This window comes from Nymphaea colorata, chromosome 11 (genome assembly GCF_008831285.2).
Source record: "Nymphaea colorata isolate Beijing-Zhang1983 chromosome 11, ASM883128v2, whole genome shotgun sequence".
NCBI lineage: Eukaryota > Viridiplantae > Streptophyta > Magnoliopsida > Nymphaeales > Nymphaeaceae > Nymphaea > Nymphaea colorata.
Window position 1 is genome coordinate 16625816 of NC_045148.1, and position 142142 is coordinate 16767957.

The 142142-nt window shown below is 38.0% G+C and overlaps 12 protein-coding genes and 3 non-coding genes across 19 annotated transcripts; 9 read left to right on the top strand and 6 right to left on the bottom strand.

The window, feature by feature from the left end:
* Positions 1–18677: 18677 nt before the first annotated feature.
* Positions 18678–20561, bottom strand: LOC116264572 (G-type lectin S-receptor-like serine/threonine-protein kinase SD2-5). Its single transcript, XM_031644874.2, has one exon. The coding sequence runs from the start codon at positions 20461–20463 to the stop codon at positions 18763–18765; it is 1701 nt and encodes a 566-aa protein (XP_031500734.2). The 5' UTR covers positions 20464–20561; the 3' UTR covers positions 18678–18762.
* A 3447-nt stretch (positions 20562–24008) lies between these two features.
* LOC116264072 (uncharacterized) lies at positions 24009–54774 on the bottom strand. 4 transcript variants are annotated; one of them, XM_031644016.2, is made up of 23 exons: positions 54366–54774; positions 53453–53668; positions 52974–53004; positions 52673–52851; positions 52012–52171; positions 49157–49220; positions 46078–46247; positions 44302–44465; positions 42631–42822; positions 42450–42539; positions 39781–39861; positions 37972–38115; positions 34187–34269; positions 27926–28058; positions 27767–27850; positions 27172–27336; positions 26958–27045; positions 26051–26128; positions 25409–25499; positions 25222–25321; positions 24507–24623; positions 24361–24417; positions 24009–24242 (listed from the first exon to the last, which is right to left on the bottom strand). In XM_031644016.2, the coding sequence occupies exons 1-23, from the start codon at positions 54558–54560 to the stop codon at positions 24120–24122; spliced, it is 2805 nt and encodes a 934-aa protein (XP_031499876.1). In that variant the 5' UTR covers positions 54561–54774; the 3' UTR covers positions 24009–24119. The 4 variants fall into 4 exon arrangements, with proteins under 4 accessions (XP_031499876.1, XP_031499873.1, XP_031499875.1 ...); XM_031644013.2 differs by having other exon boundaries at positions 49157–49253; positions 54366–54773; XM_031644015.2 differs by having other exon boundaries at positions 25409–25475; positions 49157–49253; positions 54366–54772.
* Positions 54775–58755: 3981 nt separating this feature from the next.
* LOC116263599 (stigma-specific STIG1-like protein 1) lies at positions 58756–59190 on the bottom strand. Its single transcript, XM_031643335.1, has one exon. It carries the CDS (start codon positions 59188–59190, stop codon positions 58756–58758), a length of 435 nt encoding a protein of 144 aa, XP_031499195.1.
* A 3237-nt stretch (positions 59191–62427) lies between these two features.
* Positions 62428–65582, top strand: LOC116263791 (PLASTID TRANSCRIPTIONALLY ACTIVE protein 6, chloroplastic). Its single transcript, XM_031643569.2, has 6 exons — positions 62428–63122; positions 63526–63594; positions 64027–64131; positions 64251–64370; positions 64994–65083; positions 65166–65582. The coding sequence occupies exons 1-6, from the start codon at positions 62541–62543 to the stop codon at positions 65280–65282; spliced, it is 1083 nt and encodes a 360-aa protein (XP_031499429.1). The 5' UTR covers positions 62428–62540; the 3' UTR covers positions 65283–65582.
* Positions 65583–66959: 1377 nt separating this feature from the next.
* On the top strand, positions 66960–71231 carry LOC116264975 (26S proteasome regulatory subunit 6A homolog). Its single transcript, XM_031645461.2, has 10 exons — positions 66960–67182; positions 67313–67429; positions 67970–68077; positions 68290–68481; positions 68665–68856; positions 69354–69472; positions 69840–69927; positions 70614–70733; positions 70804–70944; positions 71040–71231. Exons 1-10 carry the CDS (start codon positions 67081–67083, stop codon positions 71115–71117), a joined length of 1257 nt encoding a protein of 418 aa, XP_031501321.1. The 5' UTR covers positions 66960–67080; the 3' UTR covers positions 71118–71231.
* Positions 71232–71927: 696 nt separating this feature from the next.
* LOC116263823 (vacuolar protein sorting-associated protein 20 homolog 2) lies at positions 71928–77295 on the bottom strand. Its single transcript, XM_031643612.2, has 6 exons — positions 76981–77295; positions 75891–76043; positions 75583–75735; positions 74764–74847; positions 72309–72441; positions 71928–72203 (listed from the first exon to the last, which is right to left on the bottom strand). The coding sequence occupies exons 1-6, from the start codon at positions 77080–77082 to the stop codon at positions 72178–72180; spliced, it is 651 nt and encodes a 216-aa protein (XP_031499472.1). The 5' UTR covers positions 77083–77295; the 3' UTR covers positions 71928–72177.
* A 1540-nt stretch (positions 77296–78835) lies between these two features.
* On the top strand, positions 78836–83293 carry LOC116264971 (guanine nucleotide-binding protein subunit beta-like protein). Its single transcript, XM_031645457.2, has 2 exons — positions 78836–79759; positions 82992–83293. Exons 1-2 carry the CDS (start codon positions 78914–78916, stop codon positions 83091–83093), a joined length of 948 nt encoding a protein of 315 aa, XP_031501317.1. The 5' UTR covers positions 78836–78913; the 3' UTR covers positions 83094–83293.
* On the top strand, positions 82019–82099 carry LOC116265092 (small nucleolar RNA SNORD24). The gene has a single exon (XR_004174978.1). It is a non-coding gene; the product is annotated as a small nucleolar RNA SNORD24 (small nucleolar RNA).
* LOC116265094 (small nucleolar RNA SNORD24) lies at positions 82275–82356 on the top strand. Its single transcript, XR_004174979.1, has one exon. It is a non-coding gene; the product is annotated as a small nucleolar RNA SNORD24 (small nucleolar RNA).
* Positions 82469–82550, top strand: LOC116265095 (small nucleolar RNA SNORD24). The gene has a single exon (XR_004174980.1). It is a non-coding gene; the product is annotated as a small nucleolar RNA SNORD24 (small nucleolar RNA).
* A 1802-nt stretch (positions 83294–85095) lies between the features above and the next one.
* On the top strand, positions 85096–89110 carry LOC116265062 (uncharacterized). Its single transcript, XM_031645599.2, has 5 exons — positions 85096–85391; positions 87464–87620; positions 87960–88010; positions 88116–88208; positions 88896–89110. The coding sequence occupies exons 1-5, from the start codon at positions 85225–85227 to the stop codon at positions 88965–88967; spliced, it is 540 nt and encodes a 179-aa protein (XP_031501459.1). The 5' UTR covers positions 85096–85224; the 3' UTR covers positions 88968–89110.
* A 1436-nt stretch (positions 89111–90546) lies between these two features.
* LOC116264740 (glycosyltransferase BC10-like) lies at positions 90547–98080 on the bottom strand. 2 transcript variants are annotated; one of them, XM_031645113.2, is made up of 10 exons: positions 97329–98080; positions 97130–97246; positions 96929–97029; positions 96520–96591; positions 96214–96295; positions 95988–96068; positions 93891–93929; positions 92681–92743; positions 92330–92476; positions 90547–90983 (listed from the first exon to the last, which is right to left on the bottom strand). In XM_031645113.2, the coding sequence occupies exons 1-10, from the start codon at positions 97548–97550 to the stop codon at positions 90810–90812; spliced, it is 1098 nt and encodes a 365-aa protein (XP_031500973.1). In that variant the 5' UTR covers positions 97551–98080; the 3' UTR covers positions 90547–90809. The 2 variants fall into 2 exon arrangements, with proteins under 2 accessions (XP_031500973.1, XP_031500972.1); XM_031645112.2 differs by having other exon boundaries at positions 92681–92746; positions 97329–98079.
* Positions 98081–99151: 1071 nt separating this feature from the next.
* Positions 99152–103826, top strand: LOC116263522 (pentatricopeptide repeat-containing protein At4g01400, mitochondrial). Its single transcript, XM_031643260.2, has 2 exons — positions 99152–101192; positions 103435–103826. Exons 1-2 carry the CDS (start codon positions 99812–99814, stop codon positions 103680–103682), a joined length of 1629 nt encoding a protein of 542 aa, XP_031499120.1. The 5' UTR covers positions 99152–99811; the 3' UTR covers positions 103683–103826.
* A 3425-nt stretch (positions 103827–107251) lies between these two features.
* Positions 107252–111008, top strand: LOC116264757 (ribonuclease 3-like protein 3). Its single transcript, XM_031645134.1, has 3 exons — positions 107252–107678; positions 109055–109201; positions 110373–111008. The coding sequence occupies exons 1-3, from the start codon at positions 107319–107321 to the stop codon at positions 110661–110663; spliced, it is 798 nt and encodes a 265-aa protein (XP_031500994.1). The 5' UTR covers positions 107252–107318; the 3' UTR covers positions 110664–111008.
* Positions 111009–112017: 1009 nt separating this feature from the next.
* On the bottom strand, positions 112018–116472 carry LOC116263950 (uncharacterized). Its single transcript, XM_031643786.2, has 7 exons — positions 116170–116472; positions 115754–115938; positions 114706–114770; positions 114523–114593; positions 113927–114430; positions 113750–113840; positions 112018–112268 (listed from the first exon to the last, which is right to left on the bottom strand). The coding sequence occupies exons 2-7, from the start codon at positions 115893–115895 to the stop codon at positions 112182–112184; spliced, it is 960 nt and encodes a 319-aa protein (XP_031499646.1). The 5' UTR covers positions 115896–115938; positions 116170–116472; the 3' UTR covers positions 112018–112181.
* Positions 116473–142142: the final 25670 nt, after the last annotated feature.

The window sequence follows — 142142 nt, forward strand, 5'->3', positions numbered from 1 at the left end:
GGGAAAAACAGGAGAAGAAAAATGACCGAGATGACAATGTCGCTGCTGCTGCACAACATGAAATGTTTGTTGTTTGTGATACTAACATGGTTAATGTTGCCAGTGACGATACTTGTTGGCTTGTTGATAGTGGTTCAGCTCTTCATGTTACTTCCCATAAGGATTTTTTCTCTTCATATATTTCTGGTGATTTTGGTACTTTGAGAATGGGTAATGGTTCTTTGTCTTACGTTGTAGGCAAAGGCGACGTCATTTTGAAGAATGCGAATGGAGCTCTATTGAAGCTGACAGATGTGAGGCATGCACCTGACATGCATCTGAACCTTATCTCTGCAGGAAGGCTCGATGAAGAAGGGTATCACAACACTTTTGGTGATGGCCAGTGGAAGCTTACTAGAGGTTCCTTGATTATTGCTCGAGGCAAGAGATGCAACAATAATCTTTATACTATGCATGCATCGATTTCCAGAGACATGGTACATGTGACACAGGATGAGAAATCTATTGAGTTGTGGCACAGGAGGCTGGGACATATGAGTGACAAGGGACTGCAATTTTTGATCAAGAAGAATCTTCTACAAGATGTAAAGAAAGATAAACTTGACAAATGCAGTCATTGTTTTGCAGGGAAGCAGACACGGGTCTCTTTCAAGAGTCATCCACCTTCCAGAAAGTCAGAAGCACTTGAGTTGGTTCATACAGATGTATGCAGTCCTATGAAAGTAAGTTCACATGGTGGTGCACTTTATTTTGTCACGTTTATTGATGATTTTTCCAGGAAAGTTTGGGTCTATTCTTTGAAGAGGAAAGACCAAGTCCTTGGTGTTTTCAAGGACTTTCATGCACTGGTTGAAAGACAGTCTGGAAAGAAGCTGAAGTGTGTCCGCAGCGATAATGGGGGAAAGTATATTGGTCCATTTGATGAGTATTGCATATCTCATGGCATCAGGCACCAGAAGACTCCACCTAAGACTCCTCCATTGAATGGCGTGGCAGAAAGGATGAACAGGACACTTATGGAGAGAGTTAGATGTCTCCTATCTGAAGCTAAGTTATCTGACTCATTTTGGTGTGAAGCTTTACATACTGCTGCTTATGTGATTAACTTGTCTCCACATGTTCCTTTGGATGGTGATGTTCCTAACAGAGTTTGGTATGGGAATGATGTATCCTATGAGCACTTACGTGTATTTGGATGCAGGGCATTTGTGCATATATCAAAGGATGAGAGGTCGAAGTTGGAATCAAAAAGCAGGCAGTGCGTGTTTTTGGGTTATGGCCATGATGAATTTGGTTACAGATTGTATGATCCAGTTGAGAAGAAGCTTGTCAGAAGCAGGGATGTTGTATTTGCTGAAGATCAGAATATTGAGGATATTCAGAAAGCAGTAAAGAATTCTTCTCATAGCAGCTATTTGCCAATCGATGTGGATCATGTTCCCTTGCAGAATACTTCAAGAGCAGTGCCAGATGATGATGTTGGGCAGATACATGATAGAGAAGGACAAATAGACGTGCCATATATTCCTAATTCAGATGACGAAGGTGACGATCATAATTTGGAGGGTTCTTCCTCAGATGTAGATCGGCAGCGAAGATCCACAAGGGAGCGGCGTCCCTCAACTAGATATCCCGCACATGACTATATTTTGTTAACTGATAGTGGTGAGCCTGAATGCTATGAAGAAGCTATGCATGATGTGCACAAGGAAAAGTGGATGGAAGCCATGAAAGATGAGATGCAGTCACTTTACGACAACCACACCTTTGAGCTTGTGGAGTTGCCCCAAGGCAAGAGGGCATTGAGAAACAAATGGGTTTTTAGAGTGAAGCATGATGAAAACTCTCTAAACCCAAGATACAAAGCTAGGTTGGTTGTGAAGGGGTTCAATCAGAGGAAAGGAGTTGACTTTGACGATATATTCTCACCGGTGGTCAAGATGTCATCTATCAGAGTTGTTCTTAGTTTGACAGCCAGTCTTGATTTGGAGATCGAGCAGATGGATGTGAAGACAGCTTTTCTTCATGGTGATCTTGATGAGGAAATTTACATGATGCAGCCAGAAGGTTTTCTTGTAAAAGGTAAAGAAAACCATGTTTGCAGATTAAAGAAAAGCTTGTATGGTCTGAAGCAGGCACCTAGGCAGTGGTACAAGAAGTTCGAGTCATTTATGGGGGAGTATAGCTACACCAAGACTACTTCAGATCACTGCGTCTTTTTGAAGAAATTCTCAGGTAATGATTTTACATTTTGTTGATTTATGTTGATGACATGCTTATTGTTGGCAACAATATATCGAGAATTTCAAACTTGAAAAAGGAGTTGAGCAAGTCTTTTGCTATGAAAGACTTGGGACCTGCTAGTCAGATTTTGGATATGAAGATCACACGAGATAGGAAGTCGAAGAAGCTATGGCTATCTCAAGAGAAGTACATTGAGAAGGTACTTCAAAGATTTCACATGAACAAGGCAAAGCCTGTTAGCACCCCTCTTGCAGCGCATTTCAAGTTGAGCACCAAGCAGAGTCCAAGGACAGATTCAGAAAAAGAAGATATGGAGAAGATTCCCTATGCCTCAGTCACAGGTAGTCTGATGTATGCTATGGTATGTACTAGACCTGATATTGCTCATTCAGTTGGTGTTGTTAGTCGGTTTGTCTCAAATCCAGGAAAGAAACACTGGGAAGCAGTTAAATGGATTTTGAGATACCTTCGTGGGACTAGCAGTTTCTAACTTTGTTTTGGGGTAGAAAAACCTATTCTCGTTGGTTATACAGATTCAGACATGGCAGGAGACATTGACGGGAGAAGATCTATATCTGGTTTTTTATTGACATATGCAGGTGGTGCAGTTTCTTGGCAATCCAGACTTCAGAAATGTGTAGCATTACCTACTACTGAAGCAGAGTTTATTGCAGCTACAGAGGCGAGCAAGGAGCTCCTATGGATGAAGAGGTTCATGCAGGAACTTCAGTTCAGTCAAGACGAGTACGTGCTTTACTGTGACAGTCAGAGTGCTATTCACCTTGGAAAGAATTCTACTTTTCATGCAAGGTCAAAGCATATAGACGTGAGGTATCATTGGATACGTGATGTTCTAGAGTCGAAGCAGCTTGTTCTTGATAAGATCCATACAGATGATAATCCTGTAGATATGATGACGAAGTCTCTACCTAAAGAGAAACATGATATGTGTAGAGACTTAGTTGGGATGACTGCCTTTAAGGCAGTATATTAATTTTGTTCTTTTTGCAGGAATGTTCCCTCACTTGAGGTTGGAGGGGGAGCTTGTTGGGTCGGGTCCAGCCTCAAGTGGACCCGATCCGGCCCGTCACTTAAGTGACGGGCGGAAGAAAAAGAGGGGCACGCGATGTGCCCCCTCTCTCTCTCAATCCCTCTTACGTCTCTCTCTAGGGTTCCGTTTTTTTGGGAAAAGAGAGGTGTGCTCTCTTTTGTGCGTGGTGGCTGCAAGAGGAGAGAAGGAGAAGAAGAGAGGAGAGAAGGAGAAGAGGAAAGGAGAGAAGGAAAAGAGGAAGAGGAAGAGAAGGTTGCGAGCTTGGCTTGAGCAAGATTCAATTCCAACGAGGAGGCGAAACGCATCTCCTCCCAATCCACGTTTTGGGCATTCAATCGGTGATATTTTTCCCTTGTTTTTCTCATATAGCTTTGGTGAGATATTATTGTTGGAGGGTTGGCTTTGTGTAGCCCCTCGTGGGAAAACTTATATCATTGATTATAGTGGATTGAGTTTTGGGTCGTAGTACCCCGTGGTTTTTACCCTCATTGTTTAGAGGGGTTTTCCACGTAAAAATCTTCTCGTGCATTTGTGATTGCTTGGTCGTTGATCCGTTGCTTATTGCTTGATCGGTTTGTGCTATACTTCGTTGTTGAATCTTTTTTTTGTAGATTCGTGTTTATCCGCATTTTATCCCAACACATGGAAGTTGATCCATACTGGACACTCATCTCCAAGTTTCTTTATATAAGGGCATCTATGTCATTTTGTACAAATGCGGGTTTGCCTTAATCCTTATGTTTTGAGGATGGCCGCCGCTGGTGAGTGTCTGTTCTGTGTGTTCATAGAAGAGAGAGAAATACAAGTGATTTGTGCGACCGTGGACGTAAAAGATTATTGTTCCGAACCACGTAAATCATTGTCTTCTTCCTTGTTGCTTCTAACCCCCTCTTGAGAGTACGAGAGGAGAGTTTATCGTGTGTTGTTCCTAACAGAGTTATCATCCAGAGGCTTGTCTGTGTTTGCAGTCCAGACCACCCGAGCGGTTGATGGTTCATCAGCATAAATGGAGATGGAGAAGTTGTAAGAGGTTCCATTCCACCTGAAGCGACATGCAAAAACAGGGTTGGTTGATTCACTTTTGAGGATTTTTCTGTCGCCTCTAACATCCCGTTTGAAGCTTCCGTTGAAGGCCAAGAAGGCAGGCGGCCATTGGGCAGCAGCAAGCAGAAACTGGCAGTAGCAGTTGCAGTAGCATGCCAAGAGGAAGATGCCCAATTTTGACATGAGCATCCTTCTCTCTCTCTCTCATGAGTTTCTTTTACTGGGAGGTGGAGATGTGATATAATACTCGGTCTCAGATTTCTATTTCAGAGGGAAACAATGCTGGCGTAAAGTTTGGGGCATATAGAACCTTGGTGAGAGTTGAAATGGCGTCAACTCCAGTTTGCCACACAGGTTTCTCTCAAATAAATGCACCACACACTCAACCATGCCGAGTTGCTACCATGCTTGTGAATCAATCAAATGAAGTTTCTTTGATAGCAACAGAAGGCTGAAATATAAAGTGGCCTCCTAATATTTACTTTTCAAAGTCATAATTTTCTCTTTAAAAGAGGCCCAATAAACTAATTTTCTCTTTAAAAGAGGCCCAATGAACTACCGGAATAGAACAAAGCGAGTCCTTGTCTTGTAAGGCTCACCATTCACCAAGTCCTCTTCATCCAGTTGTTTTTTATATGGATTTTCTCTATCTCTCTCTCTCTCTCCAAATCCTCTTCATCCAGTTGTTTTGATATTGACTCTCTCTCTCTCTCTTACCAGACACGCGCACACACACAGATAAAGGTTCTCTACGCTTTGATAGTTGGTTCCTATGACTAGTAGTTTTGGAGAAGAGCGTCCGGGTCAACAAGTCCTCTTCATCCAGTTGCGCAACTGTGATCTCTCCCTCTCCGATCCAGTCACTCCGAATTTTCCATATATATATATATATATATATATATATATATATATATATCTCTCTCTCTCTCTCTCTCTATATATATATATATATATATATATATAGTTCATGTGTAACAACACTTTCTTTTTCATTTTCTTTTTCTTTTTCTCTTTACAATTTAGGGTCGCCGGTCAACCCTAGATCTATTTCCTTTCAGCAAACTGTGAATTTCAAAGCGATAGATTCAAGATCTTCAACATGTCTCAAGTTCATGGGTCTAGTCAAATGGACAGGGGTTTTGACTTGAGATCCGTAGATCTTATGAAGCAAGAACTATAATTTTATTAAGTAATTTATGTTATCTTTCCGACAAAAGATTTGAAATAGTTGTTGAAATCAAGAGTTTAGTGGAACGTAAGAACCCAAGATCTTAAATTACTTCTCATTCTGAGTAATCAAACACCCTAATATGTTAGCCTTTTCATGTGTGCTTTGCTTCTTCAGTGTGCCAACAAACATGGAAAACACATCAATAAAAATGGGTTAAAAGGAGTTGGTTAGGAGGAAGGCAGACATTGGCAAAAAAGAAGAAAATAAATATAAAAAATAACGAAAAGGGAAGGGAGAAAGGCCAGCTAAACTGCAGATGTAGTCTGCGTAATACTAAGTGCAAATTGGATATCACTAAGCCTGGGCATCAGGCTGGGTCGGCCCAGCCCAATAAGGAGTCGAGCTCAGGTTAACCGACACCCGAAACTTGCCGAGCTGGGGTTCGGATTTTAAGTGTCGGGCCCGGCCCAACACTTAGAATTCTCCAAAACATACTTTCTTGTATATTTTTTTGGAATATATATATATATATATATATATATATTCTAGCTCCTCCGCACCCAACGTAAAAATCTTCTTACGAAACTCCATGGCCAACAATCCATGAACCAAAAATTCTAGCCGTGCATGATTTGCACGGTGTGTGTCTGTCGTAAGTTCCCCTTCTTTTCATAAATCACAGACAAGATTTTAGGGATAAAAAGCTTAACCGTTGATTTGCTCGGATGCTTGTCCGTGGGAAAACGTCGGACCTCAATAATTCCACAATTTACCCGCAGACAGAAAAATAAGCCGTTAATGGAAACGTAAAAATCTGCACACACACAGAAGAGAGTCACTTGGGAATGAGTGGAAAACACCTATCTTCATCTGTGCACGTAAATATACTTATGTTTTGTTTGTGTTATTATTCTCACTTATTTTATTCTTCCCTCAGTTTTAGTTTTTTGAAATGTTTAATAATTTACCGTATTTTTCTTGTTTTCTCTTTTTTTTCAAGTTCTCCGTATCATATTTGAGAAAAACCTTGTCGCTTAAAACTTCGATAGGTTATTTGTGATTATGGACTTTAGAAAAGATTCACCACATGCATTAATATTTAATATATTATCTACTTCTGCACTAAGGTCTACATAAACGAAATATGAATACTTTTCAAAATCGACTAGACTTCCGGTAGTGACTTCCTCACCAAAAATTTGGGAGTTGAACATCAAAGTGCTTCAAGTACTGAAATTTGGCACCAGGAGGGACTGGGAAACTGCACTGTCCTTTTTTGCAAACACCAAAGGTTTCTCGTACTCGCACTGGCCCTTTTAAATTAACTGCATCATCACATACAGGGGTGGAGAGAAGGGGGGCCGCCTAGGCCATGGCTCCACCCCAACTAATGATTTTTTTTTTATATTAAAAAAATAATATTTTTTAATTGTGTAATGTATTTTTTATATTAGAATTCAGTTTAGTCCTATCCAAATTCAAAGGTTGGACTGTCGGCCTGCTCCTGAAAAAAATTCTGACTCCGTCCCTGATCACATAACGTTTCTCAACGTGCAAGTGAGTTTTGTGATATAAAAAAAAAATCATTGGATTTTTTAGTCGGTTAAAATCAAATTTAGTCATTCAAGTTTTGAGCGAAGTATACTATTTGAAATTCTAAATGGACTTAAACGACTAGTTTTTAAACTATAATAACATAAAATCGTAGGGTTTCCTGTACCTTCCAATTTCATGGCAATTACGGGCTTGCCAGACGCCTGGCTGACCAAGCAAACACTACCATCTCCATCAATCAATTGCAAGTTACCGTCTAGAGGGAACAAGATGCCTGCAGCTAACAACCAGTTTGAACCGTTGTCACATAAAATGCATTAGAAAAAAAAAAACAGAACCTTTTATACATCAACAAATACATCAGCCAAAAAAAAACTATAAACACTGGTCTTTTTCAACAAGATGCCAAAACGAAAAAAAAAAAAAATTGACGTGCTTTCTTCACGTTTTTTTATGTTTTTTCTGCATTTTTTAGTATTGCATTTATATTTTCACATTTTTTGCATTTTGTTTTAGGATTTTTTTATTCTTCTTAATTTGTTGAGATTTTCTTAAGAGAACAACAAAAAGTTATATTATACCTCACCTTATAAAACCCATAAGAAAGATTTGTGGCCCAAGAGGTCCAAGCATATCATAAATGTTGGGCCTCCAACATAAAACCTATATGTGTGAATAGGTTTTCATCTGAAAGTGCAATCAAAACGATACCTCAAAGCATCGAAAATAGCTTGATGGCTTCGATGGAAGCTTCCACTCTCTCCATCTTTCACACTCATCTCAATAGAATATGAAAAAAACCTTCCCAATTTCAAACCGGTCCCCCGTTCTTTCCCACTCATCTGAATAGACTATTAAAAAATCCCGCCAAAAACTGTCCGAGGAGAACATTCAAACTGGTCCCCCGTTCCCACTGGCGAGACCGACTTCATCAACCAAAACCGGTCCCCCGTTCTCACTAGCTTCTTTTCCACACCTAGGAATCGTTAATGGCAGCTTGGTTGTTTTCGATGTTTCATAAATCAGTTAGGGCCAGATGGCATAGAAGAATTTTGTTAAAGATAAGGTTGTCGATCCAACGTTCTTATCAATCTTGCAAGGTAAATCAAATCTTGAATTTCAAGCCAAATATAAAAGAAATGCAATTGAGGTTGAAAAGAGGAAAACAACAAATGCTCCAACACATGAAGATGCCAAAATCTATTCCAAAGGGAAAGAAATTCAAATTTGTAATCAATATCCAATATTTTCGGATTGACAGACCAGCCTGAAATTTCTATTTAGTATTCTTTCCTCTCTCAAGATTTAGTAGTTGTAAGAGAGTATTCCATTTTTCAGAATTATAAAGAATGAAAGGCTTCGTGGACGTAGACCGAACCACGTAATTTCTTGTGTACTCTCTCTCTCTCTCGCTCTCCCTCTTTGTCTCTCTCGTTATAACTTTTACATGGTGCCGGAGGATGGGCGAGACGCCGGCATTTTGGAACTGCCGCAAAACGCCAGCGGCTTGTTGGAATAGTCTATATCTGAGGATCATTCCTACCAATTTTCAAATTCTTGGAGCATCCGTTGCTGAGATATTATTTCAATAATCTACCATGACAACCATCAATCTTCAATGGAATGTTATTGCAAGCCTCGTATTTGTTAAGTTGGACGAAAACAACTACCTTCTCTGGACATCGCAACTCCGCAGTGCCATGTATAGCCAGGACTTATTGAGTTATGTTGACGGCTCTTCTACATCAAATGGAAACGCTCTGACCAGCTTGCGTTAAGCTGGATATTGTCTACTGTTAGTGAGTCTATACTCACTCAAATTATTTCTTATGACCTAAGTCACCAGGGTGCGCCCTGTTTGGCCTCGCACTCGTGTCGACGCGGTGCGGGTGCGGGTGCGGGTGCTGGTGCACCTCCGGTGCGCACCCAAAACAGTCAAACAAGAGTCGAGTGCGGCTGATCGCACCAAACTAAAATTGTCCTTTTCTGACTCGCACCCGACTCACGTTTGACCTGAGTCGGGTGCGGTCAAATGCGAGTTGGTCTATTTTGGTCCAATTTTTTGGGTTTTTTTTAATTTTTAACAAAATCAACCATCCGCGTCGACCTCTCCCCTTGTCTCTCGCATGCGTCTTCCTTGCTCCTCATAGATGTGCTTTGCAATATATGTTAGAAAATTTTGTCGACTGTTACTGAATTTTAAACTACTTTTAGTTGTCATTTGTTATACGGTATAAAATAAATGGCGAACTTGTATGTTCTTTTAGTTTTCCCTATTAATGAAACCGATTTTAGCTACTTAACATCAGCTTGATTTTATTAGAATGTTTTTTTTCTTGGACTTCAAACTTTCAAAACTACTGGGTAGAGACTAACTGAATTAATTTTGATTTTTGTATTGATTTTTGTATATGAATAAGGTTGTGTAAATTAATGTGTAGTTGTCTAATTGTGTTATTCAAGTACATGTGCATTTGTCCATTTATGACTGAAAGTGCTATGCAAACTATCTAATTTTAAATTTGTTATATTTGAAATTTTTTATTTTGAATTTCGAATTTAAAATTTTTTATTTTGAAATTTGAAGGTAAAACCATAAAAAAGATAATAATAATAATAATAATAAATTAATAATAATAATAATAAAATACTATTTCCGCACCACCGCACCTAAATTTTCTAAGATGTGCCGCCCCGGCACCCGCACCCCACACTCAGGTGACATAGCCTGGGTGGCCCTGACTAACGCCCATGCATCTCATTCAAGTATTCGTATTCTTCATTTAAAGAGGAATTTGCAAAATGCCAAAAAGAATGACAAAAGTATGTTAGAATATCTCAACTACATGAGGTTTTTGGTTGATTCTCTTCGAGCTGTGAATGAAATTGTTTCTGATTCATATCTGATTTTGCATACTCTCAACGGTCTGTCGAGTGAGTATGAAAGTTTTATTACTAGAGTCACAATGTCGAAAATACTACCCACCTTTTCTGAGTTACATGATCTCTTACTCAAACAAGAGCGTCGACTTCAATTGCTTGCTCCTCAAATCCCTGCTCAAGTTGAGTCTTTAGCAACAGCCTTTTTCACTCAACGAGGAGGCTATGGTGGTCGAGCAAACTATGGCAGTCGTGGGGTTAATAACGGCTGAAATGGTCGTGGTGGTCGTAGCCGCGGAAGGAACTCTTACCCTGTTGGACGAAGCACTCCAGGGCAAAAGACTTCTGAAAATCAGCATGTTATATGTCAATTTTGTGGGCGTCGAAATCATACTGCACGAACATGTTATGACATACCAAAGGCTTTTATGGCCATGGCCTTGAATGGTGGCCGCGACAATGCTTGGTACCCTGATAGCGGTGCAACCCATCATGTGACTCATAGTGATGATTCCATGGAAGACAAAGTCGATTTTCAAGGTGGAGAAGGTGTTCTTGTAGGCAATGGTGCTAAGGCTCCGATTTCTCATATTGGTAACATATTTCTCAATTCAATCTCTCGTTCTTTTCGATTAAAGAATGTTATGCATGTGTCAACAATCAGTCAAAATCTTATATCTATCTCTCGTTTTACAAAAGACAACAATTGCCCGGTAGAGTTTGATGCTAATGGGTTTGTTGTTAGAGACTTGCAGACAGGGGGCAGCTCTTCACAAAGGAAAAACTAAGGACGGTCTATACGTATGGACTGATGAAGACAACAAGGAATCCAAACGTACTCTTATTGCGCAACATTCTAAAAGTCTTCCAGCCAATCTTTGGCACCAATGGCTCAGTCAATCTCACTTGAAGACATTGAATTTGCTTAAGAAAAATAATTATGTGCCTTTATATTATAGTAAATTTGATTTCTGCTCTAGTTGTGTTTTGGCTAAGATGCATTGACTGTCATTTTATTTCAGTTTAAGTAATAGCACTCATCCTCTTCAGTTACTTCATGCGGATCTTTAGGGGCCTGCCCCAACATGTTCTAGAGAAGGCTACAAATATTATCTCTTGATTGTTGATGATTTCTCTCGTATTAGTTGGATTTTTCCTCTTGTTAGAAAATCTGACACGTTATCATGCTTCCAAAATTGCAAGATGCTTGTGGAAAAACAATGGGGATCTGAGATAAAAAAATTTCATAGCGATTCTGGTGGGGAGTTTCTAAGTAATGATTTCTCAAATTTTCTCACCACAAATAGGATAAAAAGATGGTTTTCTTGCCTCCACATGCCTCAACAAAATGGCATTGTGGAAAGATAACATCGCCATGTTGTTGAAACAGGGTTAAGTATGATGATCCACGCCTCTCTCCCCCAACGTTTTTGGGTTGATTCATTTAGGGCAGTCGTTCACGTCATCAACCAATTGCCTAGTCCAAAACTCGAAAATAAAACTCATCACTCTACGAGCAGTCCTGGCTATCGTTGTGTCTAAGGGTTGGAGTATTCACCAATTGGATGTCAACAATGCCTTTCTTCATGGGATTCTAAAGGAAGAAGTTTTCATGACTCAACCACCAGCTTTTAAGAATACAGCAAAACCTCACCAAGTTTGTCATCTCAAGAAAGCACTTTATGGCTTAAAGCAAGCGCCCCGGGCCTGGTTTGAAAGACTCAAATGATATCTTCTCCAAAACGGGTTCAATGAGTCATTAGTTAACACTTCACTCTTTGTTAGGAAAACCCAAGATACAATCATCTTTCTACTTATATATGTAGATGATATAATTATTACAGGCAATAATCTTCAGGAGATTCAAATGATTATACACAACTTTGGACAAGCGTTCTCCATAAAAGATCTTGGAAAATTACATTTCTTTATGGGCATTGAAGTGTCACTTCAAAAAGACAAAATTATTCTCTCGTAGGGAAAATATATCAGAGATGTTTTGAGGCGAGCAAACATGGAGAATGCAAAATCTTGTGTCACGCCTGCTGCTCCAAATGTCCCTCTATTCAAATTCGACAGGGAAAAATTGGAAAAAGAAACTCAATATCGTCAGATTGTAGAAGCACTTCAGTATGTCACTTTAACATGCCCAGATATTACTTATGCAGTGACTAAAGATTGTCAGTTCATACCAGTCGACTTCAACTCACTGGACTCATGTTAAAAGAATTTTACAATATCTCAAAGGCACCATACAACATGGCTTTGAGATATCAAAATCTAATTCTTTTACTTTATCTGCCTACTCTGATGCCAATTGGGCTGGGTGCACGGATGATCGAAGATCCACTAGTGGCTATGTTACAAAAATTGGTCACAACATCATATCTTGAAAATCCACCAAACAACAGACAGTTGCAAACTCTAGCACAGAAGCAGAGTACAAGGTCATTGCAGGAGCTCTCTCAGAAGTCATATAGTTAAATAACTTGATGAAAGATCTGGTAATTCAGACTGAACAAAAACCAATTTTGTGGTGCGACAACATTGGAGCAATATATTTGGCGACAAATCCAGTTTTTCATGCACGAACAAAACATATAGAAATTGACTATCATTTCGTCAGAGAGAAGGTGGCAGACAATACGATTGAGATTAAATATGTTCAATCAGAAAAGCAATTAGCTGATATTTTCGCTAAGCCGTTACTCGGGCCAAGATTTCATTATCTCAAGGAAATGTTAAACGTCCTTGAAATAGAGGTTGGATCGAAGGGGCATGTTAGAGATAAGGTTGCCAATCCAACGTCCTTACCAATCTTGCAAGGTAAATCAAACCTTGAATTTCAAGCCAAATATAAAAGAAATGCAGTTGACGCTGAAAAGAGGAAAACAACAAATGCTCCAACACATGAAGATGCCAAAATCTATTCCAAAAGAAAAAAAATTCAAATTTGTAATCAAGATCCAAGATTTTTGGATCTTGACATACCAATCTGAAATTTCTATTTAGTATTCTTTCCTCTCTCAAGATTTAGTGGTTGTAAGAAAGTAATTCATTTTTCAGAATTGTAGAGAAGAAAAGGCTTCGTGGACGTAGGTCGAGTTTGACCGAACCACATAATTTCTTGTCTGCTCTCTCTCTCTCGCTCTCCCTCTTTGTCTCTCTCATTCTAACTTTTACAAATTTAACATGGTAAATTTATCTTGGTAAATTTTTCTGGAAAAACTTAAATGAAATTTTTCTCTCTTCCGATTTGTGGTCTTATTTGATGACAATGTAGAATTTAACGTGGTAAAATTAACTTTGTTTGATGCACATATAAAAATGAATGAGAGACTTTTTAGGTGACCATTCAAAGATTTTTTTTTTTTTCTTCTTCCATAGGAGTCCAAAAACAATAAGCAGCAAAATTCAAAATGAAGCAATTGAAGAAACTGTACTAAAAAAAATATTAAGCAAAAGATTTGTGGAGATAAAAGACCTTTATCATACAAATATCTGATTTTACATCAACCAGAGAAGGAAGAGGAAAAAATTTCCTAGCTTTTTAAGCAATCAAGGTGCTTCATAAAGATCGACCGAGGGATGGAGCAACCGGATGCATGAAAAAGTTGTTAATGAAAGTAGATGACTAAAATATTTTAACTTCTTTTTTTTTTCAAATAGTTGTTAATGATCATCTAAACCTCTCTCATTCTCTCTCTCACCGCCCAGAGCGAGCTCGAATGGACGAGGGCCATGGTGCACGGCGTGATGATGGTGACTTGGTGAGACTCTCTCTCTAGAATGGTCTCTCTGAAACCCTCAACGAAGGTTTCACTTTCAGCATGGGTTTCTGAAAGAAACTCTCATAAAACCTCAAAAGGGGCTTCCCTCTGAAAAACGAGGGTTTCAGAGGGGCATCACAGAGACCCTCGTTGATGAGGGTCTCTCTGAAACCCTTCGAGGGTATCCTACAAGGGTTTCTTTGAAACCCAGAGATGAGATTCAGAGAGACCAAAAGAAGGTGGGATCCTGTCCATTTGTATTAAAAATTCATAATCCTCTTTTTAATCTTCATGCAGTTTACTGACTGGCGTGGAAGCATGACGAAGCCCAGGAACTGCTGAAGAAGAAAGAGAGGAGGAGGAAGAGGAAAGAAGCGCGAGGTTTCCCGCAAGAATTTCCTGCCCGGATCTGATCGGAGAGGGGGTGAAGGATCGGATATGAGATGCGAGGATTTAGTCCTCAATCGGAGGCCACTAAACACGCCTTTACCTGGGAGGATGAGTTCTCGAAGCCCTAATTTGAAGAACTACGGTGATGGCTGGAGGCATAGCGGCGACGGTGCACGGCGAGCGATTGAGCGGTAGAATAGAAAGGAGAGAGCGACAGAGGAGAGGAACAAGAGAGGAGAGACGAGCAGCAGCGAGAGAGGAGAGAGGGTAAATTCTCCCCATAAAAAGTCCGACGTCATGAGGCGGATTTTTTTGAGGGTTAAATTCTACCCGTTCCTACGAATTTTACCCGAGGAATATTTCGGGCGTACGATGCACTCATTGTACGGCGCGTTAAATTTCTTTTCGCACAAGATTTTTTTATCAAACGTTTGTCAACCGATGCACAAAATTTTTTCGTGCATCAAACGGGCCCTTGAGGCACGCCCCTAAACAACCATCAACCTTGTTCAAAAAGAAATTGAGAAACGTTAGGCCTTGAAGTGCCCGACTCTCTTCCCTTATTTTTTGTATTGTGGTGACCTCTCGTCGCCAATTTTACCAATGAATTTTCCATTTTATCAGCTCTCTTTGTGTAAAAGAATAAACTTGACCCCCCAAAAGTTGTATTTGCCTTTTTAAGCATGGAGGACTAGATGGTAACTAATTGAAATTTGAAATGTAATCTTCCTTCTCTTTTCTCTTGAATTCTCTTTTTTCAGCAACTTTATTTGATCCTTGGTTTCCTAATTAGCCTCCGCTGCTTGCACTTGATCATCACTGCATCACTTCATCGCCCTCTTAAATGTGTGACCGAACTTGTGTAATTTACTAAAAAGAAAATACAGTTGCTCTTTTAAATCTTCCGCATCAAATCATGCTTCCACCTGTAGTACAGACTATCTTTTCTGCTCCTTTAGTGAGCAGAAGAATATCATCTCCTTGGATTAAACACCTCCTTACAAATTCTCTTAATGCACAGCAGGCTGAGAGGCTGTACAACAAATGAGTTAAAGTGATATCTATGATTTATTGAGGAGCCCAAAGAGCGTTGACAGTTGGAGGATCAAACTATGGTCTACTAAAGCTCCTCCGGGTTCCAAATGGTTTTTTTTTTTTCCTTGCTTGTGAATATCGCCTGTTGACACACATCTTTATCAATTGCAAATTTATAAGAGCAATATGGAGACATGTCGTTCATACATTTAAGAAGAAAATTCCGGTAGTTTATAATTTGCAAAGAAGAACGAGAATTTAAACAACCATATTTCACGAATCCAACTATATAATCAGATATAGTTCTTTAACTATCAAAAACTATTTAGTGCATCTACTGATTTTCTTTCCTTTTATCACGTCCTTTCTTGCCAATGTTTCACAAATCCTAATCAGATTGCTTCTCATTTTATGCTGATGGGCTACCAGGACTGAAAAAGACCCTCGCTGTTGAAGTTGAAATGTTCATGTCAGTAAAGAACTGAATCCTATCTTATGGGAAAGAACGGATTAATCCCATCGCAAGTGCAATCACAGTATTTAAATATATGACAAGAAATACAGATGAACAAACAAAAAAACTTCTGTACCTTTGATCAATCAAAACTTGTCGACAAAAAATAGCCATGCCACAGCCCATCCGGTGAAGAAAACCAGATATCAAACGAGAAGAGCGACCTATATCGGATCGGTAAAAATAACAAGAAAAAGACGAAACTCGTCCAAGAAACAGAGACACATTTTAAGAGAGAGAGAGAGTACATACGGGTTGAGCAAAGACAGAGGTGAAGCAGGCGGCCCCCTTTTTCTTCTTCTTCCTATCTCACCGCCAGGAACGGGAGGGAGGAGAAGAATGGATCACGTCTAGTCCAGCGGAAGGGAAAACACGATGACCACGGCGGGACGACGCAGGAAGACTAAGGGAAGGCGTCGGAGGCGGACGCTGCGAGGGAGGCGTTCCCTTCCCTGCATCGGTGGCCTCGGAGGAGAGTGACCGGGGATGGATGAAGATCAGCAGGCGTCGGACATTCTTTGTGAAGAGGGGCGGCGTTGGAGGAGGCCGGAAAGTGAGAGCGAATGAGGGAAATGCGAGGGAAAGGGGAAACCGTTTGGCGGTTTTCTTTTTCTCTTTTTTTTTTTATTTAAATTAAGAACGATCTTTTTCATAAAATTGAATTGTTAAATCAACTTCCCTTATTATGGAAAACAAATAACATTATCTAATCTAATAAACATTTAACTTTTTTTTATGTATTTTAAGTTTAATAGAAGTTCGCTTGAAGCTCTTATTTAACAATTATCATGAAAAGAGAGCCTGTTGTTGTAAAAAATCATAAACATATTTTTTTTCAATTATAGGCAAAAGAAAAAAATCCCCCAAAAAAAAGGAACCCCGCGAGATCCTCAATCCTTCGAAATCACATTTAGACATCAAAATAAACTATGTAAGAATTATTATTGAACCATGTATCATTTTAAATTCTTAAACAACTTAAAAGGAAAAGAACAATTGGAAATCATATTGTCGCATTTCATCTAATAACTCCTACTATAGCTTTCTAATGCTAGCTGCAATGAGAGATTGCATTTTTTGTGATGCATTTGGACGGCATTTTACAAGAAAACAATATTCTCTGTGAACAAATGTTCATAAGTAAACGAGAGAGTCTTGATTGGGTACTTTTTTGGAGTTGAGTGAAAATGCATACTAACCAAGTATGTGACCCGTATATAATGGAAAAGTAATAATGTGAACAAGATAGTATTCAGTACTTAAGTAACTTGAATATATATATATATATATACACACACCATTATCTTATTTATTATTAATTTTTTTTGTAATTCCTTGCTTGGAGAAATTAAGTTAGGTTGTGGATTATGATTGTCGATCCATTTCTAAACTTGTTCTGTCTGGATCTTTTATGTTTATTTGGCTTTGATTTTAAATCTAGTCCAAGATGTAATTAATCGGGTTTTTGGGACATGTAACTTAACCTTGGAAATATGTTATTAAAGAAGGTTCGATGAATGAATTACATTCCACTTTCGACCAAAATAAGATCCATATCCATCTAGCTTGCATTTTAATGTTATCGAGATCTATTAACATTTTGAATTTAAAAACGTACGATTTACTCTTCCGATCTATAACATAATATGGAGGGGTTATTTATTAAAATTATAGAATTTGTTTGTCTTGCGAGATCCAGTTTGCAATTAAAGTTTTATATTACGAAACGAACAAGGAAATTGTAACTGGATTTTTTTATTCCAACTCCAGTTCAAAGTGGAATTTTTATTTCAATGCCAATTTGAGGTAGAACTTTTATTTTAAAATTTTATTCTAGAATCAAAATTACGGGGCGTCAAACGCCCCTTAAAAAAACCGTCAAATTGAGATTCTCGACGGGGGCAGAGCTAAGACCCCCACCTCAAAATAAATGGAATGAAATTGGCATTGAAAAGCATGCCCAAGTCTTAGTGGGTGAAGTCAAGCCATTAGTGACAAGAGGGTCTTCATTAAAATCAAGCTCTGCCTTCCTTGGGGTTTTCCATTACTGAAGAGTCGAAGACCATCAATAAAGAGTGGGTAAAGTCGCCAGGCCATCAGTAATGCAAAAGATTAAGTGTTACTAAACGGTCGATCGTTTGGCAAATAAAACGCTTTCCCGGTGTTTTATAAATTTATCCCAAAGATTTGGGAGATTCATGGACGTATAGTTCTAATGTTCCATGAATCTGTCTTAATATTTACAATAAATTCGTGAAATACTCACAAAGTGTTTAATTACCAAATGGCCACTAAAGGTACTGACCATATTATTGGAAAAAATATTGAAAAGTGAAAGATGTTTGCCTTAATAGACTTTTCAATCGAGACATATTTTTCCTATTTCTGTATAGTTAATAATTCTTAATATGGCTCCAATATCCAGTGCTTTCAAAACTGCAAGTTGTTTCAAATGCATCCCGAAGATCCATACGGAAGGTCCATATATTCGAACACAATTGAAGATTTAGCGGTCCACATAAGCTAGGTCAAGTGAATTTCAAGTACCTGGGTTCTTATTTAGATACTTTAAAATGACATAGCTTGATATTGCATATGCATTAGATCTAGAATAGACCCATGTCCTAATCATGGGTCTGAGAGCCTAGAGAGGTTCAAATTGATTCTGAGTTCCTTCGGTGTTGTGCTCTTATCTAACCAAAGCCAAGTAGCCAACCAAGTTTATACAAAAGATTTGAGCTTGGGAATATGCAGCCACTGCTCTTAAGCCTCTATAAACTTGAACATGCTTAGAAGATAATCTCCATGCATAGCAGCCATCACATGTTTACATCGCACGGGAAGAAAACAAAACTATTAGCTATGGTGGTAAGAAAACCGCAGCAGGCCTGGAAGGCCAGTTTCTTAATATACATTCAAAAAAAAGGAGAGGGATTTTAGTTATGATCAATTAACTTAGCTGCCAATTGAAGTAATCCACATATAAGCAGCAATTAACAAGAACAAGCAAAGATGTGCTGGTTTATGGAAGAAAAAGGATTGCGTCAAACGTACTTCAAAACAATAGCCAAGTGTTGGTGTTCAGGACCATGGAAGTGAGGACAAGCGTTCACCTAGGGGCTGAAACTAAAAGAGATTGGGATTCACTTTCTGTTTGTGATACTAATTGAGGCACCGTTGCATGGAAAAGACCAAGCTCAATGTCGCCATCCAATTCCATGGTTCCCTCCAAAGCCTTCACAACTGAAGACATTCGAGGCCTCCTGGTGTCATCATTCTGCAAGCACCACATTGCAATCCTCATTACTCTCACTGCTTCTTCTCCATAGCATGCTCTTTCTTCATCCGTCATATCAACAAGATCCAACAGCTGGTTCTCTGGTGCCAAGGATTGCAGCTGTTTTAGTAAGTATCTGCTTCCTTCAGGCTGAGAAAAATCCAGGTTCCTTCTTCCACAGACAACTTCCATGACCACTACTCCGAAGCTGTAAACATCGGCTTTCTCTGAGATGCTTGCACTCAACCACTCCGGTGCAAGGTAACCAGGTGTTCCCCTCATGGTGGTTACCACTTGGCTCTCATCTCTGCTGATCAGCTTAGACAAGCCAAAATCTGAAATCTTAGCGTTGTAATTTTCATCCAGGAGTATGTTCTGCGGTTTGATGTCAAAGTGCGCAATTCTCTGGCTGCACTCTTCATGAAGATAGCACAATCCCTTAGACGTGCCGATTATGACGTTCTGCCTAGTTTTCCAGTCAAGTTTTGGGTTATCATTTTCATGGAAGATCCACCTATCCAAAGAGCCATTAGACATGTACTCGTAAACTAGAAGCCTGTGTAATTTCCTGGCACAGAAACCTACCAGTCTTACCAGATTCCAGTGATGAATGCTACCAATTGTTTGAACCTCTGCTACAAACTCCTTCATCCCCTGCCCTACGTTGTCCAACCTCTTCACTGCAATACGCGTCCCATCATTCAGGATTCCCATGAAAACAGAACCGAACCCTCCCTGGCCAAGAATCGTCTGAAAATCCTCGGTGGCCATCTTCAATTCTTCATAAGAAAATCTCCTAGGTGCCATTCCAGGCACTTGCTCCAATTCATCTTCCTCTTCATCCTCTTCTTCTTCCCTTCTTCTTCTAAGTAGAAACATAATAGTTCCGGCAAGGAAAACGGCGACTGCCAACAATGCAACTGCAATTCCGATGATGGACCTGGCAATCTTGTATTTCTTACCCTGTTCTCCTCCACCTTGCGACTCAGGTGGAGCTTGAGGCTGAAATGTCTTTGGCACTTTAAAAAATGCCTTGGAAATATAGGTCCTTTCAGGTAAGGTGTCCACCCTAATTGAGAAAACTTGCTCTAATAAGTAGCAGTTACCGCTGCTATTTTCATTCTGAGAATTGTAGAAGACGGCTTTACAGGAGCAGTTGTTCGAACAAGCTTCAAGGCATGCGTTAACATTTATTATGTTACCTACTGCTGCACTGGAGTCGACATAAGCGAAATAAGAATAGTTTCGAAAATATACTAAACTGCTGGGAGTAGGTTCATTGCAGGAGACTGGAGTTACTTCCTCGCACCCCAAATTTGGCAGTTGAGCATCAGAGGGCTTGAAGTACTCGGTTTTGTCACCAGGAGGGAGTGGGCAACTGCACTGTCCGTTCTTGCAAACACCCAAGGTGCCACAAACTAGGGGATATAGACATTGATCCGAGTGTTCATTCGCAAGCTCCTCAGGCACCCATTCACTCCCACCAGCATTCCAATCATAGATGTTCAGTCGTCCATCAAACTCCAGCTTCATGAAGTGGTTTGGCGATTTATAGTAATACCTGATTGACTGGGCTGTGATCAAGAACGTGTGATTATGCCGACGAAGCGCTGTGTAACTAATTGTACCGTTGCCTATACTATCGTTCATGAAATATAGGTCTGTTTTATTGAAATCCTTCAGCTGAAGATACATCTGAGGTGGCTTAGCGTCGATGAACGCTCTCAAATCACTGTCTTCCATGGAAACAAAATACGAGGGTTCTGTAGAAGTTGAAGAAACATGGACACTAGAAGTAAGTCTCTGCCCATTCTGCAGCGTTTGTGTTGCAACCAGAGTGTCCGTAGGGTGATCAAAAGATTGCCATAGAGTCTTGTTCTCTGAGTCAAGAAGCACCAAGTTTCCTGTTTCGTTTAGCTGCAGGGCAGTGACAGGCTTACCAGATGTGCCTGTGGACCAAACAACACTACCATCCCCGTGGACCAACTGCAAGTTACCATCCTGAGCGAGCCTGAGCATCGAGCTATTGTCCAGAGGCTCGTTTCTGTTTGCAGTCCAGACCTCTTTACGCTCTGTTGAAGGTCCAGCAGATATAAAGATGGAGAAGCTGTAAGAGGTTCCACTACCATTGAAGCCACAGGCAAAATTTGGATTATTTGTTTCAGTCTGGAGGATGAATTTGTCGTTTGTAACGCGCCATATGAAGCTTTTCCCTAACGACAAGAAGGCTGGGCCGCCGGTAGCAGCAACCTGCAGGAAATGACAGCTCCAGCAGAAAACCAAGAAGAAGATGCCGAAGTTTGACATGAGTAATCCTCCTCTGTCTCTGATCAGTTTCACTCAATTGGAGGTTTAAAGGGGATAATACTCGGGTTTACCATTCTCTTTCAGGGTGAATAGAATACTGTGGTGTGGTGGCCGGGAATACTGATCTGGGAATCGAATTGACATAATCTCTGATATCACCTACCCACATATTTCTTCTTTTTGTTTTCTTTTTGCCCACTTCTGCAATCCATCTTGCCATTTGATCGACTGACCAATCCATCTTGCCATTTGATCGACTGACCAATGACATATTTATGGCTCATAATGTCATTGTCTTTATGAGGTATGCTGATTAAAGAACGACCTTATCTCTATTATTCAGAATACGACGCCAACTAGACGTTTAGACAGTCAATTATCTGACCTGAATCAACCATACTCGTTTCGATCTCCTTGTATTGGATCTTGACTTACAGTATAAATCTGGAGATTCACAGTTATCTAATCTTAAATTTGGGTTTATGTTAATTACTTGTAAGATGCTCGTGATGGTAATCTTAATAAAATTTCATCATTATTAAAATTGACAAAGTTTCTTACCCTATTTTTGCTGCAAATATTCATTTTTGCTTAATAAAGGTTGGCAGCCACCTCCTGCGCAGCTTTTAATTGGAAAGTTTCTCATCTCATTCAAGTGTTTTACATGTTGTCTTCCATCAGTAAGTACTGGAAATTAAAACCATCATTTCTAAGGAGCTGAGAATATTGAAAATGAGTGTTCTCTTGATTTTCTCTCAAAACATTCCCTTAATTCTGCCAATTTCTGTTAATTTTGTCGTCCAGTTTCAGTAATGCCTGCTTGATTCTATAGAGTGTTTCACAAATGAGTTTGACAGGCGCGTGGTTGACTTACAACGCCAAGCCTGAACTCTAACATGAGATCAACCTCGTTTTAATGGGTACAAAGAGAAGACAACAACAATATCGTGGCCAACTTTCAGTTTTATTATAAAAGAGATTGAAAGAAATTTGGCGGACTCTCTCTCTCTCTTGCACAATAATGGAAAAGACCGATTCAACTCGGTGTGCATATTGAATCGGTGACATTAATATTGTTTTTAAGACTACTCCGCGTTAATACTTTTTTGGAAGGACAGGACCAATTGCAATTGTATGCCACAGATTGACCACTATTTTGGGTGAGCATAAGGGTTATCCTGCTGCTCGAATGAGAGCCGAAGCTCTTCCTTTCCTCCCGTCCTAGGGTCCAGAGTTGCATCTAGGGATGTCAACGGATCGGATTCTGATCGGACACATCTTTAACCATATTCACTTTTTCGGATATTCATATATTTGGATTCGGATTCGAATTCGAATAAAGCAAAGTCATATCCGAATCCGAAATCCAATTTTCCAATCCGAATCCGATTTTTATATTTATATCTGAATCTGATTTTTATATTTATATCTGAATCCGAATTTTGAACCGGATTTTGCCATTTTTCAAGTATTAGATAGAGGATATTTGTTTAAAAATGAATCTGATCCGAATCCAATCTGATATTCATGTATATCCGAATCCAAATCCAAATCCGATCGGATGTCATTTATTAAATCCGAATCCGATCCGATTTCTTAATCGGATATTAAATTTTTATCCATATCCGATTTTTTCGGATCGGATCGGTCGGATATCCGATTCCAATCGGATATATTGACATCCCTAGTTGCATCGACACCAAGTGGTAAGATAACCACTCGAATGAGAGCCGAAGCTCTTCCTTTCCTCCCGTCCTAGGGTCCAGAGTTACATCAACACCAAGTGGTAAGATAACCACATGTTTCATCTTGGATCTTGGACATAGAGATCCACCTCCCTTTTTGGTACAGGAGCACATGCAAATAGAACTGGAGACACGCTGCATAATATGCCAGCATGTCTCAATCCACCCGTTTGAGCTATGTACCTCAAGGCGATCGACCACTATTTAATTGAGCCTTCTTTTTTTAACTTAGGCTCTTGCCTGGGTATTCTTCCACATACGAATTTTTGCTTGGCTGACGCAGGAGAATGAATCATCTGAGACCAGCCCCAAAGTTGACTTTGTTTTTTCATAACACGGATAAATAGATGGAAGATGTCATCAGTTATAAGTTTGATTGGAAATTGAGACCAGCCCCAAAGTTGACTTTGTTTTGTATAACACGGTAACACGGATAAATAGATGGAAGATCTCAAGTTGATAGAAAATTGGAGTAGCAATTCGTTTTTGCTCTGGAATTTTTGTTTTTCAGCGGCTTCCTTCGATTTCTTGATTTCCCAATTGAAGGTAGGTTATTATCGTAGCCTACCCTAGTTTGATCGTGGGGTTTCAGGCGTGCCCCTCCTAAATGCACTGCACCACCAGATCACCTTCTTAAATGTGCAAGCGAGCTTATGTAATTTACAAAAAAGAAAAAACCATTGAGCTTATGTAATTTAATGTGCAGAACTTATAAGACCAGTTCAACTTTTGGCTTGGAACTCGGCTCAACTGATAGACGAGACTCTTCATGCACCCCGACCTAAGGTTCGACGTTGCTTACAGTTTTAAAAATGACAAGACTCAACATTTCAATTAAAACTGTACTTGGCCTCGTGAAGTCCGATTAAGAGGCTATAAATCAGACCGCCCTTATCCGACATGTGAACCATGACCCTTTGCGAATGGAGTATTCTGGTTTCAATCCAAGAAACAACGAAGTTCAGTAGTTTCTGCATCGCGAAGCACGGATTATGCATATATACTAACGCTACGGAAACCAAAAACTAAGAAAACAAAAATTTTATAATGAAACAAAAAATTAGTCCACACACCGTTGGACAGCAAACTCCAAAAATGAAAACAAACATCTACACTTAAATGGCTGCAAGAAGTTGGCTAGAAGTAAGTTTCATGTCTGTCTAATACGCTTACAGCTGACTGCAGATAACTATTGTTCTCTGGCAAGCTAGACTTTGCGATATCAATTAGTTGGCAGCAAATGTGAGACACGTCAGTTACCTGAAATGCCCGAGCTAGCTTTAGTTGACAATAACAGAAAGGAAAACCTATCAAGAAAGCTAGAGAAGATATGCAGATTAAAGATAAGCATGGCTCCTGAATCTTATAACAGGCATACCTGAAAGGCAGAGAGAAGGCAGAAACAAGCCTCAAGTGCAATGTATCCTCTGGCAGCCTGAACCCACAAACGTACACATGAGAGAAAGAGAGAGAGAGAGAGAGAGATGAACTATGAAGACAGAGAGATGAACTATTAAGACTTACGGTGTTGCTTTCTCTTTCAATGGTGTCCAAAATGCTGCGCACAGCAGAATCACAAACTTCATGAAGCTTATTAAGGAAAGATATCCCCCCAAGATACAGGAGGTCATCACCCACTATCTAGAATACGCAAGCACCAAATAAAAATTGCATAAATTGTTCAGTTACCAAAAAGAAAGCATCCAGACAACAGTGAACAGATGAAGAACGAGAATGCTAGCCAATGAAAAGAATATTTTCCACCAAACAGAGATTCTACCAAATTGAGGCAAAAGAAGGTCCAAACAAACTATAGTAAAAAGGGTATACAATCAGAAAAAAGTGAACTGACTATGTTTCCAAACAAAAGTAGAATACCAGGGAAAAAAAAGGAAAGTTCAGCCCCTTCTGAAGTTGGATTGGTGGACTAAATACCCTTCAAGAGAAATTAAGCGTTGAAAACCATCACTACAAGTACAAGATAAGCAAACGATGGAGAAGATCTTTATTGTAAACTTTATTTTTGTATGGAGGAATAACATAGAAAAAGGATGAGAAAACACAAAGTGGAGAAGATAATCTACAAGACAACTGCCAAAACGAGAAGGAAAGAGTTTTCCAGTATCTCCTATTTAATATTATCAAATTATGAGATTATATAACAATCACTAGATACTTGAAGAAACAGATCTTCCAGCCAGACTATGACTTCATGTAGGAACATGAAAACCCTTCATACCCCATCACTAATTACATGGTATGGAAGCCTTCTCTGAGAAACTGTTGCAGCAACTGAAACAATTGCAAAAAGCAACCTGCTTCTCAATGTGGGAGTCACCCTGCAACAAAATTTCGAGTATAGTGAAACTGAAAGATGTTCTTATCAATCAAATTCTGTAATTTGATCCAAAAGGTTATGGGATTACCACAACATAGAATTAGTAATATCCATCAACCTCCTCAAAAAGCTACATATTCCATCTCCAGTAACAACTGCGAGAAAAAAAGAGTGGATAACTGCACATAGAAATAGAAAGGATATGAACAACCAAGACATTTTGAATAGACCTGAGTAAATCCCGCAGTAACAATAAAAGAGAAAGGGAACATTCACCATGCGAACAATTATCTGGTACTCATGATACTGTTGCTCACATACTGAGTTTGTGCAACTTGCGGGAATAGCAGCAACACATTTCTTGACGTTCCAAACCACCTAATGTATTTTAGGTGTCCTAGGAACTCATAGAATGTGTACTCTCTCTATATATATCTCTCTCTCATGCACACACATATGCCCATGCATTGAGCTGTCTAACAGTTATTCACATGGATGTGTTTTATGACTTCTTAGGGAGTGTTTCCTCCAAATATAACTACTCTGCATGTCCAAAATATAGATGTTGATGGTAGTTCAGAATTCAGAATTTCAGATTTTTATAAGCTGAAAAAGCTCAAGCAATTATTCTCCGTGCCATTGTAAATCCAATCTACATACCGCAAAATTATATATCATATGTTTATTCTATGCGAAATAGAAAATATTCTAAGGGAAAAAATTTTAGAACCTGGAACCATGATTAAGAAGCTGCATAAGCATTGAAATGATGAGGTAAGTCTTTCCGCATCAAAGATAGAACAACAACCTGAAAAAGCAATATTCAAGATTCCATTGATCCAGGAAATACAAGTAGGCACATAAAGGCACAAAAACAAGATATGCCAAGTAAAAGCAGTGACCGTATAACAGCCAAAATGCAAGACAATAGCACAGGCAAGAATACACAAGTATAGCCACTGAATTAATTAAACAATGACATGCAAGCCAAAATTGCAGACATGTACATCAAGAAAAAAAGGCCAAAAACTAATTTTTAAGATTTTTAAAATGGAACACTTTTTAGCAATTTCACCTGATTCTTTCTGTATGTTTTGTATTGCATATCATACTTAATGCTGTATCGACTCTCCAGTAAAACAGCTTCTCCAAAAAGAAAGTATCACAACTAAAAAAAGACTAATGCAATACATTCCTGGACCTAGACAAAATATGGGTTCCGGCGTCCAACTTACCCCAATAGCATTTCAAAAGTTTTTTTGAACTTGTGGGTGGGTTTATGTGGATTTTGTGATTGGGAAACCATCTTCAACATCTAAATTAAAAATTTTAAGAAACTTTATGAAAGTTTCTTTTCCTTATCTGTGAAGTCTTTTTAAAGCAATGAAGAAGTGGTTATGGTATTCCATATGACAAACCTTCAAAAGAATTGAAGATCTGTGCAAAGCAAAGCCCTAAGAGAACAACAATAAGAACTTCCATCTCGATCACCCAAAAACTGAGGGCCCTTTTGGACAATGGAGACATTAGACATTGGTATCCCCCACATGTGTCCATGTATATGTAGGCTCTGCTGACTACCTAGGCAAATCAGTCAACATAACAAAAACAGAAGTGAAGTATGACTAGAAAACTACCACTTTTAGGATCTAGTCTGTCAAAGCTGCCTATGGCAACATCAATGAGACCTTCAGTTTGAGATAGGAGGTCATGCTGCAATGCAATCTGCCACGTTAAGAAGAAGGATCACATAACAAAAGCACAATAAGTATTTACCACCAAACGAGACAAAGAATAGGCACTTTTATGACTTAAATGCGCAATACCAATAATGGAAAAGTAGGGAAGCACCTCTGCTGTTTCAATAGAAAGATTAATCCTCCTAAGGTCATCCATGATTGCAGGGATAGTAACCTCAGTGAAAGCAAGACATGCTTTCACAAAACCAACGGAATGGTTTCCTGCCACTTTCATAGCTCTGACTGCCAAACAATTGCAGGAGTGGATGATAGTATCCTATCAAACAGATTTAAAAGCAAAGTAAGACCACAGGTAAATGAAAAAACAAAATTGACAACATTACTTTGAATACGAATTTCCGAGTTCTGCACAGCTTTCTGCCTTTTTCTCAAGTAATATGGAAGGCAAAGACATTCTTGTTTAGGCATTTCATGTCAAACTGGGTTTGCTAATATTAGAGAAGAACCCAGATCCACATCAGTAGGTGATCATAAGCTCTTGAAACAGACGTGAACTTTGGGTCCAGTATTCAGATGGAATTTTGTATCGGAAGAAAGAAGTTTCACAACCACAAAGGAAGATCCTGAACTTCAAAGACCTACAAATGTGATCCCAGATACTGGTGGACAAATCTCAAGATGTATGACACAATTAACATGGTTGATATGATATCATTAGCAAGAGACTGCAAAGGGGAAAAGCAAACCAATAGCTGATCTGTTCGGCCAAAAGCAGCCCGGCAATCAATCAAGAAGTTCAAATGTTCCTCTACATCAGATCCAAAATCAACCTGCATTCAGAAAATTCAAATAAATCACTGTCTTGTCTGTACATGTGTCCACTGAAAGGATATTTAATGTTCTACCAGCTGTATAAAACGTGCTATGAGACTGTCATATTGATCATTGTCAAAGCTTGATCTTTCCATTTTATCATATAGAGTCCTTGAAATCTGAAACAGAAATTGGATCTCTGCAGGTTCCTGAATGCAGCTAATCCTGCACAAAGTAATCTAGATGAAGAAAATCCAACTTAATAGCAATATGATAAAAAAGAGTATGTAAACAGGAGAACCACCAACAGAATTTGCACACAGCATCACATGTGATGCTGCAAACGGCTATCACACTCAAGTCAGCTGATCACCAATGTGGTAGCTGTTAATAATTGACTGAAGTCACATACATATGCCCACAAGATCCACGTACCTGTCTTGACACACTAGTATGCCAATATGGGTATGGGCACATATCCCGGTACATTTTGGATTGGGTCTGGGTCAGATGCATATATTTCACTAATTTATTTTTCATGAGTTCTGAATCTTATTTTTCAACAGCTATTGCCGCCACCTTTGAGTGCAAGCTTGGGGATCCAGATTAAATCGATGCATACACCTTAGCATATTTGACACAGGCAAATAAAAGGTAATCATCATTTCTGACTGTAAGCAAAAGTAAAGAATAATTGATGATGCTTTACTGCATACACAGCTCCACTAGAAGGTCGTTGACATTTTTAGTCTGTATTTAATCAACAAACTGTTAAGTCTGTAGGCATCAATGTAAAGGGATCGGGTCTGGATCGGGTCTGTTCAGACCCGATCCACTTCGTTTTTATGTCTTCACGTCTAAGTGGTGGCACCTCTTGTAATTACTTCATGTTTTATTCCTCTTTTTGTTGTAACCTAATTAGGTTTATGTTTTAATAATAGAGATCAAGCATAGTGTGGCTGCATTGGCCGCCGGTTCTCTTACCTTCATTGCCTTCTTCTATTCTCTATTCTCCATCCTCCTTATTTTCAGACGGAGAGACGTGATTCGGTGATGTTTTAGTGAAGATTCTCACATGGTATCAGAGCCAGGTTACATCGTCCTCCGGTGAGTGATTTCTTCTTGGAGTATTCTGCCCTAAATCTTATTTTCTACCGTGGTTATCCTCAAACTCTGTTTCTGCCCTTAATCCCACGATTTGCCCTAATTTCTGTTGCCCTAAATTCTGTTTTTTGCCCTAAGTCACACGGTTTGCCCTAATTTGCCCTAATTTCTATCGTGACCTCTAAAATTCTGCCCAAATCGTTTGTTTTAATCCTCTTTTTCAATCATGGACCAGCCGGCTCCCTCTCTTCTATCCTCTAGTTTTCTCTCACAACTCATCTCTCAAAAACTGAACCATAGTAATTATTTGACTTGGAAACGCCAAATTGTCCCATTTATTAAGAGCCATAGACTGTATGGGCACATCGATGGGACTACTCCAGCACCTCCAAAGTATGTTAACCGTGAAATAAAGAAGACAGTCGTGGGAGATAAAGGTGTTGGGGCCTCGGCTGGAAGTGAAATCAGTTTTGAATATGAAACTCTTCCTGAGAGCAATCCCGAATATGAAGTTTGGCTGGCTCACGACCAGTCTCTTGTTGCTTATATCACTTCTACCTTGTCAGAAGAGGTATTGGGAGGTATTGATGATGATTTAACTGCCCTAGAGTTGTGGTCTACCCTTGCTACAACATATTCTCAAGTCTCGGAAGCACGTTTTCTACAATTAAGAAGGCAATTTCAGGATATCAAGCGTGGGACGCGTACAGTTTTGGAGTATTTGAATGAAATCAAGAGTGTTAGTGATCAGCTTGCTGCAATTGGACATCCCGTCAACGACAAAGACAAAGTCCAACAAGCCTTGAGTGGACTGGGAACGGAATTTGATATTTTTTGCACAGCCTTGGAAGTCTTACCTGTTCTCCCATCTTTTGAAGATCTAAAGGCCAAGCTTTTTCAACATGAAGCTAGTCGAGTTCAACGACATAATCTGGTTCCTTCCAACAGCCACAATGTATTGATCACAGGAACTCACGCACTGCAAGGAAATCGCACTCGTTCTTGGACTCCTCAGACAGGCATGGGAAGAGGGATTCTCCCAACACCGCCAGGCATGAATACTACCTCTGCCACATCTAGGAGAATCCCGACATGCTTCTATTGCAACAAGAAGGGGCATGTAAAATCAGAATGTTGGCACAATCCTCAGAACAAGAATAGTCAGGTCAGGCGCGAGAATAGGACAGTAGCGGGGTCAGCTCCATCCTCGTCTGGATCAAATCCAACTTCAAAGGTTTCAGCAGACGTGCAGCAACTTCTAATGACAGCCTTATCCAAACTTAACTTGAAGCAAAATGAGCAAGGAGAGTGGTATGTGGACTCTGGAGCAGCAGCCCACGTTACTGGTGACACAGGTAATCTCTCTAGTGTTTCCCCTTATTTAGATCAAGGCTCAGTAGTCACGGGAGATGGTTCCCATCACACAATATCGCACATTGGAAATGCACAAATATCCATGGGTTCTTCTTCCATTCCATTAAAGAATGTCATTGTTGTTCCAAGTGTCAAGAAAAATATTATCTCAGTGTCCAAACTTATTGATGATACTCACTCCTCTGTTGAATTCACACCATCTTCTGTTTATGTCAAGGATGCTCAAACCAAGAAGACATTCGCTGAGGGCACTCGCAAAGGAGATATGTATGTCCTTGAAGAAGCTCCAAAGCTGTCCAAACCTCACCCTCCAGATTCATGTTCTTCAAGTCATAATGAAGTCAATGTCGCAGAATATAATAAGCCATCCATTTGGCATGGTCGGTTAGCTCATTGTAGTCAGTCTTTTGTTCGAAGTCTTGTTGCAGACGGACTCTTAGATAAGTCCAGTCTGAGTTCAGTCAGTGAGTCCAGCATGTGCTCGAGTTGTCATCTTTGTAAGAGCCATGCTCTTCCTTTTCAGTCAATTAATAAAAGAGCTTCAAGGATTTTTGACACCATATATTCTGATGTTTGGGGGCCTGCTCCAATTCCCTCTTCTTCTGGGAGTAGGTACTATGTCATTTTTATAGATTCATATTCTCGACATACTTGGATACACTTCATGAAACACAAATCTGAAGTTTTCCGTTTGTTTACTCAATTCCATGCCTTGGTTCGAAATAAATACTCCAATAATATTGTGCATTTTCAATGTGATGGTGGTGGTGAATTTATTTCTAATGAATTTACTGAGTATCTACTAGATAATGGGATCACTAGACAGATTTCATGCTCACATACTCCTCAGCAAAATGGAATTGCTGAACGGAAACATAGACATATTGTTGAAAGCGCGCTCAGCATGATGCATGACACAGACTTACCCATGACATTGTGGACTGAGGCTTTTCATACGGCTGTGCACGTTATAAATCGACTGCCATTGGCTTTGCTTGATGGCAAATCCCCATATTTTTTATTACATCAAGAGCAGCCACGCTATGAGGAATTGCGTGTTTTTGGATGTGTTTGCTATGTGCATGTTGATGTTTCCTTACGTAACAAGTTTCAAGATCGTGCTATTTTGTGCAGATTCGTAGGGTATGCAGAAAACTACAAGGGTTATAGATGTTACAACCATAAAACTGGGCGTGTTCATATTTCACGGCATGTTGTTTTCGATGAAAACAGGTTACAAGATCCCAAGGCTACTTGCATGACACTCAAGGATAAAAATGAGATTTATGATACTTGGCTGCATGCTGAAATCCTAAGACAAGGGACTGACCGTTTGATTGAGCACGAGGAGCAAGATGTTAATGAGGCTGAGACACTTGTGAGAGATTCCTTGGACAACATGCCCTCATCCTCACAACCCCATGATTCACCTATACATAGTCGGTTCTCAGGCCTTGTGTACTCTAGGCGATCAGCTCCTAATGCAGCCCCACGTCAGTCCCAACGTGTGCGACATCCCATTGATCGGTGGGTAAGTTATAACAACTTTTCTTTAGATTTTCAGTTGTTTATGACAGAAGTCAGCAAGAAGGTCGAACCAAAATCCTATCACCATGCAAGTAAGGAAAAATGTTGGGTTGAAGCTATGAATGAGGAAATGGCAGCATTGCATGAGTGTCAGACTTGGCAGATTGTCCCTCGTCCAACTGATAAGAATGTTGTGGGCTCCAAATGGGTCTACAAACTGAAATATAAGCCAGACGGTAGCATTGATCGACATAAAGCACGTCTTGTGGCCCGTGGTTTCACACAACAATATGGGGAAGATTATGATGAAACATTCAGTCCGGTTATCAAGATGGGCACAATACGTGTGATTATTTCTCTTGCAGTCTCATATGGGTGGCCTCTTTATCAGTTAGATGTCAAAAATGCTTTTCTACATGGGATTCTTAAGGAAGAGGTATACATGGAGCAACCTCCCGGCTACAATACTCATGATCCTCAAAAATGGGTTTGTAAGTTACACAAGTCTTTATATGGGCTGAAGCAAGCTTCTAGATCATGGTTCGATCGGTTTTCTCATCATATACAACAAGTTGGTTTTCTACGAAGCTCTCTAGATCATTCCTTGTTTATGTATCATACCGAAGAAGCTACCACTTGGTTACTTATCTATGTAGATGATATTGTTATAACTGGGAATTCTTCTTCTCATATATCTTATGTTAAGGATCTGTTGCAGCAAGAATTCAAGATGAAAGATCTCGGCGAACTTCGGTACTTCTTGGGTGTTGAACTTGATAGAGCAAATGATCGATTGACTCTTACGCAGCATAAGTATACTCTTGATATTTTGGACAGGGCAGGTATGATTAATTGCAAACCCATAACTACTCCTAGTATTCTAAACACTAAATTGGCTGCCTCTGATGGAACTGCTGCCTATTCAAATCCTACCTTCTATCGCAGCATTGTTGGTATGTTACAATACCTTACCTTTACGCGCCCAGACATAGTCTATGCTGTAAATCAGATCTCTCAATTTATGCATGCACCCACAGAAGGACATATGGATGCTACTAAGCGGATCTTACGGTATCTCAAAGCTACTCTTGGGGATGGATTGATCTATACAAAGTGTCCCAATGTTTCTCTTGGACATAGCATATATACTTATACTGATGCAGACTGGGCAGGAGATCCTGATGACCGACGCTCAGTTTCAGGTTTCTGCCTTTTTCTTGATTCTAATCTCATTTGTTGGAGCAGTAAAAAGCAGCGTGCCGTTGCACGATCTAGCACTGAGGCAGAGTATAGAGCAATGGCTGCAGGGACAGCTGAGGCATCATGGTTACGACATTTGCTTGGAGAGCTTCATCTACCTATTGTTCAGTCCTCATTGCTATGCGACAATCAAAGCGCCATCAAAATTGCCTTCAACCCCATTTTGCATAATCGTACCAAGCACATTGAGATTGATCAACACTTCATTCGTCAGAAGGTTGAAGAAGCCGAGATATTGCCTACTTATATATCCACCAGTGAGCAAATAGCGGATCTTTTTACCAAAGGTCTTACAGGGCAGCATTTTTGGGATTTGAAAAACAAGTTGTGCATGATCAAATCTCATGCACAACTTGAGGGGGGCTGTTAAGTCTGTACGCATCAATGTAAAGGGATCGGGTCTGGATCGGGTCTGTTCAGACCCGATCCACTTCGTTTTTATGTCTTCACGTCTAAGTGGTGGCACCTCTTGTAATTACTTCATGTTTTATTCCTCTTTTTGTTGTAACCTAATTAGGTTTATGTTTTAATAATAGAGATCAAGCATAGTGTGGCTGCATTGGCCACCGGTTCTCTTACCTTCATTGCCTTCTTCTATTCTCTATTCTCCATCCTCCTTATTTTCAGACGGAGAGACGTGATTCGGTGATGTTTTAGTGAAGATTCTCACACAAACAGTTTATTGGACACATAAAATGGTAGTTGTTGGGCTTTGTAAACAAAGTTAGAAAAACCTGAATTTTGTTAACACCTACATTTTTTAGCAAACATCAAGAGGACCACAGAATTTTCAGCCCCTCAATTGGTTCCATACGTCAATCATGAATATGATGTTGTAATTAATTAATTTTCTAAAACGTGACATACCATGTGCACCACCAAAATTCAAGTATTTGCATAATGTTCCTTTCATAGTTGTATAAGATGACTTCTGTAGAAACAAGTAAACGTATTCTACAAATCATTTGTGGACAAAAGAAAAAGCATGATACAGTGGAAATGGCTGCATGTGTACTTTAAAATCAATAAACCAAAAATAAATTAAAAGAAAAAATATGCATATTTAACAAGGGAAAAAAAAAACTTGCCTTACTACACGACCAAGGATACATGTACAAATTGTTCTGCATGCGCTTCCATAGGTTGCATCTAGGATGTGCATAAAATGTCTCTGTATAGTTAGAAAAAGTATTCTGTTACTGTATCTGGAATTATGAGAAAATGAACATGTGATTAATAATTAAAAGGATCAGCAGATACAAAATTTAAGCCCTCTCTCAATTAATTGAACAAAGAACTGCCTTTGCAAACACAACAGGAACTGAGGTGACAGAACTAAAAGTTTCAGCACCCAAGAATGAGATATGGGGAGTTTTGTGCAGACCTGGCCTTTATTGACACAAATCTCCTTTTTTAGGTTTTCATCTTTGAGTTAGTTGTTTATTAAGAGAAATTTCCAGAAAATTTTGGCTTCCTTCAATTCATAAAAGGACTCCCTTTGCATGTCCAGGGATTGGCTTTCTTTGCATGGTTTATTTTAATCCCACACTGAAATGAGGGTAGTCTCACCATTTCAAAAAATTTAAAACCTTTAAGATGCATGTACACTTTTTCTTTTTAGAAGGGGCATTCTATGAATCTATGTGAAAAAGAGGTCTAAGAAGGACACTTTTAAACTTGTTTTTTCCTTTTTAATGGTAAAAATGGAAAGTTAACTTATGACTAGGGCTTTTAAGCCCTCACTTCCACAGTGGAAACTCGGGTGCTGCTTAGAGATCTGAGAGGAATACCATAGGATGATCCTCCAGTAACGGTATTTTTTTTCATCATTTTTATTTGATTTTTTTCCACTTTATGCAAGAAAGAAGCCTGAGATGCTTCTTTTTTTCCCAATTCTGTTTTACATTTCAGTTCATCTTCTTGCTGCTATTGTTGGGTTTAGAAGTTCAAAATATTGTCCACGTTCTTTTATTTTTCGTTAATATCGCGATATTTTCAAAGAGTCACAACATTTGTCATTATGATCTGACCTATGCACAAAAACATACGTATGGAAAAAAAATACCTATACAATGAAATGACAGGAGATCAGACATTTCCGACAACCCGACAACGGAAAATGCATAAACCAGAGAATCTAAACAAAGCAATAAAACTGTTAAAGCAGAACGAACAAATGTTAATACACACACAACATATACAAATGGAACACATGTTTATCTACACATAAAACACTTGAAATCATACAGCTCAACCATGGTAATTTTCCATGCCTAAACGTAGATCACAATTCACAAATGCCAAGCGAAGAGATAACTTCAGGGCATCTGATACAATGTCCCATAACTTAAATCATTCACCGGCCATGTTGCATGGACCCTGCCAAGGATGTTGGTGTCAGACACAGGTACAAAGGGTCAGACACAGGAAGCTTTCAAAGAAACAGATACATGGACACAATTACAAACATATGCTATTTCAATGTCAACTCAACAACCCATACTTTATTTGATAAATTTTAAAAGATATCTCTTCTTGAGATTTGCAAAAAAATGAGAAAGTGTAATCTCATAGCCCTCTTCTTTTCTCCTTTTGTAGCATGAGAAAAAGGGAAGAAAGGGGACACAAATGCCACTCCCTCTCTCATTTCCCAGCCCAAAAAAAATTCTTGAGCCTGAAAATAGCATTTTACAGATAAAAATGTTTTGGATATTGTGATTTGTGAAATAAATAACCTCCTCTACGTATGTGTGTGTGTGTGGGTGGGTGGGTGGGGGTTGGCGGGAGAGACAGCATTTACTTTGGGCAGAATGTGTCTTTCTTTTCCTGCCTTGAAGGGAAGAAAGAGAGAGTAAAAACTGATGTCCAATGTATGTCCAAAACCACTAGATATGTGTATCCACATTGTTAGACATCATGCACGTGAAAAATCGTGTACCCTAGCTGCCTCTATCTGTTTTGGTATCCAAACATGTCTAAAATGATGCATCATGGTTTTTGAAGTGCCTATGTAATATACTGCACTGGGCAACTGGTCAAACTGATGAATCCACCCTGGCCAACAAAGAAGAAAAAAGTTGACGAAGATTATCCATATCATGAGCACTTTATTAGTAGTTATCAGGTTGAACAAAACTATAACAAAAGAACATCTACAAATATCATTATCTGGGGAGTTTCCTCCCCCATCTAAAATGTAAATGAGAAACATCCTAGCAGCTTTTTCAATCCTCTAATTCAGTAAATAACTCCTCCATGTATATCCAATTTGTTGATTGATAAATGAAATGATGTCTTTGCAAGACAAATTTTCCTGGAACAAGGACAACAATGGAAGGAGACAAGTGTGGAGATGCATATTCCTAGCTTGTCACGTACAGCAAGCAAGCGAGAGAAAAATTTAAAAATGAGAAGTGGAAGAGTTAATATTTATCTATAGAAAATTTTAAAAAATTCACAGATTTGACTTTTTTGAAAAGTTAAATGATAAACGTTTTGAATTTTCATGTACTTTGGATTGGCAGAAAATGAGATCAAAGTAGTCAAACAACCCTATAGTACAATCTGTTCATGCTTTTTTCTTTTCTGTTTTTTAATTCAATCGTACTGATCTTTGTTCACCTCATTACATACTTCATAGGACCATACATTTTAGTGAAAGATGCAAAACAACACTTGTCATGTAGAAAATTAACCACACAGTCAAATAGATGCATCAATAGTAATAAATACAATGCATTTCCTCCCACAGGGCAACAGCAGAATAGCTCATATAAAGTAGCATACTACTAAGCACATACATCAAAGAATTCCTCTTTTAAAATTATTTGCATTGAACCTGTGTAATTAATTTGACAAAAGACATGCTAAGCTACAAATTATATGAAAACATGGAAATCCCAGAAGCAAAAACTGCTGATTCTGTCTTCTAACTGCGTAAAAGTTGATGTCATGTTCCATCAAGATGGAAAATACAGGCTGTAGCAGTAGCTATATAACAAAGCCAGTATCATAAAATGATCATCTCAGCCTTCATATCTACATTAATATGTAGATAAGTAGATTCAAGTCAAACAGGATCCAGAATAAATAACTTGGGTCTCCATAACAGTTGAAATATATATTATCATAACTCAAATAGGAATTATTACCACAGAGATACATATTATAATGTGCAAGAAGAAGAAGACAAGATGATGACATCCATGAGAATATTTTCTGTAGCTTCTTTTCGAGAATTTTTAGCTTTTTGTTGTCAATAGATTGATCATTAATGACAAGATGATGAAGGCCACTAGGATAATTCATTAGACCAAAAGTCGGAAACCATTTTGACGATTTCAGGTTGACATTGTTCTCCTGGAAGAGATTTCAAACACTAAAAAAAAAGGAGAAAATTGATCATAAAACCAGGAGAAATAAGCTTCTCTGAGAGAAAATGGTGGAATCCAAGCAGCACACAGGATGATAACTGCACTGCAGACTAGCTGGAAGACACTTTGCGTTGGCACTCACTCCTAGTATGAAGTTACTGGAACTGGAAGCAATTCTTTCCCCTATTTGTTGACAAGAACATATTTTTTAAATGCAAACAAGAAGAACCACAAAAGAACTAAAAAAACAAGACTATCCATATGTTAAACCATTGTTGAGAAGTACAGCATGTTATCAATGCATTTCTCTCCAATCCCTTCAAACTTCACTCTTCATGGTGGAACTTTTACTGTTCTTGAAAACTTGAAATCTGAGACAGTAAATTAATACAACCAAGCCTAATTAAAGAAAGCTTTTAAAATGAATGTTCATAGAATAGGAATCAGCTTGTACATGTCATCACCAACAAAACCAATACAAACAAATCTAGAAAACTTACCAAAGCTAACAAATCTTCCAGTTCAGTAAAGTGATTAACAAGCTTCAACATGATTGATTCAATACATGTTATTTCCTTCTCAGTGAATTTATTTTTCTCTGCACGAACTGATATTTCGTCCAAAATCATGTTTAGATGACTTCCCTGGAACAAACTAAGATTTAGTGAAATAACTAACACAAGCAATCTCAAAGAGCTTACAGAGTGGAAGTTGTAAATAGTGTCTCTATTTTCCAAAAAATAAGCTAAGCAAGTCAAATATCTAAGACAGTGCAAAGGAGAAGAGATAAATATGTGCCAAAATGCAACTTAAAGGTGGCACAAATGCTGAGGAGGAAATAACTGTTCTGCCATTATTCTTCATCAATTTATACCCGTCAAGTCTAAATCTGGTGTGATCCGGAAGAATGATCTACCAAGGAATTAATGAAGAAAGCATTCATGAAGATGGAAGCAATTTCAATTAATGAATTTATTCCAGCAGTTCATAAACAAAAGACTTGCAATGATGATATGCTTATCAATGTCATGGTAAAATGTTCAGTAAGCTTAAGAGTCAGTCTTGAAACTTCTTGGTGACCCGCTGAATCATGGTTTTCCAAATTTATTATGTATGAACAACATAATGATATTACCCTTTGGCTTCCATCCTACACCCAATTTGGAGGACCAAAGTGTTTTCTTTAGGTTCCTGCTGTGGACAAAAATGAGCAGCCATGTGTCCGCTGAGTAGACAGAGAGAGAAACCTAAGTATGCCAACAGTGGAAGCTTGCATCCCCATACAAGGAGTTGATGAGCAGCCAGACTCCCATTACTTGATGGATTTTTGGGAGGAGAAAGTGTTTCTTTTTCGGATGTAGGAAAAGGATCTCTTCTAGTGAAGGAAAGGAAAAGAAAATCTGGATTTTGTTAAGTTACTCTGTGTTTTGCTTTTTCCTTACTCTGCCAGGATCTCCCTCTTTCCTTGCAAATCAGGAGAAGTAGATGACAATGCTGGAATATCAACTGGCTCTTTCAACCAAAACGAATTTGAGATGATACACCATGACTTGAATGGTGAACAATCTCTAGATGCTGCCTCACATGGTCAGTGTATTGAATTCCCCATTTTTTTCCCATTTCACATTTAAGACGTAAGTTTCACTTACATTTTGACTTGACCAAGTAACAGTGAATTTTCTGAAAGAACTGAGGCATCCTTTTTTTCTTACTCTAAAATTGACCAAGAGGAGCTAATATATTCAAGATGGGATGGATAACAGAGAGAGAGAAAGATTCTTCCATCTCAACAGGTTAATGTCTCTTTCTCTACTGCATCTAGACAGATTACCAATTCAGCCTTTGGCTATTTGTAATCAGAGACTCAAACAACCAGAAAAAAATCATAGCAAAAAGTAACCACAATTCTATACGTATAACATGGACTGACAGTATGGCATATGATAGTAGGTGACACGAATGCCCATAGAAGTAGTTGAGACTTGAAAGTGAAACAACCAGAATATCAACGCTAATTGCAAATGACCACCCTGCTATTGAGGTTGAGACTTGGATGAATCAAAGAAGACGATTTATGGCCTAATAACTAGTCATATTAGCAATAATGGTTTGAAATAGTCTAATTGGTCATAAATACAAAATATATCTCAACATGTTGAAATATTGAGCATAGTAGATAATGGTTTTATAAGCAGTATTAGGACAACATGTGGATGCAAAATAAGGCAGCAGCTTGAATAAGAAATATTAGAAAACACATCAAAGAATAACACATCTCAACTAAATAAACTGGATGATCTACCACATACCATGTCATGTTGAAGGATGAAGTCAAGATAGACATCAGCAACTTCTAGATACTCATAACATTCATCATAATGGCAGGCAACCTGATAATTAACAATTGCCAAGAAATAAATATGTTACTCTTCCTGATTTAGCCAATTCTCATCATAAGCCAAATATTTGTCTTTAGTAGATAATACTAATTACTAAATAAAGGGAAAAACCGAAACTCAGAGTTGCTCATCATAAGTCAGGTTTTGACTTGGTAGACATTACTAGATGAAGGACAAAACTGAAACCCAAAAGAAGAAAACAAATCATATGATTCATTATGCAACACTGCAAAGGAAGCAACCTCTAAGTTCATCCTTTTCAGGTCACTTATTTGCCCATGCTACATACGCCTCAATTTTAAGGAACAAGGTAAAACTCTCCTGTACTATTCTCCATAACCTGGTCATTCTTCCTACATAAATGTTAGCCACCACTAACCTTGTTAAGCCCTTACAAGAGAAATCCCCAAATACACACGCACATACTCAGCCCTAATCTCCATATTAGGGTTTCTTCTCCCAGAGGAACACCCGATATGTTCTGTGATCCTCTAATCACAGCTGCCCGACCCTTATTTATACCTGTTCCTGGGTCAGTCTAATGGGCCTAACCCGCGACCCAAGACCCGATCCCTAACAATACTCCTCCCTTGAAAAACACCTTGTCCTCAAGGTGTGAGCATGGGAAATGAATGCAGACGTTGAAAATTGTTTCCTTGCTTTTGGCCGGACAAGGTGGTCTGCCAACTGTAAGAACCTGTCTCAACAGCAATCCTGTTAGTGTAGTGCAGTCTTGAAAATCTGCTCCTTGCGCGCAGAAACTTCCTCACAATTAGCACAAGACAGCGCCATAGATAAATGCAAGCCAGCCTGGTCCATGGAATCTTTACATGCTGTATTCAACATACGCAAAAAGTCTCAAACTATGATGAACAGCCTTAAACCTTCATCGTTTGCAGCATTTCCATGAAAACAATCTGTTGTTCCCTTCACCAGTGACAATATCCTTTTTCCTTGGACTACAACCATGTAATTTTTCATTTTCTGCATGCTCTACAAAATGGGTAAGAGTCTGTACAAAGTGCCCATTTTCTTCTATGCCTTTGCATCTCTGAGTCCAAAAATTTCTTTGTTTTTAGCAACATACCACCAAGTTTTGACACCGTATTTGTTAACATGTCAGCATCAATTGCAGCTGCCTTTTTCACATCTTCAAGCTCATTCCCAAGGCCAGATACTACTTATAAGCCCAAGCTTCGGAAATGATCTTCCATCTCAAAGAGTGCATTTTCTAAATTTTCCACAGAATTCAGGCTAGACATACTCTCACTTCCTCTAGTTGCCCTTGCTGCATGGACACCTTCAGATCGTATAATCTCTTGAACAACAGAGTTGTTTTTCCATCTGTTCCTTTTACATCAGCCAATTTTAATAATGTGTCAAATATGAATGCTTGAGCACCGCCACGGAAGGTCCCATCATTCATGCGGTTTCCAGCTTTTTGAACAGCTTCCAGGAGTTTTCTTTAAAAGACGATTGCCTTTGAGTTCTTCACAAGCTGCCTCTAAAGTAATAAAGGATGCTTTAATGTTGACATTTCCTCTCCAAAAGCACCCATAAAAAACAATGCATCAAGCCGCTTAAAGGCAAAAGGTATGTCCACCAATGCCTTACGACACTGTTCGGCAGGCCCTAGCTGTGATAGTTCCCCAGTATAGGCCCTAAGTTTAGACTCTTCTTCAGAAGTTGGTTCCATCTTCAATAAGGTTTGAATTAGCTCGACACTGAGTTAATTACCATGTAGTTCAATCGAAAGCGAGTTCAACTTCATTTTTGCGATGAACACTCTTTGTCATCTAAATTCAGGTACAAAGACCACCCTCCAGGCTCACACCTTGAGGACAAGGTGTTTTCTTTAAGGGGGAGTATTGTTAGATACCAGATATGGGATCCCGAGTCAGGTCCCTTGGACTGACCTATTAACCTGCATAAAAAGGGTTGGTGGACCAAAACAAGGTTTGTCGCAGACATTACTGATGTTCCTCTGGGAGGAGAAACCCTAATCTGGAGATTAGAGCTGAGTGTGTGCGTGGAGTTTTGGGTTTCCTCTTGTAAGAGCTCATCAACGTTAGCGGAGGCTAACAACATGCCTCCTCATTCTTACTATTTTAGCCAACCAACTAAAACCGACTCAAACTAACTAGTCTTTCTAGGGCTTTTACCAACTTGAGTTTGACTTCTGATTATGACAACTAAGGCCAATAGGCACAAGCAGATTCCAGCAAATACATGTTGAACCTAAACCGAGGACAATATTCAAATATATGAGCGTCAGAAATTACCAACACCAAAAGTGCTATATGAAGCAATATCATACCATTAAACTCTTGCCAACTATCCACTAGCAAAAAGGGCCTCACACACAGATAAGAACCAAAAAACTTACAATATATGTGATCAAACAGATGAAGTGCACCATGTATCTTACTGAAAGAATTATTTAAAGGTGAACTGCAAATTGTCCACATGATAACCAAATCCCAAAGCAAGAGTAAAACCTATACAACTGAAGGTTGGCCAAACATGCTGAAGAAAAGGATAAAGTGGAAAAAGTTACAAAATGGAAAAGGAATTTATACTTTAAACACTTTCTCCAGAATAAGATAGTGGCAATCTGAAGGATGGCTGCTTTCACAAAGTTTGGATCCAAGCAATCTGTAATTTAACCACTGATGTACTGTGATGAGTCACAGTTAGTTAAAATAAATTAGCACCAACAAGGAAGCAGGAAACATACAAGCACAACAGTTAATGCCTTACCTGATCTAGAGAAGTATCCTTGCAATCTTCAATAAGATCAGGTATGTCTAAAGCAACAAGAGGAAAAGCTTCTGAAGGGAGTTCTCTCAAAAAATAATAAAGCACCATTGAAACGCAAGGGTAGTTCGATGCCTTTGATATGCTCTTTGGTAACCCAAACTTCTCAGTGATAAGATGCAACTTCTGTTCAGACTAAAATAACAAAGCACACATGAATAATGTTGAATCTTTAGTGCCAATATTAGAAAAGCACCTGAACCGTATGCTACACCTTGGAGGTATACCCAAAGCCAAACCCAAACTTCTCAGTGATAAGATCTAACTTCTGTTCAGACTAAAAGAACAAGGTACAGATGAATAATATGAAACCTCTATACCAATATTAGAAAAGCACTCAAACAATATGCTACACCTAGGAGTTATTATATTCAAAACTGATATAAAGAACTGTTACAATCAGCAACAACCAATATCACAAAATATTTGCAACAAGTACAAAATATTGAGATAAAAAACAAGTAATAATGCCAAAAACAAGTTAAATGAACAAATGGAAAGTTACTGTGATTTTTTGAAAAAAAAACACCAAAATGATAAACTTTATAAAGAACTTGCGACAACATTGTATGATTTTTCAAAAGATGATTTTTACTGTACTTCAGTATTTTTTTCGGTTATTTTTCCATTTTAATAACTACTTTGAATTTTTATTAATATTTTTGGTAGAAACTCATATTTCATAAATTTCACTGTTATCTTTTATACATTTTTTTTCTTTCATTTTCCCAAGATTTTCCATGAGAAAGAACTTACTTTATGGTTGATGACAAAAACCCAAAAAGGTATTGGTGAATTTGCTAACAACTAATGTACAGATTGGCCAGTAATAATGCCAAAAACAAGTTAACTTATGTATAGCATAAAGAATGTGTCCAAATCACCGTGACGAGCATGGTCTTTTAAAAGAAAAAGGAAAATGAGAAAAAAGGGAAAATGCAATCATTTCAAGAACTGACAAAAATGAAACCAAAAATCCTCCTTTTCAGGAAAAAAAAACTTCAAAGGTACCTTAATGAGATTTCTTTTCAACATATTGTAAAATATTTTCAATTATAACCAATATTTTTGCAAGAAAAGTAGTAAAAACTAAATTTTCATAAGATTTTATTTCTTTATTTCTTAAAATTTTTTGAATTCCCAAAAACTTTCTAGAGAAAACAATCTTCCCAATTAATACCCAAAAAAGACCTTGATTTAGAAGCTCTACAAGAATACTTGTCATCATGGTCCAAATCTAGTAACATTGTTTTATAGTTGAAAAGAGTTTGCCGCAATATATTGGAATCAGTATGTGTATATGCATGTATGTGCACGGTTTTGCAGTTTTAGCACTTTAGGCGAATGAGATCCAATTCTTTAAGTACCATAGCAGATCAGGATTCACACCATTTGCATCCCTACCTGAAAATGGCAACTTCAATAACTTGACTTTCATTATGCTGGACAAGAAGAAGAACAACGGCTGCATTTTAAATTACATGCACATTTTCCCACATTAAAGTACAACAGGAATCTATCATTCAATGCAACCCCAATCTGAGATTGAGACTCATACTCAAAGCAACAAGCACCTAAAAAAATAATGAGCCAACCACCCCCATGCTGACTTACTTGTGATGCACTCCTAAACAAGCATTTCATCATCCATTCAATAGTAGGTTCCAAGAGGGCAACAACTAACTTCCTCTTTTCAGAAGAACCATAGAAACTTTCATTCCCAAGGGCAATTGGTCTCATGAGAGTGCAGAGATCATTAAGTGATGTAATGATAAACCCTGTCACCAAAAGTATCAACTCAATAACAAAATTCCAACTATACCAGCAACTAATAATCTACCACAGACACAGAGCAATTATTACAAGCAAAAAGACATAAATTATGTCCCTTGGAGCAAAAAAAGCAAAAGGTAATAACAATGGGATACAAGATATCTAGAATACAATCAGGCACAAGAATCATGTCATAAGCACACAGACGCCCTAGAAGAACTTGCTAAAAATTCTCAAGAATAATATTCATCATGTGAGCATGCACACATAGGTTCTAAAAATGTAAACAAATACAGGGAATATACATCCTTCCAATGTATCATTTTAATCTACCAAAAAACATTAAAATGACTGGCTACAACATACAAGACATTATTATGGTGATACATGACCAAATTTTTCTATATTCCATGTCAGGAAAGATTTTTACCAAGTTCTTTGGTGCAATGTTTTTACTTTTAATACACATAAAGTAGCCTAGATTGATTAGGTTCAAAACTTCAAAGTTAGATACATAACGGAATGGTAAAAAACTCTCAAGTTTAACTAATATTAAAAACCACAAAAAAAATCAAAAAAATAAAATTTAAGAAAAGATTAGAAAAAATGTTCCCCTTATGAAAAAATGAATTGCATAAACAAAACAAAACAACAAGTATATGTTACCTATAACATACACATTTCATTAGGAACTAAATGGGTATCCAATGAATAAGTGTTGTTCTATTGATCCTTGGATTCTTGAAGAAGCAACTTAATAGTCATAACACCACTATAGGTGGTGAGCAAGCGGTAAAAGGGAATGTGAAGGGCATCAAATTGGAGACCCTGGACCAAGTCCTAACACTAACATGCAATTGTCTGAGCTTTCCATAGCATTTGCCTCATAAAGTTTGGTGGTTGAGTCGCACCCCTAATTAGAAATTAGAAGAAGATGGTTACGAAACATGAAAATTTTTATTTTGGAGGATAGACATAAGCTCTTATACAAAAGCCATAAAATCTCGAATTTTGTTGCATGACATTAACCCTAAAATTAATTTTTTCTACTTTAGATGTGTAAGGATGCCTTTCATGACAAACTTGATATTCAGCCTATAACTTTAAGTTTGAAAAAAGAGCTTTCGTCATATTTTTATTTTTTCGAAGGTTAAAACTAGACACACCCAATACCATACCATGAAAAGTAAGATATAGGGGTGTATCATAACTTACACCTAATAGTACAGTTACAGCCCAAAACTAGTTTAAGGGGTGTAACGTGTCACTGATACTCACAAGGTGATACAGACAATTAGGAATTCACCTTCAAACCAACAAGGCTCAAAATTGGCCTAAACATCAATCATACATATAAAAATGTGAACCTCTAAACATATACCCAGTTCATTTAGTTGTCCACGATGTTTCTACAATTTGCCCTGAAAAGCAGATATTAGATTATTCAATTTTGACATTTACACATTACAAGTTTGTACGAGCAATAGGGAAAAAAGATTCTCTTCGCTGTCAAGCATAGAGAGATTCCCTTCCCAGAAAATGAGAGTATCAACAATTATGGAGTTGTTAATGATACTGAAAACAACATTAGAAAAAAATTACGAAAAAAATAAGCACCTGAATCAGATGGCAGTAATGCTTGTGCACAACGAACCATATATGTACGACAATATGCAGATGCCAATGGATCTGCAACTCCTCTTATCATCATAGTCAGTCGCTCTACATTACTGATGAGGTTACCCTCCAGAAAAAGCCGGCAATGTAAAATGGCAAGCTCTAGATATCTGAAGCAGGATTGGGGAAAAAAATTGTCAATATTCTAAATGTAGAAAGATTTTAAAAACCATTGGACAGAGTTTGGCATGAATTCTTCACATGAAAACCATTCATAATAAGATAAAAACATCAAAGGAACTGTGGTTACATTCTAATGAATGTATTCAACAAACACCAATGACAACAATCGCTTCACCTACTATCATTCTGAACAGTTATTCAAATCTTTACTTAAGGGGCCGTTTGATGCCCTGGAAATCCACTGTAGCAGTGGAAAAAAATTTCAAAATTTTAAAATTTTTCCTTCTCATCAAACTTAGATTTTTTTTACCGTTAAAAGTGGAAACGGCAAAATATTTCTGGAAAAATTTTTCCAGCCAGAGGGATGGAAAAATTTTTCAGGAAATATTTTTGTGACCGTTGGAGGAGGAAGGGAAGGAAGGAGGGAGGAGGAGCGCAGAGGAGGAAGGGAAGGAAGGAGGGAGGAGGAAGGAGGAGGAGGAAGGGAAGGAGGGAAGAGGAAGAAGGGAAAGAGGGAGGAGGAGGAGGAAGGGAAGGATGGAGGAGAAAGAAGGGGAGGAGGGCACGGTGAGGAGGGAAGGAGAAGAGGGGAAGAGGGCACAGCGAGGAGGGAAGGAGAAGAGGGAAAGAAGGGAGAGGGGAAGAGGGCACGAGAGGGAAGGGGAAGAGGGGAAGAAGGGGAAGAGGGGAAGAAGGGGAGGAGGGCATGCGAGGGAAGGGGAAGAAGGGGAATAGGGGAAGAGGGGAAGAAGGGGAAGAGGGAGAAGAGGGGAAGGAGAAGAGGGGAAGAAGGGGAAGAGGGGAAGAGGGGAAGAGGGGAAGAAGGGGAAGAGGGAGAAGAGGGGAAGAAGGGAAGGAGGGCACGCGAGGGGAAGGAGAAGAGGGGAAGAAGGGGAAGAGGGAGAAGAGGGGAAGAAGGGGAGGATGGCACGAGGAGGGAAGGAAAAGAGGGGAAGAAGGGAAGAAGGGAAAGAGGGAGAAGAGGGGAAGAGGGGAAGAAGGGAAAGAGGGAGAAGAGGGGAAGAGGGGAAGAAGGGGAGGAGGGCACGCGAGGGGAAGGAGAAGAGGGGAAGAAGGGGAAGAAGGGGAAGAGGGAGAAGAGGGGAAGAAGGGGAAGAAGGGGAAGAGGGAGAAGAGGGGAAGAAGGGGAGGAGGGCACGCCAGGGCACCTCCCCACGTCCCCCGCCACCGCCGATGGCACCGCCCCCACCGCCACCGATGGCACCGCCTGACGCCTCTTCCCCAAAATCCTCCCTCCTTCCTTTCCCTTCCCTTCTTCCTCCTCCTTCCCTTCCCTTCCCTTCCCTTCCCTTCTTCCTCCTCCTCCCTTCTCTTCCCTTCTTCCTCCTTCTTCCTCCTCCCTCCTTCCCTTCCCTTCCCTTCCCTTCTTCCTCCTCCTCCTCCTCCTCCTTCCCTTCCCTTCCCTTCCCTTCCCTTTCCTTCCCTTCTTCCATTTCTACCAAACGACGAAATTTCTTTCCGAAAAAATATTTCTTACTTAACAAATACAAGCTTGTTTTGGAAATATGGAAATTTTTTTCTTATTTCTCAATTCCAGAAATATATTTCTGGAAATTTTTTTCCGTTTCCATGGTTTCCAGCCATCAAACGGCCCCTAAAGAAGCACTCCAAGATTTAAATCACAGCCACCACTACAAGCTATGGTAACAACCAAACAAGTAGATTCTTGAAGGCATGAAAGAAAAACTTAAAAAATCTGTCTAACTCAGGATGCCAAATTTAGTTTTCAATGTATAGAGTCAAAACACTGTTTCTTGTTACATGAAGCACTTCTCTAATTCAATAGTCCTAACTCTCCACTGGCAGCCTCAAGAGGTCTGGGTGTGCCCCATCTCATTAAATATTAGCAAACATTTTACAAGACTTAAAACACCATAAGCAAGTTTTAATATGACAAAATTGCCTATGTAAGGACTAAATACATGGGTGACCCATATTCAATGAATGTAACACGTCTCTTTCCAGAAAGATATACAGCATATGTGCAGCCGATTGAAATTTTCCTGAATCAAGTCTACTCCAGACTGACACGTACTGTGCCACTGCCAAAAGGTGTTCAACAGCTTGTAGTTATGCACCACTGATGATCTCAAGAGCATTTTCCACTTTTAGATATTATTTTTGGTATGTGTTGCTGCAGAATCATCATTCCTAGGAGTACGCCTGTGAAAGATATGAATCTGATAAATCAGTTGGCTGTAAAATATGGCAGCAACATGTAATGGCATGTGCCACTTCAAAACCCTAAAAATTTGTAGCCAACCATAGGCTACATGTGCCACTGTCAATCCTGAGAACACTTTCTAAAAATGAATGTTCTTATTGGCATGTGCTGCTGCCAGGTCATCAATTATCCAAAATTTGAAAATATGACTGAGACCCAGTGCGTTACTGCCATGAGATGTGGCTACCTGGTCATATGTGCCACATGCTCCAGAAATGGCGTTCAATGATTTTGCGATCCTCAACACCTTTCATCCGAGCTGTCGGTGAATTGAAGGACTTACCTAGTCTTGAACTGAGCTCAAAAACATTGTTCAAATTTTAAGGACTTAAGATGCATCTGAGTCTGGCAAAATTTTGAGGATACATCTGAATTCTCAACCAGGCTATATCCGAGCTTCCCAGTATTCAAAAATGTGCCTAAACCTTATATAAACTTGGTCCATCCAAGTCCAAATGAATACAAAAGAATCAAAAAAAAAATTGTAGTGTTTACGGTGCCCCACTTTCTTCAAGGCCTTGCAGTTCCCTAGATTGGTGGATGGAGCACTTGTGGCACAATCATAAACTAATAAATGAGAAAAGATCAATTTTTTCAATAATAGGAAACAATGTGAAGAAACTACAAAATTCAAAGACAAAGTTTCCTTACATGCGAGGTAAGAGTTCCCGTACGCCACCAATTTTTGCAAACCAGTTGCGACAAGTGTCCCTAGCTTCAGTACGAACATGTACAGCATCAAACCTCTCTATGATACAAAAATGCAAGACATGCATTGAGTATTGATTGAAAAAGCCATACTAGAAAATGAAACAATCCAGTAAACCTTCTGTAGCCTAAAAGCTCAAGACATGGCTAATCTATTAAGAAACTAAAGGTAGCAAAACATGTAAATGTGATTATCAGAGTCCGTATTTTACTTCACTAACGAAAAATGCTATTAATATTGATAATAATTGCAATATTGCAAGTTGCAACTCGCATGAATGTCCTATTAAAATCTAATTGTAATACCAACTAATGGTAAAGTAAGTACCTTTTCCAACAGGAAAGGAAAAACAGGTTAAATAGGGACCAACGATACATGGATTAGAGATGAGCATTCAAAGAACAATAAAATTCTTCTGACATTGATAGCAGGATCAGTTACCTGGAAAAACTACTCAATTGTGAAAAAAAAAATATCACTGTTGTCTCATTGTTCCATAAATCATAGCTTGTTATCGTAAAGTAAACACAATCCATATAGGAAGAAGTGTCATAACAAGCAATAGTCTTCACTTAGTCTTTCTTAAATCAGTTCTCCCGGTACTCATAGATGTCAACTAACTTTATTTGACATGAAAAATATCAATGAAATATTATCAAGCATTTTAAGAACAACACAGAACAGTTGTGAATTTGCTTTCTCAATCAGGAAATAAATTGTGAACCAAGTGCTTCACAACCACCATCCTGAAATGATTCCAGTAAGCCTCAATTTATGAGAAATTTGTGAAAAAAAAGTGATTACATGGATTTCGTGAAATATTCAAGTTATCAACATGTAATTGGTTGTATGTTTGTACCCTTACTGACATCCACATTGCACAACTTATCACAAGATCACTAGAAGTTCCAACTTCATCATGACTAATCACATCTAGATTACAAACCACCACAGGACTGACAGTTCATGCAGCTGAGTTTTTATTTTGAAAGTAGAACCGAAACACTGGTACATAAGATTGTTGTTTCTTTGGTCAAACATCACATCTAAGGAACTGTCTGTCGGCAAGAAAAGATTTTGAAAGGTAAACAATTTCCAAAAAAAAAAAATATCAAGGTGAGAAGGGGGATGAAAAAGTTTTCCAGGCATTAAAACCTTCTCAGTGTTTGGATGGAATGAAAGATTTTCCTGTTTCTCTTTTTTTTTTCCCAAGTTTGTTGTTGAGGAATAGGATAAATAAACTGGATTAACAGTTTCTTTGCATCTTTCTTTCTTGGCAGGAATTAAGGACTGTAAACATCAGACTTTGTTTTATGCAGCAATTAGGAAAATATTTTGCTCTGCAGTATGAGTAGAAAAAGCAGATACACAATCATTTTTTTTATAAAGCTTGATATAATGCACAAAATAAAGTAAGAAATCAAAACTAATTTCAAGAAAAAACAGATCTAACAAAGTAAGTGATTCAATGAAACTCCAGAAGAGCTTGAGTAAAGTAAGGAAACCAGAACACGTGGCTACAACATTGAACAAGTAGAACACAGAAAAAAAAAAACGATATAAAAAGCAGATAAACTAACAATTAAATGACAGAGACAATAACAAGCAACAAAAACCTTAGCCCAAATGTTGATTTCAAGGACAGAAGCAAGAGTTTGAACTAGCAAGAAAAATGAGAAGAAAAGGCAAGGAGAAAGGACCCTAAGGCAAGACGGTTTGCAATCTGTGAACTCCCAAACATGTCGCAATGTCTTGTTTAACATCTTGGAGAACACTTGTTGATCACTCAAGCCAACATTATGGAGAAGAAGAAGATAAGAAGAGCAGACCCTGAGGAATCATATCTATATGGTGGAGGCCCCAGTTTATGTTATGGCATACTTAACCACATCGGTCTTGCTGAGGAGGTCAGTCCTCAGCATCTTGATGACTCTTTCCCCACTCCTCTCCCAATAAACATCACAGGTCTGTTGAATCTGGAGGGAGGAGCAATTGGCTTCTTCCTTCCCCTTTGAGACTCTATAAATCAAGAGGTGATGACTAGAGAGAGGGAGATATCAGAGACAGTATCTGGATAGACATTAGAGCCCAACGACATTCAAAGAACCAATTATTGCAACCTCCTTCTCTTTGTCCTCTTCCTAGTAGCAATTGCTTCGTCAGCAGTGGCAAGATACTCCTCAAATGCCTCAATCACATCATAGATGAGCTCCCAGTTGGGTGAGGCTGTCAGCAAAATTTGCAGAGATGCACAGAGATGCCAGAGAGAGAGAGAGGATACTGCAGGTCATATGTAAAGCCCGAACAGGCAAAACAAAATTCAAAAAAACAAGTCCATGGATCCGACTTATGTTTCCTCCAAAAACAGGAAACCTTGAAACCTTTCTCACAAAAAACTTCCCCGTGTTTTAGGTTTTCTCATTTTAACTGAAAATTAAAAGAACTTTACCTTCCGTTTGATGTATATGAAGGTCAGCCATATTTTCACAGGTTGCTGGAATTTGTGGAAAACTATAAGATTTCACTTTTCCCTATAATAACGACAATTAGCATTCCTAGAGGATGAAAACTAAGCTATATTTGATTTGCCCATATGAACTTTCCCTTCCCCTATAAGCATGACAAGAGACACATTAATATAATATAGAATGTAACCATGCAAGTATAAGTTTGTTTCATGTTCGCACATGTTTATGACATGGTAGGAGCAAACATACAAGGCCGAAAAACTTAAGTTTGTCTATCACCATAGAATATAATGCAATTGAATTTCATTAAATCACAAGCATCCACCAACCTGGTAAGCTGGCGAGAAAGTTTCCATCATCATCATATTCTGCTTTTCTTTTGATTCTTTCCCATACCAAATCGCCCAATGTATCCAACACATCTGTTACCAACATAAATAATGTTGGATAAAAAGAAAGCCCTGATGTGTCCATCAAAAGTTTACCAACCTGCTCCAGCAAGAAAGATTCAGGCATATAAGTCACTTTGCTGTGCAGCTTTAGGAAATAATGTCAGGGAACTAATCTAAGAAAAATGCTCAAGTAAACAAAATCTATAAAATCAACATCATTTGGATAATGAATAATAGTTTATACTTTATACTTCCATAAGTCCATTGCGCTCATGCATTCTTTCATCAACCATGACAACAAAGAAGACCAAAAATACATAATAAAGCTTTCTTTTTAAAGTTGAAACAGAATAATTCAGCAATCTATCAAAATGAGCGTGACTAAATTATTTGGAAAAGAAAAAGCATTACATGATAATCTACCATAAGTACAGCTCCAATTATGTGCATTGATCAATTTTGCATCTTATCAGCATAGCGACCAATATGATATCTGCTACAGTTTTGCTTCCTCAGAAGTATCTTTTCTTAGAAAATTTTGACAGGGAACTAGTCTGAAACGATTACTGGTGAGCACCAATGTGAAATATTTACTTGCCTTGATTGACAACTTTAGAGCAGTAACACGGTCATCAGCTTGCCAGGCTTTAGATATCTCATCTTTTAGCTCATTCAAGCGTGAAACATATTGTTGGTGTGTCACATATTCAAGCTCTTCTTCTGAAGCCTTCTGTGGATCTTCAATTTCCTCTAGATGCATGGTCCTCAATGACCTTCCTGATAGAGTAAATAAATTTCAAGAAATTTTTCTTGGGAAAAACAAAGGAAAGAAGAGGATATTATCCATAAATATCCTAAAAGGACCATAGAAGCTAGAAAAATAGATCATAGATATATACCTTTACTGATCCTTTGTATAACATCAGGCATCTGCAAGAGAAGATTATCATCAAAAAGTGAGATTAATTTGTGCTGACAAGAGGATATCCCAGTTCTAGTACCACCAAATTATCCTGCTGCTAATATTGTGGTTACATTGCCCTTGACATTGTACTATATAACAGCTGTTGTTCTTGTTGATGTTACTGTTGCTTGTTGGTATTCACTCAACAATGGTAGCAGTCGTTCTTATTTTCATTGTCAATGCACCAGCAAAGCAGAAAAAGTAGAAAAATCAACAGAAACACCAATAGTAACAAACCCCCAAAAAAGTTCACCACTACAAGAGGAAGAACTGAAATTGAACAATGTTTGCCACATTTATTGCATTTCTTTTTCCAAATAGAGTTTTAGGTATAGGACAAGAATTGGCAAATATGGTCTTAGAAGAGCACTCAGAAGCACATCTAAGGAGAAAATGCTAAGAAAGAAATCTTACCAATCTAATAGGAATCTTGCTGATAGAAGACTTCTGAAGAAGGCACCTCTTAAGTGTGATCCACTCCTTCTTCACCACCTTGACAGCTTCACTATACGTACTACCTTCTGATACATATTCAGCTACATTTTCATGTTTTGATGCGAAAGCATCTCGCAGAGGATGCCTTAACGGATCATCAAGAGCATTAGCCTTCTCAATTTCTTCCCTGTCAGACTAGTACATGCACCAAAAATTTCCAGCTAAAGCATGCAAATGGAATTAGGATACTTAAGAGTAAAATATTGTATGAATCAACAAAGAAATTTTCTTGAAGACAGGATAACCTAGATTAACTTTATGCAAATATGAAAAGACCAGTACTCATTGGCAAGGTATAAGGAAAAACAATTACAGGTTTCAAGATGAAGCTGCGTTCCTCATTGACAGGGTATAAATTTAGAATTTGTCACCTCTCACAAGAAATTTTTGCATGCGCATTCTGGTTTTCTGGATTTCCCATATTCACCGTAATAGTCAGTTTACTTCTTTATCTTAATCCTCATCGGTCCAGATGGTTCTTAGTTCATAATCTTTCATTGCGCCATTTTTCCTTATCATCACGACAAAGTGCGTTTATGAAACAGAAGAACCAACTATAAAGCTCATTCACCTTGAAATCAAACAAGAAAATCAGTTTTCTCGGACTCCACCGGTTGGATTCTTTCAACTCACAATCGAGTTACTAGACTCTTAGGTAATTATAAACACAGTCATTTTATTGAATGTTCCTTAACCACCGATAACAGAGATCTTTTGTTGTTGTTCATCGTCCTCACCCTCCGCCTAAAACAACCACAAGCTTCTATGCATGATACAAATGAATCACACACGAAGACACCAGAAAGAGCTATGGTGTGGGATTGGAGTGTACCTCATGAAGCGGTGACTGAGCGATCGGATGAGCGGCCGACGATGATTCTCCGATCTGACCAGGAGGAGGAGGAGGAGGAGGCGATGGCACCGGAGGAGGTGAGCAAGGGATAGGGAGAGGGTGATGAAGCGCGGGGAAACGAGGAAGCTGGCAGGACTCGGCTTCCGCCGCGTAGTCTCGAACCCTAAACCGCATTTTGAACGACTGGGTCGAAGATCCAGCCGACTGCCGAGGATTCGAAGCCTACTCTCACAGCCCTCACGCTCGGCCCCTCTCCTGCTCGCTGCCGAGACGATCACCTCCCTCTCTCACTCTCTCTCCGTCGCCGGCGCTCGACCTTGCGTGCACTTTCCCGGGACCCACCATTTCCCGGTAATCTGGCGGCCTTTCGAGAAGCTCCCCGCATTTAAATCAAGCCATCCCAGGTCAGGGAGAGGTTGCGAAGAATTCTCCATTTGAGTGTTTACTTTTTGTTATATTCGTGAAACGGGCCTGATAACTCTGCGCCTTTCCGTATAAAACCTCGCCTTTTGCAGACAACCCATTGGACACGGACTTGGCCCTTGGGCGGTTGCCTTCTTCAGTGTCGCTAACTCTAATTAAAACGCGCGCTAGAATTGAACTGCCAGTGAAATAGCGACGTTTACATGATTGCGCGGTACTTCTAACCGTCAGCAAAGGTCGAAAGTTTACTGGTAGAGACTTTTGTCAGTAAAAGTTGATGCATATTGGGATCGTCCATTCGTCTATAAAAGTTCCAATGACGCAGTTTATACCGACAGATGGTGCAAGTCCTCAATGATACCTATAGTGACGGTGTTCCCACTTTTGCCGACATTTTGTTCCCGCTAATAAATATTAAGTTTTTTATAGTGACTTTAAAATTGAACAAAGCTAACTTTAATGAGGTGTTTTCCTATTTTAATGTGGAAAGTGTTTTTTTTTTTCAATTGGATAGAGAATGGCAACATCACACCGATCGCCCAAGTGCTTTGCCTCTAATTATTAGAGTTAATTTATGCATTGGCAACTTATGAATCCAATTAAATGATTCAACTGGTAAAATGAGAGGGAGATGGATTTTTTTCTAGTAAATCGCTCATTATAGAGAAATCAAGTTCACATAAGGGTGTAAAAAATTGTGGCCGAAAAAAGTCGCCAAGTTTTGATGTTTATTTGTATAGAAAATATTTGTTTAACAACTTATGATCTATTTATTCATTACGTTTTTGCTTTCTTTTTTTTTCCAATTGTTTTGCATATTTTGTTAGCATATTTGCATGGTTGGATTCAAGGAAATACTGATAAATTACCACAGGTCAGCCGTCTCGGAAATCCTAACCACTCTATCTATCTCTTTATATGTAGGGTTGTGCACGAACCGAGTCGAGCTCTAGTTGGGTCAACTCAAGCTCGAGCTCGAGCTCGACTCGACTCAAAAAACTTGAGATCGATCTGGACTCGTTTAACTTTTTAACTATGTTATGTTAAGCATGTCTTTTTTTTTCTAACTCACTTAACTGGATTAACTCGTTTAACTATTTTCTCATTATAATTCAACACATTTATTATATAGTTGAGCCAAGTCGAGTTTAAACAAGCTAAAGTTTTTACAACGCAAACTCGACTCGTTTAATATTTCGAGCATATGTTTGAACTTGAGCTCGACTCCTTTATAAACGAGGCAAATAAACGAGTGAATTCAAGCGAAGCCCAAGGTGGCTCGACTCGTTATGCAGCCTTATTTATATGAACGTGTAAATGTGGCTAAAAAAAAAGTAAAAACCAACACAAAGACCTTCGGTTTCGGTGACGATCTTTAGTTTTTTAGCCATATGATAACATTTGATGATGCATGAGACCAAGCTCTTGTTGACACGATTTTGCCCAATAATATTGCTGAATTATAGAAGGAGAGGGTTAACGATGCCCCTTAAATGTTGAAACCAAACTATTTGATTCAATTAATAAATTAAAGTTCACATTTATTAGCAGATAAAAGCCGATATGTGAATTTAGTTTTTTATGTGAATCGATTTTTGTCTGCTTTGTCTTTAATCTATGTTATGCATATTATAAGCATGTGTACATTAATATGTCAATTATCTTTAAGTAAGCATCTTGCATGACTCATTTAGTTATTTTATCGGAATATAAAGAATTTTCATGGACTTAGATTCAGTTTATTATTCGTAGCCACCATTTACTATGCATCAAGAGGTTCTTGAGAGATTCAGAACAAAAACAAACGCCCCTAACTTTTTGTAAATTCGATTTCTTATCTTTGGGCTCATTGAAAGATTGGGGGCCTTCCCCACTAACAGGCTTGCAATTAGAAACGCCATGACTTTTTTATATCCTTCTCTTATCAAAAATGCTTCGTCAGTGAAATATTTACTGCATGTATAATATAATTTGACTAACATATATTTCAGAAGGTTAACAACCCATCATTTAAAATAAGGTAGAAAGTTCTGGGGAACTTAAGCTGTGTCAAAATTGGAGTGAGGTATATATGGTGCACCCATCAATTAGAATAAATTAGCACCCACAGGAATCAAATGGACGTATGCCCGATCAGCTATATTACGCCCTTGAAGCATTTAGTGACATTTTGAAAACTAATTTAGTGCATATATAATATAATTTGACTAACATACTTCTGGTGAGCAAAAGGTTAACAACCCATCATTTCAAAACAAGGTCGAAGGTTCCCGGGATCTTAAGATGTGTCAAAACCGGAGTGAGGTATATATGGTGCACCCATCAATTAAAAGGGATTAGCACCCACGAGAATCAAATGGACGTGTCACCTTCTATGTGGCCGCCTGCCCGATTAACTATATTACACCCTTGAAGCATTTAGTGACATTTTGAAAACTAAATAATCAAATAAAAATTACAAGTCCGGAGAGCATAAGCTGCAGGAAGAACCGACTTTGAACAAAGAAAATTAAGGAAATGTCATGTTTCTTGCAACACTGGTGTTACGAATAGAATGACACAAAAAAAAAGAGTAACAAACTTGGTGTTATGAGTACCAAGGAAACTTGTTTGATACCAAAAGTTGATTTCTTACAATGATTTCAACATAGTCCAAACAGGCCATTAATTAATACTGGACGCATAAGCTATTATAAGTCAGTCCGTGATGTTGAAATGTTTGTCAGTGTCTTTCTCTTTTGCAAATTAAGAAATGCAGAAATCAACATCTATGAGTATGAATTGAATGAATCAGCGTAAATAAAACATACTTTTAGAAACTCAAAACTTGGCAGAAGAACGTGATTAGGATGTGAATCACCTTTGGTTTTGAATGATCAGGCTCACTGAATATCGAAATCGACTATACAGGTCTGCATGTGCACTAGTGTTGTTAGAAGTGCCAATTTCAGAAAAGTCTACATTATGTTGTGGTGCAGCATAACACGTACATGGAAACGAGGAAGTCAAGCCTCGGGGCCCCATATAGTTTCCATAGAATCGAAAATGCAACATTGTTATTCAGTAAGCGTCCATGCTCTTTGGGGTGGAAGTCCGTCGTGCTTCCATCTCCATCTCTCTCTCTCTCTCTCTCTCTCTCTCTCTCTCTCTCTCTCTCTCTCTCTCTATATATATATATATATATATATATATATATATATATATATATATAAAAGTTGAAATCAACTAACTGCCAGTGTTGTCAAATGACAATAGTACACAACTGCAATGGTTTATTGTGTTAGCAACAGTTTATGGTGTTTTTAGTAATGCAATTTAAACATTTAGCTATACAGCAGTTGGCTGACTCTCTCTCTCTCTCTCTCTCTATATATATATATATATATATATATAAAGCAGTATCTACCAGACCCTTATATACCAGATTGAATGGGAATCATATCGGCCATTGATTTTAAAGAGTTTAGACGATAAAAATTAAGTTGAAAAAAAATAGATTAAGCTGCATTCTCAAGAGAAAGAATATCCTTAAAAATATATGGTGTTTTTTGTTCCATGTCTCTTAAATATGCAGCTTGGTTTCTATTCTTTTAGCTTAATTTCAACCATCAATCTCCTTAAGATCGTGGCTCATACAATTCCCTTCCAATCTAGTATACAACGTCCAGTAAAATGGGAGCTCAAGATGACCCTCACCTGCTTCTTTGGATTCAAAGTTTCAATTGAAAAAGAAAAACTCAGTGGAAACTTGTAAAGGAAAAATAATAATCCATGACAAACACGGAAACAGCAGAACTAAACAAGAAACCAAACTTACACAAACACGATGCGTCCGATAATGACCACACAGGCAGACGGATATTTCACGAACCGTCGTCAATTTTTTCACGATGAAAAGTATAACAGTGTCACATGCATTCGATCTTTCATGATCAAAAGCATAGTATCAAACGTAGCCACACATGCCGTAAATGCAGTATGATCCCCGTCGGCACTTCTTACCACATTTGCCGCAGTTGCCTTTGTCAAACGCGAGATTAACACACTTCCCCTTGCAGCAGGACTCCGTGAACTTGCACCTCCCCCCACAGTTCCCACAATTGAGTCGATCCGTCTTCACATCGACACACTTCTTACTGCAACAATTTGGCCCGCCGCTACCCCTGATGTAGCACGCCCTTGGATTCTTGTCGCACGTCGGTGACTTGTAACGGGCGAGCAGACGGCGAAGGCCGGCCGACGGCAGGTCGCCGGAGGGAGAATCGTCGCCATCGACGTCCTCTTGATGCAGATCGTCCGTCAACCTTGATGGTGTGACGACCACGGCCATGAGAATGACGATGATGGTAACCATCAACAGTGACTTTGATAACAGGGCCATGATATATAATGGTGGTGGTGATGGTGAGCAGCAGTTTGCAGTGGTGGTGATAATGGTGATCATAAAACGAAGAAGAAAAATGAGGAGACAAGGGAATGAGCTGGTGATGATTGTATGAAGAACTTAAAAGTTTTCATACTTGGGCAGTTGACGAGGAGATGTGCTAGCTTTCAAAGGAGCTACTGGCGTTGATCTACGTGCAATTTAAATAACTATTGCAAGAGATCACTTTCTAAAGTCAAGGCTTGTGTGTATTATTGGTCAACCAATCCCCATAGCCATCATTTTCATCTTTGATAGAGTTATAGATAAAATAAAATCTTGTGGTATCTTCATCCATCTTTAGAGTCTATATATATATATAAGAAGCGCCATACATGAAATTAAACATGGTATTAGTTGGGCCTTCCCCAAACATGCTTGCCCAGCTCGATCCACTTCGATCTAAGATCGATACTATTTGAGATTCATTGCTTTAATATCAGACCTTTCCTCCCTCTAATCTCAGATCTTTTTATTTTAATACTAAAATGTGAAATAAGGACTTCAAATATAAATGGATATTAGGTCTGACCTAAAATCCATGGTTTGATGAACCGTGAAATTTATTGTTGATCTTTTTCCACATCAATAAAAGCATGCTGCATCAAATTTATGGGTCTCAAATCTGAAATGCACAAACACCCCCTTAAGCAGTGGCGGAGCCAGAGCAGTCCAACCTCTGGATCTGAGTAAGGTCAAACTAAATTTAAATCTAAAAATACATAGAGTGATTAAAAAATAATTTTTTTTCCAATTTAAATTTTTTTTTTTCATTTTGCCAGGGTGGGGCCATGGCCTAGGCGGCCCCCCCCCCCTCCCTCCGCCCCTGCCCTTAAGGCAGATCAACAAAGAATGTTTCACTGATATGTTCCTTTGTCCTACTCCCCATATGATCCTAACCCAGCCAAACAACAGCCTTATATATATATATATATATATAATGGAAAGAGAAAGGGGGAGGAAGAGGACAAGAAAGGATCTACTTGGCCTCTACAATGGCGCTGTTAATCCTAAATTAACACTCTTTAATACCATCAGGATAGCACCTTCTACGAATTGAACTGGTTAATACAAGCCATCCAACCAACTGGTTGTGCTGCCCTTTCATTTGATGTGAGAGAGAGAAAGGAAAAAATTAATGTATAGTTGCCATTGGTCATCTGATTACATTTTCAGCATTTTTCAAAAGTCTAACTGCATAAACAAATGATCAAGAAGAAAACTTGTCCCCAATGGCATCTAGCTTCTTCCATTGCCAAAATCCATTATGACATATATGTGTGTGTGATAGAGAGGAAGTTAATTGAAAACTTATAGATATTCAGCTGCCCGAGCTTGGACATAAATTGTATTTTGTTAATAAAGTGGGAGCCTATCGCCCCGCGTATTCCTATTGGACGTGCATATATAAAGAAATATGAAATATTTATAAAGAATGAAACAATAAAATTTAATCTTTGACCGGATCTTTGTAAGTAGTAAAGTTAAAGATATTAATCATAGAATCCGCGCAAATATTTTTTATTTGCACATCAATTTTTTTTCATGTATTTTAATCTTATTGCTGTTGACATTTCGTATCATATATATTCACATGCAGATACATGCTGGGTCTTACATGACACACCTTGGCAAAAAATTAATCTCACGCCCAAAAGTCAATGAGTTTATAATTATAGTTTACTCTCAATAATACTTACTCTGGTCAAACAACAATCGTTGTTCAGTCAGCAAGAATTTAATTTGATATTAAGTTAGGATTACTTCTTAGCACCCACATAAGACTCAACTAATCTTCTTTTATGCTATTGGTGATTGATAACTTGCCGATTGAATAAATAAACGAGTAGGCTAGTTAAAAAAATCACCTTGAAATATATATATATATATATATATATATATATATATATATATATATATATATATATATATATATATATATATATATATATAGAGAGAGAGAGAGAGAGAGAGAGAGAGAGAAAGAGAGAGAGAGAGAGAGAATTCTTCTTTAACATTGGCCGGCCATGATTGAACAAAGCTCATAATGGCCGTAGGATTCAGCCCTTATATATATATATATATATATATATATATATATATATATATATATATATATATATATATATATATATATATATATATATATATATAATATATGTAATTGGTATGTACTGGACACCAATAACTAGATAGATAATGAATAATTTTAATCCTTGATTTTTTTAAATTGATAGTTAGTAGAAAAATAATGATAAAAATTCCTTAATCATTAACCTGAAAAATGTCAAGGTTGAATTTGTTTTTTATCTGCCATTTAAGTGTCTACCACCTACTAATCTCTCTCTCCTTCTCTCTCTCTCTCTCTCTCTCTCTATACATATATATATATATATGTATAAAATGTACTGTGCCATGTTGATTCGATCACCAATACAGCATATCAGCTGTTTTGCATAATTATGTACCGGTCTGTAACGTTCTATTTCTTTTTTTTTTCAATGCAAAATCTTCAATTATTTAAAAATGATTAAAATAAAAATAAGAAAATGTCGGCCAAGGGATCAATACGATATGCATCAGCTCAGCTAAGAAGCTTTCTTATGCATTGCATCGACGAGCATGAAAAAGTACCAATTATAAATCAACGGTTCTCTTCCATTGATATAGAGAGTGCGACAAAACTGGGTCGTTGATAACCAAAATTTTATACAAAAAATTTTGATTAACCATTGATAGGCTAACACAAACACGGCGGATTTTCTTTTTTTTTTTTCTTATAAAAGATTTTAGATGTTTAAATCTTACAACAGGTTTCTTGAGGGATACGCTAGTATCAACCTTCATCAAGTTATTTCATGTTTTTATTCTAAAGGTTAATTACTAACTGTTTTGACATATTTAATAAAGCAAATATAATTAACTTATTTTTGAATAAAAAATATATATAAACAATCGAGCGCTTAACTCGTTTGCAAACACAACATTTTCAATTTTGGAATCAAAATTTCCTACTTACAAAAACACAGATCAAACTAAAAATGTAATTTTCATTAAAATAAATTTTTACTTTTTAAAATTTTAATTATAAAATCAAAATTAAGGGATCCTTCATTTCATGCCCACCACATTCTTTCCAATATTGATCTAGGAAAGCAGTTTTAGAATTCTGGCACGATATTTTCAGTTTAATTTTATTCCGGGGATTTGTTTCCCGGAAAATGATCTGAAAGGCTTCCCGGGTCTTAGAGTCTCACTTCCCACCGGACTCCCTTTCTGTCGACTGCGTCGGGCAAAAGAAGAAGAAGATGGGAGTTGCCGCGACGCCTTATCCCCTTCGTCCACCTCTCTCCGTTATACTGCCAGCTTCCTCCATTTTCTCCCCCTCCTCATCCTTATCTGTAAAACCCTTCCAAAACCCTAAACCCAGTTCTCTCGCTTCCTCTTCTTCTTGTTCCTTCTATCTTCTTGGTGCCCGCTCCTTCATATCATCTATTCGCTCCTCCGCCACCATCCGGCCGTGTTCCGCCAGGGCCCGTAAGGATTGGAGAGTAAGGGCCGAGGGCGACGATGATGACGCGCCGAACCCCGACGACTACGGCTACGAGGAGGATGAGGTCGACGAGGTTGATAACAAGAAGGATTACGACGTCGACTACGACGTGATCTCGTCTTCTAGCGCCGTCGCCATTGCGGCCGCTCCATCGAGTGCCGACGACATCGAAATGGTGGAGAGCGCAAGCTTCATCTCGACGCAGGGTTGGGACCCGGAGATGGTCGTGGATTACAAGATTAACGAGGAAGAATTCCATAAGATTAGCCTCCTGGACTGCGACTTCTTCATCAGGAAGCCGCCCGATCCCGATAACGACGTGTACGACTTCAGGGAGGTAACTGGGAGTTGGAATTTTGCCACTTTAGTGTTAGTTTTCTGTTTCTTTTAATGGTGTTTTTGCTATTACTGAGGGGTCTGGATGCGAATTGCTCGCAAACGAAGCGAGACTGAACAATCGGACTTCCTTTGCGTGTTTCATCGTCTGGTGAATTCGTGATTATTTACTTGATTCCTGTCATTGTCTCCTTCAGGAATTAGTGAAAATGTTCTCGATTATCATTACTTTGATGCTTTTTTTTTAGTAAATACGGGGGTGAAAACGTTCCGAGGGGAACATTTAATGATGTTGTCTATCCGGTTTCATCTACTTGGCTTCACTAGTTTTCCATCATTTTCTTCTCTAGGAACTCTGTTTTGGGTTTGGCTAATATGTTCTGTTGTATGTTTGATTGAGGCAGATGTATGTTACTCCACCGGACACTGATATCTATTCAATCCCAAAGGTTTTGGCGCCCATGCCGCAGAAGGTGAGACCAAGGCTTCCGTGTGTTTTATCTTAAGCAGTTGAACTGCCTTCCTCTTCCAGCTTTACAGCTGTGGAAGTTCTTCCTATTTGAATGCTTTCTGCATCTTTGCTGGTTTATCAAATTTCGCTTTTAGATATATCCAGTCATTTTATCGAACTTGTTTTCTGATCGAGATTTCAGAACTACTCATTGATGACTCTTACAACTATTTAGCGCTGGTATGGTTGTACGAATTCCTCTTTGCTGATTTCAGGGACGTAATTCCTGCTCATGAGAGCGCGTCCAAGATCTTCTAGGCTTTTAGCTTTTATGTTTTATGTATTTAGGTTTTGTATTTTATGTAATTAATCCTTATTAATTTTATCTTGGTTATCTACTCCATGAAAAGTGAGCTTACATAATCATTCCTTGCTTTTGCTTTTCTTATGCCAGTATATTCGTTGTGCAAAAAGTGAGTACGCATACTATCATGTAACTGAACCGCCCATAGATGCCCCACGGGATCCACTTTACAAGACCAACAGAGAGATAATGAAGGTACTCACCAATCTCACACTGTAGTCAGGGGCTCTCCTTATCACTTTTCAGTCCTTGTTGAGCTTATCTTATTCACTTAATAGTTTCAGCAAGCTGATTTTCGCCTCTGTTGTAAATAGGTGTTCTTGACCAAGCATTACCGGAACCGGAGATCTAGCGATTGGGAGTTTGTGTTAGATTTTGAAGAAATTTATGTTATTGATTCAAAGACCAAATCTATAACTCGGGCAAAAGTTTTGGTAATTTACCACGAGGCACTCTTCATGCATTAGCTACTGGTGATGAATTTGTTCGAGGCGCATGTCATTTATTTTATGATATGTTGACATCATGGTGTGTCTTGTATCGTTTGAAAAACATCAGTAAGGACTTGAAAATACTAAGATGCTTGTAATATGCTTCAGATATAGCTTTCATAGTTACTCAATATATTCTACTTATTAGGGGAGCGAAATCCTTTTACGTTTTGGAGTTGTTGGGCTTGTAAAAAACACCACAGGAAAACAAGTTGCTTTGAGCAAAACCTGGCTTTAGTAGATTTGCTGTGCTACTATGGCTAGGCTGACTTTTATGTATAAATCTGAAATCCTATTGAATGCTTCTCCCCGTCCTGCTGCGTCGAAGTGATTTTTTCACACTACAGTTGCAGTGACATTCTTAGAATTTGTAATGTTACTGATATCTTGACTTGTCGAATGTATTTCTTTTATGGTGACATAGTTATTTTCAATTTTTATCATATTGTGGTAGTTGCATCTTCCTTGTGTTGGTTGCTGGTAGTGAGATTTTGCCAGATTATGGAACGAGCCATCTTCTTAACCAATTTGTCCCTTTTCCCTGTTAAACCATCTTTTCTGAACAGGTAACTGCTCCTGGGGGAGGAAACAGGGACCGGAGGGATGATCTACTGGTCATTCGTGATAATGGAGCATCTTTTAAGATAATTCATCAGGTACCTCTCTGGTCTTTGTTTCTTTCCACTTTTCTTCCTCTGACATGAGCCCGTTCTAATGTGACCTTCCATTTCTCTGCAGAGCCAGAGGGATGACCCAACCACCGTCATAGAAAGAGAAGAATGGAAGCGAACAAGGCAAGATATGGAGAAATATCTGCGAAAATTCCGTGATTTTGAAGTTTCAAATTGGTTCTAGCTTCTGACTACTTACGAAAGTAAGCTGCATTGTATTTCTCTAATGTGGAAGGCTGCCTTGGTACCAAGTGTCGACCCATAAGATGCCACGTTCTGAGCAGTGAATACCACAGGCATTGAAAAGTGAAGTTGCAAGCCTTTAATTGCACTCCCCATGGGCTACCGCTTCTTCTTGTATTGTATCTGATTGAAATGATATAAGGAAGCAGATGTACGAGTGCAATCCACTGATGTTTTTTAATCCTGATTTTGCATCTGGAAAACTGTTAGTATTCTTTGAAATGTACATTTTCCTATGACAGTCCCTGGCCATTATCTTCTCAGTCCAAGTTTTGGTGATAACAATATGTACGCACTTTTCTTGCTGGAAATGTGGCTTTAGGTTGAATTTGCTCTCCACTTCTTGGTAGCCTGTTTCTTAGTATCAGCAGGATGATTAGCTCCGATATGATTTTACTCTAGACTGGCCTGGGATGTCATTTTTTAATTCTGGACTTCAGTTCTAAAAGGTTTCATAGGTTGCAGAGAGCAACCTGTGCTTATAACATAGTTCTTGTTGCTCTCCAATTTGAATGCCTTAAAACAACTTGCCTGGCTAAGGTATGCAGAATCGTTATAGAGAAGAGGGTAGTCTGTGGTGTAAACTCTAATGGATACATTGGACACGTAAGAGGAGCAATTTATTCACATTAAACTTGTTCCATGAGGACCCAACTACTCCAATAAGTGAAAAGGACCCTAGAATTTTCCTATTAGTCTGGTACATCAAACAACTCAAAAAAGGATGACCTAAATTTATCAGTCGCAACCTCGCAAGTGGTTTAAAAAATAAGGTTTTAGGAATTGGTCTCTGAATTATGAGCCACGTTAAAAAATAGTTCTTATTTTTGCATTGTTATGAAAATGCCAAGGTGGTTATAACAGTTATTAAGGTTATACAGAATTGCTTGGCCTCCTTAGTTGCGACTTATATGTGGAAGTTTACAAGACACACTATATGAAGGTGGTCTTCATGGTAAATAAACCTAAATATAGTATGCATTTTTTTCTATCTAAAAGCCATACTATACAAGAATTTTAAATGAACAATAAGCTGTTTTGGACTCATAAAATATGAACTAAAACAGCGAAAAGACCACGATCATGTGTTCATTTTGGTAGGTTTGGAACCATAAGGTCTTCAAAGAAGCTCATTTTTTACCAAAAAAAAAAAGTTCTGTGACTAAATATTTTAGTTTGAGTTTCCCTTATTAGTTGCCTTCAAGATAGCTCTTGGTTCTTGTCTTCTATTTTTGCATATCCCACTATATAGATGAACCTTATTTGTCAAGAACACAATCATTTATGTGTATATACATCACATTATAATGAGAATTTTTGAAAATTTGCTCCTAATATGAGAAGGCAGTCACATATTTGAATTTGTTGGCAACTGCTCAACAAGAATAATCCCAATTAATTTAAGATAAATCATTTCAATATCTTAGTTCTTTAACCGCGTACCTATCTTATTAACGTACGATGCCTCGACCATAGCGTCTTTGGCAGTGCCGATGGGCATAAAAGCTCGACCGCTTAAATGGAAAAAGGAAAAGGACGAGCATCTCTCGAAAATTGGATGCGCAACGTGGTGCTTACAGGAAATTTTACAAAGTTAAGGGATACGAGCGACCTCTCTGTTCCCTTTGAGTCCCTTCTTCGGCAAGCAAGCCTTCTGCTTCAAGAAAAGCAACAAGAACTTTTCTCTCTCTCTCCTCTCTCTCTTTTTCTGAGTGCTGAGCAAGGGGGAGAAGAGGAAGATGACGGACAGCTTCTTCGAAGAGGACCAGTTAGCGTCGATGCCCATCGAGGACATCGTCAGAGCTTCCCGCCTTCTCGACAATGAGATCAGGATCCTCAAGGTCTCTCTCCCTGTCTGTGGGGCTCTATCATCCGCTCAGTGGGGCGGTATTGGTTTGCCTGCCTTCTTTCATTTTACTATTTTGTGACGCTTTCCATTGTTTTTCATCATTCTGTGGGGTTGTTGTGAAGGATGAGATGCAAAGAACGAACCTCGAATTGGACAATCTTAGGGATAAGATCAAGGAGAACCAAGAGAAGATCAAACTCAACAAACAACTGCCTTACTTGGTGGGAAACATCGTCGAGGTAACGAAATCGATTTTTTCTTCATCGTTTGAATAATCCAAAACATCTCCTTGAAACCTATCCTGCTTGGTTGATTTGCTTTTGAGAGTTCCATTCATTCCGTTTACGAGAAGCTTTACTTGGATTCAAAATTTCTCCGCGTTATCGAGTATCCGTATTTGTCTTCAGCTTTATGATGAGAAAATTTTGTTTTTGACTATCCAAATTGAGTGATATAAGCGCAGCGAATGCATATAGTTGTTGATTTCGTCTCGTATCATTAGGTAAATGGATATGTTCTGCTTTTTTAGCGTATGCGTCATGCGTTTGAGCTGCCTGATGAATTACAGTTTCTTGCTGGCTGCACTCATGGTTTCTACCCTAGATTCCTGTGTAAGTGATAATGCAGAGATAGTGCTTGCTTCCAACATTCTTTGATTGGATTTCATTAGCTCGCGTCTTTTTTTTTCTGTTATTTTTTATTCTGTGATAAAAATGTCTGCATTTATGCTAATCCTATGGTTTTAACTGATATCTCTCTTAATTCTGAATCCTACTTAGATCCTAGAAATGAATCCTGAAGACGAGGCTGAGGAGGATGGTGCTAATGTTGATTTAGACTCACAAAGAAAAGGGAAATGCGTCGTTTTGAAAACCTCTACACGTCAAGTAAGAAAACTGTCCCATAAACTTGATGCTGCTTGTGTTTTCTTTGCTTTCTTTTTTCTCTCTTCATTAGATATTCATATTCTAATAGAATTTTCTTTGTTCTTTCAGTTGTATCATGTAATAGGTTGTGTTAATTTTATTGTGGAATACATGGTGTTGTCTGACCTGCAATTCTAACAAAAGCTTCTGTGGTCCTGAATGCTTTCATGCAGACAATCTTTCTTCCTGTGGTTGGACTTGTAGACCCTGATAAACTAAAGCCTGGTGATTTAGTTGGAGTTAATAAAGATAGCTACTTAATATTGGACACTTTGCCATCTGAATATGATTCTCGTGTTAAGGCCATGGAGGTGGATGAGAAACCGACAGAAGATTACAATGACATAGGAGGACTAGAAAAGCAGGTAGATCAAATTTGGTGAAAGGTTCCAGTTACGTTGCTTTTATTTTTCTCGGTAGTTTTTACAATTTGAAAAAATGTTTCATCTATAATTTGGAATCTGTTCAATGTTTTCACATTGTTAGTTTCTGTTGCTTCTAGTTCTGACATTAGATGTTTAAAGCTCTAATTTTGGTATTCTTTGCAGATCCAAGAACTTGTTGAGGCAATTGTACTGCCTATGACTCACAAGGAAAGGTTCCAGAAATTAGGTGTTCGTCCACCCAAGGGTGTTCTTCTCTATGGACCTCCAGGAACTGGAAAAACACTCATGGCACGTGCTTGTGCAGCTCAGACAAATGCTACATTTCTGAAGCTAGCAGGTCCACAGCTTGTGCAGGTGAAAGCACCTTTTCTTTCTCTGTTTTTTGCACTTAGTTGTGTCCGTGTTTTCAATAATTGTATAGGGCTGTTAACTGGCATTCTGTTGCGACCACCATAATATTACATTTCAATTTTCGTATTTGCTAAAGATCTGTTTGAATTGATTAGAAGCCTCTCAATAAAGGAACAATTTGGTCCTGGGTAGAATCCATCTGGACAAGGGCTTAAGAAATTTTTTGTTTGTAATGTTCCCATGCTGGAGCCTCGGAAAAAGGAAAAAGAAGCCCTTGATTGGATCATTTTGGTTCGAATGGTTCATTTGAAATGCTGGATATCATTTGCTGCGGTTTTATATCAACAAGCTAGAAAAAAAATTATGTTGTTTGGCGTGTGCCCTTGGCTGCCTGTAGGTTTTAAATTTTTTTCCTGAACATTGGATATTTATCTGTATTACCATTCATAGGACTCTTTTGTTGAAATTTGACTCTCAAATGGACATGTTGACCTGTTCAGATGTTTATCGGTGATGGAGCAAAGCTTGTACGTGATGCATTTCAGCTTGCAAAAGAGAAGTCTCCTTGTATTATATTTATAGATGAAATTGACGCCATTGGAACAAAAAGATTTGACAGGTAGGAGATCAGATCTTCCTAGATAGAAAATGTAAAAACGAAGAATGGTGGTTTAATTGCCTAAAAAAGTACCTGCTGATCTTGTTTATTTGAAAATTTGTTCTCACCATCTTCTTTGTTGTTTAACTTTGTTGAAGGATGCATGAAATCACAAAGTCATTCTTTAAATTTCCATATGGGTTTACCGTTTGTTGAAAGTTTGTCCATAAACTTCTGTTCTTTACCGTCCTGTTTCTTGTTTGACTCTTCCTTGCCTTGGGTCATGTGATAAATGAACATTTTTTTTTAATTCTGTCGTTTCTGTAAACTTGGGAATTTGTTGTGTTCTGTGTTTTCTATTTCTCTTTCATTACCTTATTCGGTGCAGTGAGGTCAGTGGGGATAGAGAAGTGCAGCGTACAATGTTAGAGTTACTAAATCAATTAGATGGTTTTAGCAGTGATGATCGTATAAAGGTAAGGTTCACAAAATTCAATTAGGCTTTGTTTGTTATCTCCCTCTTTTCCAGTGCATGTATATGTATATCCACACACACACACACAGAAAAACACCAAGAGATGCAAGTACTTTTGGTTGAAGAACATAAAGTTCTCTTTCTCTTTGGCTTTTCTAGTATAGCATCTTGGTCTTTTTTCTTTTGTCAGTCAATTGGTAGCTTTGACTTTTGATGTGAGCCCATCACTTGTTATCGATGCTTCTGTTATGAGATTGACATTCTGTTTTGCCAATGCCTCTCAGCTATCAGCCTCTTTTATATGTTTTTTTTTCCTTACTCAAAGTTGCTTCCTTGGACATGTTTAGATAGATTTGTTATTTACATGTTTGCATGCTTAGCATTTCTTTATTATGAGTAGACTTTCACTTTTAGGTTTTAAAAAGTTAGTCTCTTTCTTCCATTTTATGCTATGTCTCTTCCTGTTGTCATGACAAATTTGATTTGATGGTTTTCCTTTCCTTCCTTTTTTAATTAGAATGAGTTCATCATGGAACTGAAACCTGCATTTGCATTTAGTTAGGATTAAACAACCTCATTGCCTAGCTATCCAGTTGGCTATTGGGCACCAAGATGGGTACAATTTGTTTATCCCAGATTTCTGGAACTGAACAATGAATGCTTTTTTAAATCGTGGGTGGCAAGCAGGTCATAGCAGCTACTAACAGAGCAGACATCCTTGATCCTGCTCTCATGCGGTCAGGCCGTCTAGATCGCAAGATTGAGTTTCCACACCCATCTGAGGAAGCAAGAGCTCGAATCTTGCAGGTGAGTCTTGTTGCTCCCATATGTTGGTTGTGATGCATAACGGGATTGAAATATGGTCTCTGTGCAACAGATCCACTCAAGGAAGATGAACGTTCACCCGGACGTTAATTTTGAAGAGCTAGCACGTTCAACCGATGATTTTAATGGGGCTCAATTGAAAGCTGTTTGTGTGGAGGCTGGCATGTTGGCTCTACGCCGTGATGCAACTGAGGTCTTGCTCCTTGAACTTTTCTAATTGTGTCCATATTTTTTTCCAAATATTCTTGCATTTTGATGGTCTCAATCATCCCCTTTTGGCGTACTCAGGTTAACCACGAAGATTTCAATGAAGGAATTATCCAAGTTCAAGCAAAGAAGAAATCAAGCTTAAATTACTATGCCTAGTTCGAGCTTTTGTATAATACTTGGAGTTTCATTGTAGGGTTGCACGCTTTGTCTACGATTTAATACAGGCTTTGTTGGTCTGTCTACCATAAGAATGTCAAGGTATTTATTTTATCTGTTTTCCGGCGTTACCAGTTGTATATTTCGTTATATACCAACATGTTACTGTTAGCATCTGTAGGCACCAATCAGCCTTCCTCAACGGTCTTCATTTTTTACAGTTCCCACGTGGCTTATGTCCTTCGTGTCAAGTAGTTGTTGGGTCGTGCTTTGAGTCACTCCTGGATGTTCCTGATATCTAGTTAAGAAGCACAATGCAGGACCGACTCCACGAAAACAATTGGTCAGGTCCTAGTCCAAACTAGTTGGTCCCAATAAATGGAAAAAAAGGGCTTTCATATTCTCTCGTCGAGAGAAAACGAGGAAAATTCGAAGTTTTAGTCCATATCGTAAGAATAATTTTCTCTAAAGGCATCAGACAGGTTTTTGTCAAAATGCGGCAAATTGCAAGAACTATTAATGGTGCCGGGAGACACTTAATAGACACGCAAAATCCTAAAAGCGCAGTGATGCTTTCCCGTTTTTGTTAGCATATGAAAATCTCCTCCTATTTGCGCACTACAAAGAGTTTATAATGACCTTTGTGAATGGTTTCGGCACAGGTTTTTCTCATGAAATGAGATCCACATCTTTGGGTTCGGTATTTTCGATACGCTTTTTGCTCTCGTATTTATATATATCCGTGTCCGTGTATTGAAAATGTCTTGCAACGAGGTGAATTTCAACCACGCCATTGTTAAGAGATTGATAAACCAGAATCAGAACTAGGCACCATAGCATTCTCTTACGAAGCTACCAAGTAATTAAAACAAATGTTTGGCGTTGGAGAGAGTGCTGATTCTTTAAAATAAAAGGCCAATGAAAAATTCAATGCTCTCAAAAATAGTATATAAACAAGATCAAGTATGTAAAGAACTGTCTGACTGTGGTTGAAATATAAACATATAAGATACAAGGCTCCGTTGATGTACATAGTTTGCCTTCGACAAACATCCCACGATTATGCAGGCAATGGTTCCTCCATAACTGCATTAACAACACAGGGTTTCTTCAGTGTCACACAGACGCATCTGAATCTAGTGCATGGAACAGTAAATACTGCATAATTTATTTTTAAAAAAGCATAAATACCTTTTTTCTTTGCGATAGCTGGAACCTCTGTCGGTACATCTGGAAGGTCCATTCTCTCTTCCCCAATTGCTTCATCTCTTTCTTCTACATGAGATAGCTGGACAGGAACATCTGGCATAGCTTCAAGTGCAACCTAAGATATTGAAGCAACAATATGATTATTGAAAATTTGGACATGATCCAACATCCCATGCATACAAATTTAGTGTAGGAGACATATGCAGTAACTGGAGCACATATTAAGTAAAAAAAAAAAAATCAAGAGGTCGCGCTCTCCTAGCAGTATATTCAATTAAGTGACTGTCATTAAGAAAACCGGAGCAAGTACAAGGCAAGATCTCAAGCACCTTTTATAGCTTTCAAACGATCAAGGCAAACAACACTAACTAGAAATTAAACAATAAGTAATTTGAAACAGGAACGAAGTTCCCAAGTCATCTTTATAATCCCTTCAACTTCCACAAACACAAAACGTGCAACAGTAATATACAGTGCAGGCATGTACTACCTTTAGTCATATGGACTTACAAAACAAAACAGAGAACTAGCTCATACAATAAAGCTCTGTTTCCAGTCTAAAATAAGAGATGCAATGATGAAGCAACAGTTCTAATTATTGTTTCAGAGCCAGTTTGACTATAAAAGAACCTTGGATGGCTTTCATTGAAACCATATCTTTAATTTAGCATTGACTTTTTTTAACACCATTGGTTCCAAACCATTTTCTCTGGTTTCACTGACCCAATGAATGCAAGTCTCAGATGGTCCATTATGTTAATCTTTTGTAGATCATATAAATGCTTAGTGCATGATTCCTTGTTCATCACATGTTCATGAGCTCCTCAACTAGATAAGCTTGTTTGGTTGCAAAAAACATCCAATAAGGGCAACATGGTCTTAAAAATCAACTAAGGAATGATGATGGAATATTTCCACATCTTCAAGCATTTAGCAGTATGGTTGGGATATACTTAGTTGCGCATGTTAAGTGAAATACAGGCAGTCATGAAAACAATTTAATTGTTGCATCTAGGGGGTTCCATGTAATGCTAGTGGGGGACATCCACATGATGGCCAATATGAGCAGTTTCCAAGTTTCCAACAGAACAGAGACATGGCTGGTTACATGACCCAGCGGGTGTAGTGCCAGCAAAACAGGATTCCAGCGTCTAGGCAGTCCAAAGTCAAAAGTCTTTTCCTTTTCTTGTCTAGAAGAACATGGGATTTAGCCATTTAGACTCTAGAGACCACACACTGATTGGAGAACAGTAGAGGCAGGTTGCTGGAGAGGGTGTGCCCATTCTTTAAAGGCATTCAGGCTGTTGGTATTTAAGATTCTCGGAAAAGCTAGTTTGGTTAAATCCTAAGTTTTAGAAACAGTTTATTGACATCCAACCAGGGTATGTGATCAATGAATCATGTTATCAAATACAAGGACAGATTTTCACTCTCAAATTTGTGTACAGGGCAGCAAAACAAGTTGAGCAGCTTACGGTTTAGCTCCATTTCACTCATCATGCTTATTCTGATAGACAAAGAGGATTGACAGATACAAGATCGCTTGTTCTGCATTTCTTGATAAGCCAAGCATGGAAAGAGGTCGAACATCTCAGTTTGGCTCATATAAGTTCATTGGTATATCTAAGTAACGTCTATATTACATACTATACATTGACTAAGAAAATAGACATTTTATGCCACATATATTCATGTTAAACATACACACGCGAAGTTATCTTCAAAATTACTTCAAAAAAATTTGTCCAGAAGAGAAGCCAGCCCATGTGCAGGCACCAACGAACATGGGCTCCATTCTGCTCATGATAATTGACAAGTTCATACTTCATAGACTGCCAGCATACATGGCCTGCTTGGCTCATGCACATGCCCAAACTGTGCTGGATGGGGAATTGCTACCAATTGTGTTCGACATAAAACATTGTAGCATAGTGCATCAATTTTTTCTTGTGTGTCACGTTGTAAATAGAAGAAGGCATCACAAAGGATGTTAATGTCAACATAAGTATCCAGCTATCTTGGATATGATGGATGATGGATCAAAAAAGTGCTTAAGTAGCACAGCTTCCAAAAACACATGACACAGGATTTGCAACTCTATCAGTGGGGAATGCACAAGCTATCAACATATTATAGATTGATAAGACTGCAAGTACTCATGCTTCTGATGAAAAAACTATTATGCATCCTTCAAAATTTCAAATGTTAAAGTCTAAATGTCATGTAACATTGTAAGCATGTTCCTCAAATAGGAAAAAGAAGAGGTCATCGAGGAGAAGAATTTTTTCTAAAAATAGGGAGCATCATAGGATGATTAGTAAGGCCTATGTACCTTGCAACAGTGACAGAAACCAGATCAACGGGGAAAAAAAGAGACTGAAATATAACCATGTAAACAAAAACTGATGACCAGAAGATAGTTATAACAACTTCCCACCTCAGTTTCCAGGTTTTCAAACTCTGCTAACACATTCTCCTCATCTTCTGCAGAAAGCTGCTGTCCCAGTATAGCATCAAGTTCCTTATTACCAAAAAGTGCAAATACTTGTCAGCATTATAATAGAACTGCTCTATTATTTGATAAGAGAAAGAAAAAAAAACATATGCTCCTATAGATAATGAAATTCTCTGCAATACCATCACATTTTCCTTTCTGTTGTGTTCATGTTCCAGAATAATCAGAATTATCAACCAGGTTTTCATATTTTAACAGCTAACCAAAACAAAATTTTACAGAAAATTGACTTGGAGAAAGCAAATTTGTTAGCATTTATTATGTAAAATAATAAAATTAGCATTTTTTTTAGTTACCCAGAAAACAAGTCCTCAATACTTTTGCCTATTTGGCACCTTCTGCTTAGCAGGTTAGCATATAATGGAAATGTCAATGTAAAGAAATCATAAAACAAATGCTAGACTGGTTTCAAAGTCCAGTACCACCCTTCAATTACAAGTTTTAGAAATGTGCTTCTTCTGTTATAGTAGTAGAATAAAGAATCACCAGGGCTTCAAATGCTAGAGGAGAAGTACATGTTTTGGTTGGTGTATATAGATGCCCACTGTATAATGCATACTCTCTCTTTCTCAATCTTGCTCCCTCTTTCTCTCCACGTATCATGAAAAATTTTATGCAAAACAATACTTATAGATCAACATGGATTTCAGCACTCATTATCTTGTTGAATTGACAATCTAATAATCATTGTTATTAAAAATTGTACTTGTCTACAAAAAACATGAGAAATGGAAGCCATACTTCCTGGTAAGCTTTTGCCTCAGCTGTCTCATCCATAAGCTTCTGAACATCCTCTATATTGATTTCACTTTGAATTGCCTTGATAGCATTGTTTCCTGCCTTTAAGCTTTCAAAAACAGCTCTCTGTTTGCTGGCTAGTTCTATATCTGCCAACTATAATAAGACAAGATTAAGCGTGTATTAAGATCCTACTCATAGTATGCTGCATGGCATTGTACACATTAGTGCAGTCAGAAATACAGTCAGTGTGTCTCAAAGAGAGGTCAGAAGATAACATGAACGTAGGCTAATATTTTCAGAATACCCACTTGCTGTTCGACATTTAAAAGCCACGTATCAACTTGCTTTAGTAGTTCCTCCTGAGCCTTTTTCTTCTTCAGGGCACGGAGTGCTCTATCTTTCTTCTTCTCACGAATAAGGTCTCTGGCAGCCTGCTTTTCAGCTTCAATCACAGCTTCTAGCTGCAATGAAATGCAAAAATTGGGTGCTGTTTCAATACAAGGTTCAGCATATCAACCACTTTTAAATCCATTGAAATAAACATTTCCAATGCATTTTGTATGAATTTGAGTTTTTCTTCTAATCGGTAGCAGAGGTCTGGAAACCAAAATCCAATAATACCCTAGCCTGTTTAAAAGAATAAGAAGACAATATGTTAAAATTTATACGCCACTAATGCAGTATATGTTCCTGAAGTTTGGTTATCAGACAAGTCTTATGCCAAAACAAGCTGGTTCCACAGAAATTAGGAACCTTATTCCACTTCTTTACTAAACTTGAACCTAATATTTGCAGTGAGCCATATAAAATACAAATTTGCATCTATCACAAACATAATCCACTATAGGCTTGTAATCCTTAATCAACAAAGCCTTCTCCCAGTCATTCACGGGATGAATTTACCCTTATAGCCACTGTTCCTGTCATTCAACTGCATTCAATTTATAGGATTTTTTCATACAACTGGAAGCTATAATTATGACGAAGTGAAAGTAGAAAAATCTAATCCAACCAAATATGCACAACCTTCATAGGCTCATTACGAGCTAAAACCTTGACTAGGGATCACGTTCAGTCCTTAAACAAGGAAGACATACATATCTAATGAAGGAGTCGATAGCAAGCAGTCCATTAGCCGTGAATTGGGAAAAGTTTAGGATGTTTCTAATATCGCATCCAGAATTATCCCATTTTGCTGGATTCTTCAAACATCCAAACAAAGGCAATCGAGAAACAGAAAACACATTCTAATGATCGAACTTCAACGTAATTTCGACGTGATACAAACGTCCAAACAGCTATGATTAAAACACCGGGTCCACAAGGAAGCAACTTATCCGGTAAAAAAGGAAAAAAACAGAAAAGTCTCTTCCATGTTTCGACTTCTTTTTGATGTACCTGCTGTTGGTATTGGCCGAGCTTGCGTCTCTGCGTCTTAAGCGAGAGGATGGCCTTGTCGACATCAGTGACTTTCGGTTTCTTCGTGAAGAGATTCCCCATTCCCCAAGCGCCGGAAAAGCAAACCGATTCCTCGCCTCTTCTCGTACGGAATAGCTAGAACGCATCGAAGTCCGACACTCGATCGAAAACTCGGATTGCGACGTGGAAGGCGACGGTCACCGGAGGAGAATAGTAGACGGATTTCCGGCCGTTGATCTCGGGGGATCCGAGAGGAACCGGAGCTTCCCTTGCCGGGGATCTCTTTCCCCCTTATGCAAGGCGGGGGCGGTGGGCATTGCAGTAAATAGCACAAAATTCGGTCGCAAAACAGTCAATTTCGTTGGTCGTGTCATTCCTCGGTGTCGTGCTGACTTCTCTCTTCGCTTGATCGGATCGATCTGCCATGATGGACAGTCTGAGTCAAACACGAGACTCGCCTGGTCGCCGGTTACTTGTTAGTGAGAGAACCATTGATTTAAGAACAGATTCTCCTTCCTCTCATCTTAAGAACAGATTCATCATGATCATTCTCATTTGGTAAATGAAATCGTTTGTAACTATTTCATGAATTTATTCAACCTCAAATTCATACATGATGTTTCATAAATATGCTCCAAACTTTGAGCCGTATTTATTGAACGGACACACATTATTTTATGTAACACACTATTATTGTCTTGTTAATTTGCTTGAAAAAATAAACATATTCATGAAACAGTGGTTCTAGTAACAGTACATTGTTGCTGCAAATGGCCTTTTAAGTGGGGATTATAGTTCTGACTTAAGGTCATGTGAAACATAGATTTTGCATATCAGGACAAACATATCAAGCTGCATCCTTGGATTTTAAATATAGAATAATCAAACACCCCCTTAAAGAGTTATTCTCTTTTAAATAACACATATGTTAAATTATTTTCAAAATTATCACATATGAAAATGTTGGTGTATTGAGTGTACTTTACAAGTAATAAAACTTAAATGGCACCACTTAGTTCAAACTGAGCTCATATTGATCTTGGAAGTGTCATACAGTTACAATGTTGCCATAAATAAATGTATAGTGTAAGTATTGAGAATGAAATTTACATAATTAGGATGCCAAATATTTTTGGATGGTTCATATATTTTTATTTCAATCATATATTTTTAGATTTTAGCAGTCTGCCAAAATCTTTCTATTTTGGATAAAAGAAAATTTCCCATGAAGACAATGCCCTAATAAAACCCAATAAAGCTTCGTATTTCTTGTTCCAACAATTTACACATAGTAGATTGAAATTATTACAAGTGCAACAAAAATATTGAAATTATTTATATGGTTGGCTCTTTTTACATGAACCATTCAAGAGGACACGCATCTGGTTCTACAAAGCATGATTGGATGACATCAAAACTAGATATGAAGAAAATTTAATTTCCACAAAATTAGATTTTATAAAAAAGAGTGAAAAACATGATCCTCACGAAATTATTCAAAAAAATCAGGTTTTAGGTATGTCAGCCAAATATCCATACTTAGAAAACTCATGAATAAATTTGTTTTTTAAAAATCAATTTTCTCAAAATTATGTTAGATGAGAGGATAATCCAAATATCCCTTTTGGAGTCACGTGAAAATGCTAATTAGGAGAGGACTTGAGTCCGCAACTGGAAATTCTAAGAATACATAACCCGATTTGAAGGATAATGGTGAAAGTGTCCGACCTAGTTGGAAATTACAAACGGACATAGTACCGGGTCAACCAAAACAGGTTCCGGGTCCAACCTGTTCCCATCCCTTCAGCCAAAACCCTAACCCCTATCTGGGTCTTCCATCTCTCTCTTATACTGATACATTTCTCTCTCTCTCTCCGCCACATCTTCCGCAGAGAGAGAGAGAGAGAGAGCAATGGCGGAGAGTTTGGTGCTGAGGGGGACGATTAAGGGGCACTCCGACACCGTGACGGCGATTGCGACGCCGATCGACAACTCGGACATGATCGTCTCCTCCTCGCGTGACAAGTCTGTCCTCGTCTGGACCCTCACTAAGGAGGAAGGCTCGAACTACGGCGTTCCTCGCCGCCGTCTCACCGGCCACTCTCACTTCGTCCAGGACGTCGTCCTTTCCTCCGATGGCCAGTTCGCCCTCTCCGGCTCCTGGGACGGCGAGCTCCGTCTGTGGGACTTGAGCACAGGCTGTACCACCCGTCGCTTCGTTGGCCATTCCAAGGACGTGCTCTCCGTCGCCTTCTCTGTCGACAACCGCCAGATCGTTTCCGCCTCACGCGATCGCACCATCAAGCTCTGGAACACTCTCGGCGAGTGTAAATACACGATTCAGGACGCCGACAGCCACACTAATTGGGTCAGCTGCGTCCGGTTTTCCCCGAACACCTATTCTCCCACCATTGTCTCCGGATCCTGGGACAAGACCGTCAAGGTGTGGAATCTCACTAACTGCAAGCTCAGGTGCACCCTCACTGGCCACACCGGCTACGTCAACACCGTCGCCGTCTCCCCCGACGGGTCTCTCTGCGCCAGCGCCGGCAAGGATGGCGTCACCCTCCTTTGGGACCTTGCAGAGGGGAAGCGTCTGTACTCCCTTGACGCCGGCGGCATCATCCATGCACTGTGCTTCAGCCCCAACAGGTACTGGCTCTGCGCCGCAACCGAGGACAGCGTTAAGATATGGGATCTAGAGAGCAAAAGCATCGTGCAGGAGCTCAAGCCTGATATCACCGCCGGAAAGAATCAGGTGAACAAGTTTTCTCCATGTTTTCCTTTTTTCGCTGTGAATTGTCATTGTCTTTCACGGCTACGGTTCTGGAATCTCACTGTATTTTCTTTTAGCCATTCCCCCACTCGAAACATTGTTCATTTTTCTTTGCGGAGATGTGTTCACATTTTCATTGTTTTGTTGTTAAATTTGACCGGCCATGGATTAGTGGTGGCAGAGAAAAATTGTGCGCAGAGAAAAAAATGTTCTCATTCTCTTGATTAACTATTCGTCTAGTCTATGTGAAATAATATTCTCTTAAATTCTGTTATTTACGATATGTGAAAGTACGGTATGTTCGATTACTGTTGCGGCCTTTTGAATTGAAGCACGTCACATTTGTCATTTTCTGGTCTTGAAATTCTACCGTTCGCAGTGCTTTTATTTCATTGTGGTAATTGCCGTTTGTGGTAGCGATGGTCATATTGTTTTGGCTATATTCCTAGTTTTTCCTGACTATAGATTTCCTGTTGTTGCGTCATCGTATCTTTCTAACAATCATGTCGCATTTACTTTTAGATCTATCTCTCAAGTTCGTCCTCCTGTGTGAGCTTCGCATAATTGATGGAATTCCTTACTTTTTTTTGTCCTTTTCTTTTTAAATCATGAGACTCATTAGCTTCATGAACTTCAACATATGATGCTTAAATATAAACTTGTTAACATTTTCATCTAAATCCAGCATCCTGAAAATTTTAGCTGGTGTGATACATAAGCAGTTATATTGCGGCTAGTCAATCAGGAACTCCTATTATGGCCTATACTTGGTTTATTTGTTGAGTATTGAAGAAAAATGAAATCCACATATTAAGTATATGTTGCACGGTTTTTTCCTTTGTCTCGTTCCTGCCTGCCTATCTTTGCTAAGTTGGATGTGTTGGTATTTCGAGAAGAGCCCATCGAGAGGATAGAGAGACAAAAACTTGCTCCATGTCTGTTTTGTTGAAAAATATAATTCCATTTGGGTTTTCAAGTTATAACAAGTGAGGTCGTTTAGTTATTGGTGTTTGTGCTCATTCTATGTAACTAGAATTCGCAATTCCGTATGACTAAAAAGCCAGAAATAATGTTGAAAGGGGCTACTAAGAAAATTTATGTAGAATACATTTTATGCAATGTGGCTGAGACTGAGGTGGACTCCTCTTCCTTGAATATACAAATACATGTTAGTGGCCTTGGGGCTTGGATGAATGTCCATCTTTTAAGTTGTATTATTATTATTATTATTATTATGTAAACTACTTGAACTATTGATTTATGACTACATTTCTTAGTTTTTACCTTTGACCAAGGAACCTATCATCAGCAGTTAAAAGGTCTACGCAATGCTGTTAATAATGATTTTCTTGAGTTTTATCATCAGTGTATCCAAAAGCTTGGGTTCCCAGGGGCCAGACACACATCTATCATGTAGTCACCCAGGTGGCCAGCCAAGTTGGACGGGTCAACCTGTTTTTTTTTTCCTGGGTTTTGTATTGAAAAAGAACATGGTAGTGTATGTGCACTCTGTTTGGTTGGTTATGTGAGGGTCTTTGATTTTTTTTTTCATGTTAATATTAATTTTCTATTTTTTTTTATTTTGACTTCTTACTCATTTAAGCCTTGGCTAGTCCCTGACTAGACCTTTGAAGGTCCTAGCCACTTATTCAGTGATTAGTTCTTTTGTCAAATTCGTTTGTTGTGTTGCTATTGTGATTCAGTTCCTCTTTATCTATTTTGGGCCTATGATGTGGTGGCATTTCTTGTTGTTGATGTGAAATTCTGATGATGAATCCTGTCCACAAGATATGTGAGGCCGGGTCATACAGATGTTCTTGACAATAGTTTTCTGCGTAGGTCTTGATTTGAGACTTTTCGATGGTACGCTACTTTTACTAATTTTATGTATTTAGTTGTTTTCAGAAATCAATTGTGGCTTGATTGATCTTTATTGTTGGAAAGTTCTCACTTTCTAATTTGGACCCATGGTATGGTGTTTGCTATTCCTTGATCGTGAGGATGTTATACACCAATATCTCTAATGCCCATTTCCAACTTTTACCACTGGAAAGAAATGAAGGAATAATATGGTTCCCATGGTTGAACTCAACGCTTGTTGTCCATAGTGTTCTCCTCGTGATTGTAGCTATACAGCAAGTAGTTTGTCTTAGTAATCTCTTTGGCTTGCTTCATAATTTTTTTTAATAGTGTCTTGCTTGATCTAGAAGTTCTTGTCATGTACATTTTCTCATTTTTTTGGGCCTATGATGTGATGATGATATTTGCTACTCTTGATGGTGAGACCTATGATGAACATTTTCCACCAAGATCTCTGAGGCCCATTTATTTCATACATGATAGGTAAATGAGATGTTTTCCTGTAGTCTTGATGGAATGGGTTTTGCACGTAGGATACTAAAACGTCTGCCTTTGTAAGCACTTGGATTTTGATTATCTGTGGCATTCTTGTCTCTGCAACTAAGCAAAGCTTCATTTATATTTGTTTCCTATTTTGGGCCCATGATGTGATGATAATATTTGCTAATCTGGATGGTAAGACCATATGATGAATATTATCCACCAAGATCTCTGAGGTCTGTTTACATTTCTGCAAGTAAAGAAAATGAGAGTAAGTAAAGCAAAATGAGAGCTTTTAAGTCCCAACTATTTAGTTTGAAGATCCATGAGTTGATTATTTTGTTAATCTTGTGCCCATGATGTGATGATAATCTTTGCTATCCTTGATGGTAAATCCACATGATGAATATTATCCACCAAGATCTATGAGGCCTGTTTATATTTCTGTCAGTGGAGGAAAATGAGGTTCCTACATCCTAACTATTTGGTTTGGAGATCCCTGAGTTGTGTCTTCGTTTCGGACTTTTGGGTTCAATATGGTGTTGTATTTGTTCTTAGGCTTGGTTGTTCGAAGGATCAAACAATCATATTCCCATTTGGGTCCGCGATATTTATGCTGTTGTTGTATGCGGTCTAGGACTTTTATGTAGAAAAGACAGAAATATGGTTATTAAGGTGACCTGATGGGTTTGAGTCCACTTTTTCCATTTGCACTTTGTTATGAGAGTTCAAGATATAGCTGAGACGTCCTTGTTATTCATTGCTTGCTTTTCTTTTTTCCCAAACATAGGGCAACTCTTAACATAGTTTTGTTTTGTTTAAAGATGGGACGAGTTATCATCTTACAATATGATTATTTGTTGTGCCCTTTCAGATTCTGTACTGCACTAGTTTGAGTTGGAGCTCAGACGGAAGCACACTGTTCACTGGATACACAGATGGTACAATCAGAGTGTGGGGAGTAGGCCGCTATTAGACACAATTCTGCTAGTAGATAAGAGAATTTTGTTTTTCACATTGTAGTGAGAACCAGCAATGTTTTTTGCGTTGTAGGAAGGAGAAACAATGCTTTTCTTATTCTGTTGGCAAGGCTGTTTTTTTGGCTACAGAATTTGGTCTGTTTCTTGGTTATTCTACAATTCATCTCTTAAATTTTATAATTCTGTTTGGATGTTAGTTTTGTTTGTGATTTTTGAATCTCAAGATATGAGATGGCGCAAACTTTGATTTCTGCAAGGTTGCTGGCATCCGTAGGTCTGAATTCGTTTAGGTTCATCTTGAAAGTGTACAGTTTACACCCTTTTCACAATAAAATCAGCAAAATTTGGCTAACAGTAGGTCTGCTCTAGTTAAGCTTGCTCACATCCAGTTCGTGGGACGCTTGAACCCTCCTGTGATTGGTGACGAACTTTGTGTCGAGAGTCCTTTTGACAAAAGAATTCTTGTGAAGAATACGCCAAAAGGAAAATATTTATTTGGGAAAATTCATGTGAGCATTATCTGTATGTATAGGATCCTTGAATGTTGATACACCATATTATCATTTATTTTGGAATTTGGTATTTTTATGTTTGCAGAAGCCTCTACTTAGTCATAGGCACATCGTTTGAAAGTTTTGGCAGTGATGACTGGTTGGACGGTTGACCACTTTAACTGACTGAAAAAGTAAGATAGACCCTGTTAAGTTTAAATACGCAAATTTAGTGCGAAAAAATTGAGGTTGTTTCACCTATGTATTATAACATGAGGCTTGTTTGCTCGATTCCAAGGCTAATATGCCCACACGTCTTATACATCCCGTGTATCTGGATTTTTGATATGGATCGATTTCATTTCTAATTGAGTTTGAATGACTATTAGAAGTTAAAAATGCTATGTTTTGAGAACAACCATCTGTGTTTTATTGAGCTTAAGAGCCATTTTCTCATGACGAGATTCAATGACATTGTCTTTGAGGTTGGATTCAGTAACAACATATATTAATGGGCTGGTTAACTGCCCCTGATTTTGAGTCTTTATAGTTTGAGAACTATGGATTAAGATCTGGCCCTTTCCCCTTGATCTTAAATAAGACTTCATATAAAAGGCTGGAATACAGGATTTCAAGTGCGGATCTTGAATCTGACGTAAGAACCTTAGTTCAGTGAACAATGAATTTTACCATGTATCCTTTGCCACATCAGTAAAAGCATGCCATATCATATCTACATTAGATCCATGGATTTTGTATATGAACTAATCAAATGCCTCCAAAAAATGAGGGCTTTCACAACCCATGACTGCTTAAGTTTTGATAATTTATTGGAAAGGGGTCTTTTGATTACCTCCCGGGAAGTTTGATATTGGGTTCGAAGGATTTGAACCCATGAATTTAAGATCATACTTACCTCTTGTAAGATATTTTTGTCAGCGGAAAAATTAAATGAAGCTAGTGAATGTGAATTTTAAGTTTGTTAAATTGTAAATTTCAGTGTGGACCTTTTGCACATGAGCAGCAGTGTCAGATTTATGAAGTTAACTGGGTTTGGATTTGGTGGGGCACTCCCTCAAATCCAAAGGACCCGACATTCATAAACATATGATTGTTGATTGATCGACATTTGCAAGGCCCTACCATATCAGATTTCAGTGCTCCTAAAAAGTTCATTTATCTTGGGATTTGAGTCCAGACCGGATTTATATAAGATTCATATCCATGTGTACTGGAATGTGAAATCTGCGTGAAGGTAATGCTAGATCCAAACTAGAAGGGATTAAAACACGGTATGATTTCTAGAATTCCGTATTAGATTGGATCTTGTTCAAACCCAAATTAAAGCAAAACTAAAATACCAACTCCCATCCAATCCAAGTACAAGCCAAATTCGGATCACAAATCTGAACATAATCTATTTGGAGGCATAGGCGAGACGGGCCCTGCTGGCAGAGGAAAGCACGCCATTGGTAGCTCGGTGACCCGAACCCGCCAATAAAATCCACCCGGCGGACGGAGAGCCAGAGAGAGAGAGAAAGAGAGAGGAGGCGAGGAGTGGGGCAAAATCCCCAAGCCACCACCACGACGTCACTATCACCATCACCATCGTTCCCGATCGCCACCGATATCCAAAATGGACGAAGTGATGACGGCAGCAGACGGATCGTCGTCCCACCACCACCGGTTGAGCGCCATCGCCTCGTCCCTCCACCCTCCGACCTCCCTCGCCACCAACCTCCCTCTGTTCTCCGCCTTCCTCGCCTTCGCCGTCGCCCAATTCCTCAAGGTCTTCACCACCTGGTACGCCTCCTCACTGCTCTCTTGGATTCGATAGTTGCTGAGTTTTGTCCTTGTTTATCTGTAGTAATACTTGAGCAGTTGCTGTAATCTTAACTGAAAAACCCCCTGAATCTATTGATGCTCAATTGTGGATATGAATAAACTTTTTTCCCGGTTAGCTGTGCACGTGAGAATTATGAACTATTTTTTGTTTGATTCAGATCAAGGGAAATTTATTGTTCTTTTCATCTATTTTCGAAGTTTTGGACGAGTCTGTTAGATGGTGTTAGAAGAGTCTTGCGCGCGTAAAGTTGTTGCTGTTTTAGCTCTTTCCGCAATCTCTTTGGCAATTGCACTAGCTGGACGTTTCGTATGATACAAGAAAGAAAAGGAGCAAGAATGGGAAGCTCTCTAACTAGACTGCATTTTCCTGCTACTTGCAATATAGTTGTGTATTTGTTACTTTCAAATGCGCCATGCATCTACGCTAGTTTCATCGGCATTGCGGGAAGAGGCTTATTGCCTTGATAAGTTTATTGGGGATAACCATCCATAATTGTATTTGGGACCATGTTAATTTATTCTAAAGCGTGAGTAGCTTATCTAATGTTTCAGGAGAAAATAAAGGGCTGTTCTAGGCAGTATTATGGCATTTTTGACATGGAGACCTGGTTGTGAACACAATCTATGGAGAATGACCTACAGTATCTAAAAACATGCATCGGGTTGTGCAGTCCTTTAGATGTTGATAGCCGTAGTGTTCGTGGTTCCTTTATTTTAGGTAATAATAGGAACTGGATTGATCTTAATTCTAATGATACAAAAGTTCCCATTTTTGTGTTTTCTCCATTTCTCACTTTCAGTTAAAGCCTAAAGGTAGTCAGTGGATTAGTAAGGCACTTATTGACAAAGACATCCATTGAAGGGTTTTATATGGACTAAATTTGAAATGGAAGGGTTTTATATGAATCAAATTTGAAACCGGAGTGTGGATAGAATTTCAGGAGCTCCTTTGTGCATTAGCATGAATACTGAGTAGCTTTTACCCAAGAACAAGAAGACACAACTATCATGATAGAGAGCCATTTCAAATTTGATATCTTGTACATTATGTGACAAGGTTGGGGGATAGTTTTTAATTAAGTGACCTTAAATTGAAGTTCTTAAACTGTTTTTTGAGAGGAATGACCATGAAAACATAAAGCTACCTCCTCTAGAATCATATGGTACAAAGATACAAGAGAAAAAGGAATAAAATAATAATTACAAACTGCTTTTGGCAAGGGACAGTGTCAACGTTGTCATTTCCCCTGGAAAATAAAGAAGAAATTTTTGACATGGATTCGCCTTGAGGCACATTGCAATGTCATAGTCATTGTCTCCTTGAGATATTTTTAACCTAACCTGAGTGCAAATCAGTTCTCTAACATGCTACACTAGGTCAAGGTCCATGCCATAATAAAAGCATTTATAGTTTCAGATACGGTCTATTATAACTTATAAGGGTGTCATAAGGACTTCAGCATTCTGCATTCATATCTATTACGTTTAACTTCATAACCTCTGAATACTGAAATTCCTTATGAACAGTTTAGGTGCAAAAAGTAGGGTGAGTGATCTGGAAGTTTGTCATGATTCCATTGGTATCTGATCGCTCAACATTTGTTCCATAACCAAAAGCACATAAGGACCCATTGCCATGAAACAGACGTCATATGGCCAGTGCATATTTCAAGACACACAAGAACATTCGTGCTTCGTGTTGCTGCTACATTTTTTTCTTGTTTGTGTTATGATCGGGGCCAGTTGGCAAAGAACATGTTACCTGCTGCAATCCATGATTTTCTTCCAGTTCTTATGCCCTGCTCTCTGAAATTTCCTACAGGCATGTTCTTCTCAACAAATTTTGTAAGATTTAAACGAGGTGTATTCTTGAGATTTCAAATGCTAATCAATCATTTCTGGATTTAGGCTTGTTGAAAATGGAATTCTTTACTATTCTCTAACCACTGGCATCAGAAATTCTTGTTTGATTGTTTATTTACTATATGCATTTTATTTTCTTGCTCAAGGATTTTGGTCTAGAAATGCAGGTTTAAAGAGAAGCGTTGGGATTCTAAGAGGCTGCTCGGCTCAGGTGGAATGCCATCGTCGCACTCTGCTACTGTTACTGCTCTTGCTGTAGCGATTGCCTTTCGAGATGGAGCTGGAGGGTCATTATTTGCCCTTGCAGTTGTTCTTGCTGCTGTTGTATGTACCTCTAAATCATGTTTTGTCTGGTGTTTCTTTGCTACATTATATTCTGTTATGTGATTTTATTCTGTGCCATGAACATTTGTTATTTTCCACAATCTTTGACTAAGACGAGATTCAATGCAGTTGCTTTCTAAATAGTGGTTCAACATCTCATGACCCCTTCAAATTCTGCTCATTCTTTGAGACTCCTTCATTTTCCCCAAAAGATTTGGCATCGATAGGCTGCTTATTTCTTATTTCTGATCTGATCGCTAATTATTGGTGCTAGCCCTTGTCTGCTGGTTCTTTTTGTTTATCATCTGCTTGCACTTGTATTGACTGAGAACACTTTAGGTAATGTACGATGCTTCAGGTGTTAGACTGCATGCTGGTCGGCAGGCTGAGGTATAGTTTGCTGCTTAGGCTTTTACCAGTATTTCTTTATTAGTATTACATTGATTTATTAGTATTACATCGACCTGCCTGTAACTTCTCCCATAAAAACTGCAGTTACTTAACCAAATTGTATGTGAGTTACCACCAGAGCATCCTCTATCGAGTGTGAGGCCCCTACGAGAACCTCTTGGTCACACTCCACTCCAGGTTTGTTTCAACAAGTCCATATATACAAGCTCGTCCCTTTTGATACTCTGCAATGACATCCTGTTACATTTCTTTGCAGTCTAAAAGTAACATAATCCTTTTTTGCGTGATTGGATGCACTGAGTGTGAATTTTCAGATGCTAAAACTGATAAGGAATGAGGCACCATCATTTTCTGATGGTTTCAAACAAAAGAAAAGTGTTTTCTATGAGAAGTTCCTGAATTTAGTATTATCATATGAGAATTTATCCATTTGTTTATAGAGGTGAGAAAATTTCGTAGAGAGCAGCTTTGCCTTCTTCCTCTCTTTTCTCTCTTTTCCAGTTAGATCTTCACATGCGCATGAAGAGGATGAAAATTTTTGGCAGGAGGGCCTATGTCTAGAGTTTTCTCTGTCACGAGATTTATCCTCACTTTCCAAAGCTGCCGTTTGGTATTGACTGGTGCTTCCAATAAAAATGGTAAACGTTGTTGATCAAAATGCCAAGGATCCGTCCTAGTCCGTCTTCTGGACCGGTGTTTGATATTATTGCGAAGTTATATTGATACTTGCACCATTTCATCGAAGCAATTGCACTTGCCCTAACTGCTTATTTTATTGATTCATGTAAATCATGTAAACTTTGAGTCAGTTACACATTTAGAATACTTATTTTTTCCCATTTTTCTTGTCTGAATATTTTGCAGGTTGCTGCCGGCGCAGTGCTTGGTTTCTTCATTTCATTTATAATGAGAGAATCTACTCCTTCTGAGACATGATGCCCAACCAAACACTGTTATGTATTAATGAGAAATTATTTTGTAACGGGAAAAACTTTTATTTATTTGTTTATTTATGGACCACTACAAGTAGTGACCAGGTGATAAGAGGGAAATGTGAAAGTTGTCAATTTGAAAGCTTTCGATCGAGTCCCAATCTTGTCATTATGATGCCTGAGTTTTCGCATGGTGTTGTCCTCAGGGACACATGAAAAAAACCTTTGGTGTAGTCTCTTTCCGGCTAAGGCCTAGTTCTGCATACATTACATGCCACTTCAAGGAAAAAAAAAAGGAGAAAATATATAAAAGGAGAGAGATAGGACATGGGTTTATGTTCAGATCCAGATCCACATCTTCAGTCGAGAACGGACCTAGTTCAACGTTTTATTTGTGAATAATTAAAAATCATGGTGTATATACTTTGTGTTAAATTACATTATCCATTTACTGGCGTCCTCTGTTGGTTCTTTAGCCTTCAGCTCTGCCTAGACGTAGGATTACGTCCATCCGTTGTTGACAATTTCCCCATGCATTCCAAATATAAAGGCCCAACTAGAGAGAGTATCCCAGCTGCTTGTATGGCTATGTTTGATCTCATAAAAAATTTTCCACAAATAATTGGTGGGAGGTTGGATCTATTTGAAAGTTTGATTAGGCACGTAACCTAGTCCACCTTTAGTCGGCCACCGTCAGCTGAAAACTGATCTGATCTGTTGAAGGTATATGATACAAGAAAGGTTCAACGAGAATTTCTTGTATTTCTTACTATCTCTCATTTTCTAACAAATTTTTAATCACTTCTCGTTATTTGATGTAATCAATTTCTTGTATTTACGTTTGTAATATGTGAAAGTTAATCTTATCTGACATTCTACGCGATTGCTAAAAGCAACGCGTAACCCATAAGCAAATTTACAAAGTAAATTTAAAGATAATCCCTTTTGATAGTCAAATATCATCTACTCAAACGAGGAAAGAGCGGTTCCATTTGACAGGATGCGGTAACAGTCTGTTGACTAGTAATACGAAGAACAGTAGTTTGCACTGTTTCATTCAACAAGAAAGAATAAAACGACCTACTTGAACAAGAAAGAATAGATAAAAAAGATTCAGTGCCATGAATAGTTGATAAGCCACACGAATATGTGAACTCTTGTCTCGAAAAGAAAGTGATTACAATAACCAACTTAGTCAAGGCTACGCTTTGATTATTAATTTAAGGCAACCTAACTCTTCCTTCTATATGGACCTGGCCCCAGGGTTCCAGGGAATTTCACAACAAATCCTTCACTAAACATGTTCATTGCAAAAGAGCTTCTCTGTAGGATCCAGCAGGTATGCACAGTCAAATATAACAAAATCCCATCTGTGGTAAAAGACCTTTTCTGTAGGGCCTAGAAGGTACATATCCAAGGGGTTCTGATTAGAAGTGGCTGCGTTTCCGTTGAACTTTTGTTTGAAAGGACGAAAGATCTTTTCTCAAATAAACATGAGCACAGATTGTTGACAATTAAAGTCTTCATGCATAAGAACACGAAGTAGAATCAATTATTGAAGAATAATAATCCTCGAGCAAAAGAAATTAGAACTCAGAAGCTCTATAAACCATGTTCTATACAAAATTTTGTGTATACTTGAAAAAATTGCTCTTGATTTCAGTTAGACAATTTGCGTTAGCAAAAATAGCTCATGGACTCGCTACATATCTTGAGACGACACTTCATCATTTTTGACATACAAGACTCGTATACTATGAAGGGCACCAATGACATAAAAATGTCTTGGTTCCCAGAAAGATGGAAATGGAGCTCATGATAAAGATATATCTTTACATGGAGATTGTCACGATGATAAAAGTGAACCAGGATCAAAGTCACCAAGAACTCCCTCAACCAATAGCCGCATTGCAGCACCTCTTGAGAACTTCCTTGCGAATAGAAAACATGGTGAAAATGTGGAATTTCTCTGGCACCATTCTGTTCTATACTCAGTTTCGTAGTAAACATGGTCAACAGCCTGCAAGAGGATAAGCACATTAGTTAAGCTGGTTGAAGTGCATTGCTTCTTGTTACTTGATATTTGCCTTGCTTCAGAAACACATCTGCATCCTGTGGATCGCAGGTCTCTGAGCAGTTATTGGGTTACCGAATTTGGAATCAATCATATGTTCTCAAAACTTACACCAACCCCAATGAGATGAGACAATACAGCTAGCAATCATAAAATAACTTACTTGGTCAAGGACAAGTAGTGTGAAAGTGAGACTGCTTTAAATCTCTTGCAGAGAGAAGATTAAGGTAGGAAGAAACCAAAGAGCAGAGAGACTACGACCTACTGTTTTGAGTCAGAATCAGCTAATCTCTCACCGGTGGAAGTGAATCAAAAACTTCTTGATCTGAAAGGGAGGAAGCAGGCTCGGCAGGATGAATCAAAGAAAATCAAAGGGGAGGCACATTGACCAGAACCGAGGAGTGAGAAACTGAAAGCACAGATTTCCAGGTCTATCATAGACGCTATTCCACTGACATGAGTACGAGTTGCTTCCAGTATCAGAATCAGATCCTCACTCTAGCAACTGCAGTTGGGGAAGGGAGACTGGTGCATTTCTTCGATGGCTGGCACTCCTATTTGTTTCTCAGATGTGGGGAAGAACTAATGATCAGAAATAATTCACCTACAGCTACAAGGTTATAGAACACAGGACTATGACACAGAGAAAACAGAAATGCTTTGCTTATGACTTAATTTTTCTCCTCAGATGCAAACCCAAAGTTAAACCACACAGATAATGCAAAGTAGCACAAGAACCAAAGACAATCTCAACAGGCAAGGGAGATTATGTACAACCTGACTTCTTATGTATGTAAAAAGAAATAATGCAGAGTAGCATAAGAACCAAAGACTGTGTCAACAGCCAAGGGAGATTATGTACAACCTGACTTCTTATATATGAAGAAAGAACCCTAGAATGGATGCAAAACGCTTTCAGGGATCCAAAAAGAGACAGATTTTATAATACGTTAGTAATGTATGCAAAAGGCAGTCAAGTTTACTACATGAACAGTGTAAAGTTCAAAAGGTAACCCCTCAAAAGAAAAACAGCTCAGAAGGTGGAACAGAATCACATTCATCAATCATAAAATATTGTCACTCGGTTTTCACATTTTCAAGACATTTTCCTTCTTCCTCAGATTCCCTATGCTTCATTTGAGCCATGAGTATCTACAGCATGCAAAACCGCTTCTACATGTGGTTTTATTGACATTATGAAATGCTCTGATGATCCTAACAGTGGAGCCATATTTAACATGCCAAGTTCCAAAAATTGCATTAGCAAAATGATTTTGGAGAATATGATGCACCTTTATTTGTTGGATATGCTGGAGATCTATATCAGCATATTTGAACATTATAGGATGCCAGCCTTGCCTTCCCATCCCCGACACAGACTCATTCCACAATGTGTATGTCAGAGTTCTTCTTTCAACTTCATTTTCCAGGCCCAGCATCTAAGTGTAAAGCAAGAAGTTAGTAAAAACACTGAATATAAAAGAAGAAACTAATTACAGACACGGAGAAAACGGAGAGTGTGGCAGTACCATGATATTTTTTGAATTTAATGGTAGAGAGACAGTTAAGGTTGTAAACACATGCTCAAAGAGATACAAGACTCCCTAACATCTATGATTGCCAAAGCCAAACACAATACTTACAGCCAGTAAAGTCTGCACATAATGTTCATCTGGAATACAATTGTGCTCTTTCTGGACAATTGCCTTCTACAATGCACAGACAAGAGAGTAATTAATTGTTACACATCTAATATTTATGACTGTACATAAGATCAGAGACTCTCTCTGTTGTATGTGTGTGTGTTTATATGTGAACAGATGTGCAGAAGCATTGTTGGCACACACCTATGGGGGAGCAGAATATTGTGGCAATAGAAACTGACAGACCAGTTTTAAGTTCCAGAAATTTTAACTCATATTTATTGCATGGGTTTTTAATGCAGCATTAGCATCAAAGAAATCCACAGCTTCCCATCTCCATATCTTTTAGGAATTAGTATGAACTATGAAGGAATGATGTAAGTGGATATGGGATGTACCATATCTTGCATCTATTGCATTTCCGCCTATAACAGGGACCTCAGCATTAGCAGCAGTTTTAAAAATAAATGCAGACACTTGATGAGTGATCCAAGAAAACTCCTTATTTCATATGCCTTCTCTCTTCTTAAATAGCCTGAAAGCTTTGTATTGGTTCTAATTTTCTAATAGATGTCATATAGAGATTGAAAATTTAATGCCTTAACCTTAGAAAAAGTTCTGCACATTAGCTTCACATGGATGCTGAGATGTCTCAAGCATATAATTGTATGGTAAAAATAGCTTGCTTCAATAATTCAAAAAGCACATCTAAAATGCAGAAAAGCACCCTCAGATCAATTTAAGTTTATCTAAATTATTCACTGTCATAACCGAGAGGTCTTGGATTTGAATATGAAAGGGACTATGCACAGCCTCATCTACTGTTTAAGCCTTTAGCAGTCTTTTATCTACAATAAACAAGAAAAGGAAAAAGATAAGATTTGGTTCTACTTACCTAGGAAGATTAACTGATTGATTTGTCTACAATATCCAGCCTTTAGTTACTTTTTCAATCTATTAGCAACTAAGCTGCATAAAATCAGTTTATTGCATTAACTTGAACTGTTTACATTAGTTTGATTTGCATTTCCATCAATTTCAGGGAGTCACACAAGCATACTAAGAAAATAACGAAGGAAAAGGTATATCCTGCAATAAACAAACTTTAAATCCACAACCATGACCCCAAAGAAAAAACAATAAAAAGGACATCTCTCAAAATCTAAATAAAGCAATAATACCAAAAAGAATTTGTGTAAGTGTAACTCACCCTACTATCGATTGCTTCAAGATCTAATTCTCGTCGTCTCTGTAACAAGGAAAATCAGAAAATGTGAAAGGTCCTAACATATGTCAGAGTTCTGTATTGCTCATCCTAACAAATGCAAGTTTGAAAGAAGGCATCTAAAGGCAACATACCAATGCATTTTTTTCAAAAACTGCACAAAAAGTACTTAGACAATGCCTGCTAGTCAAACTTGTACAACACAAAATCTAATCACCATAGTTACATATATCGTCTTCAGCATGAATACTCCCCACACGGTTCCCTTGGCCACCAGCAATAATATAACGGAAGAGAGGGGCAGTTAAAGATAAACCTACTCCATGATCTTTTCTCAACCACCTATTCTTAGACATCCACACCTTTATCTACCTCATCTAGAAAAGATCAGTACTTACACCAAAGCATAATGATAGACCACCCAATTTATCCAACATATTAGGGATGTAAACGTTCAGATTCAGGTTGGATCCAGCTTTTACCAAATTCATCTTAATTGGATTCTAGGTGATTGCCAGTTGGATTCTATTCGGACTTAGATTCAGACTATTTTCTAAAATCACACTCAGATCCAACTAGCATAAAATTAAACATTTATATGTAATCGGGCTGGGATCTTCATTGGGTCCCACTCCCAGTTAGATATTGAGCTTGGATTCATTTATGAAACTCCAGACCGAATTTGGATCCAATTAGTAATCAGATCTCAACTTCTTTACCAGATCTGACTACACAGAATAAAAATTGGATTGGTAATATATCTAGTCCATTTATGTTCCTACTTCCTACAACATATCCTTTAATGTCACTAAAGATAAAATGGTGTAAGATAGTTTGCAGTTTGCACTAGAATATCTGCCATTATATGTTTCTTATGAAATTAACAAGTTGTTGAATGCACTACATCCATATTCCATAAAATGTCCAAAAAATATGTCTTGATTTTGAATTGTTAAGTGCAAAATTTTATATTTATTGGAAAGGTGTTGGGTAAAAATTCATATTATTAAAATCATACTGTTATCCTATGAAAAATGCATCTAAATAGTTAACATCAATGCTAAAACAGCATATAATAAAAAAGAGATGAGCTAAAAGTAAATAGGTACTAATGGCACGAGAAGTGAATATGTAAAAAAAAAAAGTGAAAAATAGTTTAAAGCTAGAAAGAAGAAAGAAACAATACATAAATTGACAATTATAGTGCAAATAATTAAGTTTTCTATGCACGATATCATAGAACTATCTAATTAGACGCTCAACAATCAAAGCACATAAAGCACTTAAAATTGAGTGATCATGATCAAAAGTCATAGTGAAAAATTGAAAATCTCTTCCTTTTTCTTCCATGAGGTTAACAATATAGACAAAATCTCTGTGTGCTAAAAATTTGAATTGAAGTGTGGGCAAGAAAAAAATCATGCTGAAAAAGGCTCAGTATCGACAAGAATTGTATCTTATACTATTTCATCCATACAACGTTACAAACTAAGCATGCTGTGATCCAAATGTGCTTCATGATATGTGGTATTGTGGTTACTATCCATCTCAGTTCATATTTCTTTCAATTAGTGTTCACTGCCACACGCCAATAACAAGCAGGTAACTCCCTTCCTCTTTCAGCTCTGAAGTTTCCACATGCACTTCAAATGGAACTAAGTAAATGAGCAAAACCAAGCTTAAATAAAGGCTGACCAATCTTGGCTTGGTATAGGACAATGTTGAGATCTGCCATTTTCAAGTCCAAGAATGTCAAATATATTAAGTTACAAAGCAAAAAGGTTTTGAATTTGCACGAGGTCATAAAGAAAGCTTAGCAGTTTTGTTACAAACTAAGGCTTCACTTGAGCTAATTTAACTAAAGAAATTTTAATCAAAGCAATTTCTAGCCAATATCAACCAAAGTGGCAGGAAGACATGGTGGAATTCGAGAATGCCAGACATTCCATGCGTAATTTATAATCATAGCATCCAGATCATTTTTAAGTTGCCTATGGGTATTATATCCATAGCATCCACATAACCTTAAATTAATCATAAAGCCACAACCAAGCTTCAAAGAGTCCATCAACCAAGACGTACTTTGCAATGTTTCTTGAAAGCCTGAAATACTTTCCTATCAGTAACAATAAGTTCAGCATGTCTCCTGATCACAGTAATCCACTGAAAAGAAATAGGACAGCAAAACGAAGTAAGCATTGGGTTAGAAGGAACACTAATCGTGAGACACTATCTTTCAAACAGAACTACTGATTCTAATATGAACCAAATAACCAAAGAAAACATGATCAGATTGAAACAAGATAACCTGTGAGCCCTTTCTCCACGTATTTTTGGGTATAACATGTGACATCTTTGGATTGTAGCGGCTTTCTTTCAAATTAAGGAAGCTGGAAATAACAGGAAAAGAGAAAAAAAAAAGAAGCACCAAAATGAGTCAAACAAGAATATCTGTAGGATTATAAAGCATAGCAACAAATCATGTTTATAAGGGCCAGAATGAATGCCTACTGCAAAATAGTATAGCTGCGTTACATTAGACAGACGATGCTAAAAAAAGAAAAAAGAAAAGGGATGAATGTATATAACAAAATCAGGGAATCCCTTCACACACCTGTCAACAAAACTTCTTGGAGAAGAGATCAAGTAATCATATATGTAGGTGAAATTGTATAAAGGAACACAACTGCAATAAAGATTCAAATCATTAGTTCCACATCTGATAATTTGGAGCAACATGTACATCTTTGACTCGGTCGATCCTAGAACTATTAGGATGAAAATGGAGAAGTTAGAATGTACACCGGTAGTAATGTCAATAAGGAACATAAAAGGCAACATATAGCTGTGCTAGAGGTGTGGAAAAAAGAGCTCTATGATGTAAGAGGAAAACGAATGGAGCTCTACAACTACTACAGACAACAATAAAACCAAAAAATGAAGAAAAACGAATGAGAATTAGACGGCACGATGAAACTACGGATGCAATTTTATAAGAAAATTCATGGAAAAAGGAACTGAACCTATCAGATAGAAGAACAAATCGTTGGTTTGCTGGATCATGAAGTGCCTTGGAGAGCAACAAACGCTCTGCTTCGATCATGCTCGCCTCTCCCCAGGCTACCTAAGAATCACAAAGTCACACGATGAAAGCATTAATAACTCAAGCTAACAGAATTCACTTCGATACTCGATTGATCACCAAGGGAATGAAAAATCCAAACCTGAATACTATGATTCAACTGGCGCCCGTAACAATAGGAGCACCTCGACGTCCTGTGGTCGAAGACGAACCCGGGCCGGGAGTGCACGTAAATGGAGAACTTCTCCTCATCTGCATTCTGTGCCCTAGACCCTTCATACAAGAAATGACGAAAAGAAAGAAAATTTTCAAACAAACATGAGGCAACAGAAAGGGAATACCTTGAAAAAATGCTCCCAAAGAAAATCCAGAGGCAGGTGCCGGCGGGCAAGGAAGAGGAAGGCAACCTTCGGCGGGCCGCTGAAGATGGTGGGAATCGGCGGGCCGGGAGCAAACTGCGGCTCGTCGACGCGGAGGACGGCGAAAATGCAGAGGATAACACCGAGTGGGATAACGACCTTCAGACCAAGCCAAAGGAATCGTGCCACCGGTCTCTTCTTCATCACGACGGCTCCTCTAACTCAACCCTCAGGGAGAAGGCCCGAACACCTCCGTTGGAGATCAGATTTTGAAACGGACCTTCCTTGAACTGAAGCCAAAGGAAGACAAAGGTGGTGGTGATGATAGCAATGATGACAGGAGGCAAAGAAGGCGAAAGGAAAAGGCGAATCGATCACGTATCAAATTGTTTCTCACTTGTCCCTCTTCTTTCCTGTAGAACGAAGCTAAGCAAGCGGCTAATGATGATAATCATGATGAAGATGGTAACGAGGATCTAAGAAGCTCAGAAAGCGGAAAATGAGAATTGGGTATATCTGTAAACGACTTATTTTGCCTGTTTTCCAAAGATCGGTGATGATTCAAATGCCGAAAGATTTTACTCTTTCTCTCCGCGGATGGTTTACTGCTTTCCTCCCTCCCTTGAAGGATGAGTGCCACAGCACCCTTCGGTCATTACGAACCATGCACGTTGAGGGATGGAAACCGACGACCCAACCTCCTCCTTTTTCTAGTGTTTTCATGGTCCGTCGTCATTAAGTCCATTACTTCTCCTTTATGAACGAACAAGGTGTAACGCATCACAGAGCAAGGAGGTGAATGTGCTGGCGAAGAAAAACATGCCTTCAATTTGAGCCATGTTTTTATTTATCAAATAAATGCGTCATTGCATATTGTAATTAAAGTTTTGTCAATTGAACAATAGAACGCAGTTTCATTTACAGTAAGTTTGAAATTATCTTGTTTTTTTATGAATGTCGGCTACTTGGGATCCCAATCTGTACAGCATAATAAACATTCGCGTGTCATCTTCCAACTTTCCCCCTCATTTTTGGGTCCAATTTGATTCCAAATATTGAACATCTTTTGGTGCTAATGGGAGCTTCTTTTAACGACTACACGGTTGGATTGAAGACCATTTAATAAAGCAAGTGCGCAGGAGCAAAAGCCAATGGAAAACTACTAGACGACATAATCTTTGTCAATTCCATAAAAACTGTTATTGGGAGAAGTTAAGGCTGATTGATACTTCATTTTTAAATTAGCTGACCAATCCATGACTGATCAGTCCATTTTTCGATTCCATGATATTTCTTCAATTCCACTAAAATTCTTTGAGAAGGGGAAGCCAAAGCTGACCAATCCGTGACTGTTAGAGAGAGGCAGGAAAGGCATGAGGACTCCAGTTGTTACAACATTACATCTCCCTCCTTTTTCAGTTTGTTTTATTTGAGGTGAGAGAAAATCTGAGTCGTATCTTCTTGGTAGAAAAGATGTGGACAAAACAAACGGTCCCAATCTCTTGCTTTCAGAACGTGACTGCCAAAATAGACCAAGTGATGTGTACGTTTTTCCAGAGTTCAGCCTTTTTTTTTTCCCGAAATCTGATTCTTTTCTAGTGAAGAAGACCATCTAGTTAAACAAAGTCCAGAGTTCGCAATGAGATGGACATAAACTGGTAAAAATGGTCGCAGGAATTTTATTTCTTCTCCATCAACCGCTAGTTAAAAAAATAGTTCTGGAGCTTTTTGATCTTCCACTTTTTCCGGAGAATTATTTCCGGATAAAAACCTCCTATAGAACGGTGGTATAAACGGCAGTTGGAACAATTAAGACACTTTGGTGGATATATAAATTACCGAAAAAAGTGTGGTGGCTTTCAGAAAATTATCTTCTCTTTTTAATTCTAGGTGTAGTGGTAGCTTCATTCCCTTCATATTCTTCTGGTCGGCTCTCTGTAAAGCAAAACAGGTGCTGCTCAGCCGGTAAAGCGCCGAAATGTAAGCATAGATCTAACGGTGGATGACGCTGACTGCGTTGCGGTTCACAGCGAAGAGGGGGGAAGAGAAGGCCCACCAACCAGTTGATGGAAATCCAACAGCTATTTGCAAGAGGTCGCCTGCCAATTGTTTGTTCCAAGTACCCAGTGAATCTCGGGAACTTGATCGAGCTAGAAAGCTTATGGAGAATCGTGGGCATGTCATTATTATTATCAACAAATATTAAATAAGTGGATTTGCAGCAAAATCTACTGAACAGGGCTCGAAATTTCGAATCTTGGAGATAGTTTTGAGACAAAGGCTCCAGTTTGACAGCCCTTGGCCTTTTCAAATTGCTGCTTAGCTTCAATGCTGCGCTCGTTTTCAATGAAGAGGGGACTCGTTTCAGCCCTTTTTGGTTGGCTGGGACTTAAAACAAAGTTTAGGCCCCAGCATCATCGCTCCCATGTTTGAATTGGTTCAAGGTTCAGAAAGTGTCGTGAAGGATGATGAAGTTGAGGGCTAGGGTGTGCTTGCTTTCCCTTGTTGTTGCTAGATTTCCAGCCTTACTTTCATCTTCTTCTTTAGATTGCCTCCCTAATTCTTGTCTTAGTTTCAGAACTTCTGCTTTCTCCTTTTCCTCTTCTGCCTCCTCCTCCTCCTCCTCTTTGCCATCATCACAAATGGGCTCTCCTGCTCATGTTCAAAAGCTCATTGCCTCTCAGGATGATCCTCTACTTGCCAAGGAGATATTCGACCTAGCCTCTCGCCAACCCGGTTTCCGCCACTCATACTCTGCTTTCCACACCCTCATCGTGAAGCTCGGCCGCTCGAATCATTTCTCGCTCATGGATTCTCTTCTTCGCCGTCTCAAGTCTGAAAGCTATCCTGTCACTCCTGGCCTGTTTGTTGACATTATGCAAATCTATTGTAATGCAAAGATGCTCGATGATGCTGTGAAAACCTTCCTTAGAATGCCTGAATTTAATTGCAAGCCCCTGACCAAGCACTTCAATTCCCTTCTCCGAGTTCTCATCGATCACAATCAGATTCGGATGGCCTATTCACTCTTCCAGAACTCTGACAGCCTCGGCATTTCTCCCAACATACAGACCTTCAACATCCTCATCAAGGCTTTTTGCCTTAACAACAAACTGAGTATTGCATACTCTCTGTTCAATCAGATATTTAAGAGGGACATGATTCCGGACGTTGAATGCTATCGGATTCTAATGCAAGGATTGTGTAGGAAGAGCCAAGTTAAAACTGCCTTTAATCTGTTGGATGACATGCTCAACAAGGGGTTCGTCCCCGATGGCTTGACATATACAAGCCTGCTTAACAGCTTGTGCAGGAAAAAGAAGCTTAGAGAAGCATACAAGCTTCTATGTAGGATGAAAGTGAAGGGGTGCAACCCAGATATTCTGCACTACAACACTCTGATTGTCGGGTTCTGCAGGGAGGGAAGAGGGCAGGAGGCACAGAAAGTGCTTGATCAGATGCCTGCAAATGGCTGCAACCCAAATGCAGTGTCTTACCGGACTCTAATCAATGGCCTCTGCAAGCAGAGTTTGCTTGAAGAGGCAAAGGCGTATCTGGATAGGATGGTATCACTGGGACTGGACCCTCATTGTTCAACATTTCACTCTTTGATTCATGGGTACTGCCAGGGGTACAGAATTGAGGAGGCTTGTGGGATTGTGGAGTTAATGCTGAAGGGTGGTTTTGTTCCTCATATCCAGAGTTGGGAGGCAGTGGTGCCAAGGATTTGTGATGAAGATGGTGGTGTTATGTTTGATGAGGTTGTGAAGATGGCTGGAAAGGATGCACAATTGGTCGGTCGATGTCGACAATATGGTTTTTCTGCTTCTCTCTCCAATTTATCTCGTGGGTTCAATTTCACATGAACTGCTTGAGTAACTTCCATGCAATTTTGTGTGCATACAAATATATATATATATATGTCTAGAGAGAGTGAGAGTGAGAAAGAGAGAGAATACAATTTACATTTGCATTAACTTTTCTTGTACATTGTGGTAGGTTTTTTTCAGTTTACTGAGACGAATATCAAACACTCAGTTTCATAGTTTGATTGGAAATTTACTCTCTCTCTCTCATTTTCCTTTTACTGTAACCAAACTAGCAGACCTATTGCAGTTACCTATTCTCTTTATCACAAGGAAAAATATAGGCACCAGAGCGAGTTTAGTTTGTTTGATTGCATTTCCTTCTAACCTCACCATTATTCCCAGTAAGGACTCCATTAGTGGAAAGCTTTGAAAATGCAGAAGAGAAGGTCTGGAGGAAGAATGCCTGGTCATTTGCGAATGCAGCAACGATAGATGATGTTCTTTGGTCACTTGCAATCCTTGAGTCTATAGTGAAGGGACCTCGTCCAGCTAATATGTCTCTGAAGTATTGGTTGTCGAACAAGATTGGAGTAAGATCATTGGGTAAAGCAGTTAAATTGGTTAGAGGCATTTTGTCGGGACACAAGAATCTCAGATAGAGATTGAATGTATTACTCATGAAATCATCCTCTTTTGGTTCATATAGCCTGTCGACAATGTTCACACAGTGGCCTGCTCCAAGAGAATGTGATCCTGCGTAGCACACAATAAGTGCATGAGTGAGGAGATGAGGAGGCACAGTTAGTGCCTAGTTAAGGTCTACTGAGACTAGGGGTTGCTAATGGATACATAAAAAATGGATGTGACACATCTTATACAGCCAAAAAGAGAAGAACCTGAAACGGTAAATGAACCACGACCAATGGCTTAAATCTAGCAAAAGACACTCTGTAGAAGGAAACAAAATCATGTTTGGTTAACTAGTGAAATTGATACTTGCTTATAGGATGCCATCTGTCCCAACTCCAAGGGCTGATAGGATCTAATATGCTTGGAACACAAGGTTGTTTTCCATGATAGCAGTTTGTTGAGGTACTAAACTTGATCGATGGAACACACCTCTCGTGAAAGAGGTTATATAATCCAGGTTTATGTTGTGTTTCTGAATGTAGGGAGACTAGATCCTGATAACCCATTATTGCACACTCTCAGAAAACTCCCTTTATTTTCCTCTTCACTTAATGCTCTTGAATATTGAATGAATAGAGAGATGAACAAAGTTATCTGTGTTGGGGTTCAGGGTGGAGTTGTCCTCTGAATATAACATATATATGCATGTCTGTATAAAATCTTTCACTTGACTAAATGCTGACTATTAAACATTGAATAGTAGAGAGACAAATAGAGTTGCCAGTTTTGAAGAATATATATATATATATATATATATATATATATATAAAAGAGGGAGGGGAAGAGTGACCTAAAATAGCAACGGCTTCTTCTAGAGTCATGCCCATGGGAGAGAAGATATTAATTAGTTCCTCAATGGAGATAGACCCACGAGGAAGGAAATGATCAGCTAACAAGTTATTAGCTGTGGTTGAGTCCTTCCTTCCAAGAGGTATCCTAATCAGGGGTCCCCCAGAAACTGCCACTGATTTACTAGCAGCCATGATGATTAAATCTGCACATGAAACTTTGCCAGGACATTCACTTTCCACCACTTCCTTGATTCGCTGTATCGAGCTCCTCTTTCTTATTCCAAAGTTTCTGTCTGATACCATCTCTGAAATTATATTTCGATTGCCAACTGAATCAAGCAGTATTGATGCATCGCACCCCTGCATCATTTACGAGATAAATGATTAGAGGCAGCAAATAGCAGCAATAGTAACCATGAAATAATGTCCATCATTAATGCTGAAAATAATGAGTTCCGAGAGGGGGCAGATGGAGTTAGACGTCGATTCTGAGCAAACCAACCATTTCTCGAGTAATTTCTTCGGTGGGTTTTAGAAATCCAGGCTGGGAGGAGAACTGAGGATCTTTATATTCAGATACGAGTAACACAGTAAATATACCCCTCGTAGTTTGGCAAGACGGACACATCCATAAAAGCTTGATGGTCTCCCTTGCCACAGAAAATTTGTAATTTTTGTCGTGTTTTTCTTTGGATAAGCACTCTTTCCCCTAAATAAGTCTCAACAATGATTCATGACATATTGCATAGCCACATATCTCATTTTTGGCTTTTTAATTGAGAGATCTTCTTTGTCCAGAACATATTGCATTGAGAAATAAGGTCCAAAACCTACTGTTTCTCCACTATGGTGAAAGAAATAAGGAGACTGTTGCTGTTTATAAAAGGAGAGGAGGGACCTGCAAATGGAGAGAGACAGGCAGAACAAGACATGATAAACATTCGCAAAAATGGTCATACGGTTTCACCCTCTTGGAAGGACGAAAAGGATCATTGATACTGATAATTTACAAAAGATACCTGAACTTGGCAATCGTGGAACATTAGCCTTAAAAATGCAGCAGCGGCTGTGACATCTGAAAAAATTGGTGCCATTGCTTTGCTGACCAAGGTGTCCAGCTGAGGACATGAACTATCGTAGTAGTCATACGAGAGAGAAGCATTCAGAAAGCCCACACAGATGAAGAATGATGCTGCAAGAGTTAGAAAGAGAGATATATGTGCCATCTCTGCTTCTCTCTTAATCTTCAGATTCTTAGGTGCCCAGCTCAATTTATATACGAGAGAGAGAGAGAGAGAGAGAGAGAGAGAGAGAGAAAGAGAGAAATTTATATACGTGTGAGAGAGAGAAAGGGAGAGAGAGAGAGAGAGAGAGAGAGAGAGAGAGAGAGAGAGAGAGAGGGAGAGAGATCGTCGTAACTTTATGACAGGCAAAGTAGCCCCAATAACAGGCCTGTCATTGCTTTGGTCATTTCACTGGTGAAAGGGACCATCTTCATATTAGAAGTCTACGGTCCGTAATCTTGACACAGTGAGGAGACTTTCCCAGTTTAGCTACTGATGCATCTGCCAATCTGGTTGCTCTTTTACTGGTTCTTTTAATGATCTTTGATGATCCTTCAGTAGCAAAATTTAAATGAAATGGATGGAATGTAAGTAGGTGCAAGCTTGAAACAATGATTGTGATCGAAACAATGATTCTCTTTCAAACCTACAAGGTTACAAGCAGCTTCCATCGAAAAGCAGGCGTGACTTTTGAGCAGCGCCAAACTTTTCTAGATCAGCAAAAAAAACGCAGGAGTTAATTATCTGAAACCTCATTCTGGAAAATTCATGGAGACGGCAATTGCCAGTGATATGTTAATCTTTTCCGAGAGAAAGATTCAGGAGATGTTGCAAATATAAATTTTAAATATATAAAAAGCATATAACGAATAACTATACATGAAATTATAGACATAGAGTATGTCACAATTGTTAGGATTATATGAACTTTTAAAAATATCGCTACAAAGTTCCCGTACCTCGGATAATTGTTGGTGCACGACTGTAAAATCCACGTTCTCTCCTTGATTAGTTCGTGAAAAGCGGCATGCTTTTAAGAATAGAGAAAACGTTACATCAGCATTACACTCAAAAATCTAAAAAGGGATATAGGAATGAAAGATTTTAAGGCCATTTTTTGAAGATTCTCTGCATATTCTGGTTAAAATTGATGGCAAGGTAGCAGCAGCTCCTTACTTGTTTTTGAAGATCAAGGTTAATCTGTCAAGGTCTATCTACATGCCATGTATGGTCTGTCTTTCCAGAGGACTAGGCCAGATCTTAAAAGAGAAGGGGAAAAATAGGTCTCCCTTGCTAGCTCGCATACAACGGCTAGATCTACATCTAAGCAATAGATCTCGAGATCCCAAGTGATAGTTTACAAAATTGAAGTTCATATTGACAGAAAAGTCTAGACAGTCATGAACTGTGCCAGATCATGAGCGGAAGCCATCCGAAGAAGGGTTGAAGCCTTCCCACCTTCTCTCCAGGCCTTGGGTTTAGGGCTGCTTTGAGAAGTGGGTAGACCCATAATATACCCGTCACTAGAATGTCATAATGCTACCGTTTATAGTGCAAAAAAGTAGTACCCATAGAAATATTGACAGGGTGCACTCAGTAACAGGCATTCTTAATGTGTCTATCAATGAACTTTTCTTTAATAAGAGAAAAGTATACATTTGATTCAAACGCTACTAATCAATGTGCATACTAACTAGTACTTCATATATTAGTACACGGGCTTGAGGTCCATGCATGGGAACCGTGCAAACAGATTCGATTAGGATTGGCCAAATACATAGAGAATTGGACTCTAATCATATATATATATATATATATATATATATATATATATATATATATATATATATATATATATATATATATATAGCACTACCCAGATTTTCTCAAATTGCCGTCCCCATACCGGAATTCTTAACCATATCTATGCAGCTTTAGAGCTGCCTCAACGTTGCATACTCCATCTACATCTGCTTCATAAATAATGTAGAAACAAGCAGAAGCTATAAATAATTGAGGGATTCCCTGCAGCCATATCACAGCTCAGCAGAAGTGAACCCATGCCTAGTTATGCACACAGCCTACTTATTCAGCAGCAACCTTTTCACTTGCCCAATAGTGATAGTGCCATTTAAGGCTAATTCGGAAATTCCATTTAAGGTCCTTATTTACTAAACTTTATTTGAAAAACAAGCCTTCCACTTGTGAATGTATTCCGGACATAGGCCCTAGCTACTTTTATTGACAACTACCAATATGCACAAACCTCTATGTCTAAGTTTGCCCTTTTACATAGGCACTACTTCCAACAGAGTTCCATATTTTGATCATTTAGTAAGTTGAGATGTCCCCATTACGGTCTACACTCAATTCTTCTTTCTGATTGAGAGAAAAAAATGGGGAAAATTTGTCACTAGATAGCCTGTCTCTCACTAACTTTGCGGTCCTTTTTAGATATAAGGAGGAATTTGTTTGAATGACAACTTAGTATAAAAAAAATTTGTCTCTCTCTCTCACACACACACACACACACACACACACATATATATATATATATATATCTTTTTTATGTGAAATTCACAAAATAAATGAACACCAACTTTCACCACTATCTAAAAAAAAAGATTTGAGAACATTCTTATGTAGTCAAAACCTGGTATATGAGATCTCGAATCATTTCAAATCACCTTCGATCTCATATCTAAAGTAGATATTGGATCTCATATCTAAAGTAGGCAAACCACTCCTAATATTGAAAGGTTTGTTTTTCAACTCTTGTTGCTTGCTTTCCAAGTCTTCTAAAGTCAACAATTCATGTCCAAAAATTTTCTGTTGCAGACTTTTATTTTATTTGACCTCTCATTAATGCAGAATATGAGGCTTCCCTAAGTTTGACATTTTATATTCAATATTTTTCAGCAAATTAATTAAAATGTTGACCTGGGTTTATTTCGGGACAAAAAGGGTAAAATAGTTCAAATTCCTACGATTTTAACTACTTGCCATTCAAAACATGTGAAACTTTTTTTACCCTGCAGTTTTTAATTAACTTCCAATCTAAAGAAAAAATTATCTAGTAATTTCCAATTTAATACATGTATATAAGAGAGGAGACAAGAAAGAAGCAAAGGCTGAATGATCGTTTTTATTTTTATAACATTTATCCCTAATAAAAAAATTGAAGACGATGATTTTAGACCACTCATTAACCGTCTAACTAAACAGTTTTATCCCAGGATTTAAATTCGGATTCGGATTCTATAAAAACTTAAAATCAGGACCTTTTCACTAATTGGTTGTAACTTGTAAGTTTTTTTTTTAATTTTGACAAAATCTTCTATAAAAACTTATGTAAGATTGTATCGGGCTCTAAAAGCAAATTTTCTATTTTGGGACCCTCCTTTGGAAATAGAAAAAGACTCTGAGGGTTTTTTTTCGTCAAGGACATTAAATTAAGTATGAACTAAATAATTCGAGGGCGTTCTCTTCTCACCATAGGCGCTCTATAAAAGGGCCGTTCTCTCACTATTGTTCTACCGGTTTGTAATTGTTCTCCAAGAAGCCTTTCCTTGAATCGCTTTCCTGGGGAATAGATTCCAACAAACAGCCAGTCCAGGCATGGAAGGGACTCCAGATGCACCCCCAGAGGATGACTTCTCGCGGATCGTGGATCGGGTTCAAGAGAAGCTACAGTACCGGTTCGCGGACGGGGAATTGGTGAGGGAGGCCTTGACACACGGTTCCTACTACTACCCTTTGAAGGGCGGGGTGTGCTACGACAGGTTGGAGTTCATAGGAGACTCGGTGCTTAATTTCCTCGTATCGGATCACTTGGTCAAGCTCTACCCCGGCCTCTCCCCCGGTCAGCTGACCCTCCTCCGGTCCGCAAACACGGACACAGAGAAGTTGGCGCGGGTTGCGTTCCGGCACGGGCTGCACAAGCTCTTGCGCCACAAGGTCACTATCTTGGAACAACAGGTACATGTAACAATCTCATACTTTTGGCACATTTGAGCATCTAATAACAATCATATACTCTTGGTATATACGATCCAAAGATACTTGGTGTTTTTCTTATATAACTTGTGCATAGATCATCTTTCCCACGACTGTAGAAAATCTATGTAGAGAAACTCTTTTGAAGGTCTTCCTATAGTTGATGTTCTTGATCAAATCATATATATATATAATAATTGTCTTTTCTAGAAATGTCGAACAAAGTAAACTACCCCTATCACCAATTTTTTTTTTGGGTTTATTGGTTAAATTAATTACAGTTTTATGAGTCGATTTTTTTTTTGGGTCAGTTTTGTTGGTTAATTTGATAAATATCGATGGTAAAAAAGAAAGTTGATCCTTTTAGGAAACCGAGTTGATTTGCTAATGCTATCAAAGGCAATCTTATCACTGGTTTGACGAACAAGAACAACTTTTCTTGAAAGGCCGCAGGTTTTCACATTATAAATTTTCCGTTTTTTTGCTTTTGTTTTTTTTTTAATTGGAGAGAGCATCATATGCGGCTGTTTATGTTTATCTTCCTTTCTTCCCTTCAGCTGTTTGACCAAACACGGCCGTTCACGACTAATCCAATTATATAAATGGATGAAAATGTCGAAAACAATTCATTCAAAATGTTATAAAAAATCCCAATATTTAGATTGAATGATAATGAGTTTAAGTTCGTTTGTATAATCGAGCTAAGGTTTTAAAATTTTTTATTCCTTCTTTGTTTTCCTGTATTTTGTGGTTATTTTTTTTTAAAAGGAAAAAACTGGAAACCAACACTTGACAACTGGAAGACGAATATACCTACTCCCAGTTATTTAATATTATTTTTTATTTGGATTAAGCCCTTTGGATATATACGACTTCCGCACATTTTTTACTTAAAAAAAAAGAGTTTGTAGTCATCCTGTAGAAATAAATTAGTGAAATTAATGAAAATTTTGCTACCATTATGGGAAGGTTGACTTGCGTTAAAAAATCAGTCATATATTTTTAAAATAGTATCATTTTGAAGATCTCTCTAAACGGAGTTTTTCTATTATCACCTTTACTGGTTGGACATAATTTCTTTTTTGTTCATAAAAAAATAGTTCATGCCGACTGAATCCACGCACAGAATTACAAGAACCGTTCACACAAGATGGTTCTAGTTTCTCGAACTTTGGAATTTTATAAAAAGATCAATAAATGATCATCATTATTCGACTTTCTATGGAAAGAGATGCATAAAGAAGTAACGTGACGTAGTTGATGATGACTACTGTTACATAATAAGTCTTGAGCAAATTATTAAGGCCATTGAAGCGCATACTCAGATGGTGGTTGGTGATAATTATCGGCTTTTGTAGGTTGAGCAATTGCGGCGAGACATCGAAGACTTTCCGATACATTCCAGTGGCCTCATTGATGCACCGAAAATACTTGCAAACGTCACTGAATCGTTGGTGGGAGCTGTCTACGTCGATTGTGGCCACTCACTGGACACTGTTTGGAAGGTCTCTCTCTCTATATATATATATATGTGTGTGTGTGTGTGTGTGTGTTTAACTTTTCCATAGAGGTTAGAGCACTTGACTCGAGTAGTTTGAGTTCTTGCTGTGCATAACAGGCATCAACAAAGAGCAGAGCACTGGACTACTCAGTTTGTGTTCTAAGAACAATGAAATTCTTGTTCATGTTGGTTAGACGACATGTATGATGTATGTATGTATATCCCTAAAACACATGAATAAAACATATGAACTAATAATTTTTCTTTTTTTATATATACATGCACGACCTAAGGGGTCATTTGGGGAATACTTAGGAGTGTTGCACAAATTTCCCGAACTTTTTGATAGATTTATAAAAGAAGAAGATTCCAGTTGCCAAATGACTCCAAAATCTCCCCCTTTATCTAGTCATAGATGAAGATCAAATTTGTATCCAACCATCTTAGATCCCATTGGGTTGCCAAAGATTGTCAAAAGGTAACAATTTAATGCATCTTGCACAAATTCACCATCGAATCGCGAGGAACTACAAAAGTTTCACTTGTCAAATCTTCATCAAAATGTTGCATTGCTTAATGTTCACCATTTAGAAATTGAAGCTTCTTTGTTCCTAAAAGATGTAATCTTAAAGAATGATGAAAATTAAAAAAAAAAATACAGGAATAAAGGCACTTTCCTTTAATAACTGATTCTGGGTTTTGTTTTTTGAAAAAAAGAGAATTTTTTTTAAATGGTAATCCCCATCTCATGTTTGAAGGAAGAGGTGGAGAAAAACACCACTACTGGTGAGGGGAAATGTTCTTCTAAACACCATTGAACTCTAAATTCCTGGGCAGTCTGTCATGATAATCTATCATAAAATAGAGCTTTTCTAGGCAATCAAACTTGCATTAGCAAAAATTGATGTATACACGAGAATTTGTAAGCTGAAAAGAGCTAAGTCCAATAGTATCAAATATACACATTGGATTTCATGGCTTTTCAGATATATAATTTTACATAATTTGCATCCATCCATTTGATTGTTTTTCACAAAAACCTCGAACCAACTGGATGAACTACCCTTAGAGAACACACACACACACACACACACACACCCACCCTTAACATTGATTGACATAATATGATGGAGCCATCATATATAATGAAATAACAATATCATTTTTGTTTTCAGGTATTCAGGAAAATGCTGGAGCCCTTTATAACTTTGGAGACATTGGGAAAGCACCCAGTGAGTGAATTGCATGAGTATTGCCAGAAAAAAGGAATAAACGTGACATTTGTGAGATGTGAATGGAAGTGTGGTTCCAGAGTTCAGGTCTGGTTAGAAGGGCAGTTAATGGGGGTGGGAAGCTGCAACAAGAAAGAGGGTGCCAAAAACAGAGCTGCCAAAGCAGCTCTAGCTAATCTCAAGAAAAGTGAACATATCCAAGATGAAGCCAATGAAAGCCAATCCTCATATTGACTTGTCAGGTTACTCATTTCTTTGGCTATTTTGTAAAAGAGTCTGGATGGATTGTACATAGGACATGTAACGGTGTCAAAAGGATCATGTTTCCATGTATACAAACCGTAGCTGCTGGGACCTTTTAACTCGAACCATCACTTGCCTCCCTAGATGAACATCTCAGATGTAGGAAGCTCTATCTCACCTTTTGACAGTGAGAAAATTGTTTTTGTTTTTGTCATTTATGGGGAGCTTGTTTCCCACAAAATACAATGATTCTTTCATTATTTTGTTGTGTGTTTTGACTTATGTTTGCAAAAAATGATACATATATCTCTCTCTCTACACACACACACACACACACAAAACAAGGATGATGGATTAGTGGTGAAGTTTTGACATGACCATAAGAGGGCGTACAAGGATTGCAGTACCATGGATATTTTAACTGTCTTGAAATTCAAAACAGGTTAGTTTAAATCATAAAAAAAATGAGCATAATAAGATTTAAGAAAAAAAACTCAAAATGAGAGAAAAATAAAATAAGTGAGAATTAATAATACAAACATCAACAAAAAGTAGATTTATAACAAATAAAAATTAGAAAATAAAAAACAATTTGGCACTAAAATACTTGAAAGAAATAAATAAAAGAAAAAACGTGAAAGAACACATTTTTTATTTATATATATATATTTTAAAAAAGCAGCGTTTTTAAAGTTTTAAACGGTTATTTTTATTCATGTTTGTTCGTGTTTTTGTGCCTACAGTTTAAATAGTTTAGCTAAGATAAGCGCAGGTTTCGTTCAAATTAGTCCAAATAGTCCAAAATAGATCCATCTTCAAAATGGTTGATGTATCATTCCATCAAAATAGCAATCTAGGATAAGCCACACTTCGAGTTTCTCCACACAATAATCTAGCAACCATTTAGATTCAATTCAAAATCACATCGTGTTGAAATGAGGCAATTGTCTTGCAATCTCTATGCACTTTTTTTTTTTAAAAAAAAGGCCTGGGTGGCGCCTACTGCCCCAGTTAATAGAAGCACGGCATAGGGAAATAAGGAAAAAAGATAAAAAAAAAGGGCAAAAAGATGTTTGAAAGTCCACTTTAATCTAATGTATTAGAAGATACAACAAAAGAATAAAGTTGAGATTTTAAAAAATAATATTTTTGTTTGGGTGTCTACCTTCAGCTTAGGCTCGCTGCCCAATACCAAGGTGCGCTTTTGACAAACAAAGCACACCCTTGGGCCTCTTATGACTCTCCTTTTCTGTGAACCCTTGAGAATAGGTCACTTTCTCTAATTTTCATTGGTTTAACACCATTTGCGTGCATCCAACCATCCGTTAGTCAAGCTTCTGGTCACTAGATCGGTCAAAAGTTATAACTCAATGCCTTGGCAGAAATTTATTCTACAGACTTATGATCTATGAAGCTCATAAACCAAATCACCGTATAAGAAGATCAACAAGAAGCAACAAGAGGGAAACTCAACTGTTGTAGATATGGTAGAAAGAAAATCTGACTACTTCAAGCACCATATTTGGGAGCCTTCCAGAGCTTGAATGCTACCTCATGAATAAACCGCTCAGCAAGTATAGCAAGATTGCCTCCATGCTGCATTAAATAATATCAAGTCACTTAATGACAAAATAAAGTTCCGGGCTGCATCCAAAAAGAAAAAGCCCAAACTAATGTGCATGGACGCACCCACAGAGGAAGCTTACCCAATGTAGAAGAAACAGTAACATCTTCGGCCCAACTAATTTGAATAGTGAGAAATCAAAATCACGCAATTTGATGGTAACCACGTTAAGCATAAAAGAGCAGACAAAGATGCTCGGCCCAAAATTGGCAAGTGAACTAACAAATTCAAGTAATTTGCAAGTGGACCTAAATTTTCTTGGCATATTATTAAGCTGAACTTATATTGTTCATTCAATGAACTGCAACAACTTGCTGATCCATAACCAAAATATAGTAAAATCTTTGGAGGCATTCATTTCAAGTATTCTATTAGACAAACCAACAGCATGTTAGGAACCAAACATGACAAGAAAAGTAGACCAACTCCACATTATGCAATATTTTTACAAGGAAAATAAGCCTTGCAGCTAAATGGCCAGCATATGCTTAATGCAATTAAGTGCCAATTGGACCCTCACCCTGGTTCCTGAGCTACTTTATGGTGATTTAACAAGTTTCATTCAAGAAATTGGTGTTTTCATTTTCCAAACTTCGGAACCATGTGAAAGTTTTTATTAGTAAAATATCCTGTTCATCATTTGGAGATTTCTATTTCTCAATCCTGCTTCATTTGCTGAAAATACATAACGATGGCTTAAAGTTATCTACAGCTAATATTTTGTGTTTTTTTTTAGTTGCAACAGTTCCTTTTCATAATGTAGGTCAGAGTAGAGTTAAAACATCATGCACTTGAACAATTTCTATACTCATGGACGTGCAAATGCCCTCACGCATGCACATATAACAGTTGAGGGTGTAAGTAAAGGCACAAGAAATCTTCCAAAATCCCAAAGGTAGTTACCGTAGCAGATGAATTATGAATTTTTGCACGTACAAAGAACCATGAGGGATATAGACCAATGAATTGTCAAAATAAGATGGCGTCCAACAGAAGGTTCTGCATTTGCGAAAGTTGTCCTCTAAACTATCTTGGAGCAATATATGCATGTTAAAGATAATAGCACACACTTCTGGGCTTGACTGTTTATTAGAGTTCCCCATACTAGATATAGTGGTCATTGATATTTCGGATTGATCTTCACATTCATAAAAAATACATGTCTTGGTTGTGCCAGGTTCAGAATCTGCATTGGGTTCATGTTATTATACAGTAGAACAAAGTTAATCATGAAAATAAGTTTTTAGAACCTTATAGGGATTTAAGAACCTTATTTTATTACAAGTAAAAACCTCAGGATGCACCAAGTTTAAGTTTGCAGTCAGTCCAAATATTGTCATACAGATTTAGCAAGTTAATCTCAAAATAAAATTAGTTCAAGGGTACAAAATTTCAGCAAACCTAAAATCACATTAGCAAATAGAATTTTAACTTAGCAAAGGACCAACCATACCTTCTTAAACTCTTCAAACTCGAAAACTTGAGCCATATCCCTGCGGGTCACAGCCTCCTGCCACTGGGCAATTAACATTGGATGATGATGCCTACAACACATATACTAATCAGCTAAAGAAAGATCTTATTATGAATGCTCACAGATTAATTAACTGGAGAAAAAACACAGATGCACCTTATGCCATTTAGTATCTTCCCTTCCTTCATAGTGTAACTTTGATGAGGATAAAGCATTGAAAGATTACCATCATCCTTTTCAGGAGATAAAGTTAGGAAACTTCTGCTTTCATTTTCAGGAACAGAGCCATAACTTAAGACAAGAGAAAGATGTAATCGTGAAGATATCTTAGGTGCATTTTGTGCAATTTCAATAATCTCACCAACCAATAAATTCACAAATTCAAGTTCATTAGCAGCAAAGCTTTCAGTAGAAGCTTCGACATGCACAAGCACTAGATCATTTTCATTTGTCTCTACTACATCACCGTATTGTAAGCCTAGCAACTTCAGCAACCTGGAAGCCAAAATAGGAGTATCAAGCTTATCTTGATCAAGATGTCCTGAAGTAACATTTCCTTCCATCAATTCATGAACATTAGTTACTGTGAAGCCAGCATCTTTTCCAAATGATTTAGCTATGGAACAGTCTGTGCAGAAAGCAGCTTTCATCCCCATAAACCTTGAAATTTAAAAGGAACTTAATATTATGATATTTTTCAACAGAATGACGGCAGAATTCTCACAGAACTCATTCGGATACATCAATAGAACCTTTCTGATATCATAGGCATGCAAGACTTCTGAAAAATGGCACTAGCATCAGTATGATCATGCTCTCCAGTCTGAAACCCAAGCAGGAATTCTTAGCAGGTCAGACCTACCAGTCACAGTCACGTTTTACAAAAGGATCATCTTCTTGTTATAAGCTTGAATACCCAAACAACCTGCACTTACGTTATATGCACAAGGTACATCCAGCAGTTGAGCTAGTTCTCTGGCTACTTTCACATCCTCATTTTCTGCAATGCAATAGTTGTTGATACAGTGAAGTTTGACTTGCTAACCTCTCACAAAAATGCATGGAAACAAAAGCAGTGGTGCATGGCCACATATAGACACCACTCATACATGCACATATTTGACGACACATGCATATAGACAGACACATGCACACAAAACAAGAAATTAACTTTTATTTTGTCCATGGATCCTTGCACTTTCAAAAACACAAGCAATTGTTAGCTATTCTCTACGTAAGATGGATCAATTTCATCTTAAATGAATCATGGAAAGCTTTAGTTTTTATACTGATGTGATTTTTGAAGCAGTTCTTAATTGATACTCTTTAACTGCTCATTCTTTGAAAAAAGGAAATTCAAAGAAATCAGTCTGAAATTGTGCCAGACTAGTAACAGTCCTAATGGATACAACTGACTACTTTATCCTTTCACATCTTATAGTATTAGAAGACAAAAGCAATTTCAGCAATTATGCCCAGGTTCTGTAATAATGAGGAACTCCACCATTTACAGTGAAATACCAAAATATTAAAAGGTAAATACCCATGGATAGCTAATGCCTACTACATTAATCAATATGACAACCCAATTTTAACAAAAAATTTTGAAGAGAAAGGATAACTGGTAAAAGTCCTTCAGCGTAACTCACTATCATAGACTGAATGGTATCTTGACATTTATTAAATTTACCACAAGATTTATTTGAAAGATCCCTCAATAAACGACAAGTTTCCCCAATAAGAAAAATGACGATTAAATCGGAAAAATGGATCACAGGTTGCTCCCAACCTCAACTTCCGCTGCCAATTAAGTGATTTGAGTAAAACAACATCACGATTTCATGGGCTTAAGCTCCATGTCGAAATTCACGCAAGGATTCACACATGTGCAAGAGTATGTGTGCATGCTTGCATACATGCAAGCGAAAGAAAACGATGTTCATTACTAGTTGAACATGAAGATGTAAATTTAAGTGCACAAACCGCCAAGAGGTGCATTCCTCAATGCCAGGAAACCGCAACAGCCCAAAGAAGCAAGCTTATGTATATTGGTATGTTGACGAGAGAGAAAAGGCATCAGCCCATCACCATAGATCACCAAAGCTCTAGAAGCTTTGTCCGCCATATCCACCCTTCTCTCCTCACCCCTCTAGGCACAATCTGTACACCTGAAAGGGAGCCAACCAATATTAAACTTACAGTCTTGGACAATTGACTGCCTAGGAATGCAAAATGATTCCTTCCGAGCAAATGAATAACTATTTGCACGGTGCCCCTTCTTTGGTAATTTCATCAAATACATGGTGGCGTTGTTTGTCAAGGATAAACGTTAAAGGTTTTGACGGAGAATAATTTCGTCAGAAAGCCTCCCTACTACAGCTCCTGAATCCTCTACTTACCGAGCGAGAAGATGAACTACAGATTGCGTCAACCAACAACGGCCCGTCACTCAGGAATAGTGATAATGAAGATCACAAAGAAGCAAACAGGATATGGGTATTCGTGTGAGAGTGAGAGACAGCGTGAGGAATCACCACCGTTCTACCATTTTTTCGCTTTTCTTCGTCTTCTTCCTCTTCGTTTTCTGCTTTCCGACTCCAATTACGAGTCAGAAGGAAGACCGGAAGAATATTTTGATGCCATTGAAGCGCGCTGCCACTTGGAGAGAACGGGGGAGGCGTTTGGAATTAATGAAAATGCTACGGCTGTTTCAGTGAAAAAAGCGAATGACAATTTAGACCAACGAATTGAAACTGGTTTCTGGATCGAATCGCTTGCCCTATAAATCCAAACAATCCACCTAATGAATTCCATTTGAATGGAACTAATCAGGCCTTAAATTGTTTACAGATGCACACATTTATATGTTATGTATATAACAATACCATCTATATTGATTGGAATTTGAAAGTATTGACCTAACTTAATTTTCTCTTACTCTCCTCAATCATTTTCTCTTTGCACTTTTGTCTTTTTTTTTCTTTTTCTCTCTTTCTCTACTGTTTTGTTTGTCTCCCTGCCATCGTCAGAAATATCTTCACTATCTCACATTTTTTCCGTCATTTTCTCGATTAAATTATATGTTATAAATTTACCTTTTTTTTTGAAGTATCAAGCAAAGTAGAATTGTCCCTATCACCATCTATTTCTTTTTCGTATATTAGCTAAAACCAATAGCCGTGTTGATAATTTTTGTTGGAACAAAAGTAGGGGGCCTAACCTCCAAGCAAGCTTTTTACTTCAATAACGCTTGCTTTTTACTTCAATAACCTTGTTGATAACGTCAATTTTTTTTGTTAATTAGAAAGATAACTATGTTTATAACATTAAAAAAGTTGATCCTTTTTGTGTATTTGATTGAAGCTGAACCATCTTTCTTTTTTATCGACCAGGTGAAATTGGTTTCACGTGTTTGGGTTTGAAGATAAAAATGAAAATCATTCAGCAACAATGACTATATATATATATATGTATATATATATATATTGCTAGCGCAACCCCATTTATAGTTAAAATCTTCTCTTAGTAGGATTTTTTTAAAAATTTTACCAAGTTGATTCATGGTATCTTGAATTTCCAATTATAGAGGTTGGTGGGTACGCATAAGTTTCCAGAAGAACCACACAGTATCCAAAAGTGAATGCTAATCAAATTTGTATTGAAAGCCAATTCTACAACCCCTAGAAGGAAAATATTAAAGCAAAATAAGGCTTAAAAGAAGAGTTCATCTCTAAAAATCTCAAAATTATGTAGGGAGGAGGAATCTCATGACTGAGAGGAGGTGACCTATTTATTGGCTTATGGAAGTCTCAGGCAAGCACACCAACAAAGAAAAGTAGTCGAAGGAGGCCATAGCCACTGTTGCCACCGCCTTTGCTAGCTCCTTCCCTATTCCTTTATTTCTCCTTCCTCCTCCTCTTCTTCAAGGCATTGCACCAAAATTACCATGAACACCCTTTCTCTTTGATATGCACACAGTGTGTAATCACACTTGGATTGCATAAAACCATAGCTCACCGCTTCTGACGAGAACTTCAAGAACCTGTTTTGAGGAGCATGTTTCAGCCCAGAGATAAACTTGGTTAGCTTGCACAATTTTGTTTCTCCTTTTTCACAATAACTAGGAGGCAATGTCATGTAGATTTCTTCATTCAATATCCCGTTTAGAAAGAAGTTATACACATCCATTTGTTGCAGCAGCCAATTTCGTTTTGCAGCTATTGCAATCAAACAACAAATAATAACAAGTTTGGCGGCAGCAGCATAGGTCTCATGGAAATCCAAGCCTTCCACTTGTGCATACGCTTTGGCCACTAATATGGCTTTGAACCTTTCTATTTCACCATTCACCTTATACTTGATCCGATAAACTCACTTGCAGCTGATGGGTTTGACATTATTTGAAGGGGAGACTAGGGTCCAAGTATTGTTTGATTTCACCGCCATAATTTCTTCTTGCATGGCTCTTTTCCAATTTGTATGTTGCTCTGCCCGACTAAAGCATGAAGGTTTGGTTTGAGGAAAGATATTCAACAGGAAGCTTTTAAGAGCAGCTGAAAAATGGGAAAAAGACAACTTATGACAAATGATACCTTGTGGAAGCCCTTTTCTAGGGAAGTATTTGTTTCAACCTCATCACTTGATTCTAAAACAATTTCAGGTGGTTGTTCAATGTTTGTACAATCAGGAGTCATGACATCATCTTGGCTTTCAGTCAGTCGACAAGAACAAGGGCCTTGTTCACTTGAATTTCTACTCTCAAGTGTATGATTGTCATCAAATGTGAGAGGAATAACTTGAAAATGTGAGACTTTGCTCCCATACTTTCAGAATTTGAAGGGAAATTCAGTTTGATTGAAGACCATATCCCTACAAACCATTTTTTTTTTGGTTTCCAAATCAAGTAGATTGTAGCCTTTTTGTTCAATAGGATACCCAATGAGCACACCTCGCTGAACCTTGTGACTAGGGATAACTGATCGGATTCGGATCCAATATATCCTTAATCATATCAGCTTTTTTGGATATTCAAATATTTGGATCCAAATTCAAATAAAGAAGTCATATCCGAACCTGAAATCCAATTTGACGATCCGAATCTGATTTTTATATTTATATCTGAGTCCAAATTTTGAACCAGATTTTGCTAATTTTCGAAATTTAATAGCAGTAGATATATGATATTTGTCTAAAAATGAATCTGATCCGAATTTGCTTCTGAATTCGATCGGATATTTATGTATATCTAAATCTGAATTCGTATATGATTGGATGCCATTTATTAAATCTGAATCCAATCTGATTTCCTAATTGGATATTTTTTTTTTCCATGTCCGATTTGTTCGGATCGGATTGGTCAGATATCCAATTCAATTCGATATATTGACATCCCTACATGTGACCGAATTTTTCATGTGGTTTGAGGTTGGTGGAAAAATACAAACAACCAAACACGCATATATGCTTGTAACGTGGTTTTCTTTTAAATAATTTTTCAAAGGGACATTCTTTGTCAAGTTCTTTTTTTTTGGATGGGGTTCTATTTATTAAATATGTGGCTGTTAATGCACGTAAGTCCCAGCATTTTAAGGGTAGACCTGACTGAAACTTGAGAGCAGACACCACATTCAAGATGTGCTGACACTTTTTCCCAACTATGGGGTTTTGTTGAGGCATGTTGGGGCATGAATGTTGATGTAGGATGTCTCTATCACGGAAAAAAAAATTGTCATTTGAGAAGAACTCGGTTCCACTATCTATCCTATTTTTAACACATCTGTTTTGGACTGTTTCTCAGTCATGTTAATGAAATGTTTAAGCAAATCACCTACTTCACGTTTATACTTCAATAGGTAAACCCACATGGCTCTTGAAAAATCATCCATAATAGACAAAAGGTAATGTGCTTGAGTATGTGATGCTTGGGAAACATTATTCCCAAGAGCTTTCGTAAACAGAAACTAGCAAATCAAAAGGTTTAGCAAAACATGATTCACTTAATTTGAACATCAATCTATATTGTTTAGCAACGCTACATACTTCACAGAAATTATTTGACAACTTAATGATAGAGTGATGCTTTCAGAGCATTTGATTCTTTGAGCAGGATGGGTGCCCAAGTCTCATATGCCAAACATCAAAATCTGATTGAGTGGGTTTCATGAACAAGCAGTCTACAGTTGTAAGAGGTGACTTGAAAATGAAGAATCCCCCTGATGAATCACCCAGCTCAGTCCACGTCATGGAGATTGGGTCCTGAACAAAGCAGCCAATAGTGGGGAAAATCAAATGACGCATGGTTTTCTGAATAAATCTGCTCACTAACAATATGTTGTAAGCAAACTTTGGAAGATAATACACTTTTTGAAGAAAAATGGAAGGTGATAGAACAACTTTACCGACACATGTAGCATATATCATTTGTTGTCCTGAACTCTAATTGAAAATGCAATAGCTAATTTTGTGTCATCTAGCATTGATTTATGGCAGCATGACATGTGGTGACTAGCACCAATATCTATTACCCTGGTGTCTAGTTTGAAGAATGACATAGCTAGAAAGTTTATTTGGGTTACTGATCGATTTTTGAGGAGTTTTTTGAATTGAATAAATTCATCTTCAGTTAGAATTGGAGCAATGTCCTTGCCGAACTATTTTCCATGCATGGAAGAGATTAAGGCATTGGAATCAGTTTTCCCTCCAACAGAGGCCTTGATAATAGCCCCCTTGTCTAGATCTATTTTCCACCTATAAAGTTTGGAGGGTAACCATTTAATTTGAAGCATCGTTCCTTTGATGTCCTGCAATCTTGCAGTAATTGCAGAAGTATTGTGGGTACCTGTTTTGTTGGTTTTTGAATGCATTCAAATTTGCACTTGCTGAGAGACCAACATACTCCACAGCACTAGTTTGAAGGCGAGCTTCTCCTCTTGAAGGACCGGTGCATGTCTTTTGTAGAGAAGGCAATGGTTGCATATGTAGAATTTGCCATCTTATAGCATTGAATGAATCATTCAATCTCATAAGAAATTCAATCACTCTCTCTTCTTGTTACTTTTCAGCAACCACTTTCAAGGCATTGCAAGAGCATTCCGAAAGAACATCATAGGATGAAAGCTTATGCCAATATTGTAAAATAAAGAGCAACAAATATATTTTCTTGATTCAAATGACTAATGGAGGACTTGAGTTGGTACTTATGAGGGGTTTGTGCTTTCAGTGAATAGGTCCTTTAAGTGTGCCCAGACTTCAATAGTTGTGGTGGTGTAGATGATATTTCTTGGTAATTATTTTGAGATGGAGTTACCTCTATTATCTTTTTACTACATGAGTTTCACCCTGTCTTGTTTCCTTAGTAATAGCGATCGTAAGATTAAACCACTTAATCTCAAAGCCCAAATTGGCAGAGGTCAGAATTGATCGAAGTATTAGTTTCTGGACGCATTAGAAGGAGATTTTGTCAACTTTTAGCTTAATGAATCTGATATCCGTGTATTCGTAGTAAAATTCTTAGCTCATTGAACTAATGATCTCTGTTCTGCGTGTTCAAATAAAAAAGAACCTGAAATTAAACCCCGAACTCAGTTGTCTCTTACCTAAAAACTGCCTAACGTAATGTTCAAGTGGCTGTAATTATTTGGAGGATATATAATAGAAAAATTGAAGTAATCCGGCTACATCTTTGACTAGATGGTTTTTCCTAAAAAAAACTTCATGATGTTAAAACCAACCCAAATGGTGCATTCCATAGCTAAAAACTGTGGCCAATCAACTTTTCTCGAGGAATACACCATTTGTAACGGTTTTTAACATTGCAAAATATAAAAAAAAATTATTTGAGTATGTATATATGTGTGTGTAGGTTTTTTACCAATTTAGATTATGCTTTAGAAGCTAAGTCTGAAACAACAGCAAAACACACTTTTCAAATAATTTTTTATAAGATTAGATTGTGTTTTTTGAACTACGTTTGACACTACCACACAAGGTTTCGCACGTAGTCTCTCGTGTCTGCGCCATCTAAACATGCCATTAAATAGCTGCAACTTTTATGAGTCAAAAGTTAACCCCGCATGGTTTTCTTTTAATTACTAATGATTTAAATGCGTGAGAGAGAGAGAGAAGATGATTGAGAGCTGAAAAAATAAAGTTGGGAAAAAGGACACTTTGATTAAAGCTTTAAATGCCGAACTAATCGAGGTTTGTGTTTACACAAAGAGATTAGTAGACCGCCCTCACATTTGTGAGTCACATTTAATGTTGACTGCTTTCTTCTTGGAAAGGTTCGTTACATTCAACATATCTTTCATAGCCGGCAGGATAAAAGAAGAAAACTGAGCTCAAATGGGAATCATTTTTTTCTTTTTTTTCATTAAGGGTTTTGACAAGTGACCCGTTTGATTTGCTTCTTGAGAGATGAGTAACCAGCCACTAATGTACAAGATGAAACACGAGGAGGGCCGCAACGAAAACCTTGTACCCTAAGGCTTTAACTTTTTGCAGGGTGATGGGAAACTCAGACACCCAAAAGTAACCAGTGTCCGCATAGTCTTTTTTTCTCTGAAGTGGTTGTCGAAATGTGTTCTTACACACTTTCCACCCTCTTTCCACCCTGATGCTTTGAGTGGAGTCGTAAACAATACATGTTATGGGAGTCAAAGATGTGAGGGGGAGAGAGACTAAAGAAATTGGTTTCTTGTCTGGAATCCCTGCCCAAGAAATTCAAATGAGACATTACTGGCGTGTTTGATAGATCTGAGGCTGATATGAAACCCTTCCCCTTCCACCCTGTGCACCTCCTGAAAGTCGTCATCACTTCCTTACGGCCATTGAATTTCCTTTCGACCAAAATAAGTGTGGGTGTTAAATCTGCTAATTCTTGTTGTTATTTAGTGAATAATGACTTAAGTTATTTAGTCACTTAGTTATCTTATTAGGCCTGTCTATTTGATGGAGATGAATGCTTGAGAGAAAAACAACATAAAAAAAAGAAACTGATATTAAATGACAAAAATATTTATCACATTTTTTTTTCTTGTTTTTCTCTAAACCGTTGATAATAATAAATCAAATGATATATATATATATATATCCAAGTTTAGGAAGAGAAATCCTGTGACTCAGCATATTGTTCGAATACATCAGATGGTGCATTTAATCATATTCGCTGATGGAACTTCAGATAGTCGGTAGTAGCAGAGCAAAAAAATTTTAGCTGAATTTCAATTTTTTTTTTCATATTTTATTAGACATTAGTACATATAAATAAACAAAGGTATCCATATAAAAATAAAGAAAAAGTTGGAACTGGTGTGGGCAACTGCCCATGGGAGCCAAAATGTGGCTCCGTGGTTAGATTTAACTCCTATATATATATATATCTATATATATATATATATACCCCTCATCTATGAGACATTTATATAATACTATAGGGTTTACAAAATTTAGTTTTTAGTTTTCAGGTAACTGAAAGCTATAAAAGGGCCAAACAACCAACAAACTGAAGATATGAAACTTAGGCTTAGACATTTTTTGCCAGGCAGTTATTAACAAAAACTCTTAATAGGGCAATGAAGAAATAACGTGAGCTATGACAACTACTAATATTAAATGGGCGGGGGAGATGATAAAATGGTTGGGTAAGTGTTAAAATTAATTGTCATACTTGACGTTGTACTAGGTCGCATATACTTTAAACGTCCAATTCTTGCAACATTCAAACTCCAGCCATACTTCTCATTCCTAGTTAATCTTTCTCTTCTTAAGAAAGCTTTATTTCAGTAAAAAGGAAAATTTTCTTGTCCGTTGTAAGTTGTAAGTAGACGTTGTAAAACAATGTGCTGCCTCTTTGAATATATATCAAAGTGCATAATGAAAGAAGTAAGTTTTACTCACCATATCTGGTTAGCCTCTCTTTGCTTTTATGCATTTTGCATGAGAAGAATTTCCACATGGTATAAAGATCTATGAGTTCAATGGCAGAAGGTAGACCTAAGGAGATCAACAATGGATGTCAGTCTGGTGATGAAGCTGATCTCAAGATCAATGGTGCCGATACATCTCATGTTGTCTGGCCTTTTTTATATTTATCAATCTGATGATCCTGGAAATGCTTTGGCGCCTCAAAATTTCAATGGAGAAAATTATGGGATGTAGAGAGAGTCATGTTGATGGCTTTCTTGACAAAAAGTAAGATCAGTTTTATAGATGGTTCAGTTATAGAACCAATTAAGGGTGACCTTAACCACCTTATGTGGATTAGATGCAACAAACATGCACTGTCTTGAATCTTGAATTCAGTCGCTAAAGATATTTTAGCAAGCATCCTATACTTAACTAATGCTAGAGAAATCTGGTAAGATTTGAAACAACTTTTCTCACAAAGTCTTGCTCCTCAGATTGATCAAATCTAGAGTGCCATATGCCTACAGCAAGAAACTATGTCCATTGCATCATGCTATACCAAGCTCTTAGTTCTTGCTCTCTTGTTCTAGTTTGCTCATGTGGTGCTATGAAGGTAAGGCTAAGCACTGGGCCGAGCCACCACTGGGTACCTGGTACCCGGCCCAACTCAGGCCCGAACCCAAGAAAAAAGGTACTCTGGCCGGCCTGGTTTGTTATCGGGCTAGCACGGGTGGGCCTGATAAGCCCGATTCGGGCCCGATTTTTTATTTTTTATTAATTTAAATATATATACTTATAATATTTTAATATAATTAATTATATTTATATATTATTTTATATTAAAAATCCAAAGATAATGTGTTATGCAGTTCTTTATGAGTCTAATTGACTCTTACAACTCAATTAAAAGGTATATTCTACTTATTGACCCTCTCCCAAATATAAACAAAGTCTATACTATGATATTATAAAAAGAAAAACAACGAGAAGCACGTTTATCAAGTTCAGTTAATGAATGAACCACAATCTTAGCTGTTATGAAAAACAAGCAAGAAAAGAAGTTCAACCGAAAGAATAGTGCTGGATTTCAACGAAACAGAAGAGGATGCCAAAACAGAGCAGTTTGTAGTTATTGTCAAAGTGTTAGACATATTAAAGAGAAATGTTTCAAACTAATTGGGTACCACCAGGCCACATAGTGCTGGATCTCAAGCTTGACTCGATGATACAACATTGGGCTCAAACTCGACTGACTGAACTCATTTATGTTAAACATGTCTTGTTTCATTTAACTTGTCAAACTGTATTAACTCGTTTAGTTTTTACTCATTTAGATTTTTTGTCGTCATAATTCAATATTTATTGTATAGTCGAGTCGAGTTGAGTTCTTACAACTCGAACTCAACTCGTTTAACATTTCGAGCATACATTTGAACTCAAGCTCAACTCGTTAATAAACAAGTCAGGTTCAAGTTGAGCTTCAACAAGTGAGTTCGATCGAGTCGAGCTCGAGCTGGCTCAACTTGTTGTGCAGCCCTAAGTGGACTTCTCTTTCAGACATATAATATTAATCTACATATTGATCGGGTCTTTTGCGATGCACCGAGATTCCTTTTGGAATAGATTTCAAGGAAAACGAGCTATATCCGGTCTTGTTTGGCCTTTCACCCCTAGCCACAAGTCGTTCCCATATTTTTGCCACATGCGTGGGCTCGGTCCTCGAAGGCCTGGTAGAGCTTGTTTGAACCTGGCTAGATCGATCAGTTTAGGGTCAAATAGGAAGAACTATCTGCAACCTCGAGAAAGCACCTACACTTAACAGCTTAAGCAGCTGTTCCCAAAAGGTTGCCGTTAGAGTGAGTGTGCCCCGCCGGGTCTATGCTCCACTTCTTCGACTGATTGTTTGCATCCAATCTCAGGTTCTCTGTTACACTAACCTCCCCGCTCACCAAAGTGAGGCTGTGCAGCTGAACTGACCCTTCAAGACTCACTGATCGGGCTGGCGAGTCCTCGAAAGTGTTCTTCAGTCCGATTTCCATGAAAACTACTAAAGCTGCAAAATATTACAGTCTAATTGACAAGGTAGAGCGCTGAAGTGTTGGAGAAAGTCCTAATTCTTAAAGAGGAAAAGGAAAAGCCTGGACTCCAAGGGTATTGTCTCCCAAGTATTGAATTTGCTGTGGCACTGAACGGGCCAATGGAAAATCAGCGAGTTACGTATTAATGGGTTTAAGAAGCTGCAGGGGCATCAGCCATTAAAATAAAGGGATTATTTACAAAATTACTCATCTCAATCTAAATTATCTACAAAGGAAGAGAAAAATAAAATGGATAATTTTCAATAAATGGGTAACTGTTTAAATTATTCCTTATAATTTTAGTGACTTCCATGAGATTTATCCAAAAAGTTGAGTGCACGTTTCTTGATCTTTAAGAGTTGACTGGTGAATTACTATTTGACCATGAATCGAGCCACTTTGTATAATTTTGTGAAAGATTGCAGAAATATTTCAGTACGTTCAGTCTCAGATGTGCTAGTGTTTTAATGGCACACTACAAAAAAACATTTAACGAAAAATAGTTTTTTAAAAATTATTTTTTAATTAGTTTTGCAAAACAGATCTGTATGTTTGGATATAGAATCAAAACAGTTCTTTGTTTTTAATTAATTTTGGTAAAATATTTTCTTCCAAAAATTAATTTTTTGTAAAACTTGCATTTCTTATCATCCAAACTCTTACGAAACAGTGTCTTAGAAGGAAGACTCGGTTTTTACCTCAAAAAATGAGTTTTGCCACCCAAACAACTTAAGAACGTGTTCTTGTGAACAGGAAATATTAATCCTCTGAGGGAGGAAATCAACAGGACACTCTTGGAAAACGATCCAAACACAAAAAAAGTTTAAATGTTAAAGTTTTTTGACTTGGTATGCGGGAGAAAAGTCGACGGATGGAATATGCCATGGGACAAAAAAAAAAGTTTAACCAATAGATATACAAAACCATCTGATCAAAACCAGTGTTTTGAGCAATTATTTCTAAAACCTGACTAATTAAATGCATGTGCGTTGCCGAGACAACTAAACAATTAAAATTAAATTACAAACGTTTGATCACTTTCAGAACGCATCATATGTTAAGTCCTAATAGAAGATACCATGCCAAGGGTTGGAAATAATCAAAATACTCTTTTATTAAAATAATCACAGATAGTTTATAGTCATACTATTGAATGGTTGACAGATGTTGAAATAAATATATAAAATGGTACGCAGATGTGTTCAGTGAACAACCAATAAAAAATGCATGAAGAACCACTAAAAAAGTCAGGGTGGCTTCGATGTGAATGCAGGTATAATTATAGTCATACTTTCAGATATAGGTTTATTTTTCGAAAGACTTGACTCTCTCCCCCTCTCACCCTTCAAAGACGGATTTATTTCATAGAGCACTTTTTTTCATGGGCACAAGATGGCGAAGGGAGCTTGCTTCAACCAACTGGTGTCAACTGGTTTCCTCATAACCTCCTTTGGGCTGGGGGTACTACTCGACGATCCAAAATTCTTGCATGGTTTATTCTATTGGACCACATTTAGACTCAAAATAACGTCACAAGTTATGGTTTTCACCTTGCGAGCAAGTGTCCTTTATGTTATTGTGCCGAGGTCTACCACTCACCTGATGTGGTTTTGTCGAGTGTCTCAAGATCTTTATGCGCTTACCTGGTCTATGCCTCATATTGAAGTCACAAACATATCTACAATTCGGAACCTGATCCATGGACCAGTTAGAGTGAGAAACAAAAAGAAATGGTGTACCATTTAGAGAATGACTGTTTACATATGGGGCATTTGGAACTCTAGAAACGATATTATTTATAGGAATGGGACTGTCTTAGTTTAGCACATGACATCCTCTATTTTGTATGATGTATAGTTAATTTCCAGTAACCTATGGGGAAATGGTGGTACCTCCAACTTCTTACAAAAATTAAGAGCTAATCTTTAGATGTAATCAGTTGTTCAGATTCAACTTTTTGTTGGACTTATGTTAATGTTATGTTAATTTTTATTTCTCTCTCTCTCACTCTCTCTCTCTCTCCCTGAGAACATTGCAATTTAAAAATGTGTAGGGTGGCTTCGATGTGAATGGTTTGGATATGCCAAAAGAAAATCAATGTATATTGTAGAGTTTATTCCGCTATCAAACCTAAGGGCCGGCCAGGTAAAAAAAAGAAAAAAATGGGCAGGTCAGGCAGGCTCATGCTGGGTATTATGGTCCGATTTAATTCAATATATACATCATCAAACCTTATTTCTCTCTCTACTCACATATAGGCAGTATGGATTCATATATTTTCAATTACAATGAATTAGGCAAAGATAATTTTTTTATCAGTTGTTTTCTTTAAGAGATTATAGTACTCTTCTAAACAAAGTAATTACCAAACAAGCAAGAACGAACATTTTAGAATCAAAATACAACATGACATTAACAACCTTTAACAATTGAAAGACCGTGATTCTGTGGTTGTTTATACAACTGGACTGAAAGAAAGGAGAGAATTAGCTACAAAAAATGGCAACAACGATACTAAAAAAAATAAAGCATTAATTAGAAGGAAGCAATATACATTTCTATTTCATTTGGAAGACTGTGACTGCACTGGCAAATTTTTCTTTCATGAATGACATAACCATGCCCAATACAATTATTGGTTGACATTTTGAGTAAGTTGGTTCAGTTACCTTAGCGTTTTGTGCTCCATTCTTGCCCTTCTTTGATATTTAATTAATTGAAAGAAAAAGAATGGCTACCCTAACGATGAATGTCGTCATTTTGTGGTGAAGAATCGATGAAAAACTACTCATTTTAAAGGGAAGAAAAGAACTGTTCGACAGCCTTGAACAGGGATGGGGGAAAGGGTGTGAGGTTTCAACCTCTTATTGAATTACCAAAAGAGAAGAAAAGAAAAAGGAAAGCTTGTGTGAGAAGTTAAATGATGAAAATTTTACTTTGCTGGCCCCTCTTTGATGATGACGAAGCTTCTCCATAGATTTACCTCCGCCTCCATGGATACGTCCAAGAAGATGCTGTCATATTATCTTTTATGAAAAGCCGGTAATTGCTGGCGAGCAGTCGAATTGGCGCGCCCAAAGAATTCTTCTGCTAGGGAACAACAGAAAATGAAACTCAGGAGATGTACACATACATATGAACTGAGAAGATGTTTCCTCTTTTTCCTCATCACTGTTTAGCAAAGCCATCACTGTTGCGTTGTAAGAACTTTTTTCTTTAATTTCCAAAAGTTCTTTCACTGAAGGGCAGTAATGCTTTGAATTTTGAACCAAACAAAACACTATGTAATTATTCCATGAATATAAATATGCACGAAACAGTCCTACACCTGCCTCTGCCTCTGCCCCTGCCTTCAGACCATAAGACGAAGAAACAACTAAAAGAAGCTGGCCGCCTCAGTAACGAGGCCTTAGAGGTGCAGGCAGCCACGGATTCTTCCTTCCTTTGCCTCCAAGGTTCAGGACGAAGGGATTCACACATACTCATGACCGCCTACCTTTCACTTGGGCCATAATATATATATATAGGTATGAGAAACAGCGTTGCGGACATATGACGTAATTTGCATGAAGCATACCTTCAAAGATGTGAGCTATATCACACTTGCCGCTTTTGTTTCTTTCCTTCTAATGATGTAATAACAAAAACATGAATAACAAGATCTAATGAAAAATGAGAACCGAAAAAGAGAAACAACTAAAGCTGACAAAGTAGGAGAAGAATGAACGCGAAGAGTGACCTTGCGATAAGAACGAAGAAGGATTTCGCATGTTCGAGTGAAGATGACACAGATATAGAATCTGATTTGTTTCAGCCTCACCACTTGATTCTGAAACAATTTCGGGTGGTTATTCAATGTTTGTGCAATCAGTAGTCAAGTCCTCATCTTGCCTTTCAGTCAGTTGACGAGAACAAGGGCCTTGCTCAATTGAATTTCTGTTCTCAAGTATATGATTGTCATTAAATATGAAATGAATAACTGGAAAATATGAGACTTTGCTTTGATCCTTTGAGAGTTTGATGGGAAATTCTGTTTCATTGAAGACCTCCCTACTAACGATTTTTTTTGTTTCCAAATCAAGTAGTTTGTAGCCTTTTTGTTCAGTAGGATACCCAATGAACACACCTCATTGAGCCCTGCAATCAAATTTTCCATGTGGTTTGAGGTAGGAAGCAAAACACAAGCAACCAAACACACATTGATGCTTGTAAGTTGGTTTTCTTTTAAATAATTTTTCAAAGGGAGTTTGATTGTCAATTTTTTTTTATGGTGTCCTATTTATTAAATATGTGGCCGTTAATACGCGTAGGTCCCAACATTTTAAGGGTAGGCCTAACTGAAACTTGAGACCACGCGCCACATTCAAGATGTACCGATGCTTTCTCTAAGCCACGCCGTTTTGTTGAGGCACGTAGGGGCATGAATGTTGATGTAGGATGTCTCTATCACGGAAAAAAAAATTATGTCATTTGAGAAGAACTTGGTTCCACTATCTATCATGATTTTAACACATCTATTTTGAATTGTTGCTCACTCATGTTAATGGAATGTTTAAGTAAATCACCTATTTCAATTTTATACTTCATTAGGTAAAACCACATGGCTCTAGAAAAATCATCCATAATAGACAAAAAGTAATGTGTTCGAGTATGTGATGCTTGGGGGTATGGTCCCCAAACATCACAATGTAGCAAATCAAAAGGTTTAGCAAAAGAATATTCACTTAATTTGAATGTCACTGTAGATTGTTTAGCAACACAACAGACTTTACAAAAATTATTTGACAACTTAATGACAGCCATGCTTTCAGAGCATTTGATTCTTTGAGCGAGATGGGTGCCCAAGTCTCAGATGCCAACCATCAAAATCTAATTGAGTGGGTTTCGTAAACAAGCCACAGTGGAAAATGAAGAGTCTGCCTCACCCTGCTCAGTCCTCATCATGGAGATCGGGTCCTGCACAAAGCACCCAATAGTCGGGAAAATCAAATGACATTTGGTTTGCTGAATAAATCTGCTCACAGATAGCATGGTGTAAACAAAATTGGAAGATAATACACGTTTTGAAGAAAAATGGAAGCTGACAAAACAACTTTACGGACATGTGTAGCATAAACCGTTCTGTTGTCAGAAACTCTTATAGAAAATGAAACAGCTAATTTTGTATCATCTAGCAATGATTGAAGGCAGCATGATATGTGGTGACTAGCACCAATATCTATTACCCAGGTGTCAAGTTTGAAGGATGACATACCTGCAAAGTTTATTTGGGTTACTGATCGATTTATGAGGAGTTGTTTTAATTGAATATATTCATGTTGAGTTACAGTTGGAGCAATGTCCTTGTTGGACTATTTGCCATGCATGGTAGAGATTAAGGCAGTGGAATCAGTTTTCTCTCCAACAGAGGCGTTGATAATAGTCCCCCTGTCTTGCCACTATTTTCCACCTTTAAAATTTGGAGGGTAACCATTTAATTTGAAGTATCCTTCCTTTGATGTCCAGCAATCTTGCCATAATTGCAGAAGTATTGTGGGTGCTTGTTTTGCTGGTCTTTGAAGGCCTTCAAGTCTGCACTTGCTGAGATACCAACATGCTCGACAGCACTACTTTGTAGACGAGCTTCTCTCTGCGTCTCCTCTTGAAGGACCAGTGCATAAGTATTTTGTAGAGAGGGCAGGGGATCCATAAGAAGAATATGCCTTCTTATAGCATTGAATGAATCATTCAATCCCATAAGAAATTCAATGACTCTCTTCTTGTTGCTTTTCAGCAACCACAATCAAGGCACCACAAGAGCATTCCAAAAGAACATCATAGGATGAAAGCTTATCCCAGTAGGATTTCAGTTTTGTAAAATAAAGAGCAACAGATATATTTTCTTGATTCAAAGGACTGATGGAGGATTTGAGCTGGTACTTATGAGGGGTTGCGCTTTCAGTGAATCGGTTCTTTACGTCTGCCCACACTTCAATAGCTGTGGTGGTGTAGATAGCATTGCTTGATAATTCTTCCGAGATGGAGTTAAGAATCCATGAAGGTCCGTGTGATTGCAACGTCTCCACATCTTGATCTCATGGGCTGCAACGCTGGGTTTGGGAAGACTGCCATCAACAAAGGTCAACTTGTTTTTGGCATACAGTGCCATTATCATAGCACGACTCCCGGTTGAGTAGTTTTCACTAGTCACTAATTGTGAAACCAATACAATACCATAAGAGGACTCTGCTCCACCAGCTGAAGAAGAGTTGGAAGCATTACCTGTCGACGCCATGGCTCTGAGACCATGCGAGTATCAGAGTATGCACAACAGAAATTAAAGGCTGTGATGGAATCAAAAGGCACAACAGAGAAGGCTGAGCACGATGCTTTGTTCCATCATGCTCAGCCTTCTCTGTTGTAACTAGTGGTGTTCCTTGTACAGAAAGAGTATAAATATGTGAAAGGCTGAGCACGATGCGTGACAAGGAACACCACTATTTAATTTTACAGCTTTAAAATAGGTGTAAAGAAAACAAAGTTATTAACACAGTTTTAAGAATTAGTTTTCATTTTTCATAACAAATCCCAAGAGGCAGAATGCCCAAACGTTCTTCCGTTTGAGCTTCATAGCCTCGTGAAGGTTGGAAATTGCTAAATCATACTTTCTCCAGTTAATCTCTTGAGAAGACGACAATGACGTTGATGATGGTAGAGTTGCCACCAACAAGCTCATGAGAAGGCCTGCGACACACTTTACACCTAAGAGAGGAAATAAACTCTCTACCCCTTCTTCATATGCTCCCCATCCCTGTTTCCATCACAGAAGCTCTCTTTCTCTCCCTCTCATGTGTTTAGTCAAGTATCGATGACATGGGTGGATGTTCAAAGCTGGTATTAGGCTCTTGTGGATGCCAAGTAACCTGATCTTGCACGTTGGAATATGGTTGCCCTTCCGCGTCTTCTTGGGAGTGTTGGAGTTACCAACCTTAGTCCGGCATGTGAGTCCTTCCTGTGTTCTTGATGGTGGCGTCTCGCAACTGAGTATTCTCCAATCACCCTATTCATTTATTCCAAATTTGACCTCTCTTCCTCTAGTGTTTGGAATGGTTTCATCTCCCACACCTCTCCCTCCCACTTTTGGTGCGACCTGGTTTTTCCCTTCCCCTTTTCCTTTGGCTTGCTGACCTCCCTTCTGTTGCACCCCCATCTTGGCCTCTTTCACCTTTCCAGGGATTCACTTTTACTTCTTGCTACCTGGCCTCTTTTGGTTATTCTGTTGCATCGCTCTCACCCCTGTCCCTTTGGTCCCCAGGCCCGTATCCTCGTGCCATTACCATTACTTTTGTCTGGCTTCTTCTTGCTGGCCACATCAACACTTTTGACCACTTACATCGTCTTGGCATCAGTTTAAATAACCAATGTCCCCTCTGTCTCACCACGGTTGAGTCTTGGGTCCACCTTTTTACTACTTGCTTTTTCTTTGTTAGTGTTTTTGCCTCTGCATGGCCTTCCCATGTTAGTAGCCTTCCAGACCCACCCTCCATTCGCCTTCTTTTCATCTTTTCTCCTTCCCCCCACCTGTCTGCTTCCTGGGGGCGAGTCTAGAGGTTGTGGCTCATTTTCTCTTGGTGGCACATTTGGGAGGAGCGCAACAATAGGGTCTTCTGGGGCATCTTCTCATTGCCAGATGCTGTGGCTCGTCTGGTGCAGAGATATGTCCATTTTGCTATTTAGCTATGGCGCTGTCCTCCGTCTGCGGCTGGGTGATTGAGCTACTCCATCCCTTTTTTATTTTTGTTTTACTATGCGATTGTCTTGTATATTCATCTTTTATTTATGTTTTTGCAGTTTATTCCTGTACTTAGGGGACTGTTGTCCCCAAATTTTGCTATGAATTCCCATTTTATCGGCTCTCTCTCTATTTGCTTCAGTAGTCTATGTTTATGTTTGTTGGTATCGATCTAGATTATCTGTTTGAAGCCATCCCACTTTCAAATTAGAAAGAACTGGCTTACCTGCTATAGGAGTAGCATTTTGTTTTGTTTTCAAAATAAAAAGGTGACCTATAGCAGTAGAGGAATCACTACTGTAAGAACTTCTAGCAATGACTTCTACCATTGTCAATAACTCAACGAGTTCTTACCAATGATGTTATTGACAATGACCTTGGGCCTAACAGAAGACTTTTCCCCGTGCTGTAAAGGGCAAGGGCAACCTTAGCTGATCGCTAGGGCAAGAGTACTTGCCAATAAGTTTATTGGCAATTGCATTATGACTATTCGCTACGGTAAAAGTCATTGCCAATAGCATATATTATAGTTGTGGTTTATACACAAGTGGGCTAGAGCCCAACTCTGCTCATGTCTTGTCCTGCTTGAGCTATTGTGCTTTAAAGGGTCAGTTCAAACTCCACTCAACAAACCAAGACCTAGCTTGTGCTCGACACTGAACCTTGAGCAAAGTATCCTGTGACAGGTATAAAATGGATAGACTCAAGGCTCATTTAAGCAAGAACAGTATTTTTATAGCTAACTACATCATTTTGTGAGGCGTCGCATGGTTATTCTAATGATCAACCTTCAGATGAACATAAGCTGAGACTTTATGTTGGATATTCAAAATCCAAATTCTAGATTTGGATGTGGAGTGTGTCTATAAGTTCTTTCATTCATATATACATATATATTTGGATTTCAAATTTAAAAGTTAGATTTGAATATGATATATAAGTTCATTCATTCATATTCAAATCTGTTTTTATATTCGAATATATGAATATCCAAAAAATCAAATATGATAATGTGTGATTCAAATCCAATCCATTGGTATTGACATCCCAGTTATCTTTTTAAGTGGCTTTCCTTAGCCCTCAAGCAACCCTTCAATGTGGCATTAATTAGAGGCTTGATTTTGGCTGAATATCTGAAAATATAGGCCCCAAATTGTAAATAATAATTACCACCAGATCGGCGCCCTTTAAAACACACAGAATTTTTTATCCTTATAAAATTCATGTCTGGAGTTGAAAACTTGACTTGAAAAGCTTGATTCGATGGCGCACCTTCTACCATCAGCCAGGCACCCCATGCATTGCTCCTCCATGTCGATTGCTTCCTCCCAAAGTTTTCTCTTTCTCTCATTGTGAATTGCTTCTTTCTGAAAGCTTCTCATTTAATTTGTCCAAAAGTTGAAGGGGGTGTGACGCCTTCACGTAGCAGCATGGCTAAGCTGAATGTGGTGGTCGGTCTTGCTCTTGTCAACACGTCTGTTTTCCCAGCCCACTCCCTTTCCCAAGTCTTCTACATGATCTTAACTGCAGTGGGAGATCTCGTCTCCCTCTTCCTTTACTATGCAGGTGGGTGCTTTCAGTTTCTTGTCGGTGGACTTCGTTCATGGTTATGTTCATATCAACTATGGAGTGCTTTTTTTCTCTGATGTACAACCCGAGAAAGACTAAGAAAACTAAGACGTCCAGTGGAACTCTTTCAATGCTCGCTGTTGGGGCTTCAGTACATTAATTGGTCAGTTTAATTTTACTGTACATATCGATGTTTTAAACGAAGCAGACCGGTCCGGTGCATATTAGTTACCAATTGGGGCCTTCATTTTCTATTTTCTGGTCACGTAATTGGGGCCTTCTGTTCCTCACACGTTTTAAACCATAGCCAAAGCATCACGACAAATATTTGATTGACCACATTAGATATATATAACGTGAATCCAAATGCAATTTTCTCCTTTAGAAAATGCAAGAGCTCTTTCTAAAGGCTAACTATTTTTTGAGTGCCAAACACCAATGAGCAAAGGCATCCTATTGGTGGACATTGAAACTGGGTGCATCTGAAGGTAAGAAACAAGTCCTCAGTGGCTTACAAGATATGAAAAGTTTGCATCCTATGAATATTGGAAATTAATGATGGTTTGGAAAATATCCCAACCCTTTACCGCAGACTGTAGTTGGTATTTCATGCATGAGGGAGAAATTGGAATATGACAATTTGCAGAGATTAACTAGTATAGGAGTGCCTCCTCACACGCTATCGCAGATCAATTAGCTTACGGAAATGCGGTTCGTTCAAGAAACTGGGATGTCACAGAAAATTCTTGAGCTTTTCCCAAAAGCTGAAGCTGTTATTTCATGGATGGGGATGAAATCGGAAGATAATGGTATGAGGGAAGTTAGTAAACGCAGGTTCAGTGCAAAGACACTGCGAAATAGCATATATACCGTTCATTTCTGTGATCATAATCCATTCACGTGTTTCAAAATTATCAACATCATGAGGAGACCTACCTGACTTGGTGATGCTAAAGAGAATGCGTGGAAAAGGAGCGATAAGATGACATCGTTCTCAAGATAATGCATCAAATGCAGTAAAAGGACTGATGATCATGCTGAAGCCGGTAGTGTTTATCAAGCATATCATGAGGTTGATCATGATGGTAAGCGTTAGTTCATTAAATATGAAGCGTAAAATGATCAAAACACATGATTCAAAAATATCATCAATAGACAAGTCGAAAAAAAATATGTAACCGAAAAGAATTGGTTCTCAGCCAAATTATCCATCATAAAACATAAACCTTGTATGCCTTGAGCAAGCATTTGTCTCATAATCAAATTTTACAAATTCTTCAGCTCAACCACGATTGCCAAAATTTGTCTAAGTGTGAAGAATCCATGGTTGATTATCTCGACCATTTGAAGTTCCTAACTGATTCACTTTGTCTAGTTGTTGAAGTTATAAAGGAGGAGGATTTAGTTATATATGCATGCATTTAGTGGCTTAGGGAATGAATATAAAGTTTTTGTCATAACTATGACAACTTCAAAATCTCTTCCCTCATTCTGTGAAATGCATGATATTATAATAAATCAAGAGAAGTGATTATAACTCTTCAATGGAAATCCACAATCAGCAAGTGGGTCATCAATAGTTGCCTTCTTTGCTCAAAATAGGTGTGGCCTTGGCAAAAGTAGAGGCTGTAGTAGAGGTGATAAATGACTCTAGAGTGTAGGAAAATGTATACATCCAAGTTCTGTATGGATAGAAAGGTCAAGTAATTGGTCAATTATGTGGTAGGAGGAATAAAATGGCCAAGATTGCTAGAAGTTACTAGAGGCATTCATGGCAAATACTCTGAAGTTAAAGCAAGGCAATCAATGGCATCCAAATTCAAGTACTCTGCATTATATTGTGACTTTAGGTCTTTGTTTGATGGCAAATGTGAGTGTGTTGGTTTAGTTGGTTGCCTTCTATCTATATCTAAGATATGCAGAGATAAGAAGTACAATATTTAGTTAACAAATCTATTTTTTTTAGGCTAAGGACGAGATGAAGAAGAAAATGCAGTTTGGAGAGGGGGAGGGGTAAAGACAATATCAAATGCATAAACAAAAAAGTGGCTGGAATAAAGTTGTCCAATCTCATAAGTTTGATTCTTTATTTGCTAGTTCCTATCCTACTACAATTTCAAATTTTGTGTGGCATGCTAGATCAAGATAGGCTAGTAATTATGAGATGAGTGTGTTGAGAAATGATGATGTTGTTTTGAAGGAAAAAAAACAAGATAAAGAAATATGTTTTAATGGTCTTCTTACAAAATTTGGTCATTTGCCATTTCAAATCTTTAGGCATATTCAGATTTTTCCCCTTTTAAAGAATACATGTAGACTATCAGAACTTGTAACTGTTCGCATGGTGTGGCACAATGAGAAGTTACATAAATGTTTGTTCATCCACTAGAGTGTCTAGAGGCATTCGGTAGTGGCGAACTGTTGTACAAAATATTTTTTATTAAGATAAGAATCATTGCCAGCAAATAAATTTAATTGTAAAGAGCAAAAAATAGTTTTATTAATTGTTTATAAGGGAATTTATTGTAATTAGGACAGATTTCATGTGATTCTTCTCAACAATTTTCTTGCACACTATAAGAGTTTAGTAACCAAGGAAGTGCTATTTAGCCTCTTCAACGCATGTGTATGTGCTTTCTCTTTTGATCTACTACCCTTCACTCTGTTTTACTTGTGCTTTGTTTTCCATAGTTATGATTTTACTATGGTAGGAGAGCTCTAAGCTCTTTTTTAGCATGATATTGGTCTCTTATTGACCACTATGTGGTTATTTACTAATCATCATCTTGTCATCACTGCTTGCTCTTATATCTTGGTCAATATATGGCAAAAACAAATGCAAATATCAATTCACTGACTAGAGGAAGCTCAAACACCTCTAGTTCAAATCATTTGCCTGACCTCTACATAGAATTTGACATCCCTTATTTCATGCATCATTCGGACAACCCTTGAGCTTTGTTGTGAATTAGCATCTCGATGGTAATAGCTATGGCACTTGGACATGGTCAATGATAATGGCACTTGCCACTAAGAACAAAATATCGTTCACCAATGGTTCATTGCCAATGCTTGAGGTTTTTTGTCTAAAATGTTCGTTGAGGTCTCATTCCAAGCATATGATCTTGTCCTAGATCAACTCATTTTCTCTTGAAATAGAAGATAGTGTTATATATACTACCATAGAGAGAAAAGTACATTTAGATCTACAAGAATGTTTCTACCAAAGTACCTGCAAATTTCAAATTAAGATAGAGATTAGCAAGAATATTGAAGATGAATTTTCTACATTAGCATACTACATGAACTTCAAGGCCTACTAGGATAAGTTGGCCTCATGTGATCCTTTTCTATTTGCTCGTAGGGAGTGATGCAAAAAGTTTTGAAATTCAATAAAAAGAATGGTTCGTGCAGTTTCTAAAGTGTGATTCCAAGAACCAAAGGGTGAGTTTGTTCTTACTATTGTGTCAAATGCCATACTCATGACCATTGTTTCACGTTGCACAACCATCCATCAAAAGTGAAGGTGTCTAAATCAAACCCTAACAAGGGATATGATAAAAATTCCACAACTATTTCTAATGCCACAGCAAACTTTGTTGCAACTTTGTCAATGAATTCGTTTCATGGCAAGAAAAATGCTACACCCTCCTTCACTTTAGGCAGGTACAATTGATTGTTACAGTTGATCAAAAAAGAATCTTCCATGTCTCTTGCAAGTTTTGCTAGTAATCAAATACCTAGAAACCCTTGGATAATCAACAATGGATTAAGTAATCACATGAATTGCTCCATTTCATGTCTCATTCATCTAGATAATGTCATCTGCTAATGGAAAATTGATGCTCATTGTCAAGAAAATGTCATGATTAATCCTTTTTTGAATCTTATTATATACATAATTCAAGTTTGATTTCATTTTTATCAAAAAACTGGTTGAAGCCTCAAAATGTTCTATTTCATTTGATGTGCTTGACGTGTTTTATATGACCTGGAGACCAAAATGATGATTATCTTGGGTGATGTGAGAAATAGGCTCTATTACATGAAAAAAGCATTACAATACTTTTCAGTTTAGCCACTTTTTTTCATTTTGTTTTAGTTGTGAAGACTGGCCTAAGATATTAGAACACCTATCTGAATATAGACACAAAATATTCTATATTTATGATAAAAATATATGACTAAATCGAAACACTCATGATGTTTGCTCAATTGCTAAGAAACCAGATTACCTTTCACTTTTAGTTGCATATCAATGAAAAATGCATTTCAAATCTTACATATTTATCTATGGGGAGTTATCTCCTTGTCATCCATAACTAACTTACATTGTCTCATTAGTATTGTGGATGATCAGTTGTGCATTGTTGATACTTTATATAAAGCATAAATATGAAAACAAATCGACAGGTAAAAGTCAAGTATGGCAGTGGCACAAAATTCTTAAACCAAGAACTTAAGGATTTTTTTTTTTGAAAAAAGGTGTAATCCATGAACTTAGTTGTCCCTATACACCCCAATAGAATAGTGTTGTGAAGAGGAAGCAACAATACATTTTAGATATAGCTCATTCATTAAGATTTGAATTCAATTTATCTATGACATTTTGGGCAAAATGTATTCAAACAACAATTTGTCTTATACCAACTCCACTATTGAAACAAAAAATACTATGTGAAATGCTATTTTTAAGAAAACATGTTTTTATATAATGTGACTTTTTGGTTTTCTCTACAATGCAACTATCATCAAACCTAAACAAAATTTGATCAAAGACCAAGAAGATGTATTATTTTGGTGGTATGATTAAACAAAAAATATAATGTATATGATTTTGATACTCAGAAATTTTGTCGGCCAAGATTTAACTTTTTTAGAAAATATTCTTTTTCAATCAACCTAAAATTCTTTTTCTTCTGCTGCCCATTATTGATCAAACTATAAATAAAAATATGTGACAAAAATAAAGTGTTGATGACATTAGCAATAATAAGCAAAGTCATCCAACTACCTCTTCTAATTTCTCACAACAATGATCAAGCAAATAGTTACTGAGAAGAGGTTATTCATCTTGTTTTCCAATTCTATATCCTTTCAAAGGCTTTCTCTTACTCGTGAATCATCTTGGCTTATTGTTTCACATTTGTCTTAACCTCTATCATATTAAGTAGTAAAGCACGAGTTCTAGCATTAATCTATGGGAGCTTAAGCTAAAGCATTAGAAGACAAGAGAACATGGGCTCTTACTCATTGTCCACCTAGTGTTGGATCAATTGGTTGCAAGTGGGTATATAGGATGAAACATATATCAGATGGAACTATTGAAAGGTTCAAGGCATGCTTGGTACTAAAATGATATGGGCAAATAGAGGGGCTGAACTATAATGAAACTTAGGTACTAGTTACCAAATTAGTGTCAGTGAGATGCTTACCATTGCCACAAAATTGAATTGGAGACCATATCAGATGAATGTCTACAATACATTTTTACATGGTGGCTTGCTTGAAGTTGTTCTACCTAAAGGATATGGCTTACAGGGGAAAAATAGAATTTGTAAATCGAACAAATCAACCTATAGACCCTAATAGGCTTCACAAAACTGGTTTATCAAGTTCTCTATTGTGCTTAGAAGCTATGGGTATCTACAATCAAAGGTTAGTTACTTGCTATTGACACTCTGAAGGTGAGAGTTTTATTATTGTCTTGGTCTATGTAGATGACCTTGTCATTATAAGAAATAAGGATGAAGAGATCAACAAGTTCAAGAATTACTTAGATTTTGCATATGAAATATTTCGAAAAACTGAAGTTTTTCTTAGGTCTTGAACTTGCAAGAAGCAAATCGGGAATTCATGTAGCACAAAGGAAGTATGCTGTCGATATTATTGAAAAACCTGGTCATATAGATGCAAAGTCTGTTGACAAACCAATGGAAGAACACATACATCTGCCTAAAAATGATTGAGAATGCATCATAGATGATACAAAGTATATGAGATTAGTAGAGAAACTAAACTACCTATACATGGTCTGACATGCTTATTTCAGTGAATGTATAAAACAGTTATATGGAAAAACTTTGCAATAATAATTGGGAAGCCCGATTAAAGGTGGTTATACGTGTAAAAAATAGCGCCGGTTAATGAGTTTTCACGCCAAGCATAAATGAATTCAAGACAAGCATTGGAAAGGCATTATCAATCTACATTCATACATCCATCTGTTATCTCATAATCTCATAAATCTTTAGTTATCTCATAAACAATTAGTGTTATCTCATACATCCATTTGTCTGTTTGTTATCTCATTATTTGATAAATATTTTATTGCCTCATAAACATTATATCATACTTCTTTGTTATTTCGTACCTATTTGTTATCTCATGCACATGCATATGTAATGTTTGGGCATGAAAGAAAATGTGCATATTGGTAGTATGGTCCACATCCGGCGCATGCTCGTTACATACACGGAGTGGCACAGAACTCTCTCTCATATTCATGAATGTTTTATTTGTCACTGTTAAATGTCTCTGTTTGCATATTTGTTCTTGAAACCAGATATTGAGTCTCTCAGTGTCGTGCATTAGTGAGACAAGACTTTCAAATTACTTAACATAATTTGGAATAAGTCAATAGTATCCATTGTATGGAAAACTTTCCCAATTTCTCACCCCCATCTTCCCTTTTCAGGTGATTGCAAATAAAAGGGCTGGCGATGTGGCTGGAACATTACTGAAATGGCCTTGTTATGCCAAAACCATTCCAAGATCTACCAGAATTTTTAGGACTAGAATAATGAGAACTTTTATGTTTTTTATTCTAAGATTTGACTGGGTTGTTTGTTCAGTTTATCTTCTAAATAATAGTGGTTTGTTGTCAATATAGTTTGTAGTGATGCTTACTAGTATAAAAATTAGGATGTTTGAAAAATTATTTCCTTGTGCTGTCTTCAACAAAAAAAATTTGCCTTCAATAAAACAAATTGGTCACAAAAGTTTAGGTTCGCAACATCTTTAATTTTTTTTTTCTAACAATATTGTA

What these genes read in the sequence shown, in the direction of transcription:
- LOC116264572 (XM_031644874.2), bottom strand. Translation starts at nt 20,463, where the DNA reads ATGAAGCTGGAGTTTGATGGACGACTGAACATCTATGATTGGAATGCT.
- LOC116264072 (XM_031644013.2), bottom strand. Translation starts at nt 54,560, where the DNA reads ATGCGGTTTAGGGTTCGAGACTACGCGGCGGAAGCCGAGTCCTGCCAG. An exon ending in GCAAGATTCCTATTAGATTG is followed by an intron (nt 53,005 to 53,452) that starts GTAAGATTTCTT and finishes CTTCTCTTGCAG; the next exon opens with ATGCCTGATGTTATACAAAG. An exon ending in TTGAAAGAGAAAGCAACACC is followed by an intron (nt 24,418 to 24,506) that starts GTAAGTCTTAAT and finishes TTGTGGGTTCAG; the next exon opens with GCTGCCAGAGGATACATTGC.
- LOC116263599 (XM_031643335.1), bottom strand. Translation starts at nt 59,190, where the DNA reads ATGGCCCTGTTATCAAAGTCACTGTTGATGGTTACCATCATCGTCATT.
- LOC116263791 (XM_031643569.2), top strand. Translation starts at nt 62,541, where the DNA reads ATGGGAGTTGCCGCGACGCCTTATCCCCTTCGTCCACCTCTCTCCGTT. An exon ending in CCAACAGAGAGATAATGAAG is followed by an intron (nt 64,132 to 64,250) that starts GTACTCACCAAT and finishes TGTTGTAAATAG; the next exon opens with GTGTTCTTGACCAAGCATTA. An exon ending in CTTTTAAGATAATTCATCAG is followed by an intron (nt 65,084 to 65,165) that starts GTACCTCTCTGG and finishes ATTTCTCTGCAG; the next exon opens with AGCCAGAGGGATGACCCAAC.
- LOC116264975 (XM_031645461.2), top strand. Translation starts at nt 67,081, where the DNA reads ATGACGGACAGCTTCTTCGAAGAGGACCAGTTAGCGTCGATGCCCATC. An exon ending in TGAAAACCTCTACACGTCAA is followed by an intron (nt 68,078 to 68,289) that starts GTAAGAAAACTG and finishes GCTTTCATGCAG; the next exon opens with ACAATCTTTCTTCCTGTGGT. An exon ending in CAAGAGCTCGAATCTTGCAG is followed by an intron (nt 70,734 to 70,803) that starts GTGAGTCTTGTT and finishes TCTGTGCAACAG; the next exon opens with ATCCACTCAAGGAAGATGAA.
- LOC116263823 (XM_031643612.2), bottom strand. Translation starts at nt 77,082, where the DNA reads ATGGGGAATCTCTTCACGAAGAAACCGAAAGTCACTGATGTCGACAAG. An exon ending in TTTTAAATGTCGAACAGCAA is followed by an intron (nt 75,736 to 75,890) that starts GTGGGTATTCTG and finishes GTCTTATTATAG; the next exon opens with TTGGCAGATATAGAACTAGC. An exon ending in AGGCAAAAGCTTACCAGGAA is followed by an intron (nt 74,848 to 75,582) that starts GTATGGCTTCCA and finishes TTTGGTAATAAG; the next exon opens with GAACTTGATGCTATACTGGG.
- LOC116264971 (XM_031645457.2), top strand. Translation starts at nt 78,914, where the DNA reads ATGGCGGAGAGTTTGGTGCTGAGGGGGACGATTAAGGGGCACTCCGAC. An exon ending in TCACCGCCGGAAAGAATCAG is followed by an intron (nt 79,760 to 82,991) that starts GTGAACAAGTTT and finishes GTGCCCTTTCAG; the next exon opens with ATTCTGTACTGCACTAGTTT.
- LOC116265062 (XM_031645599.2), top strand. Translation starts at nt 85,225, where the DNA reads ATGGACGAAGTGATGACGGCAGCAGACGGATCGTCGTCCCACCACCAC. An exon ending in CTCAAGGTCTTCACCACCTG is followed by an intron (nt 85,392 to 87,463) that starts GTACGCCTCCTC and finishes CTAGAAATGCAG; the next exon opens with GTTTAAAGAGAAGCGTTGGG. An exon ending in CAGTTGTTCTTGCTGCTGTT is followed by an intron (nt 87,621 to 87,959) that starts GTATGTACCTCT and finishes AGAACACTTTAG; the next exon opens with GTAATGTACGATGCTTCAGG.
- LOC116264740 (XM_031645112.2), bottom strand. Translation starts at nt 97,550, where the DNA reads ATGAAGAAGAGACCGGTGGCACGATTCCTTTGGCTTGGTCTGAAGGTC. An exon ending in AGTTGAATCATAGTATTCAG is followed by an intron (nt 97,030 to 97,129) that starts GTTTGGATTTTT and finishes TGTGATTCTTAG; the next exon opens with GTAGCCTGGGGAGAGGCGAG. An exon ending in TTTGTTCTTCTATCTGATAG is followed by an intron (nt 96,592 to 96,928) that starts GTTCAGTTCCTT and finishes TCTTTATTGCAG; the next exon opens with TTGTGTTCCTTTATACAATT.
- LOC116263522 (XM_031643260.2), top strand. Translation starts at nt 99,812, where the DNA reads ATGATGAAGTTGAGGGCTAGGGTGTGCTTGCTTTCCCTTGTTGTTGCT. An exon ending in TTCTCTCTCCAATTTATCTC is followed by an intron (nt 101,193 to 103,434) that starts GTGGGTTCAATT and finishes TTCTTTGTCCAG; the next exon opens with AACATATTGCATTGAGAAAT.
- LOC116264757 (XM_031645134.1), top strand. Translation starts at nt 107,319, where the DNA reads ATGGAAGGGACTCCAGATGCACCCCCAGAGGATGACTTCTCGCGGATC. An exon ending in TCACTATCTTGGAACAACAG is followed by an intron (nt 107,679 to 109,054) that starts GTACATGTAACA and finishes CGGCTTTTGTAG; the next exon opens with GTTGAGCAATTGCGGCGAGA. An exon ending in CACTGGACACTGTTTGGAAG is followed by an intron (nt 109,202 to 110,372) that starts GTCTCTCTCTCT and finishes TTTTGTTTTCAG; the next exon opens with GTATTCAGGAAAATGCTGGA.
- LOC116263950 (XM_031643786.2), bottom strand. Translation starts at nt 115,895, where the DNA reads ATGGCGGACAAAGCTTCTAGAGCTTTGGTGATCTATGGTGATGGGCTG. An exon ending in ATGCCTATGATATCAGAAAG is followed by an intron (nt 114,431 to 114,522) that starts GTTCTATTGATG and finishes TTAAATTTCAAG; the next exon opens with GTTTATGGGGATGAAAGCTG. An exon ending in AGTTTGAAGAGTTTAAGAAG is followed by an intron (nt 112,269 to 113,749) that starts GTATGGTTGGTC and finishes TATTTAATGCAG; the next exon opens with CATGGAGGCAATCTTGCTAT.